The 137,500-nt window shown below is 39.5% G+C and overlaps 4 protein-coding genes across 7 annotated transcripts in view; 3 read left to right on the top strand and 1 right to left on the bottom strand.

Moving 5' to 3' along the window:
- Nucleotides 1-1,143, top strand: part of ppp1r16a (protein phosphatase 1, regulatory subunit 16A) — a 27,505-nt gene extending 26,362 nt beyond the window's left edge. For 2 of the 3 annotated variants that reach the window (XM_061922012.1, XM_061922013.1), the window contains exon 11: nucleotides 196-1,143. In XM_061922012.1, coding sequence (XP_061777996.1) covers nucleotides 196-711 — 516 coding nt within the window. In that variant the 3' untranslated portion in view covers nucleotides 712-1,143. The remainder of the gene's footprint in view (nucleotides 1-195) is intronic. The other variant, XM_061922014.1, reaches the window with a different exon arrangement.
- A 2,673-nt stretch (nucleotides 1,144-3,816) lies between these two features.
- On the top strand, nucleotides 3,817-39,921 carry bco1 (beta-carotene oxygenase 1). Its single transcript, XM_061922010.1, has 11 exons — nucleotides 3,817-3,958; nucleotides 4,049-4,177; nucleotides 5,555-5,684; nucleotides 11,831-11,978; nucleotides 12,057-12,207; nucleotides 16,696-16,916; nucleotides 16,985-17,242; nucleotides 17,316-17,421; nucleotides 24,059-24,153; nucleotides 30,338-30,449; nucleotides 39,102-39,921. Exons 1-11 carry the CDS (start codon nucleotides 3,901-3,903, stop codon nucleotides 39,254-39,256), a joined length of 1,563 nt encoding a protein of 520 aa, XP_061777994.1. The 5' UTR covers nucleotides 3,817-3,900; the 3' UTR covers nucleotides 39,257-39,921.
- A 14,664-nt stretch (nucleotides 39,922-54,585) lies between these two features.
- On the top strand, nucleotides 54,586-102,767 carry zc2hc1a (zinc finger, C2HC-type containing 1A). The gene is made up of 9 exons (XM_061922009.1): nucleotides 54,586-54,735; nucleotides 55,164-55,237; nucleotides 62,158-62,274; nucleotides 76,447-76,564; nucleotides 76,646-76,767; nucleotides 88,164-88,266; nucleotides 88,338-88,413; nucleotides 88,506-88,604; nucleotides 100,547-102,767. Exons 1-9 carry the CDS (start codon nucleotides 54,717-54,719, stop codon nucleotides 100,680-100,682), a joined length of 864 nt encoding a protein of 287 aa, XP_061777993.1. The 5' UTR covers nucleotides 54,586-54,716; the 3' UTR covers nucleotides 100,683-102,767.
- A 4,025-nt stretch (nucleotides 102,768-106,792) lies between these two features.
- Nucleotides 106,793-127,252, bottom strand: LOC133569572 (uncharacterized). Of its 2 annotated transcripts, XM_061922007.1 has the most exons (6): nucleotides 126,988-127,252; nucleotides 123,638-123,826; nucleotides 121,980-122,099; nucleotides 115,058-115,144; nucleotides 114,787-114,906; nucleotides 106,793-111,350 (listed from the first exon to the last, which is right to left on the bottom strand). In XM_061922007.1, the coding sequence occupies exons 1-6, from the start codon at nucleotides 126,988-126,990 to the stop codon at nucleotides 111,204-111,206; spliced, it is 666 nt and encodes a 221-aa protein (XP_061777991.1). In that variant the 5' UTR covers nucleotides 126,991-127,252; the 3' UTR covers nucleotides 106,793-111,203. The 2 variants fall into 2 exon arrangements, with proteins under 2 accessions (XP_061777991.1, XP_061777992.1); XM_061922008.1 differs by lacking the exon at nucleotides 123,638-123,826 and having other exon boundaries at nucleotides 126,988-127,249.
- Nucleotides 127,253-137,500: the final 10,248 nt, after the last annotated feature.

Here is a 137,500-nt window from a genome sequence, read left to right as displayed (position 1 = left end):
GCATTAAAAAAATACATAGGCACGAATAGTAAAATTTAACTGAATGTAGTTCCTATGGGGCAGAGCCAAATCAATTCAAATTCCAATATTTTTTATTAAATACATTGAAATTGTGAATATTACGTGCGTCTGGATTGCATGGATACAATTGTGATGACTAAATATTAAAAATGGATTAATTGATTGATTATACAGGTTGTTGCAGGTGGAGCCACGTCACATGCAGATGAGTCAACCGTGGTTCCAAGCACCAACAGTGTTCCCAGCCTAGGCAATGGAGGGACATCTGCTTCTCTATCATCTTCTGTGCCAGGGGAACAGTGGACCGGTGGAGGTCGCATGGAACGCAGCGCCTCCTACCAGCTCAGCCCAGCACCTGCTCCCGTAGAGGATGAAGGCTCGGATAATATGACGCGGGAAAAATCCCACCACACACTGGCTGACCTGAAACGACAACGAGCGGCAGCCAAGCTCAATAAGTACCCTGCACCCCCTCCACCTTTGTCCCCACCCTTGGAGGAGGAGACTCCTTCTGCGTTGGCCCAGGTGACAAGTCCTCATGGCCACACGGCGACACCCAGCGCTGAGTCGGCGGTGTCCCCCAGTCAGGTGTTCTTCACGCCAGCCAGTGGAGACCCTCCCCTTCTGAAACTGCGTGCCCCAGAGGAGGAGCAGTCTTCCAGCAAAGAACCTTGCTGTGGACTAATGTAGAAGTGGGATGCAAAGTGGCATTGCTTCAAAAAAGAGCTGGTTTCTCTGGAGCAATTCAGCGTGTCCATCACTTTATGCCAATCAGAAGTGTAACAAGCGTTATTTTTACACTTTCCTCATCATTTCACAAAGAGCTGCTTCACCTAAGCCTTAGAATAATGCCAACATTGCATATGTTGATTGAATTGTTGCTCATGATTTATTGTTATTATTAAGAACAAACAAATGAGCTTCCACTTTCTAGCACAAACTACAATGGTACATAAACATTTCTATTCATACTCAAGTTTTCAACTTTACATCACTGGCAATCTTTTTATGGGCTTCATGTTATTGTACAAAATCAATAAGCTGTAAACAAAGACGACCATCTTGCTTGTTTTTTTTTTGTTGGTGGAATTCTCTTACTAAAGTCAATATATAATATCAATATTTCGCAATTGTGCCTTTTTCCCTCAAAATGATTGCAAGTTAATTTACTTAGTATCAGATAACAGTGTAGTGTAAACATTTACAACACCTACGAAGATAGAGCGATGCAGGTAAGGTAATGTGTTTGTCTGTCAAAGGTCAACTGACATGTTTCTTCATATTGTAATATTGAAAATGTATTTTGTGACACAATAATAAATGATTTATTAATTATTTATTTATATTGTGACACAAAATATTAAATAGCTGTTGCATATATTTATAATCTGTGTATTTTGCAATGTTGGGTTGTTTTTTTAATTCTCAATTATGTTTGTGCTTTTTAACAGTTTATTTTTAATCAAGTTGTTTATTATAAATATACCAGCTTAAAGGTTATCAGTTTTTTTTAAGTTTGTTGAGAAAAGATGTGGTGGTGGAGGACACAGGTTGTATTAAGATGCTTTTATTGACATTGAAAGTTACTTTTGTTTCTAACGCCATAAATTGAGTAAGTAATGTAATAAGGATTTGGCCTTATTTGTTATCTGGTCCATCCGCTTTTTCCTCGAAATTCAACCTCCAAGAATTTTATTGGCTTTTGCATCATGTTGGCGACTATCATATCATTGGTGCACTAACTACTGTCATTAAGTTCTCAGAGCTACAGAAAAAACATGGACTATACTGCTATATTTTATTACAGCATATCTGTGTTGACCCTGCAATGAGGTGGCGACATGTCCTTGGTGAACCATGCTTTCTGCCAGAATGCAGAATGCAGCTGGGTTAGCCTCCCGCGCCCGTAACCCCGAAAGGGACAAGCGGTAGAAAATGGATGGATGGATGATTGGATATCATAGCAAAGCAAAACCATGCTTCTATAAAGGATGCCTTGCTATGATAAACACTGAATTTTATTGTGTAAGTATTCCAGTATACTGTTGCCTACAGTGCACCTGGAAAGTAATCACAGTGCCTCACTTTTTCCACATTTTGTTATGTTAAAGTCTATTTCCAAAATGGAATACGTTCTAATTTTGTCCTCAAACTTCTACACAAAATACCCAAAAATGACAATGTGAACAAGTTTTTATTTATTTATTATATTGCAAATTTAATAAAACTAAAACAGAAAATCAAATGTACATAAGTATTCACAGCCTTTGCTCAATACTTGCACAATTGGCAGCAATTACGGCCCTAAGTCTTTTTGAATATGATGCCACAAGCTTGACACACCTATCTTTGGGCAGTTTTGACCATTCCTCTTAGCAGCACCTCTCAAGCTCCATCAGGTTGGATGGGAAGGGTTGGTTTTCATTTAATATGTGTCTGTACATTGCTGCATTCCACTTTCCCTCTATCCTCACTCGTCTCCCAGTTCCGGCAGCTGAAAAATATACCCTCACCATGCTTCACTGTATGGACGGTATTGGCTTGGTGATGAGCTGTGCCCATGGTTTCCTCCCACTGGCACTGGCATTCACGTCAAATAGTTCAATCTTTGTCTCATCAAACCAGACAATGGTGTTTCTCTTAGAGTTTTGGCAAACTTTTTATGGCTTTTGTCTGGCAACTCTACCATACTGGTCTGAATAGTGGATTGCTGCAGAGAGAGTTGTCTTTCTGGAAGGTTTTCCTCTCCACAGAGGAATGCTGTAGCTCTGACAGTGGCCATCAGGATCTTGGTCACCTCCCTGACTAGACTAAAATGACGTCACCAATGTACAGAGACATCGTGGATGAATACCAACACTTCCCATTCATTCTGATGGCGCTTGAGAGGTGATGTACAGAGGAATAGGCAAAGAGGAATGGGTGACACTGCTCAAAGATAGGTGTGCCAAGCTTGTGGCATCGTATTCAAAAAGACTTGAGGCTGTAATTGGTGCCAAAGGTGCATCAACAATGAAATGAGCAAAGGCTGTGAATACATGTACATGTGATTTTTTTATTTTTAGATGTAGTAAATTTGCAAAATGATAAACCTTTTCACATTATCATTATGGAGTATTGTCAGTAAAATTTTAAGAACAACAATGTATTCCATTATAGAATCAGGTTGTAACAACACTGGAAAAGGTAAGGCGCTGTGAATACTTTCTGGATGCACGGTATATTTAATGTGCTATCTTCAGCCTTCAGTGCTTCAAAATACTGGTCATTCTCGTCAACAGACTCTTCCGTTGCCGAAGAATGCTATTATGTCTTTTGTGCATACAGGGGGAACAAAATTGGGTGGGGGGGGGGCTGAATCTCCTGCTAATGCCTCATCAGTATGGTTAACTTGGGTGACTGTTCCATGTATGTTTCAGTGTGGCCTGATGGATCCATCCATCCATTTTCTACCGCTTATTCCCTTTCGGGGTCGCGGGGGGCGCTGGCGCCTATCTCAGCTACAATCGGGCGGAAGGCAGGGTACACCCTGGACAAGTCGCCACCTCATCGCATATCCTGGTAAAAAACATTCCACCCTTGTTGGATAAGGAGGGTGTAAAGTCAATTTTGCCATAAAAGAACTTACTTTGAAATGTGAATAGTTTAACTAAAACTAGACATAGAGGTCAGTTTTGCATTAAAATATGACCATGTAGTGTGTGAACATGTAACTTGTTTGAACGCATTCTGAGATATGCATAGATTATGTATTTAATTTTTCAGATTAGATAACACACCTCTTTTCTTCTCTTGTCCCTCCCCCTGAGCAGAGTGCTTTAAAAGTAGCAGTTTGCTTGCCTGTGTAGTCAGGCAGCACAACAGGAGAACCACAACAACATGGATTTTTCCAAAAACGCAACAGAGCGACCAGAGCCTCTAAAGGCTGAAGTGAAAGGTATTTAATTTAAATTTTTTCACTACATTGTATTCTCGAAGACATTGCATTGATGTTTTTGTCTTGTTATATCTTTTATTCCTCTCCTAGGGAACATGCCCACCTGGTTGCAAGGCACACTACTGCGCAACGGCCCCGGGATCTTCTCAGTGGGGGACACCAGCTATGACCATTGGTTTGATGGCATGTCCATCATGCACAGCTTCTCTTTCAAGGAAGGTTTGTCACTTTGATTGAATTATTAACACATTAGTCTAACAAATAGAATGTTCAAATCCACTGTAAAATATTAATAAATTAACTAATCATGTTTAATAAATACAATTTGTCAGGTTACTTTAAACCACCTTAAAGTACCTGTCCTCGCTTGCTAGACTTTACCATTAAACATACTCATTTAAATTGTTCAGAAAAGTTTTTTTTTTTTTTTTTGGAATAAATACTGCTGTCAATTCTCGTCTTAACTCTTACGAATACACACTTTCGGCGTGTTACACTTGACCCATTCTGAAAAATGTGGAATAGTACACAAGTCAAATGGTCCACAGGAAGTTGACATTCAGATCTTCTGTAGGCCATATGGGAAAGTCAAAAGTATAAGTTCATTCATAATATTGTCTTTCATTTCCTTAATATTTTAATTATGATAAAATCTCAGCTGTGACCGAAATTGTTTATTTTGTAAAATACATTTCTTGTTGACTTGACTGTTAAGTGCATAGTGTCTACATGCAGTTAGCATACAGTGGGGCAAAAAATTATTTAGTCAGCCACCGAATGTGCAAGTTCTCCCAATTAAAATGATGACAGAGGTCTGTAATTTTCATCATAGGTACACTTCAACTGTGAGAGACAGAATGTGAAAAAAAAATCCAGGAATTCACATTGTAGGAATTTTAAAGAATTTATTCTTCCTCCAAACACGACAAGTTGAGTTTATACCAAAAAGTTCTATTTTGGTTTCATCTGACCACATGACATTCTCCCTATCCTCTGCTGTATCATCCATGTATCCATTTTGATATAAACTCAAGTCGTCGTGTTTGGAGGAAGAAGAATACTGAGTTGCATCCCAAGAACACCTTACCTACCGTGAAGCATGGGGGTGGAAACATCATGCTTTGGGGCTGTTTTTCTGCTAAGGGGACAGGACGACTGATCCGTGTTAAGGAAAGAATGAATGGGGCCATGTATCGTGAGATTTTGAGCCAAAACCTCCTTCCATCAGTGAGAGCTTTGAATGGTTGACCAAATACTTATTTTCCACCATAATTTACAAATAAGTTGTTTAAAATTCCTACAGTATGAATTCCTGGATTTTTCTTTTCACATTCTGTCTCTCACAGTTGAAGTGTACCTATGATGAAAATTACAGACCTCTGTAATCATTTTAAGTGGGAGAACTTGCACAATCGGTGGCTGACTAAATACTTTTTTGCCCCACTGTAAATGTTTTTGCCAATTCTGTGCTTAAAATCTCCATCCGGTTACTTTCGGTACTGTTACGCAAATGCGTAATCTTTAACGCAAGAGGCTTGTACAAAAATTAAATAAAGTTATACATTTTAAGCACTTCAATGTTGGTTGTTGTTGCAGGTGAAGTGACACACAGAAGCAGGTTCCTGAGGAGTGATACCTACAAATCCAACATGGAGTCTAAAAGAATTGTTGTGTCGGAAATGGGAACAATGGCCTATCCGGACCCAAGCAAAAACTTCATTGTCAAGTGAGTGTCAATGAAAGAAAATTTTATTTTATTCACGATGCACAGCTTGTTTTGGTGATTTTGAACTATAGAGCCCAATGTTGGGCCCTGATAGCTCCCTAGGTGGCCGCCAAAAAATATCTGTTTCTCAGCCGGAGTCGGTTTGGGCGGCAGAGGTACTCGGTGTAATACACTTTTCCACCACTTGTGGCAGTAATAACTATATTACACAAACAGAAGAAGTCTGGGGCTAAAGTCATAGATAAGATTTTTAAGTGCAAAAAATATGAGGGAAGAGTTAAAGCAGTGTTTTCATTTGCACTTAAACGTTGACAGTATAGTTGAGAAACAAATTAATTACAATTTTTTGATTTTTGATTTTAGCACAACATAATTGTACGTCCACTTATTTTTTTGTTGATATTTATGAATCCCTTCTTTTGCAGTACATTTGATTTGTTCTTATTTTTCTACTCCACCTCACCTAAGCCTAATGTTTATGCATTAAATAAATACAAATAAATAATTTGTGATTAACACGTGGTTTTAGGGCTGGACAATTATGGCAAAATAATGATCAAGATTAGTTTGATTGATATTGTAATCACAATTAATTACACAATTATTCATTAATTTGCAAACATGAGCTGTCACATATACTGTAATATTGTACATGGTAAAAGTTATGTTTTATATATGATATAGACATAATATATTATTATATACTGTATATGTATATATAATATACTGTACATATAGTAAATATTAAGTACATATGTTATATTTTACATTGCTATATTTAGTCTATTTATACCTGCATTGTCCTTCCCATCCTAACACTTTCCATCATTGTAACTGAGTTACTATGTGGAACAGTTTCCCTTGTGGATCTTTAAAGTTTGTGTAAGTCTAAATCTAATTGGCTGTATCAGCAAAACTTTAAATATAGTTAAAAGTAAAAAAAAAAAAAAAAACTGGATATAAATTAGTAACTTATAAACCACAGCAAGTAAAATAATAGCAATAACAATACATTTAAATAAAAATTGCAATATACATTTTTTTCTTTTTTCTGTTTTGTTTTTGTTTGATTCTGTTTTTTTAACCTTTTCGGCGTATTTTGCCACTATAGATTGTATGCGTTTTGTGTAAAATAAAATCCTCACATTCATTGGTGCAAAAGGTACGTTGCAATCACATGACCGAGAGGCACTTCTGGGTTTCAGGCGATGGTTTAAGCCCCATTTGAATACTGCTTATTTACCTGGACCCGTTCAGATTCCGGCTTATTTTGAAAGACATCATGAAAATATTTTAAATTTTTCATAGATTTGATGGAGTGGATTTTTACACTTAAGAAAAATATTTTGAAAAAAAAAGATTTAAACCATTATGTATCATCACCAAGAGGTTACTGCCACCTCTCTTCATTTGACACTCAAGGTATTTAGAGAAGTAAAGATTGGAGGTACATCTTCTCTTTACATCTGAGGGATCCGCAAATTAAACAGTAATCCGTGAAAGACAAAGTTGGACTAAATCGTGCATCGCTAAGTAAACTATTTGATTGACATAACGAGTGCCCTGCGGCTGTGATAGTGACGCTAATGAGAAAAAAAGATGAGTTTGTTTGCAGTTTATTTCCTGCTACAAATATTAGTCTCATCTCCAATTCATGTTTCAATTTGTTTTTAAGGTGTGAAGTTCATATTTTGTCTCATCAATTAGCTGTAGATGTCACTGTTGTTCAGCAATGTTTGCTGGCGATATCAAAATTCAGTATATGCTGTTGAGCCTATGGGAGATTTATTAATCTAGTTTATTAATACTATTAAGGATATGATGTTCTTGATGCTAACAAATATCACCAAAGACGCTATAATGTGGTCATATGTGTCGAATAAAGCAGTTGGCTTACCTGCACAACAACAACTTAAGCTTTTAATTTTTGTTATTAAAATTGAGAAATAAAATATGGTGGATTGGACCAAAAACTAATATCACTACGACTTAACATGATGTTAGTTTATTTGCACAAGCAGGTCTTCGTAGTTATATTCAGGCCAAGCAACCACAAAACAACACAAACAAATGCAATCTCTTGTCCTTTTCTTATGTTTGGTTCTGCTCTATAACACTACTGATATAGTAGAGAAAAAACTTGATTGCAACACAGAAAGTATTTTAAACAAATCAAATGTTCAAACAAACATTTTACAAAGTGATCGCTGCAGACACGAGAATCGTCTAATTATATTCCACGAGATGATGAAAGTGCTAGTTTTAAGAGCCATTTTCTTCCACACACTTTCGTTTTTCCCTGACTTTATTATCTTTATGAACCACTTCTTTGGGGACTCGAAGAAAGCTTTTTCCTATCTCTCTATTTGAATGATTGGAACACCCAAGAACAAAACAGCAATACGGCATTTTCTGCTCAAACTTTACACCCACTCTCACCTGTTTTAATCCAATGCTCAAGCTGCTTGACCATCGTGTGAATTCAACCGCGAAGACCAAAAACGGATTTGACGTCATATGCAACCCACCTACTCAGTGGCCTAGTGTTTAGAATGTCCGCCCTGAGATGGGTAGGTTGTGAGTTGCCCGGGCCGAGTCATACCAAAGACTATTAAAATGGGACCCATTACCTCCCTGCTTGGCACTCAGCATCAAGGGTTGGAATTGGGGGTTAAATCACCAAAAATGATTCCCGGGCGCTGCTGCCCACTGCTCCCCTCACCTCCCAGGGGGTGAACAAGGAGATGGATCAATTGCAGAGGACACATTTCACTGCACCTACTGTGTGTGTGACAATCATTGGTACTTTAACTTGAACTTTTATACATCTTTGGAGAAGACCAGTGTTTTACGTCAGAGCATAATAATTTTGTAAATATATCAATAAGTGCTTTAAGTACTTTATGCTTTTGCAAGTTACTATTTTTAAAACTTTATTTTGTTAGCGCAGTCAGACTGGATGTGGCACAGCATGCTTTTGTGAAGGGGGAAAGTGTGCTGTGCTATTGTTCTCAGTTGGACGAGTAAAGAGGCGACTCAATATAGGCTGTTAAAAAAATAAAAGAGAGCGCCTCACATGTTGCAACCACTGTTTGTACATTGTTACATCGATGATGTTGTTCACAACATCACAAGCTGATAAGATGTGTTGTAAGGGTATGGCTTGTTCTTGCAAGCTTTAGCTTCATTGTTTAGTCGCTGTTTCAAGTGACCGTCTCGACATTGTTTAGTTCAGGACGGGGCGGTTGAGTGTGTTGGGGATAAATGAGCGACACCGGTTCTTTTCCCAAACAAATGTTTCTTCGCTTTACAATGACAACATTTCACTCACATTTGTCAATTTCCCTGATATTAGTGGATTCCGTTTTCTTGACCAATCATATGTCTTACTTTTTTTGTTGAGTTTAGTGATTTTTGATTTGGCGTACTAGCATTGTCAAATAAAAAGTTGCAATCATGGTGACATCCCAAACTTTTAGAAGATAATCTCTTATTTCACTCTTTGGCTTCTTATCTGTTTCACTGCATGCACATTGCACGGCGCATTAATCTTTTTTTTTTATTATTATATTGTCATCATGTGATAAGCCATAATCGAAATTGAAATATGATTTATTGTCCAGCCCTACATGTTAATGATATTTATATCATTTTAAAGTAAGTTAAATATAATTATTGAATACGATTAAAATGAAAAGTAATATTACTCATTTAGTGTTAATATTTGAGTGGGCCCAGTGCCTCTCTGTAATGGAAAAGTTGGGCCCCAAGGTCAAAAGGGTTGAGAACCCCTGGCTTATGCTAATGTCCATCCATCCATCCATCATCTTCCGCTTATCCGAGGTCGGGTCGCGGGGGCAGCAGCCTAAGCAGGGAAGCCCAGACTTCCCTATCTCCAGCCACCTCGTCTAGCTCTTCCCGGGGGATCCCGAGGCGTTCCCAGGCCAGCCGGGAGACATAGTCTTTCCAACGTGTCCTGGGTCTTCCCCGTGGCCTCCTACCAGTTGGACGTGCCCTAAACACCTCCCTAGGGAGGCGTTCGGGTGGCATCCTGACCAGATGCCCGAACCACCTCATCTGGCTCCTCTCGATGTGGAGGAGCAGCGGCTTTACGTTGAGCTCCTCCCGGATGGCAGAGCTTCTCACCCTATCTCTAAGGGAGAGCCCCGCCACCCGGCGGAGGAAACTCATTTCGGCCGCTTGTACCCGTGATCTTATCCTTTCGGTCATGACCCAAAGCTCATGACCATAGGTGAGGATGGGAACGTAGATCGACCGGTAAATTGAGAGCTTTGCCTTCCGGCTCAGCTCCTTCTTCACCACAACGGATCGATACAACGTCCGCATTACTGAAGACGCCGCACCGATCCGCCTGTCGATCTCACGATCCACTCTTCCCCCACTCGTGAACAAGACTCCTAGGTACTTGAACTCCTCCACTTGGGGCAGGGTCTCCTCCCCAACCCGGAGATGGCACTCCACCCTTTTCCGGGCGAGAACCATGGACTCGGAATTGGAGGTGCTGATTCTCATTCCGGTCGCTTCACACTCGGCTGCGAACCGATCCAGTGAGAGCTGAAGATCCCGGTCAGATGAAGCCATCAAGACTACATCATCTGCAAAAAGCAGAGACCTAATCCCGTGGCCACCAAACCGGAACCCCTCAACGCCTTGACTGCGCCTAGAAATTCTGTCCATAAAAGTTATGAACAGAATGGGTGACAAAGGACAGCCTTGGCGGAGTCCAACCTTCACTGGAAACGTGTCCGACTTACTGCCAGCAATGCGGACCAAGCTCTGACACTGATCATACAGGGAGCGGACTGCCACAATAAGACATTCCGATACCCCATACTCTCTGAGCACTCCCCACAGGACTTCCCGAGGGACACGGTCGAATGCCTTCTCCAAGTCCACAAAGCACATGTAGACTGGTTGGGCAAACTCCCATGCACCCTCAAGAACCCTGCCGAGAGTATAGAGCTGGTCCACAGTTCCACGACCAGGACGAAAACCACACTGTTCCTCCTGAATCCGAGGTTCGACTATCCGGCGAAGCCTCCTCTCCAGTACACCTGAATAAACCTTACCGGGAAGGCTGAGGAGTGTGATCCCACGATAGTTGGAACACACCCTCCGGTCCCCCTTCTTAAAGAGAGGGACCACCACCCCGGTCTGCCAATCCAGAGGTACCGCCCCCGATGTCCACGCGATGCTGCAGAGTCTTGTCAACCAAGACAGCCCCACAGCATCCAGAGCCTTAAGGAACTCCGGGCGGATCTCATCCACCCCCGGGGCCTTGCCGCCGAGGAGCTTTTTAACTACCTCAGCGACCTCAGCCCCAGAAATAGGAGAGTCCACTACAGATTCCCCAGGCACCGCTTCCTCAAAGAAAGACGTGTTGGTGGGATTGAGGAGGTCTTCGAAGTATTCCCTCCACCGATCCACAACATCCGCAGTCGAAGTCAGCAGAACACCATCCGCACCATACACGGTGTTGATAGTGCACTGCTTCCCCTTCCTGAGGCGCCGTATGGTGGTCCAGAATCGCTTCGAAGCCGTCCGGAAGTCATTTTCCATGGCTTCACCGAACTCTTCCCATGTCCGAGTTTTTGCCTCCGCGACCGCTAAAGCTGCACACCGCTTGGCCCGTCGGTACCCGTCCACTGCCTCCGGAGTCCTATGAGCCAAAAGAACCCGATAGGACTCCTTCTTCAGCTTGACGGCATCCCTCACTGCTGGTGTCCACCAACGGGTTCTGGGATTACCGCCACGACAGGCACCAACAACCTTGCGGCCACAGCTCCAATCAGCCGCCTCGACAATAGAGGTTCGGTATTATGCTAATGTGCAAAATGCTATTTGAATTCACTGTGGTATTTTGAACATTATATTTCATGCAATTGATATCCTGCATTAATTATTTTATTAACATGTCGGATAGCACTAAATATTGTACTCTAGTTAGTGTTATCTAATGTGAGGTAAATAATAGTTTATTTGACATAAGTCCAAGTATCAAAGCAGTACTTTCCAATGTTGTATTTGATGCAGGGGTGTATTTTTTTCTGTCTTTGCTGCATTATGAATTTGACTCTCCAAGTTGTTCTGTATAATTGCTAAAAATGCATAATTAATCTTTCCAGAGCGATCACCTTCCTCAACCACACAGTGCCTGACTTCACAGACAACGGCGCTAGCAATTTCATCCAATACGGCCAGGATTATTTTGCCACATCGGAAACCAACTACATTCGGAAAATTGACCCTGTGACCCTGGAGACATTGGACAAGGTACAGTAGGGCTCATCTATTTAAAAAAACAAAACAAAACAAAACAAAAAAACCTATTTATCAGATTCTTTCATTCAGGTGGACTACTTAAAGTTCCTCCCTGCCAACTTGGCATCATCCCATCCACACTATGACAAGGAGGGCAACACCTACAACATGGGCACTTCTATAGCTGAGAAGGGCAAGACTAAATACATACTGTTCAAAGTCCCTGCCGCTTCCCAGAAAGGTAAACGAACCAAGCTACCTGCTCTACTTTGTCCCTATCTGCATTTAAATTGCCATCAACACGTGTCGAGCAGTCAAGACTGTCAAGTCATGGCTGAAGTGTTGTAAGGGTAAGTGAATATATATTTGTATAGCGCGTTTCTCTGGTGACTCAAAGTGCTTTTATATACTGAAACCCGTTAATGCATATCATTTGATTGTAACGGTTTGCCCATATCAGCAGCAAATAAGTATGTACTGTACTGGATTATAGTGTCTCCTTGCATCTAAAATCCCTGATACAAGCTGTCCTGCAGCGTGTGTGCAAACTGGACAATCAGATAACATCTTAATGACCATAAAATTGGTCTTTTATTTTTTTTTATAAAAGTCCTTTACAAAAGTTAAAAATGGTAGGTTATATAAAGACTTCTATGAGCTAGAAGCTACACAACAGCTCAGCACACAAGAGCATAAAAGTGTCCTTAATTGAACAAATAATTAAACAATTATAGTTGCATATTATTACAGATAAAGTCTCCAAGGCAAAAATGTATTAGAAAGTATCCAGTAAGATATGTGCCTGCATCATTGAACTTTTTGTGCCATGAGCTTAAAGGAGAACTGCACTTTTTTATAATGTTGCCTATCATTCACAATCCGTATGTAAAACAAGAACACATTTTTGTTTTTCTGTGAAAATAAATATTAGCAAAAGTCAGCTAACAATGGAGTCAACAGGAGCACCTCTATTATGTCCACAAACCCCTTTTAAATAATCATCTAAAAAACGCCAACAATAGTCCATTTGGTGAACTGAATAATAACCAAGTATTACCATGAATTGATTAACATGGACCCCGACTTAAACAAGTTGAAAAACTTATTCGGTGTTACCATTTAGTGGTTAATTGTAGATAAATAAATAATGATAAATGGGTTGTACTTGTATAGCGCTTTTCTACCTTCAAGGTACTCAAAGCGCTTTGACACTGAACGGAATATGTACTTAACTGTGCAATCTACTAATAAAAGTTTCAATCAATCAATCAATCAAGCAATATTATTAGAAACGCTAACATTAAGGCCCTACTTTTGCGCCGCATTGATCGCAGAGAGTCAACTAACTTATGCTGCTGTATCGACATCATGAGCTGGGGTGATGCTCTCTCGCCTCCGAGTTGGTGAAAGTTCATTCTAGGTTATAGATAATGCCTCTCACCTAAATAGTAGAAAGATGTGGCCATAAACCGAGAAGTCGGCAAATTTTTAACAGCCAATTCAGAAGGGAAATGGTGAGAAAGACAAAAAAGAAGTTTACACCCACTTTTTTTGTTAACCCTTCACAAGGATTATGAGTAATTCTCTATCCAAATGGGGGTATATAAACATCCCATCAGTTGTCATTCCAGTGAGGACAGATATTGTGCAGTAAGTGATTGTTTGATTATGTTTGTAGTCTCCCATCAAGTCTGCTTTAATTATTACTAATTGTTAAAGGAAAAGACAAATGTGATGGGTGGAGGAAATCAATGTGCCGCATATGCTTAAAATGAGCAAAATACATAAAAATTACATGTTATGAAAATGTGCCAGTTACTACATCACATATACTTATAGTGTGTTAATGAAACGTAAATTTACCATTTAGAATGCTTATACAAAAGAAAAACAAGGATTGTGGATGTTAGGCAAAATAAAAATAAAAAATGCAGTTCCCCTTTCACTTAAGTATTGTGGCCACTAGTTGTTGCCTAAAGAACAATTGCCACTCCATTAGGGTTGTTCTTCATCACTACCATTGTTCTCTGCCACTAGTTGTTGCCAAAAGAACAATTACCACTCCAGTTCAACTTTATGGAGGGTCAAATGGGACAAAATTAATAAATGCATACATTTTTAAATGATTACTTAAATGTTTCGTTAATTATTTATACTTAAAATGAAATGCTTAAATGTGTTCAATTGTTAAGTAATGAAAATAATATTCAAATAATAAATAATGACTAATTCAAATAATAATTAAATTATTAGATAACTGTAGTATTTACATTAGAATGACCGATTTAATAATACATTAATGTATTTAACTAATCAAGTTAAATTACCAATGATTGTCACACACACACTGGATGTGGTGAAATTTGTCCTCTGCATTTGACCCATCCTCTTGATCACCCCCTGGGAAGTGAGGGCAGCAGTGAGCTGCGCCCGGGAAACATTTATGGTGGTTTAACCCCCAATTCCAACCCTTGATGCTGAGTGCCAAGCAGGGAGGCAATGGGTCCCATTTTTATAGTCTTTGGTATGACTCGGCTGGGGTTTCAACTCACAACCTACCGATCTCAGGGCAGACACTCTAACCACTAGGCCACTGAGTAGGTCTGGTGTGCGGCTTCAGTGGTCGTAGAGGTTAAAACTCGGAGTTTGGGTAAGCAATAGAAAATGACTTCCGGAAGGCTTCTAAGCGGTTCTGGACCACCATCCGCCACTTCAGGAGGGCAAAGCATTGCACTGTCAACACATCGACTCAGGATGTTGTAGATTGGTAGAGGGACACTTCGAAGACCTCCTCAATCTCACTTACACGTCTACCTATGATTAAGCAGTGCCTGAGGAATCGGTGGTGGGCTCTCCCATTTCTGGGGCTGAGGTAGCAAAAAAGCTCCCCAGTGGAAAGGCCCTGGGGTGGGTGAGATCCGCCCGGAGTTCCTTAAGGCTCTGGATGCTGTGGGACTCCTAGTTAACAAGAGTCTGCTGCATTGCGTGGACATCAGGCTTGATGCCTCTTGATTGGCAGACCGGGGTGGTGGTTCTTCTGTTTAAGAAGGGGAACCGGAGGGTGTGTTCCATCTATCGTGGGATCACACTCCTCAGCCTTCCCGGTAAGGTCTATTCAGGAGTACTGGAGAGGAGGCTATGCCGGATAGTTGAACCTCGGATTCAGGAGGAACAGTGTGGTTTATGTCCTGGTTGTGGAACTCAGAGTGTGATGGGTATCGGACTTTCTGATTGTAGGCGGTCCGCTCCCTGTATGATCATTGGCTTGATCCGCATTGCCGGCAATAAGTTGAACCAGTTTTTAGTGAGGCTTGGACTCTGCCAGGGCTGCCCTTTGTCACCAATTTTGTTCAATATTTGTTTGTACATAATTTCTGGGCACAGTCAGGGCGTTGAGAGGATCCAGTTTGGTGGCTTCAGGATTAGGTCTCGGTTTTTTGTAGATGATGTGGTACTGATGGTTTAATCTCGCCAGGATGTTTGGCTTCGATTGGATCAGTCGGCAGCTGAGTGTGAAGTAACTGGGATGAGAATCAGCACCTCCAAGGTTGAGTCAATGGTTTTTGCCTGTAAAAGGGTGTAGTGCCATCTCTGGGTTGGGAAGGAGATCTTCCCCAAGTGGAGGAGTTCATGTAACTCAAAGTTTTGCTCACGAGTGAGAGAAGAGTGGATCGTGAGATCGACAGGCGGATTGGTGCGGCGCCTGCAGTAATGCGGACACTGTATCGATCTGTTGTGGTGAAGAAGCAGCTGAGCCGGAAAGCAAAGCTCTCAATTTACCAGTCAATCTACATTCCCATCCTCACATACAGTATGGTCATGAGCTTTGGGTTATGACCGAAAGGACGAGATCACGTGTAGAAGCGGCCAAAATGGATTTCCTCCGTCGGGCTCCGGTGCTCTCCTTTTGAGATAGGGTGAGAATGATGTCATTTTGGAGGAGCACAGAGTAATGCCACTGCTCCTCCACATCGAAAGAAGCCAGATGAGGTGGTTCGGGCATCTGGTCAGTATACCCCCCAGATGCCTTCCTGGGGAGAAGTTTAGGACACGTCCGACCAGTAGGAGGCCATGGGGAAGAACCAGGACACGTTCGGGACACTATGTCTCCCGGATGGCCTGGGAACGCATCGGGATCCCCCGGGAAGAGCTGAACGAAGTGGCTGGAGAAAGGGAAGTCTGGGCTTTTCTGCTTAGGCTTCTGTCCCCGTGACCCAACCTCTGATAAGCGGAGGAAGATGGTTGGATGGATAAATTTAATTCAAATTATAATTGACCCATTTGAGAAATCATTTTTAAAAAAAATTAATAAATTGTGTCCCATTTGACTAATAATTATAAAAATGTTAGTTCTTCATCCCTACCAATGTTCTCTGCTTGAGTATTTTCTCTTGATCAAGCAACACTACGAAATAATAAAAGAATGTGTGATTCGTGCTGATATCGTATCGGATAAATATCAGTATCAGCCAATACTTCAATATCGGTATCGTATCGGAAGTGACAAAGTTGTAGTTTTCAATTCAGGGTAATAACCTCTCTACAATTAGGAAACATAATTACTTTTGATTGCACCATAAAGCTTATTTTCTTGCGTAAATATGTAAATGAGCACAATTGAAGGTGAGAAATTTTAGTTTTTATCTTTTGTATGCGTATCTGCTTACCCAAAAATCTTTGACCGTCAATAAGAAAGTTTCACTCACCTTTCCTCCCTTGCCCCACCAAGACAAAGACAAGAAAGCTTTGGCACTGAAGAACGTGCAGGTGATCTGCTCCGTGCCCTGCCGCACCCTCCTGACTCCCAGCTACTACCACAGCTTCGGCATGACGGACAACTACTTCATTTTCATCGAGCAGCCGTTCAAGCTGGATATCGTCAGGATGGCCACCGCTTACATGAGGGGCGTCAACTGGGCCAGCTGTTTGAAATTCTGCCCAGAAGAAAATGTAAGTTAATTCGAGTGCCACAAAATCATCTTTCACATCTCTCAAATCTGCTTCATTCATTTCAACAGACTCTGATCCACTTAATAGACAGAAAGACGGGCAAAGCAGTGGAAACTAAATACTACACGGGCGCCATGGTCGTCTACCATCATGTGAACGCCTTCGAGATGGAGGGTCATGTGATTGTTGACGTCATAGCCTACAAAGACCACAGTCTTTATGAAATGTTTTACATGAGCAAGCTGAAAGAAAATCGTGGAAATCGCGACGAAAGCTACTCCAAACCAAGCTACAAGAGATTTGCAATTCCCGTGCAGTCAGACAAGGTGAGTCGGTGGCCATATCAACCAAATAAAATCCTAATTGGACTTTTGTCTTTAAACGGCTTGTCTTGTGCAGGGAGCCGCAATAGGACAGAATATGGTGAAGGTAAAATGCACCACAGCCAGCGCAGTGAAAGAGAAGGAAGGCAAATTGATGTGTGAGGCAGAGGTGCTTTGTGAAGGTATGACCATATAATAGTGCTGTCAAAAGAAGATTATTTTTACAATTTAAATTTATACAAACATTGGTTCCGGATATGACCGCGATAAATGCAATTCCACATATTAGAAATCGTTAATTATAACTTAAATATTTTCATGGATAAAGCATAAAAACCTGTTTATGACTATCTCAATGTGTTTTTCCGTAAATCTCATTATGAGCGTCCTCTAGACACGAAATAACACACTTCAGTAACCTTTACATTCTTTTAATCCAATAAAGCAGGGGTCTCAAACTCAATTTACCTGGGGGGCCACTGGATGCAGAAACTGGGTGAGGCTGGGCCGCAAGAAAAGTTTTCTTATAAAAATCTAACATGCAATTTTTAATGAATTTACCTTCTTTGAAAGGCTTTCCCGACCCTGCGACATACTTGTCGACTCTCGCGATTTTCCGGGATACACCCGAATATCAGTGCCCCTCCCGTCAATCTCCCAGGGCAATCATTCTCCCGGTTTTCACCCGGACAATAATAGTAAGGGTGTGTCGTGATGGCACTGTCTTTAGCGTTCCCTCCAAACTATCGTCTCGTCCGCTTTTCCACCATACAAACAGTGTGCAGGCCCAGTCACATACGGCATGAGGCTTCTGCAGACCCACGGATGGGACTGCAAGACATACTTATTCAACAGCCATACAGGTCACACTGAGGGTGGCTGTATGAACAACTTTATCACTGTTACAAATATGTGCCACACTGAACCCACACCAAACAAGATTGACAAACACATTTTGGGAGAACATCCAAAACACAACATAAACACAACAGAACAAATACCCAGAATCCAATGCAGCCCTAACTCTTCCAGGCTACAATAGGGGGCGGGGATGGGGGGGCCGGGGTGTATATTGTAGCCTGGAAAAGTTAGGGCTGCATTTAATTCTGGGTATTTGTTCTGTTGTGTTACGGTGTGGATGTTCTCACAAAATGTATTTGTCATTCTTGTTTTGTGTGGCTTCACAGTCTGGCACATATTTGGAACAGTGTTAAAGTTGTTTATACAGCCACCCTCAGTGTGACCTGTGTGGCTGATGATCAAATATGTCTTGCAGTTGTTTACTGCGTCTCTAAATACTGAGCACAACATGTCGCTGTGCTAGCACGCTGTTTTTACAGGTTGAAGAGAATGCTTAAGGTAGTGTCTCCACAGTGCGCTCTTGATATTGTTGTTAAGGTGAAATTCGAGAGAATGATTATCCCTGGAGGGACACTGACATTGGGAGCCTCCTGGAAAAATCGAGGATATAAAAGTATGACGCTGTAAAGCGACAATCATGTAAATCTTGCGGGCCGCACTAACATTACATTTTCACATTAAGGTGCGGGCCGCAAAATAACGTTTCGCGGGCCGCAATTGGCCCACAGGCCACGTGTTTGAGTCCCCTGCAATAAAGTAATGCTACCTGAGGCTGAGCCACTCTGTGACCTCAATACTGAACCATGCGCTCTGATTGGTTTGGTCTCATCTAGTGGCCAGTATTAATGTATTATTTATATTTGTAATTTAGCTTTTTTTATGCTTGAAAATGCTCAATTTAAGACCAAAGAATTGTGAAATATGCTTTATAGAAAATATTTCCCTAAGCATCCTCGATGTGGTGCAATGTTTGAAGCACCATGTGGCGATGGAGGAACGTACTGATTAAATATCATTCATTGTTAGTCTATCTTAATGGTATTTCATTTTGCATGATAAAGTGAGTCAAGTGAGAACAGAATATATATATATATATATATATATATATATATATATATATATATATATATATATATATATATATACATACATACATACATACATACATACATGCATTTTATACCGCTTGTCCCGGTCCTGGAGCTTATCTCAGCTGCATTTGGGCGACATGTCGCCACCTCATCACAACATATATGTATGTATGGATGGATGGATGAATGACGTAGTGGCTAGAGCGGCTGTGACAGAAACCTAAGGGTTGCAGGTTCCTTCCCCGCCTCTTGACATCCAAATCGCTGCCGTTGTGTCCTTGGGCAGGCAGGACACTTCACCCTTGCCCCTGCTGCCACTCACACTGGTGAATGGATGAATGATAGGTTGTGGTTGGAGGGGCCGTAGGCGTAAACTGGCAGCCTCACTTCCGTCAGTCTACCCCAGGGCAGCTGTGGCTACAAAAGTAGCTTACCACCACCAGGTGTGAATGAATGATAGGTTCCCACTTCTCTATGAGCGCTTTGAGTATCTAATAATTGAAAAGCGCAATATAAATTGTAATCCATTATTTTATATATGTATAAATATATATATATATATATATATATATATATATATATATAAAATATGTGTGTAAATATATATATATAAATATATAGTATATATATATACATAAAAATGTGTGTGTGTATATGTGTGTGTGTATATATGTATATATGTGTGTGCGTATATTTGTAAATATGTGTGTGTGTGTATGTATATTTATATATATATATATGTGTGTATATATGCACTTTGTTTTTTAAACACCTTTAATACGTTCATTTTAATTTATAAAGCCTAAACAAACACTAACCACAATAATATGGACCTGTTAATCCATTTTTAATGTGCTACATCAAGATGAAATTGCTTCGGTTAATGGTGTGCACAAAACTGTATGTTGGTCAGCAGTTCTGTCTTGTTTTTTTTTTTTTTGTAACATTTTCCATGAATAGCTATATTGACTTGTTTGCTTCTGCACATTTGCACAGACACGACAACAACATTATTTACACAAACTGCCTGACGTCCATACGAGTCATTTCATGGATTTTGAGTCACATGGGTTAATTTACTTAATATCCTTAATCAGATTAATAATGGTGATGGGTTAATCAGATTTAATTTTGACAGCTCTATTTAAATTAATGTACTGATCAACATTTTTAGCTTACGATTCTGATCCGATTTTTTGGCCTCAGATTTTTTAGCCTGAGCCGATACTTTAAATATGGATTTGTAGAAGTAAACATGTTTTATTGCAAGTAACTGAAGTAAAAACAAGAAAACAATTTTAAAAAGCGTATTTTATTAAATTTAGAATGTATCAGTATTGTTATAAATTAGACACTAATGCATTTGTGGTATTGAATGTTGCATACATTTTTTTAAACAAAATAAAGTGGCTAATGCAAAATAACTAAAGAAAAGCAAAACTACAATTTGCTTCCATTTAAATTATTTGGTCTTTGCCCTCAAATCCTTCCTGTATCCAGAGACTTACTCCCTGAGTTTGTAAACAATAAAAAACAACAACCAAAACATGATTTTGTGAGAATAAAACAAGAAAAAGATCACTCTAATCACCTTATTCTTATTATTCATATAGTAATGCTATAATAGGTTTCGGTAGTATCAACAACATCTGGATCGGTCACCCCTACTTTACAATTGTCTGCCAGTGATAATGCTAGGTTAGTATTTTAGAAGCGGCTTCGCGCTGTGGCGTGACGAGGAGTTTTTTTGCAGCTCGCTCTTAAATTTGAGCTGGTGTTGGGAAAAGACACACAACCTCCTTTAATTTATGCAACTCCTGCATGTGTGTAACAAGGAATATGGAAACGTAATCTTGTCTCCCTGAGCGTTAATTAGGGTGGTCCAAAAGGATTAAGATTCTGGATCAATGATACGACTATCTGTATTTTTTTTAGTCAGCTGGTCTTCGTAATTATGACATGCTGTCACATTCACTTCTACACATACAAACCCCGTTTCCATATGAGTTGGGAAATTGTGTTAGATGTAAATATAAACGGAATACAATAATTTACAAATCCTTTTCAACCCATATTCAATTGAATGCACTACAAAGACAAAATATTTGATGTTCAAACTCATAACTTTATTTTTTTTTGCAAATAATAATTAACTTAGAATTTCATGGCTGCAACACGTGCCAAAGTAGTTGGGAAAGGGCAAGTTCACCACTGTGTTACATCAACTTTTCTTTTAACAACACTCAATAAACGTTTGGGAACTGAGAAAACTAATTGTTGAAGCTTTGAAAGTGGAATTCTTTCCCATTCTTGTTTTATGTAGAGTTTCGGTCGTTTGACAGTCCGGGGTTTCCGCTGTCGTATTCTACGCTTCAGAATGCGCCACACATTTTCGATGCGAGACAGGTCTGGACTACAGGTGGGCCAGGAAAGTACCCACAGTCTTTTTTTATGAAGCCATGCTGTTGTAACACGTGCTGAATGTGGCTTGGCATTGTCTTGCTGAAATAAGCAAGGGCGTCCATGAAATAGACGGCGCATAGATTGCAGCATATGTTCTTCCAGAACCTGTATGTACCTTTCAGCATTAATGGTGCCTTCACAGATGTGTAAGTTACCCATGCCTTGGGCACTAATGCACCCCCGTACCATCACAGATGCTGGCTTTTGAACTTTGCGCCGATAACAGTCTGAATGGTTCGCTTCCCCTTTGGTCCGGATGACACGATGTCGAATATTTCCAAAAACAATTTGAAATGTGGACTTGTCAGACCACAGAACACTTTTCCACTTTGCATCAGTTCACTTAGATGATCTCGGGCCCAGAGAAGCCGGCGGCCTTTCTGGATGTTGTTGATAAATGGCTTTTGCTTTGCATAGTAGAGCTTTAACTTGCACTTACAGATGTAGCGACAAACTGTATTTAGTGACAGTGGTTTTCTGAAGTGTTCCTGAGCCCATGTGGTGATATCCTTTAGAGATTGATGTCGGTTTTTGATACAGTGCCGTCTGAGGGATCGAAGCTCACGTTCATTCAATGTTGGTTTGCCGCTTACCTGGAGTGATTTCTCCAGATTCTCTGAACCTTCTGATGATATTGTGGACCGTAGATGTTGAAATCCCTAAATCTCTTGCAATTTCACTTTGAGAAACTTTGTTCTTAAACTGTTTGACTATTTGCCCACGCAGTTGTGGACAAAGGAGTGTACCTCGCCCCATCCTTTCTTGTGAAGGACTGAGCATTTTTTGGGAAGCTATTTTTATACCCAATTATGGCACCCACCTGTTCCCAATTAGCCTGCATACCTGTGGGATGTTCAAAATAAGTGTTTGATGAGCATTCCTTAACTTTATCAGTATTTTTTGCCACCTTTCCCAACCTCTTTGTCATGTGTTGCTGGCATCAAATTCTAAAGTTAATGATTATTTGCAAAAAAATATGTTTATCAGTTTGAACATCAAATATGTTGTCTTTGTAGCATATTCAACTGAATATGGATTGAAAATGATTAGCAAATCATTGTATTCCGTTTATATTTACATCTAAAACAATTTCCCAACTCATATGAAAACATGGTGTGTACAAAAATAAGCTTGAAATAATCACAAATAAGGAAAACACAAAAGTTTGTAACAACAACATTTCATCGTCAAAAGTTCCTCCAAGTCACGCATGCTAGTAACAGTTAGTGTCAGTTTGAAGTCACACGCTTTACCATGCTTCAGCGATGCAGTAATCCCAAAGCCAATATTTGTCCATACATTTTTTTAAAAAATGAAGTCATTTATAATCCACAAAGTTGCGTTTGCGTGGCATCAAAACACACCTTGCTTAAATGTTTTTTCAGTTTGTTCTGTGTCTTGACTCTGCAAACTGGACGATTGAGCATTAGTCTTATTTATATAGTACACACTTCACAGTCACACACATCGGTAGCTGGCAACACTCAATATGGCCTTGTCCAATACTCAAATATGTCTGTGTGCAACATAAATACAAATAATTCCTTTTGTTACAAAATGCACACCCACCTAACTTGCTTGTTGATTGTATTGATTTATATGATATATTTGATATGATATATTATGTAAAAGGTCTGAATGCCATCGATCCATCCTTCCATTTTCTACCGCTTATTCCCTTTGGGGTTGCGGGGGGCGCTGGTGCCTATCTCAGCTACAATCGGGCTGAAGGCGGATTACACCCAGGACAAGTCGCTATCTAATTGCAGGGCCAGGTCTGAATGCCATACATAAATATTAGTTCCAGCTGAGTGTAGTTGCAATGAAAAGAAACACAGTGATGGATCTATGTGGTCTTTACAAAATGACGACATAACAATTGCATTGCACCTTGCACTGCACAAATGGTTGACTTGTTTAAGACTTAAAAATGAGGTGTAAAGACTTCCCTGCTGTGTAATGTGACGTGATGTTGGTAGTGTACAAATTAAAAATAGGAATATAAAATGCATTTTTTTCCACATCTGTATTTACACCATTACATGTAATACCGCTAGGATTACCGATGAATATTGTATCATTTAGAAATATCAATATTCCTTGTGATGTCACGTCTGTTGTGTCCTTGAGCAAGGATGGGTCGTGGTTAGGGCCTTGCATGGCAGCTCCTGCCATCAGTGTGTGAATATGTGTGAATGGGTGAATGTGGAAATAGTGTCAAAGTATCCCTACTGAAGGTGCATCCCTTTTTGAAGGGAATATTTCAAGTTTAGACAATTTATAAGGATTGTAAACACTGGGACAAAACTGTAAATATCGGCATGTGATCTGGATCAAGTGGTCTTTGTTTGATACCAGTCTTTTTCTTATCATTGTTCATCCAAGTCGCATTTTTCTCCATCAGGGCTTGAACTGCCTCGAATTAACTACGACCTAAATGGCAAGAGCCACCGCTTTGTTTACGGCAACTGTGTGGAGCAATCTGCGCTGGCTAAAGAGGTACGTTTGTGGTTTTGCCCTTACTTTGCAGCATGTTTGCCTTCCTTTGACTCTCCTGGGGCTTTTGAAAATGACACCTGTGAGGGCATGCATTCTTCACAGAAACATTGTGTTGCCATTTTGCATACGTTAGAATTCCACAAGGTGGAAGCTGTTAAAGCAGCGCAACTCTAGAAGTCGTTCCAAACCTTCCATTAGCCTTGGCTGCTATACCCACGGGTGTTCTTCATTTGGCAAAGCAGTACACTCTGCTAACACAAACAATGGGAAAAAGGAAGTCCATTAGGCTGCGGTAGTAAAGAAACTATACTTTAAAGAGCTTCCCCTCATTCTAACTGTATGCCCAGATCACAGCTTTGACGTCAGAGAAGAGGAAACACGCACAAGGACGCATCTTGGTTCTGTCAACAGGATATTTATTCTTCCCGCTCAAAAGCCCCAACATCCATTTTTTTAAGTTCCTAGTGTTTGTCTAAGCAGATCTGAATTAATAACTTTTACTGTTATAGTATCTCCCTAAAGGGAATACACTCCATTCTGTGAATACAGTACAATGAGTATCCTCTAGAGCAATTTTTCTTATAATTGTTTTTATTTTTCTTAAATCAACATAAAAAACACAAGATACACTTCCAATTAGATTAGATTAGATAGTACTTTATTCATTCCGTCAGGAGAGTTAGTGCACCAACTCAAAAAACCTTCCTTTTTCATGACAAAAAAAAAAAAAAAAAAAAGAATACTGTAATAGAGATCCATCTGGATTCATTAACTTATTTCTAAACATTTCTTCACAAAAAAAGAAATCTTTAACATCCATATTTATGGAACATGTCCACAAAAAATCTAGCTGTCAACACTGAATATTGCATTGTTGCATTTCTTTTCACAGTTTATGAACTTACCTTCATATTTTGTTGAAGTATTAATAAATATATTTATAATGGATGTTTGAATTGTTGCTATGTTTAGAATATTTAAAAAAAATCTCACGTACCCCTTGGCATACCTTCAGGTACCCCGAGGGTTACGCGTACCCCCATTTGAGAACCACTGCTCTAGAGCAGGGGTGGGAAAACTACGGCCCGAGGGCCATATCCGGACCGTTGGTCCCTCTAATCCGGCCCGCCAAATATTCGAACAGAATTGAGCAAAGTTCTGTTTTGAGAATTGCCACAACAAAACTGATGGTAGACTTTGACACACTGGCAAAAAAGGGTGATCAATAACACTGCACCCACTAAAAGAGAATGTAAGTGATAACCCTTTCATGCCATTTTTGTGTTTCTTTGCTGTTCTGATATGATATTGTTGAAAATAGATGTATTATGATTAAAATAGCCCATGTTTGAGAAGCGTACTCTTAGTTCCAACAGATATGATATGCTCTGAAATGCATTATGTACTCGCCCGGCCCATCAGTCAAATTTCAAAAGTCAATGTGGCCCCTGAATCAAAAAGTTTGCCCACCCCTGCTCTCGAGTAAGTTTGCACATTGGCAATACAGTGAAAAAAGATTGTCTTCTGGTAAAGCGTGAGTGCTGCCAATACCAAGGAGCTGTGGTTCACTGAGAGAATTCAAACATTGTATAGTGACATTCTGAAAACAGAGAATCTATCATGGATGTGTTGTCATTTTAAAAGTTAAAGTACCAATGATTGTCACACACACACTAGGTGTGGTGAAATTTGTCCTCTGCATTTGACTCATTCCCTTGATCACCCCCTGGGAAGTGAGGGGAGCAGTGGGCAGCAGCGGTGCTGCGCCCGGGAATCATTTATGGTGATTTAACCCCCAATTCCAACCCCCAATTTTACTTAGTTTCAATAGTATTGTCCACTTAAAATATAAAACCCGTTTCCATGTGAGTTGGGGAATTGTGTTAGATGTGAATATAAAAGGAATACAAAGATTTGCAAATCCTTTTCAACCCATATTCAGTTGAATATGCTACAAAGACAACATTTTTTGATGTTCAAGCTGATAAACATTTTTTTTTTGCAAATAAAAATTAACTTTAGAATTTCATGGCAGCAACACGTGACAAAGAAGTTGGGAAAGGTGGCAAAAAATACTGATAAAGTTGAGGAATGCTCATCAAACACTTATTTGAAACATCCCACAGGTGTGCAGGCTAATTGGGAACAGTTGGGTGCCATGATTGGGTATAAAAACAGCTTCCCAAAAAATGCTCAGTCTTTCACAAAAAAGGATGGGGCGAGGTACACCCCTTTGTCCACAACTGCGTGGGCAAATAGTCAAACAGTTTAAGAACAACGTTTCTCAAAGTGCAATTGCAAGAAATTTAGTGATTTCAACATCTACGGTCCATAATATCATCAAAAGGTTCAGAGAATCTTGAGAAATCACTGCACATAAGCGGCATAGCCGGAAACCAACATTGAATGACTGTGACCTTCGATCCCTCAGACGGCACTGTATCAAAAACCTACATCAATCTCTGAAGGATATCACCACATGGGCTCAGGAACACCTCAGAAAACCACTGTCACTAAATACAGTTGGTCGCTACATCTGTAAGTGCAAGTTAAAGCTCTACTTTGCAAAGCGAAAGTCATTTATCAACAACATCCAGAAACGCTGCCGGCTTCGTTGGGCCCGAGATCATCTAAGATGGACTGATGCAAAGTGGAAAAGTGTTCTGTGGTCTGATGAGTCCACATTTCAAATGGATTTTGGAAATATTCGACATCATGCCATCCAGACCAAAGGGGAAGCGAACCATCCAGATTGTTATAGAGGCAAAGTTCAAAAGCCAGCATCTTTGATGGTATAGGGGTGCATTAGTGCCCAAGGCATGGGTAATTTACACATCTGTTAAGGCACCATTAATGCTGAAAGGTACATACAGGTTCTGGAACAACACATGCTGCCATCTAAACGCCGTCTTTTTCATGGACGCCCCTGTTTATTTCAGCAAGACAATGCCAAGCCACATTCAGTTAGTTTTACAACAGCGTGGCTTTGTAAAAAAAAGAGTGCGGGTACTTTCCTGGCCCGCCTGCAGTCCAGACCTGTCTCCCATAGAAAATGTGTGGCGCATTATGAAACGTAAAGTACGACAGCGGAGACCCGGACTGTTAAACGACTGAAGCTCTACATAAAAAAAAGAATGGGAAAGAATTCCACTTTCTAAGCTTCAACAATTAGTTTCCTCAGTTCCCAAACGTTTATTGAGTTTTGTTAAAAGAAAAGGGGATGTAACACAGTGGTGAACATGCCCTTTCCCAACTACTTTGGCACGTGTTGCAGCCATGAAATTCAAAGTTAATTATTATTTGCAAAAAAAAAATCAAGTTTATATATTTATATATAATATTTATTATATATATATATATATAATTATATATATATAATAAAAATATATCAAATATTTTGTCTTTGTAGTGCATTCAATTGAATATGTGTTGAAAAAGTTTTGCAAATCATTGTATTCCGTTTATATTTACATCGAACACTATTTCCCAACTCGTATGGAAACGGTATTTGTATAAAATGGCTGCAATGTGGGAAGTGTACTCCTTGTTTGAAATACTGCACAGAATCATAATCCACTCTGCAATTACCATGGTTGCTTATGCACTCCCAGATTTAATTGCAATATTAACAATTTATGTGCACAAATCCGTGTGGCTATTTCTTTGTTTGATAGTACGCGTGAACAGTTTAATAAAGTACTGGCAGGTTATGGACTCATACTGTAAATCTAGCATAAATCATGTATTAATTCTTATTAATGTTACCTCATTCAAATGAAAAAGCTTACATTCACAATGCAGGTAAGATGCCCAATTCAAAATTTTGGGCAGGATTTTTTTTAATCCGATCTCTTTATGTTTATATTAGAAAAAAAAGATATTTTTATCTTTGTCTAATGCGTCCGTGTAGTGAGGTCAAAGCACACAAATCATGACATCGCACACAGAGCTTTGTATTTACAAAAGTAAATGCAATATCTGGGCTGTAACCATATGCTAGGTTGGATTTGACAAAAAATCTGAATTGTACTTTGACATTAAAAAAAATCATAAACCGAAAATTGTAACTTGCAGGTCTTAAAAAGGGTCATATTAAGATTTTTTTTCTACGATTAAAACACAAGGATGTGGTCCACATAACGTGAAATTGTGGTTCTTTGGTCAAAATGTTCCATAGAGTGTTTCACAAGCCGTTTTCTGACCATCTCTTCATGATGCGCCTTTTTGTTGGCGTCCTTATTTATGTGCCTCCTCTTTTACTGCTTCTTCTCCCTATCAGCCGTGTTGTGGTTTTTACTGACAGAATAAGTTTGAATTATACACTACTTTGTATTACAAATGGAAACAGTGGAGTACGCATGTGCAAATATGAGCTAGTCTGCCTACAACAAGAGGATAGAGATAAAGAAGGTGCTTATTGAGCGTGTACTACATTGTCAAACTCGTGCAAAGCACTTTGGGTAAATTTATACCATATATGGATAATCCGAAAAATGTCCCGGGACAGTACAAATTCTAAACTGCTTGTTTAGAGGAAGTACGAAGAAAGGCAAGATTTTTTTTTAATGAATATCTGCGCAATTCCTCCACGGTTTGATTTCAAATTTTCGGGACTTATGCAGATCCCAAATACACAACAGCATGTACCATCAGGTAAGAAAAGTTGGTTTTGCATAATAGGACCCCTTCAAGTGAAGTGCTACTTTTTGTTTTTTAGTCCTTGAGTCATTTTGGCTATCTTGAAACTGCCTACATTGGATCTTTTTGTTAAATTTGATCTTTTTATGTTGTCTTTCAGATTACAAAAAAATTAATCTCTAATGTGAAGGGAATGGTTAACTAAAGTATCCCGCATGTGTAACGGAGGCCAGCCAGTGTGGCTGGGCCATGTGAACATTCGTAAACAATATTGGATTAATACCTAACTTACGGAAGGCAAACTTGCACATACCGTTTATATTTAAGAATATAAATTGATTTATTTATATATCGATCAATCGTTACAGCCCTACTGTCCACACATTTCTCCCATTGTTAACATTATAAATGTTAGTATCTACAATATTTTTTTACAAAAAAATTAAGTCATTGTGTTGGACTGACGAATGGAAAATGACATCATTGGTCATTAGAGCTGGGCGATATATCAAGTTTGTAAGATATGTTGCTATATTTTTAAAGGACATATGAATTAAGAAAATATCGTAATATTGATATAATTTTTTTTCACGTTAAAATGACCAAACACTGCTTATTTGTTGTGTTCCTTGTTCTCCCTTGCTACCTACTTCCTCTCAACACTCCATGGGCTACTAAAACCACTTCCCTTCCTCCTTCCAAGACGTATTTGCACGTATAAGAACGTAATGATTGGTTGGTTGTTTACAAGGATGAGTCACGCTTGGTTGAGATTAAGGCAAAACATTAAGGACAGGCCAATATCAAGATACATATAGAATATCCAGTTTAAGTAAAAGTATATCGAGATATAATTTTAAGTACATATCGCCCAGCTCTATTGGTCATAGATCGATAATTTTGACAAAACCTCTTATGTTTGACTTTGAGTATTTCCAACACAAAACTAAATGTATTGAACAGCTCTTATCAGTATACAGTACATTTTAATTTTCCGGATGGAACTCTCCTGAAGGAATCAATAAAGATCTACCTATCTATCCATCTATCCATCTAACTATCTATCATCTATCCATCTATCTATCTATCTATCTATCTATCTATCTATCTATCTATCTATCTATCTATCTATCTATCTATCTATCTATCTATCTATCTATCTATCTATCTATCTGTCTATCTATCTGTCTATCCATCTGTCTATCTGTTTGTCAGTCACTAGGACATAGGTAACAACATAAGATGTTCTCTTTAAAGGGTATTTTGCCTATCATTCACAACCCCTATGTACAGTAAGACCAGAACACGTCTTCCTTTTTTTCATACATTATAAATTGTTAAATAAAGCAAGTATGAAGATTGTGAAAGATTGATGCAATTTCCAAAAAAGTGCCATTCCTCTTTAACTCATGGTCGTAGGTCAAAACTTTGGTATAGAAATATGAACTCTAGTTTTCTTCCAATATAGCTAACAAACCATTGGGGGAACAGCACACACTAGTCAAAGCATTCATTTTAAGTGTTTTAATGTCATCTTTTTCTGTAGATTGGCAAGTTTGACGTAGAAACCAAGCAAATGTTGACCTGGAGCGAAGACAACTGCTGGCCGTCTGAGCCGTTGTTTGTCCCAAGACCGAATGGCGAAACAGAGGATGACGGTAAGCATTCTACTGTGCAGAATTGAGAATGTCTCCCACTTTATAATTTCATTCCATCCATCCGTAGTAAATAAATGCGATCAAAAATCCACTTACAATGGAGCCAATGGGAGGCACTCCATTAATGTCAATGTATAGCCCTTAAAAAACATCCAAACAACTCCATTAAGGTTTTATATACATGATGTAAGTATATATGTAATGTATTAACAGGCACATGCATAATCTCTTTTGATCATTTCAAGCATACGCAGCATATTAATTTAGAAAACACATTCTCCTGTTTTTTCTGATTACTGATTTCTGCTCGCTGCAGACTTTGAGGGCCAACCAACACAATAAAGCATTACTGACTGTGCAATTTTTGCTGTCATTAGGATGCCCACTGCTAGGATGTTCATATATTCACGTTTAGATGAAGAACGACTCAAAATCCTCGCGAAGAAAAGGGGGGTCGAACCAGGCATCTTTTTGGGTCTTTTTTGCCTTTTCGGGGTCTAAATTGGCTGTCAAGTGTACCAACTTGTCTGAATACATCCTTGTCCTTCTACTATCCAGGTGAGAGGCATGGTTTATGATCTAGAATAAAGTTTGACGAGCATGGAAACGAGGAAGCAGCTCATCAGTCAACCATGTCAACGTTGACACACTTGCTCATGATCACGGCGCCGCTATACATAGTTTGTCTTAGCGCTTATAATAACAATGTCACTTATATTTAAATCATGAAATGTAAATGGAGTATTGTTGGTGTTTTTTGGAATGGTTATTTATTGGGTTTTATGGGCGGTATAGAGGACCTCCCATTAGAGTTAGATAGAATGCATTAAAAAAATACATACGTCATATCTTTGATTGTAAATGATTGCGAACGATAGGCAAGATGTTAAAAGAAAAGTGTAGTTCCCCTTGAAACGTGAATTGAGATTGCAAACAGGAAGCAGATTTGCAATTCTAATTCAAACTGAACGAAGTAGAATTGAATTACCAATTGATGATTTAGTTTGATTTAAGAATCATGGTTTAGAGTAATGTATATTAAATACATACCTATTACACCTATTTCAAATAAATTATGTTGCTATCTAGCTCTTGTACAAATTCTATTCATTTTAGCAAATATGTTCCAATTAAGAATAAAAGCATCTTCTATAAAACCGCTAACATTTGTAGGTATAAAACTGTTACTTATCAATGTTGGCCCTATCTTGTTAGCATGCTAATATTTTAGCCAATTCTGGTACAAATTCATGTCAACGATTGGAGCTGTTATTAGTAGATTGCACAGTTCAGTACATATTCCGTACAATTGACCACTAAATGGTAACACCCAAATAAGTTTTTCACCTTGTTTAAGTCGGGGTCTACGTTAATCAATTCATGCTTGGCACTAGCACGTTAACATGTTAAATGGTATTATCGTGCTAAGTTTTAACATGCTCTCCTTTCTGAGCTGCCACCTTATCGTGGTAGAGGAGTTTGCATGTCCCAATGATCCTAGGAGCTATGTCGTCAGGGGGCTTCTATGCCCCCTAGTAGGGTCTCCCAAGACAAACAGGTCCTAGGTGAGGGATCAGACAAAGAGCAGCTCAAAGGCCTTTATGAAAAGTACTTAGATTTCCCTCGCCCGGACTCGGGTCACTGGGGCTCCCCTCTGGAGCCGGGCCCAGAGGTGGGGCACGATGGCAAGCGCCTGGTGGCCGGGCTTGACCCCCTGGGGCCCGGCCAGGCTCAGCCAAAAGAGGCACCGTGGGTACGCCCTCCAGTGGGCTCACCACTCATGGGAGCGGTCATAGAGGTCGGGTGCAGTGTGAGCTGGGTGGCAGCTGAAGGCGGGGCACTTGGCGGTCCGATCCTTGGCTACATAAGCTAGCTCTCGGGATGTGTAACGTCACCTCGCTGGGAGGGAAGGAGCCTGAGCTTGTGCGCGATGTGGAAAAGTTCCGGCTAGATATAGTTGGACTCGCATTGACGCACAGCAATGGCTCTGGAACCTGTTCTCTCGAGAGGAGCTGGATTGTCTTCCACTCTGGCGTTGCTAGCAATGAGTGGCGATGGGCTGGGGTGGCAATTCTTGTTGCCACCCCGGCTCAAAACCTGCACGTTGGACTTTAACCCAGTAGATGAGAGGGTAGCTTCCCTCCCCCTTTGAGTTGGGGAACGGGTTATGACTGTTGTTTGTGCTTACGCACCAAACAGCAGCTCAGAGTACCCACCCTTTTTGGATTCCCTTGAGGGAGTCCTGGAGAGTGCTCCCTCGGGTGATTCACTTGTTCTGCTGGGGGTCTTCAGCGCTCATGTTGGCAACGATAGTAAAACCTGGAGAGGCGTGATTGGGAAGAATGGTCGCCCGGATCTGAACCCGAGGTTTGTTTTGTTATTGGACTTTTGTGCTCGTCACAGATTGTCCATAACAAACAACATGTTCAAACATAAGGGTGTCCATATGTGCACTTGGCACCAGGACACCCTAGGCCGCAGTTTCATGATTGACTTTGTATTTGTGTCATCGAATTTGTGGCTTCATGTTTTGGACACTCGGGTGAAGAGGTGTTGAGCTTTCTACCTGGTGGTGATAGTGGTGAGGATGCTGGACAGACCTGGCAGGCCCAAACGCATTGTGAGGGTCTGCTGGGAACGCCTAGCAGAGTCACCTGTCAGAGAGAGTTTCAAATCCCACTTCCGGAATAACTTAGAACATGTCACCAGGGAGGTGCTGGACATTAAGTCCGAGTGGACCATGTTCCATGCCTCTATTGTTGAGGAGGTTGAAAGGAGCTGCGGCCGCAAGGCAGTTGGTACCTGTCGTGGCGGTAATCTTAGAAGCCGCTGGTGGACACCAGTAGTGAGGGATGCCGTCAAGCTGAAAAAAGAGTCCTATCGGGTCCTTTTGGCTCATGGGACTCCAGAGGCAGCGGACAGGTACCGGCAGGTCAAGCGAAGTGCGGTTACAGTGACATGAAAGGAGTTTGGGGAAGCCATGGAAAACAACTTCTGGACAGCTTCGAAGCGATTCTGGACCACCATCCACCGCCTCACGGGTGGAAGCAGTACACTGTCAACACTGTGTATAGTGAGGATTGTGTGCTGCTGACCCCTACTGCGGCTGTTGTGGATCAGTGGAGGGAATACTTCGAAGACCTCCTCAATCCTACCAACACATCTTCCTATGAGGAAGCAGAGCCTTGGGAATCTGTGGTGGGCTCTCCCATTTCTGGGGATGAGGTTGCCGAGGTAGTTAAAATGCTCCTCGGTTGCAAGGCTCCGGGGGTGGATGAGATCCGCCCGGAGTTCCTTAAGGCTCTGGATGCTGTGGGGCTGTCTTGGTTGACAAGACTCTGCAACATCGCGTGGACCTCGGGGGCGGTACCTCTGGAATGGCAGATTGGGGTGGTGGTTCCTCTCTTCAAGAAGAGTAACCTGAGGGTGTGTTCCATCTATCGTGGGATCCCACTCCTCAGCCTTCCTGGTAAGGTCTATTCAGGTGTACTGGAGAGGAGGCTTCGCCAGATAGTCAAGCCTTGGATCCAGGAGGAACAGTGGGTTTTTCGTCCTTGTCGTGGAACAGTAGACCAGCTCTATACTCTCGGCAGGGTCCTTGAGGGTGCATGGGAGTTTGCCCAACCAGTCTCATGTGCTTATAGGACTTGGAGAAGGCATTTGACCGTGTCCCCCGGGAAGTCCTGTGGGGAGTATTTAGAGAGTATGGGATAATAGACTGTATGATTGTGGCGGTCCGCTCCCTGTATGATCAGTGTCAGAGCTTGGTCCGCATTGCCAGGAGTAAGTCGGACTAGTTTCTAGTGAGGGTTGGACTCCACCAAGGCTGCCATTCATCACCGATTCTGTTCATAGCTTTTATGGACAGAATTTCTAGGCGCAGTCACGGCGTTGAGGGTATCTGGTTTGGTGGATGCAGGATTAGGTTTTTGCTTTTTGCAGATAATGTGGTCCTAATGGCTTCATCTGGCCAAGATCTTCAGCTCTCGTTGCACCGGTTCGCAGCCGAGTGTGAAACGATTGGGATGAGAATCGGCACTTCAAAATCCGAGTCCATGGTTCTCGCCCAGGAAAGGGTGGAGTTCCATCTCCAGGTTGGGGAGGAAAGCTTGCCCCAAGCGGAGGAGTTCAAGTACCCAGGATTCTTGTTCATGAGATCGACAGGCGGATCAGTGCGGCGTATTCAGCAATGTGAACGCTGTATCGAACCGTTGTGGTGAAGTAGGAGCTGAGCCGGAAGGCAAAGCTCTCAATTTACCGGTCGATCTACATCCCCATCCTCACCAATGGTCATGAGCTTTGGGTTATGACTTAAAGGACAAGCTCACGGGTATAAGTGGCCAAAATGAGTTTCTTCTGCCGGGTGGCGGGGCTCTCCCTTAGAGATAGGGTGAGAAGCTCTGCCATCCGAGAGGAGCTCAAAGTAAAGCCGCTGCTCCTCCACATTGACAGGAGCCAAATGAGGTTGTTCGGGCATCTAGTCAGGATGCCACCCGAACGCCTCCCTATGGAGGTGTTTAGGGCACGTCCGACCGGCAGGAGGCCAAGGGGAAAACCCAGGACACGTTGGGAAGATTATGTCTCCCAGCTGGCCTGGGAATGCCTCGGTATCCCCGGGAGGAGCTCGACCAAGTGGCTGGGGAGAGGGAAGTCTGGGCTTCCCTGCTTAGGCTGCTGCCGCCGCAACCCGACCTCGAATAAGCGGAAGAAAATGGAAGGATGGTTTTAACATGCTAGCATTTTAGCCAATTTTGGGGTAAAACTAAGTCATGGATATTGTTATCCATCCATCCATCCATCCATCCATCTCCTACCGCTTACTCCTTTTAGGGTCACGGGGGGCGCTGGTGCCTATCTCAGCTACAATCGGGCGGAAGGCGGCGTACACCCTGGACGAGTCGCCACCTCATCGCAGGGATATTGTTATATAGTACTTTATTACTAGCATGTTACATATTATTAGCATGCTTATTATTGTTTTGTTTTAACATGCTAGCATTTGAGCTAATTTCCATATAAAACTAAGTCAAGGATATGTCTTTTATCTTGTTTGCATGCATATGTTTACTATTTCCTATGTTAGCCAATTTTGGCAAATAACTAAGATATTGATATAGATATTGTTACTTGGCACTATATTGTTAGCATACTAGGTGTTAGCACGCTAAGTTTTAACATGCTCACATTCTAGCCAGTTTTGTTATAAAACTAAGTCATGGATAGTGTCACCACCAGACTTACTGAGCTGCCCGATTCGTTTGGGCATGCAACTTCCATTCCCTACTTGATCTAAGTGTTTCCAAAATATTGACATTTTACTTTTTTTTTTTTTTTTTTTAAACAACCGTTACAAAGGTCCATTGATAAATTCAAATAATGCACAGCTTTGTGCTATATTGTCACCATGTTAAGTGGTAGCATGCTAGCATTTTAGCCAGTAGTGTAGTTACAAAAGCCAAGGTCATGGATATTGTATCTTCAAATCAAATCAAATCAACTTTATTTATAAAGCACATTTAAAATTTACTACAGGGGTAGCCAAAGTGCTGTACAATGGACAGGTTAAACGATAATACGAGGATCGAGCAAACAACACAACACAAACAAAACATGATAAAAAATAAATAAATAAAACATAAAAACAGGTTCACAGCAGGTGTATAATGGGGCGCCATTGCAGGATGGATATCACTCAGTCTTAAAAGCCAAGGGACAAAAGTATGTTTTTAAGAGAGATTTAGAAACAGGAAAAGAGGAGGCTTGTCTAACACTCAGAGGTAGGTTGTTCCAGAGCTTGGGAGCAGCAGCGGCGAAAGCTCTGTCACCTCTAAGCTTCAACCATGTGTCAGGGACCGTCAGTAGCAGCTGATCGGCTGATCTTAGGGATCGAGTGGGGCAGTAAGGCAGAAGGAGGTCGGAGAAATATGTTGGCGCGAGGTTTTTTAGACATTTAAAAACAAATAGAAGGAGTTTAAAATTGATTCGGTAACGCACAGGGAGCCAGTGAAGGGACGCTAATACAGGGGTGATGTGCTCACGTCTGCGGGTCTGTGTTAGCAGACGAGCAGCAGAGTTCTGCACGAGCTGCAGGCGGGCGAGGGAGGCCTGGCTAATGCCTACATACAGGGCATTGCAGTAGTCTAAACGATTCAAGATAAAGGCGTGGTTTAATTTCTCAAGGTCATGTCCTGACAGAAGCGGTTTCACTTTCGCTATTTGGCGTAATTGATGAAAGCTTTTTTGAACTGATTTGTTTTTCAAATTTAAAATCTGAGTCGAACTTTAGCCCCAGGTTTGTGACACAGTTGCTGAGATACGGGGTCAGAGCGCCGAGGTCAACGTTGGGGGAGGGAGAGCGACTTGGACCGAACAACATAACTTCTGTTTTGTCTTCATTTAGACTCAGGAAGTTAGCTGAAAGCCAGGCTTTGATGTTGTGCAGGCAGTCAATGAGACGTTGAACCGTGTTATTTTGTGCCATGGGAAAATAGATCTGGCAATCATCGGCATAAAAATGAAATGCGATACCATACTTCCTAAAAATAGAACCAAGGGGGAGAAGGTAAAGCGCAAATAGGATTGGCGCTATCTTGCTAGCAGTTGGAAGCATTTAAACAGGGTAGCCAATTTTAGAGGTATAAAACTAAGCCATGGATATTGTTTATTGGTGGTATTTTGTTTGCATGGTAAATGTTAGCATGTTAACACTTAACCCAATTTTGTAAGTATAAAATTAAAAGTCATGAATATTGTAACTTTGCTTTATCTTGCTAACAAGCTAAGTGTTATCAGTTTACCCATCTCGGAGGTGTAAAACTAAGTTATGGATATTGTTACTTTTTAATTAGGAAAAATGTTGGAAACATACTTTAAACCCGAGGGAATTTGTTGATTAATTTTACTGTTTTTAAATATGTTTTAGTATTGAAGCTAAAAACTATGTTAAACGTGACAAATTCTCTCTTTTGCTTAGTTTTAAGGAATTTCTGTGACTTGTAATGCATTTAATTCCATTTCCTGTAATTACAATTAGTTCAATTTCTAAAATTAATTAGAAATTTAAAATCCAAATTCAGAACTTTGCACAATCCGGACACATACACATTAGTTCATGTTGACATAATACATATACTTGACGAGAGTGCGCAAGCATGATCATATCACACCCATCCTTAAATCACTCCACTGGCTCCCCATTGCATCCCGGACCCAATTTAAGATGAACCTGCTAACTCACCAATGTATCTACGGCAACGCCCCCTCCTACCTGAAGGAACTCATTTCCCCTCAACCTCCTACCCGCAACCTCCGCCCCTCAAACAGTAAACTCCTCGAACCCATCAGGACAAAGTTACAATCCATGGGCTGCCAGGCTTTCTGCTCGACCGCTCCTGAACCATCCTAGAGCACCTCAGTCGGTCCGCCGTTTTTAGAAGGGACTTGAAACGCACCTTTTTAGCACAACTTTTATCTGATTTCTCTGCCTTCTTGTTTTTAAAGACACTGCTTGCTTATCTGTGTTATCCAGTGCTTTCATGCTTCTTTTTTCCATTTGTATCTATGTTTCTGTTTTGTCTAGTGTTTATCTAGTGTTTTTCATGATTTCATTTCTATTTAAATTTTTTGTTATACATTCTAACTTTCTATTTTTATTTTATTTTTAATTATTTTTATACTTTGTAACACTTTGAGATTTTAACAAATGTAAAGTGCGTTACAAATGTAATTCATTATTATTATTATATTATTACTTTAGGTCAGGGGTCTTAAACTCAATGGGTGAGGCTGGGCCGCAAGAAAAGATTTCCTAAAAAAATCTAACATGCATTTTTTTAAGAATTCACCTTCTTTGAATGGCTTTCCCACCCTAGCAACATACTTGTCAACTCTCGCATTCTTTCCAGGAAACACCCAAATATTTGTGCCCCTCCTGACAATCTCCCGGGGCAATCATTCTCCCGGTTTCCACCCGGACAACAATATATTGTACAATATACACCCCGCCGCCCCAACAACGCCCCCTATTGTAGCCCGGAAGAGTTAGGGCTGCATTGGATTCTGAGTACTTGTTCTGTTGTGTTTATGTTGTGTTACGGTGCAGATGTTCTCCCAAAATGTGTTTGTCATTCTTGTTTGGTGGGTTCACAGTGTGGCAAATATTTGTAACAGTGATAAAGTTGTTGATATGCCCACCCTCAGTGTGACCTGTATGGCTGTTGATCAACTATGTCTTGCAGTCACTTACTGTGTCTTCAGAAGCCAAATACAACATGTGGCTGGGCTGGCACGCAGTTTGTACAGATTGTAGTGGATGTTAAAGGCATTGCCTCCACGGTGCCCCCTTATTATTGTTGTTAGGGGGGAATTCAGGAGAATGATTACCCCTGGAGGGGCACTGACAACTGGGAGTCCCCCGGAAAAAGCGAGGGTGTACAAGTTTGACGCTGTAAAGCGTTATTCATACAAAACTTGAGGGCCGCACCAACATTCAATTTTCATGTTAAGGTGCAGACCGCAAAATAACATTGCGGCCCGCGTGTTTGAGACCCCTGCTTTAGGTGCTACAAACCACAATTAAATGAATACCAGTTCACACGCTTTAAGGTTATGACAGGATTTCTGACATTTTTATATATCTTGTCATGTTTGCAGGCGTGGTGTTATCATCTGTGATCAACAACAATCCCGACCAGTTGAACTTCATCTTGGTTCTGGACGGCAAAACATTAAAGGAGGTTGCCCGCGGGTACTTGAAGACTGAGCTCCACAAAGACGTACATGGGTTCTTTATTCCTGATGGAAATTAATCTTTTATTGTGCACATGAAATATATTTAGGAATGACGAAAAACACACTGACATTGGAAAAGTGTGCCAAAAAAGAAACGTAACACAACATACACTCCAGTATAACTGAGGCTTGTAGCTTATTTGCATGTCATAAACTGTATTATAATACCCACCCTTTTTGTGCTATTTTGTTTCTGTGTATCTGTGTTGGCCCTGCGATGAGGAAGCCACTTGTCCAGGGTGTACCCCGCCTTCCGCCCGATTGTAGCTGAGAAAGGCACCAGTGCCCCCCGCGACCCCAAATGGGAATAAGCGGTAGTAGTTGGATGGATGGATGTTTTGATTGGCAACACTAAATTGGCCCTAGTGTGTGAATGTGAGTGTGAATGTTGTCTATCTGTGTTGGCCCTGCGATGAGGTAGTGACTTGTCCAGGGTGTACACCGCCATCCGCCTGATTGCAGCTGAGATAGGCGCCAGCGACCCCAAAGGGAATAAGCGGTAGTAAATGGATGGATGGATGTATGTTTGGAACAAAACTATCTTTAGTTTCAACCAAAAGTATGAATGACTCCATTATTTGGCAAACAGTCATCCATGTGAAATATTTTATCATGTTGGTCTTTAACCTTTTGTCTTTGTATCACACTGTACAAGTTTAGCTTCAATAAACAAGGGGCTATATATTGCTTCACAGTCGCCTGCTATACAGTTTAAAAGGTGTTCGCCTGCGATAAAAGGAAAATCTTTACACTCATATCTGTAAATGATATCAGCTTGTATATTCAATAAAATGTGACTGTACTTCAAAACAGAACGCCATCATGTGAGCGTTAGTTTGAGAAATAAAGACAACTGAATAAAAAGTGTTCTAAAATAGTAAATACAAAAAAGCAATACATTTTTATTTTTGAATGAACACCCAAAGCCAGTCAAATGCATTTAGTCATCCTGTCCAATTTATTTTCTCATCCAAACTACAAAAAACATATATAAAAGGTTTGTAAATTGTACATCAATGCTGGAATTACTTCTTGGCTCTTGTAAACATAAATTCATCTGTGATTATACTCATGCTTTTGTATGGAATGCACATTTGTTTTATTTTTCTAAATGGCAGTTTGTTAATAGATGTAGTGCATTCATCATATAAAATCAGGCGCATTATTCACAAAAATGCAGAATTGATAGGAATAAATTAAAACTATACAGCTGATGATGCACATTAGCAACAATAATTATTTATAGCTGGATTGAGTGCACATTGTTCCCATACAGTGAACACAATATTAGACGAACGGTGGTGCCTTCTTCAGGCCATCTGTATGAAACGCAGGTTCTGGAAAGGACATCGTGTTACAGTTCTGGGGGATTATACGTGGCGGCGTCCAATCAAGATTCTGGAATCCTGGAGGGGTGTTGGGGTCTGCGCTAATGACCCCTCCCTTTCTCTGAACTGACCCTGTGTCAGCTCCCAGTATAAAAATTAGCTCAGGGAGGAGCTGGAAATGCAAATATGGTTGCCATAGCAACAATGACTTCCTCATGGCAATATAGCGTTTATTTTTTACTGGCTGTCTTCGTCTTTAGATGAAGACGACTTGCTTTTCTCAGAGTCTTCGCCACCTTTGTCACCTGGAGGGGAGAGATGGACAAGTTAGTCAGCTGGGTGTTTTATTTTGGAGGTCAAGCCCTGTACTTCCTGTTTTCCTTTTTTTTAATCTTCTATTGGAAATACATATTTAAATAATTAATTAGTTTGTATTGGATGTGACTCGTCCTCCGAATGTTCTGAACTCCTGTTTCTATTCAACTGTGGTATGGACCACAATGTGTAATGCTCCCCCAAAGAACAAACTAGGTCTGTGGTTCCCAAAACTTTTTTTTTTTTTACCACCTCAGAAAAATCATGGCCTTCCGAGTTAAACCACAATGACCAACATTAAAATACAGTAGCATAGTAGGCCTAAATATTCATGAAAGACAAGGCAGATGTTTGATTTAACAAGCATATTTAACAATTGTGTCCACTGTAACATTACACACAGGTTGAACTATAAAACTGTATTTAAATATACAAAAGAACCCACTCTTGGCGTACCATTAGATGGAGCCCGCGTACCGCTAGTGGCAGATCCACTAGTGGTATAAGTCGGTGGTTCTCAACCTTTTTTCAGTGATGTACCCCCTGTGAACATTTTTTTGATTCAAGTACCCCCTAATCAGAGCAAAGCATTTTTGGTTGAAAAAAGAGATAAAGAAGTAAAATACAGCACTATGTCATGTGTTTCTGATTTATTAAATTGTATAACAGTGCAAAATATTGCTCATTTGTAGTGGTCTTTCTTGAACTATTTGGAAAAAAAGATATAAATAACTAAAAAAATGTTGAAAAATAAACAAGTGATTCAATTATAAATCAAGATTTCTACACATAGAAGTAATCAACTTAAAGTGCCCTCTTTGGGGATTGTAATAGAGATCCACCTGGATTCATCAACTTCATTCTAAACATTTCTTCACATAAAAAGTAGTCTTTAACATCAATATTTATGGAACATGTCCACAAAAAATCTCGCTGTCAACACTGAATATTGTATTGTTACATTTCTTTTCACAGTTTATGAACTTACATTCATATTTTGTTGAAGTATTATTCAATAAATATATTTATAAAGGATTTTTGAATTGCTGCTATTTTTAGAGTATTTAAAAAAAAAAAATCTCACGTACCCCTTGGCATACCTTCGCGTACCCCCATTTGAGAACCACTGGTAAAAGTGACGTAGCACAGTTTGAGAATCACTCAACTAGTCAGTTGTGTATAAAGAGAGTATGGTCACCTTGGTTTCAAGCCATCTCCTCAATGATTGGTCAAAAGGCACACACGTGACTACAGGGCGCCATGACTGCTAGTAACTTTGAGCTGATGCTACGTGTTTGCTGAGCTTCCTTCTTACTTTTTCGATGTGTAAAAATGCTCTGTTATGCTGCAAAGGGCTGCTCCACCTGCGAAAACTGTGGAAAGCTTTTACATTGCTTTCTCAACAACCCGGGAAAAAGACAAGTATGGGAAGTGAAGGCTTGCTAACCACAATGGAGACCCACAGATTGCAGTGTTTTGTGCCAGGTAAACATTTTGCCTTTTGTTGAGGAGAGAACACAGAAAGGTATACACATAATAGCAGACAAAATGAACAAATTAAATAGATGGTTTGACAAAAACAGACTATCGTTAAATCTCAAAACTAAACTAATGCTATTTGGTAACAGTTGAAGAGAAACTCAAACACAAATATAAATAGACAGAGAAAGAGAAAAATAAACCACATTTTTGGTGTTATTCCCGAGCGCAGCCACCGCTGCTGCTCACTGCTCCCCTCCCCTCCTGGGTGTGAACAAGGGGATGGGTCGAATGCAGAGGATAGTTTCACTACACCTAGTGTGTGTGTCAACTTTTAACTTTAATTTATGACAAAGTGAACTGAAAATGTCATAAATATACAACATAAAGTGGCAAGAAATACGTCAATAACGAATAAAGCAAAATATGATCTGGACCAAAACTCCATATTCTCTATTGATCACAAGTGTTACCATATCTGAGTTATTGTGCAGAAATTTGTGGAAATGTAATAAAACAGATCAGTTATAATAATACATAATGAGTGATACATACAGTAATTACAAATACATTGGAGGCAGCCACCACACTTCACACAGAAGTCATCATTTTCTCATGATTGTTGGTCCAAAGCTAATGAAGATTTTGTTGGTGGTTCTGTGTATTTTTTTTATGTTTATTGCGCCGTCAGGTGCGTGTTAGAGTGCCTGCTGGTCACCAAACACTGCAGGAATGTAGCAGCAGAGTGCGTCAAGTACAATCGCAGTTATACTTTCACAAAATAAAAGCATGTTTTATTGTAAATGTATGAGCTGGAGTATATATGAGCTGAAATATATATAGATGTACGTTTGTGTTATATTGGTTCATTTTGTCAGAAAAACTAATGTCCAAACGCCAGCAATTGCATGCATCCTTGGTAGCAGTCATGGCGCCCGTTGTTCACTTGGCCCTACTCTCTTTATACATGACTGGAGCTGGTGAATCAACATCGCCTCTGCTGGTTGCAGCCAACTAGCACACCCACTTCCTGTCTGTCAAGAAGCGTTTGGACTTTGAATGATGACAACATGGCGGCTTTTATGACATGTTTTTGCACGCTCGTCATCATATGGACTTTGGTCTGGTTCATATCACAATGTTTGCACTTTTTTTAGAGACACTCAAGGAGACAGGAGCTATGGCCAGATTTCAAAAATCAATCAATTATTGGAAAATGAGAACTGCTCATTGAGAAGCTAAAACAGGAGCGTTCATTTTTGGCAGCAGATTGTTATTGTTGTATTATAAAAATACATTGAACTCTTTACAATTGATGGACAATTATTACAACTGTGTATACACAATACAATTAACTGTAAAAAAATAGCACAGTCCTTTTACAAATAGTTTTTAATGTGATCTATTTTTAACAAAACATATTTGTTGTTAAATCCCTATAATGTGCTTGTTTCAACATGAACACCATGTGGTTATATTGTATGTGTTTGCTATTATGTCATCGTCGCCATAGCCACTTGTTTGTTACAGTGGGGCAAAAAAGTATTTAGTCAGCCACCGATTGTGCAAGTTCTCTCACTTAAAATGATGAGAGAGGTCTGTAATTTTCATCATAGGTACACTTCAACTGTGAGAGACAGAATTTGAAAAGAAAAATCCAGGAATTCATACTGTAGGAATTTTAAAAAATTTATTTGTAAATTATGGTGTAAAATAAGTATTTGGTCAACCATTCAAAGCTCTCACTGATAGGAGGTTTTGGCTCAAAATATCACGATACATGGCCCCATTCATTCTTTCCTTAACACGGATCAATCGTCCTGTCCCCTTAGCAGAAAAACAGCCCCAAAGCATGATGTTTCCAGCCCCATGCTTCACAGTAGGTATGGTGTTCTTAGGATGCTACTCAGTATTCTTCTTCCTCCAAACAGGACGAGTTGAGTTTATACCAAAATGGATACATGGATGATACAGCAGAGGATTGGGAGAATGTCATGTGGTCAGATGAAACCAAAATATAACTTTTTGGTATAAACTGAACTCGTCGTGTTTGGAGGAAGAAGAATACTGAGTTGCATCCCAAGAACACCACACCTACTGTGAAGCATGGGGGTGGAAACATCATGCTTTGGGGCTGTTTTTCTGCTAAGGGGACAGGAAGATTGATCCGTGTTAAGGAAAGAATGAATGGGGCCATGTATCGTGAGATTTTGAGCCAAAACCTCCTTCCATCAGTGAGAACTTTGAATGATTGACCAAATACTTATTTCACACCACAATTTACAAATAAAATCTATAAAATTCCAACAATGTGAATTACTGGATTTTTTTTCACATTCTGTCTGTCACAGTTGAAGTGTACCTATGATGAAAATTACAGACCTCTGTCATCATTTTAAGTGGGAGAACTTGCACAATTGGTGGCCGACTAAATACTTTTTTGCCCCACTGTATGTGATGAGAAGAAATTTGAAATGCAAACATCACCACAACATGATCTCCCTGTCTCACCTGGTTTGTTGATGTTGAGCTGCGTCAGGTTTGCTGAAAGGTCCACAGGTCCCGGCTCACCGGGGGCCGCCGGGATGTCGTGGATGGCGTTCCTTCGGCCGGTTCGTCGAGAGGCGATGAAGTCCTCATAAGTCGCCTCCACATCCATCATGTCTGCCACGCCTCACCATGGCACAGTCTGCGCTTCCCAAATGTGTCAATATGGAAAAGACTGTAGAAATGCGAAAATGATTATTGGCTCTTTAATACAAAGAAGGAGGATAAGGCCTCATTAAATGTGGATGTTTTTAGCCTTCCTATGCAATATTCATTGGTCACTTTTCATAATTTAGACTTGCTGGCACTCATGACGTAGCCTGTTTTGCTGTGTGTCTCAGGGAGAAAACGCCTGGCCGTAATTTAAAAGCCAAACCAACATGTTGGCTGTACAAATGGAGGAAAATGGTCTCTAAGTGATGTCATGATGTTTATCTCCATTTTTCTTTATTCTTTGTGAAACCATACTTGGTAACCTGCAAGGAGCCAATCACTCCAAAATATTTTTAAAAATGCAAATGCAAAATATAACCTCATCGTAGTGACATTATTGTAACTAAATAGGAAAAAAGCTCTTAAGGTAAAGTGTTCTAATAAGTCTGATTAAAAATGAATAAATAAATGTAAGGTGTTCATCTTATCGATCGATTAATTTCCAGTTATAAAATATATTGTTATTTGTTAAAGGTTATTGATATTTGCACCTAATCTTTATTCACTACTTACAATAAACCTAATCAACTAAAAATAATGAAAAAAAGTATATATGAATATTGTGAAATGATTGTTATAATAACATACCACAATATTAATAGAGTCAAAAGCAAAGTCTTGAAATATATACCAATTGATGTTTTTATTTATTTTTTATATTTGATACTATGTATTAAGTCTACACTCCCTGATTGATTGATTCCAAGATATGGAATTAATTTTTTGTCTTTATTCGGGACCTCTTTTTTTTTTTTTTTTAAACCAATCTTTGTTCAGGGAATTGTTATTTTCTGCAAGCAATCTCACTACTTACGCTTATTTAATCAGCAAAAAAAGTATATTTGAATATTTTTGTAGAATATTAAATATTGTTAAATATGGTGAAATTATTGTCATAACATGCAACAATAAAAAGTCAAAAGGAAAGTCGTGAAATGTATTCAATAGATGACATTTAAAAAATATATTTTATATTATAAAGTCTATACTTCCGATTGATTAACTTCACAATATGGATATTTTGTTTTATTAATGAGATCATAATGTTATTGATATTCTTACCCAGAAAATAAACGTTTTACTTGTTAGTAATGATTTCACTAAAGTACTTACACAATTAGCTAAAAACTAAAATATTCAAAAAATACACGATATTGCCAAAAGTATTTGGCCACCCATTTAAATGAGAATCAGTTGTCCTAATCACCTGGCCCGGCCACAGGTGTATAAAATCAAGCATTTAGGCATGGAGACTGTTTTTACATTTGTGGAAGACTGGGGCGCTCTCAGTGATTTCCAGCGTGGAACTGTCATAGGATGCCAACTGTGCAACAAATCCAGTCGTGAAATTTCCTCGCTCCTAAATATTTCAAAGTCAACTTTATTATAAGAAAAGTGAAAAGTTTGGGAACAGCAACCCAGCCACCAAGTGGTAGGCCAGGTAAACTGACAGAGAGGGGTCAGCGGATGCTGAAGCTCATGGTGCAAAGGCTTTCTGCACAGTCAGTTGCTACGGAGCTCCAAGGTTCATGTGACCTTCCAATTAGCCCACGAACAGTACGCAGAGAGCTTCATGGAATGGGTTTCCATGGCCGAGCAGCTGAATCTAAGCCATACAACACCAAGTCCAAAGCAAGCGTAGGATCCAGTGGTGTAAAGCACGTCACCACTGGACTCTACAGCAGTGGAGATGCCTTCTCCAAGGCCTCCGTTTAATTTTCCTGAAGGAATCAATAAAGTAATATCTATCTATCTTCTCTGGACTTATTAATCACACTTTTCCATCTGGCAATCTGATGGACCAGTCTGTGTTTGGAGGTTGTCAGGAGAACGGTACATTTTGGACTGAATTGTGCAGAGTGTGAAACTTGGTGGAGGAGGAATTATGGTGTGGGGTTGTTTTTCAGGAATTGGGCTTGGCCCTTTAGTTCTTAAAGGCCTACTGAAATGAGATTTTCTTATTTAAACGGGGATAGCAGGTCCATTCTATGTGTCATACTTGATCATTTCGCAATATTGCCATTTTTTTGCTGAAAGGATTTAGTAGAGAACATCGACGATAAAGTTTGCAACTTTTGGTCGCTGATAAAAAAGCCTTGCCTCTACCGGAAGTAGCAGACGATGACGTCACCGGTGTGAGAGCTCCTCACATCTTCATTGTTTATAATGTGAGCCTCCAGCAGCAAGAGCTACTTGGACCGAGAAAACGACAATTTCCCCATTAATTTGAGCAAGGATGAAAGATTTGTGGATGAACATATTGATAGCGAAGGACTAGAAAAAAAAAAGCTGATTGCATTGGGAACGATTCAGATGTTTTTAGACACATTTACTAGGATAATTCTGGGAAATCCCAGGGTTTACCACACATTCATTTATTTGTTGCGGCCTGCCACGAAAGAATTACGGCCGCCACAAATAAAAATTTGTTTTTTTTTTAAATGTAAAAAAAAATAAAAAATATATATATATATATATTTTTTTTTCAGCTTTTGACTCGCTCGACCGCTCATAAAAGCAATGGGACTCTGTCTGTGAATGGAGCTTGTAGTTACATATCATATAAATATGTAAATATTATATATATACGTATATAAATATGTACATAAAGTGTTGTAATTATATTACAACTCCGCGTTCTTCTTGGTCATCGCCGACGCTGCCTCTCCCCCCCGCCTCGCCACGACCACATCACCAAAAATAGATGCCTGACCTGTGGGAAACACTGAATCCCTTATCTTTCTATTGTGTTGCTAGTGTTTTAGTGAGTTAAATAGTACCTGATAGTCGGAGGGGTGTGTCCATGGGTGTGTTGATACCAGTCTCTGAGGGAAGTCACGGCAGCTGCATGGGGGGCGCAAGCTCTGCTGATCTCCGGTAAGAGGCGACTTTTTACCACAATTTTCTCACCGAAACCTGCCGGTTGACAAGTGGTCGGGATCCATGTTCGCTTGACCGCTCTGATCCATAGTAAAGCTTCACCTCCGGGAATTTTAAACAAGGAAACACCATGTGTTTGTGTGGCTAAAGGATAAAGCTTCCCACCTCCATATTTCTACTTTGACTTCTCCATTATTAATTGAACAAATTAAAAAAGATTCAGCAACACAGATGTCCAGAATACTGTGTAATTGCGTGATGAAGAGACGACTTTTAGCCGCAAGTGGTGCTGGCTAATATGTCCCCTCCAACCAATAACATAACAAACACGCGTCATCATAAGCATCATCATTCTGCAACGTTTTCAACAGGAAACTCCACGGGAAATTTAAAATTGTAATTTAGTAAACTAAACCGGCCGTATTGGCATGTGTTGCAATGTTAGTATTTCATCATTTATATATAAACTATCAGACTGCATGGTGAGTAGTAGTGGGTTTCAGTAGGCCTTTAGTTCCATTAAAAGGAACTTTGAATGCGCCAAGATACCAAAACATTTTGGACAATTCCATGGGGCGGCACTTGAAGTTCATATGTCAGTCAAAGCAGGTGTCCAAATAATTTTGGCAATATAGTGTACTGTATGTCTAAATAATTTAAAAGACCTACAGTAAAAAATTGTGATATTATTGTTATACCAATAAAATACAATAGCAACATAGTCAAAAGCAAAGTCTCCATTTTTTATTTTTAGAGATTTGATATATTATACATGAGGTAAGTTTAAAACATTAATATTTTTTAAAATTAATATCTAAATTTGGTCTTTGACATGAGTGGTTTCATATAATATGACAATTGTGGCCGATTAATAACATTAATTGAGTTTCACTATTTTTCCATCACGTAGAGAGGGGCGAAATATCATTGATAAACATAAAATAGGAAGGTTTACAAGCAACGTGCACAAATGGATTGCCATAATAAAAGCGACATGTTCCAAACAGGCCCTCCCGCTGCCAGCAAACGCGTTGCCTACATTGCATTCCTTTGCATCACAAAAAAACATCCTGGAATTATCTCTTACCTGTTAAGGTCTAAAAAAACTCATACATAATCACCAAAAAGGGGTAAACTACTTCAGGTGGCATTCTCTTGTCGCGATCTCAAAATAGGTTTAATCACGTTAAGGCAACAAATGAATGATCACGTATTTCCGGTTGGCGTTTCAAAATAAAGTTAAACAACATGGTTTGATCGTTGACAACCGGTTGGCGCACAGTGCAGTTAGAGTGAGGGAGAAAGAGAAGAGGGATCCCTTTGTTAGCTTTTGTCAGCCTTTCCCTCACATAATCTACTTGTCTGTTTCTCCATTGAGAAGACACATATGTGCTCAACACGGCGCACAGCAAGACAGAGGGTGCCGTTTGTGCATACTTATATATTAGGTAAGCAATGGGTGCTTTTTCACAGTAGGATTTCCACAAAAAAAAATCATGCATGCATATAGAATTGCCCCAAAAGAAATCAACATTATTGTGATATTCCAGTTTACAAATAGCGGTTTCCTCCCAGGCTCCACCTGCTGGTCAGTGTGCAGATGACATGAGCAGCAGCAACCAATAGAATGCTGGGACGGTGTTGAGCTCTCACACAAGCCAGTTGCCATTGGAAGCCAAAGATCACTTCCACCTAGATAGTTCCCCCCTGCCGCCGTCAAACTGGATATTTGTTATTACCCTGTAAAGCAGGGGTGTCAAACTCATTTTAGATCAGGGGCCACATGGAGAAAAATCTACTCCCAAGTGGGCCAGACTGGTAAAATCCCTGCATATAACTTAAAACAAGGGTCACCAACGCGGTGCCCGCGGGCACCAGGTAGCCCGTAAGGACCAGTTGAGTAGCCCGCTGGCCTGTTCTAAAAATAGCTCAAATAGCTGCACTTACCAGTGAGCTGCCTCTATTTTTTACATTTTATTTATTTACTAGCAAGCTGGTCTCGCTTCGCTCGACATTTTTAATTCTAAGAGAGACAAAACTCAAATAGAATTTGAAAATCCAAGAAAATATTTTAAAGACTTGGTCTTCACTTCATTTATTTTTTTGACTTTGCTTCTTATAACTTTCAGAAAGACAATTTTAGAGGAAAAATACAACCTTAAAAATGATTTTAGGATTTTTAAACACATATACCTTTTTTCCCTTTTAAGTTCCTTCCTCTTCTTTCCTGACAATTTAAATCAATGTTCGAGTATTATTTTTTTTTTGTAAAGAATAATAAATACATTTTAATTTAATTCTTCATTTTACCTTCTTTTTTTCGAAAAACAATATTTGTGAAATATTTCTTCAAACTTATTATGATTAAAATTTCCAAAAAATATTCTGGAAAATCTAGAAAATCTGTAGAATCAAAATGAAATCTTATTTCAAAGTCTTTTGAATTTCTTTTAAAATGTTTGTTCTGGAAAATCTAGAACAAATAATAATTCATCTTTGTTAGAAATATAGCTTGGTCCAATTTGTTATATATTCTAACAAAGTGCAGATTGGATTTTAACCTATTCAAAACATGTCATCAAAATTCTAAAATTCATCTTAATCAGGAAAAATTACTAATGATGTTCCATAAATTCTTTTTTTAATTTCTTCAAAAAGATTCGAATTAGTTTTTTTTTCCCTTCATTTTTTTCGGTTGAATTTTGTCATTTTAAAGAGTTGAAATTGAAGATAAACCATGTTTCAAAATGTAATATTTTTTTTTGTGATTTTTCCTTTTTTAAACCGTTCAATTAAGTGTTTTTTTCATCATTCATTCTCTACAATAAACCTTCCGTAAAGGAAAAAAAATGTACGACGGAATGACAGACAGAATCACCCATTTTTTTTATATATATATATTTATTTATTAAAGGTAAATTGAGCAAATTGGCTATTTCTGACAATTTATTTAGCGCTGCTTTCGATACCGTCGATCATAATATTTTATTAGAGCGTATCAAAATACGAATTGGTATGTCAGACTCAGCCCTGTCATGGTTTAACTCTTATCTTACTGATAGGATGCAGTGCGTCTCCTATAACAGTGTGACCTCGGACTATGTTAAGGTAACGTGTGGAGTTCCCCAGGGTTCGGTCCTTGGCCCTGTACTCTTCAGCATCTACATGCTGCCGCTAGGTGACGTCATACGCAAATACGGTATTAGCTTTCACTGTTATGCTGATGACACCCAACTTTACATGCCCCTAAAGCTAACCAACATGCCGGACTGTAGTCAGTTGGAAGCGTGTCTTAATGAAATTAAACAATGGATGTCCGCTAACTTTTTGCAACTTAATGCCAAAAAAACGGAAATGCTGATTATCGGTCCTGCTAGACACCGACCTCTATTTAATAATACAACTTTAACATTTGACAACCAAATAATAAAACAAGGTGACTCTGTAAAAAATCTGGGTATTATCTTCGACCCAACTCTCTCCTTTGAGTCACACATTAAAAGCGTTACTAAAACGGCCTTCTTTCATCTCCGTAATATCGCTAAAATTCGCTCCATTTTGTCCACTAAAGACGCCGAGATCATTATCCATGCGTTTGTTACGTCTCGTCTCGATTACTGTAACGTATTATTTTCGGGTCTCCCCATGTCTAGCATTAAAAGATTACAGTTGGTACAAAATGCGGCTGCTAGACTTTTGACAAGAACAAGAAAGTTTGATCATATTACGCCTGTACTGGCTCACCTGCACTGGCTTCCTGTGCACTTAAGATGTGACTTTAAGGTTTTATTACTTACGTATAAAATACTACACGGTCTAGCTCCAGCCTATCTTGCCGATTGTATTGTACCGTATGTCCCGGCAAGAAATCTGCGTTCAAAAGACTCCGGCTTATTAGTGATTCCTAGAGCTCAAAAAAAAGTCTGCGGGCTATAGAGCGTTTTCCGTTCGGGCTCCAGTACTCTGGAATGCCCTCCCGGTAACAGTTCGAGATGCTACCTCAGTAGAAGCATTTAAGTCTCATCTTAAAACTCATTTGTATACTCTAGCCTTTAAATAGACCTCCTTTTTAGACCAGTTGATCTGCCGCTTCTTTTCTTTCTCCTATGTCCCCCCCTCCCTTGTGGAGGGGGTCCGGTCCGATGACCATGGATGAAGTACTGACTGTCCAGAGTCGAGACCCAGGATGGACCGCTCGTCGGGACCCAGGATGGACCGCTCGCCTGTATCGGTTGGGGACATCTCTACGCTGCTGATCCGCTTCAGATGGTTTCCTGTGGATGGGACTCTTGCTGCTGTCTTGGAGCCACTATGGATTGAACTTTCACAGTATCATGTTGGACCCGCTCGACATCCATTGCTTTCGGTCCCCTAGAGGGGGGGGGTTGCCCACATCTGAGGTCCTCTCCAAGGTTTCTCATAGTCAGCATTGTCGCTGGCGTCCCACTGAATGTGAATTCTCCCTGCCCACTGGGTGTGAGTTTTCCTTGCCCTTTTGTGGGTTCTTCCGAGGATGTTGTAGTCGTAATGATTTGTGCAGTCCTTTGAGACATTTGTGATTTGGGGCTATATAAATAAACATTGATTGATTGATTGATGATTGATTTAAGTGTGTATCAAACTCGTAGCCCTTCACATTAATCAGTACCCAAGAAGCAGCTCTTGGTTTCAAAAAGGTTGGTGACCCTTGACTTAAAAATAAAGACACCTTCAGATTGTTTTCTGTGTTTAAAAATAGAAGAAGCACATTCTGAAAATGCACAAATCACAATGTTGTTGTTTTTTTACACTTACATGTTGCGGTTAATAGTATTCTGTCTTTATTTGTTGTTATTTATATTTTCTGAATGAATGATGTGATAATGTTCATCAGTCAACTCAATGGTGTTCATTTTCAATCTATCGAGATAAAAACATATCAAAATCAAATTATAGTATGCCATGTATGTAGTTTGATCATTTTCCTCGATTGATGTACTAATATCACGTGGTTTATTTTGTACATATCATCATCCAGGGATACAAAGAATTGCTATTGCAACATCCAGTAGACACATGTAGAAGAGCTGTTTCTTTCATTCAAAAATTTCAGGTTAATTTGTATACTTAGCAAACTCATCCCGCGGGTCAGATAAAACCTGTTCGCGGGCCTGATTCAGCCCGCGGGCCGTACGTTTGACACCCCTGCTGTAAAGACTGTGATGGTTACGTACAAGAAGGACATTGATGTTACCTGCACCTTTTGTAACATGCATCAATGAGACTGTTTACTGTCTGTTTTGGATTTGATCACTATGGCAGGGCATCTGTCGCTTCATCCTGGACAATATTCATGACAAATTTGTGCTTTGTTTCAAAGATGTGATATTTGGTTTTACACTATGTGAACAAATATTTAAAAATGAATTTGACCTTTGCAACCTTATTATTATATTGGCTAGGTTTTATATTCATAAATGTAAGTTTCTCAATACCCGACCTGTCTTTTGTGCCTTTAAAAAAGATTTAGAACTCTACATTAAAACGCTCTAACAACAAAAAAGCTGTGAAAACGATGATGCAGTGTTCCAAATTTAAGTTATTTTCTGAAATTGAGTGAGCCTATGGCTTTGCACTTGATTTATTTTATATATATATATATATATATATATATATATATGTATATATATATTGTGGGTATAGGTTGATTGGCAACACTAAATGGTCCCTAGTGTGTGAATGTGAGTGTGAATGTTGTCTGTCTATCTGTGTTGGCCCTGCGATGAGGTGGCGACTTGTCCAGGGTGTACGCCGCCTTCCGCCCGATTGTAGCTGAGATAGGCGCCAGCGCCCCCCGCCCCCCAACCCCAAAAGGGAATAAGCGGTAGTAAATGGATGGATGGATGGATATTTTTTTTTTGTATTCTATTTTAGTTACTTTGAATTGACAACCCCTTGTTGATGTTTTGTACTCTTTTTGTATTTTTTAAATCATTATTTCTTGTCCGTTTTTAAATGTTGAAATTTATAAATATCCATCCATCCATCCATCCATCCATATTCTACCGCTTATTCCCTTTGAGGTCGCGGGGGGCGCTGGTGCCTATCTCAGCTACAATCGGGCCGAAGGCGGTGTACACCCTGGACAAGTCGCTACCTCAATTTATAAATAAAGGCTTAAAAAAAAAACCGAGCAGCAACAATTTTTTGGGCCAATTTGACGTGTTTGTGCTAACGTCGTATGTATTTTTTATTTTATTTTATTCTTTTTCTCGTTTGTCAGGAAGAAAACTGAAAAGTAATTTTTTTATACTTTGAAAAAACAAACAAAGTCAAACTTGATATTTAATGTATACATCAAGATACAGTGACCTACAAAACAATTAAATTCATACAATACGCATGTACACATTACCTGTTTGTTCTTCCGACGGAACATGATATGTATAAAACTATTATATTTACCCACTAGTTTCACTTGTATACGACGTCCACTTCATATTTGCCTCGAGAATGTTGATATATGACAGCATCTTCGTGTTTTTAACGTCATTGACTGCGCCTCTAATTATGTAAATGATGACGAAAAAATAACATTTTGACGAAGCAATCCGTTTCCGGTGAATTTGAGCAAAACCGGAAGTGCTTGATGGTTACCTGTCTTTCTTCATCCGGCGATTATCCGTTTCTTTTTTTGTTGTCAGGACAGCTACGTCTGACTGCAACCTAACATTCAATGATGGACGAATTCGAAGGCAAGTGTGCTTGCGGTGTTCTGTTGTGCCGTTTTCTCGTTAAATGATCACATACACTTATTTTGGTTGTGTGATATTGTTGGAGTCATCCATTGTTAGTTTTAGACTGCGACCTCTTATTGTTTGGAATATGCCTTGTCATGCTACGTAACGTTTGGTGTTTAACGCTAGTTGGCATCGTCGTCTTTGTTATAAGGAAGACAATTTAAATACAATTGGTAACTAATACTGTTAAAGAGCTATATAAATAGTCCCAGAGCATATTACGTACCCAAACTATAATTGATGATGTTTGTAATGACGTCATGTCTGTCACATGTACTGAGTGCACACAAGTAACGTGCTGTGTTCAGTGTTATGGGGATGGTGTTGGCCTGCAGGCTATTTTATTCATTATACCTTCTTTTTACAATTGTATTCCTTTACAGATGGAGATGCACCTCCTGCTGGAGATCTAGCGCAGTGCAACACTTGTAAAAGAATGTTCTTCCCTAAAGTCCTGGTAAAGTCCTTGTAGACACAGCAATGATAGTAAAATATGTTTTTATAAATGAACAGAGGCTTTGTTGATGTTCTTGTGCTGTGCAAAAATAATTTACATCCCGGCCGGAAGGTACTACATTGACCCAGATGCAAGCCACAGTTGTCTTCTATTTAAGGTTAAGAATGGAGGCAAACACACAGCAATGTCCAAACACTCCCAACACAGAAATTATCCAAAACTATAAACACAATGAAACCCGTGTCACGGGAAAATGCTGCAATGCCATAAGTCAGGGGTCTTCAATGTTTTTCAGGCCAAATAGAATGGAATAAAATGCCTTTTGTTGTCACTACATACATTTACAGTGAGATTAAAAGCAACTACACTATCAGTGCAAGTCTGCAAACATGCAAAATATAGGAAGAAAAGAAAAAGAAAAATATTGCAAAAGGAGGTAAGGTGCACAGTTCAGTCCTGAGAACGATTTATGTTCAGTTTGTTGTTTACAGGAATAAATATGCTACATACAGTGGGGCAAAAAAGTATTTAGTCAGCCACCGATTGTGCAAATTCTCCCACTTAAAATTATGAAAGAGATCTGTAATTTTCGTCATAGGTACACTTCAACTGTGAGAGACAGAATGTGAAAAAAAAAATCCAGGAATTTACATTGTAGGAATTTTAAAGAATTTATTTGTAAATTATGGTGGGAAATAAGTATTTGGTCCACCATTCAAAACTCTCACTGATGAAAGGAGGTTTTGGCTCTAAATTTCACGATACATGGCCCCATTCATTCTTTCCTTAACATGGATCAATCGTCCTGTCCCCTTAGCAGAAAAATAGCCCCAAAGCATGATGTTTCCACCCCCATGCTTCACAGTAGGTGTGGTGTTCTTGGGATGCAACTCAGTATTCTTCTTCCTCCAAACACGACGAGTTGAGTTTATACCAAAATGGATACACGGATGATTCAGCAGAGGATTGGGAGAATGTCATGTGGTCAGATGAAACCAAAATAGAACTTTTTGGTATAAACTCAACTCGTTGTGTTTGGAGGAAGAAGAATACTGAGTTGCATCCCAAGAACACCACACCTACTGTGAAGCATGGGGGTGGAAACATCATGCTTTGGGGCGGTTTTTCTGCTAAAGGGACAGGACGATTGATCCGTGTTAAGGAAAGAATGAATGGGGCTATGTATCGTGAGATTTTGAGCCAAAACCTCCTTCCATCAGTGAGAGCTTTGAATGGTCGACCAAATACTTATTTTCCACCATAATTTACAAATAAATTCTTTAAAATTCCTGCAATGTGAATTCCTGGATTTTTTTTTCACATTCTGTCTCACAGTTGAAGTGTACTTATGATGAAAATTACAGACCTCTGTCATCATTTTAAGTGGGAGAACTTGCACAATCGGTGGCTGACTAAATAGTTTTTGCCCCACTGTATATTCAAATAATACAGTATAATAGTTAGCTGGCAATTAGTGCACTAAATTGATAGCTGGCAACAAGTATAAACAATTTAGGTGGCAATTGTGTGTGAATGCTGAAAAGAAGAAGCCAAACTGAAATGCTAACAAGTATCACGCTAGCCAGATAGTGTCCGGTAGAAAACATTACGACCCTTAGGTGTACCTGCAAAATGAGCTACAAAAGATAGCATGCCAACAGTAACAAAATACATGACTCCGAGATGTAAGGTATACCTGCACAATTAGCCAAAAAAGCTAACATGTTAATGTTAGCATGGTCACATGTACTAACATACCAAAAGTTGCATGCATCAAATACCAAAATGACTCTGAGGTGTTAACCTAGGGACGAATGATATGGACGAAAAAGTATATATTGATATATTTTTACTTAAACTTGATATTCGATATTTATCTTGATACATATGAAAGTGTACATATAAAGATCTTCAATTTTGAGCGGGATTCAGTGAAATTGAAGTGAATGACAACTGTCCTGTTAACAGTCAGTTGCACTTTTATGAACCCAGTTAGTCAAGTTGGGTATTAACAGCACATAAAATAAACTGTTTAAGTAGCACATAATTACTTACCATAAATAAAATAGAAAAGTATTCTTTCTATGTAAAGTAAATAACAAAGCGGTGCAACTAATACAAAATGTATCAAACTCAGATAAAAAATACATTTGCAGGCAGGCACTTTTTAGTTTGCAGTGGACGATGTAATTGACTGTCACACATGTATGGTTCTGGTCAGTGCCAAGTAAGTGACTTGACTTAATTGTGCGGATACGATCTGTCTCACTTCCGCATACATTTTTGGCAGAATTTCTCGTGCGAAATATGCCAGGCTCGGCAACTGGAGAACAGTTTTGATTTGGGCTTACTTGGTAAACAACTCAACTGAATGTTTTATCCAGACGCATACATTTTTCCAAACGTGACCAAGTAGACGCGTTGTGGGTATCTTGGATGTCGTTTACATTGCTAAAAGAAAAGTCTAAGGAAGAGAATCCCTCTGCCATCTTCCACTAGTTTTTTTAATATATAAATCGCTCGCTTGAAAAATTATCTCTTCTCTTCTACGACTCTCTCGTCATTTAGGATGTCTGTTGTAATTTCCATTCCAGGTTCCATGACCCACCCTATCTTGCCTCTGATTGGCCTGCCACTAATGTTTTGCCCTAATATTGTCAACAAATAGTACTCATCATAGTAAACAAGCAACCAATCATGGATGTTCTTATACGTGCAAGCACGTCTTGAAGGAGGAAGGGGAGGGGTTTAATACCCCATGGATGTTGAGAGGGAAAGGGAAGCCGGGGAGAACAAGAAAAACAACAAATAAGCAGTGTTTGTTCATTTTAACATGAAATGAAATACCGGTATGTCGATATTACGATATTTTCTTAATTCATATCTTGTTTATGAATATATCGATATATCTTACAAACTGGATTTATTGCCCAGCCCTGGGTGTACCGGGAAAAAGACCTACAAAAGCTAACATGCCAACAGTTAACATGTATCAAGTAACAAAATAGATGACTTCTAAATGTACAGTATACCTACAAAATTAGGCAAAAAAGCCAACATGTTAATGTTAGCATGGTTACATGTTACAAATACTAACATACCAACAGTTGCATGCGTCAAATACCGAAATGATTCTGAGGTGTTAACCTGTAAAATTATCTAAAAAAAAAAAGCTAGTATAGTGAATTGTATTTACAGTGGGGCAAAAAAGTATTTAGTCAGCCACAGATTGTGCAAGTTCTCCCACTTAAAATGATGACAGAGGTCTGTAATTTTCATCATAGGTACACTTCAACTGTGAGAGACAGAATGTGAAAAAATCCAGGAATTCACATTATAAGAATTTTAAATAATCTATTCGTAAATTATGGTGGAAAATAAGTATTTGGTCAACCATTCAAAGCTCTCACTGATGGAAGGAGGTTTTGGCTCAAAATCTCACGATACATGGCTCCATTCATTCTTTCCTTAACACGGATCAATCGTCCTGTCCCCTTAGCAGAAAAACAGCCCCAAAGCATGATGTTTCCACCCCCATGCTTCACAGTAGGTGTGGTGTTCTTGGGATGCGACTCAGTATTCTCCTTCCTCCAAACACGACGAGTTGAGTTTATACCAAAATGGATACATGGATGATACAACAGAGGATTGGGAGAATGTCATGTGGTCAGATGAAACCAAAGTAGAACTACCGTATTTTTTCGGAGTATAAGTCGCTTCGGAGTATAAGTCACATTTTTTGGGGAAATGTATTTGATAAAACCCAACACCAAGAATAGACATTTGAAAGCCAATTTAAAATAAATAAAGAATAGTGAACAACAGGCTGAATAAGTGTACATTATATGACGCATAAATAACCAACTGAGAAGGTGCCTGGTATGTTAACGTAACATATTATGGTAAGAGTGATTCAAATAACTATAACATATAGAACATGATATACGTTTACCAAACAATCTGTCACTCCTAATTGCTAAATCAGATTAAATCTTATACGTCTAGTCTCTTACGTGAATGAGCTAAATATTATTATTTGATATTTTACGGTAATGTGTTAATAATTTCACACACAAGTCGCTCCTGAGTATAAGTCGCACCTCCGCCAAACTACAAAAAAAACTGACTTATAGTCCGAAAAATACGGTATTCGGTTTACACTCAACTCGTGTTTGGAGGAAGAAGAATACTGAGTTGCATCCCAAGAACACCATACCTACTGTGAAGCATGGGGGTGGAAACATCATGCTTTGGGGCTGTTCTTCTGCTAAGGGTACAGGAAGATTGATCCGTGTTAAGGAAAGAATGAATGGGGCCATGTATCGTGAGATTTTGAGCCAAAACCTACTTCTATCAGTGAGAGCTTTGAATGGTTGACCAAATACTTATTTTCCACCATAATTTATTAATAAATTATTTAAAATTCCTACAATGTGAATTACTGGATTTTTTTTTCACATTCTGTCTCTCACAGTTGAAGTGTACCTATGATGAAAATTACAGACCTCTGTCATCATTTTAAGTGGGAGAACTTGCACAATCGGTGGCTGACTAAATACTTTTTTGCCCCACTGTATATAGTGCTTTTTCTCTTCAAACTCAAAGCGCTTTACAATGTAAAACTGATTATCTACATTTTTAAGATACGTTCAAACCAGTGTAGTGTTTTACATTGGGAGCAATGTGGGTGAAGTTTCTTGCTCAAGGACACAACGACATCGAAGGGACGACAGAAATCTGGTTTTGAACCCGGAACCCTTAGGTTTTTGGCCGACTGCTCTACCAACTGAGCCACGACACCCAAGGCAGGCTAATTTTAGCACACTTACATGTCAAAGTTAGTATGCTAACGTTAACATTCTTACATGCTAATGTTTGCATTCCAAAAGTCAGCATAGAATTGTGCCAAAAAACATGAAATAAAACCTTCCAAAAAATTATTAAAAAGATATCATGCTAGCATTTTCTCTTTGGGATGGTTAGGAAATGTGGACTTTTGAGGAATTGGTCCATTTTATTAGAATGGGGGAAAATGTCCTGGTAAATTTGGAAGGCCTGGAAATGTTGGGGAAAAAAATAAATGGTAGCAAGCGTGTCATGAATGAGCCAAACATTTTCCTAGTGAAATGCTTTAAATCCAATGAAAAATGTGAGAGGAGAATGTGGACAAAGAATAGGGCGGAATAATGATTAGAATATAGCGCAATTATTTAATCATGTTTTATTTTAAACTTGCAAGGTAGGGTGGCCATGCGGCTTCCTTCTCTAAACCACAATTTAGTGTGTTGGATCAGTCAATCAATCAAATTTGATTTATATAGTCCCTTATCACAAGTGTCTCAAAGGGCTTCACAAAGCCAGATAGGGAAAAAGAAGAAATCTTGAGAAGGGATTGCAAACGCAGGGATTCCCCTTGCAGAGTGATCGGCTGCAATGGATGTCGAGTGGGTATACACTTTGCGTTGTTAAATTAAAATGACCCGAACTAACCCCCAATACAACTACATCAGATGAATTCTACATGTCCATGGAACAAAGGTTGCTCTATAATATTGTAAACAATATCAAATGTTGTATCAAAAACAAAGAACAATTGAACTTTTCATTCTGTCTCTTCAAAAGTCAGCCAACTTTCTTTTGGGCATTCCCACTACGACTGTGTTTCTTAACCGTAGGGCTGGGGTCCATTATTGAGCGCCCCAAGAGGTCCGCCAAAATATGTTTCTCAGCTGTGGTTCGTATGGACTGCAGTAGAACTCAGTTGTAATACACTACTCTACCACTTGTGGAAGTAATGACAATTTCAAACAAACTGAAGACATCTGGAACTAAAATCATAGAAAAGTTTCTTAAGGGAAAACATTATGACTAAAGTGCTAAAGCTGTGTTTTCATTTGCACTTAAATTTTATTGACTATTTAGTTAACAAACATATACATTATTATTATTATTGACATATGTACATTTATTTGTCATCAGTTATTATGAGTCCCTTCTTTTGCAGTATATTTGATTATTTACTTTTATAACCAGCCGGACCTAAGCCTTAACAATAATCTATGTGATTAACATTGTTTCATCTCATTTCACAGAATGTACCCCGTTTAACTGTAAGTAGGTTAGATACTATTATTGAATGTGATTAATTCCATAATCGTAATTAGTAATTTACTAATTACTAATATTAGTAATTAGTAAATTACTAATTCTGTGCTAGTCTTTCAGTGGGCCCTGGGCCCCTCTGTTGTGGAAATGTTGAGGACCGAGGTCAAAAAGGTCAAGAACACCTGCGCTAGGATATTTCACTTGTAGTATTTCTGTCATGCAGTTGTTTGTGTGTGTGTGTGTGTGTGTGTGTGCGTGTATGTGTGTGTTTTTTGTATTTGCAGTATTTCTGTGTTTGGAGAATTTGGATGCTAGAGACATACGAACCAGCAGGATGTACTAAAAAGCTTTTATTCCAGTCACTTGCACACTAAGCACACAGGGCTGCAATGTTAGTGACGGGTAAATGGTGCCTGAGTGATTCTATGGCGTTCTCACTAGCTATATTGACACTGCACTGATATTGTTGGTGTTTCAATATTGTTGGTGTTTCATAATGCCCTCTACTAGATCAAAAACATCACTACATCTGACTTGCAAATAGTATTAATCATTATCAAATATATATGTTTTAATACTATATCACTCCTTGTGTCTCATAATGCATCGATGCTTCAATATCGTTTGACCTGTCACGTGATAATGTTGACCGATGAAGCAGAGTCATCAAATGAATGTAGCGTAGCTATGAAATAAGATATCCTGATATAATTGGAGATAATAAGAATATGTATTTTGTCTTCCAAAATATTAAGGGGTCATCTATATTTTGGTCAATACTGTATGTTCTCTCTTTGTTCCTCTCTCTTTGTCAGGAGAAGCATTCTAAAATCTGCCAAAAGTCGGCGGCTAAAAGGAGGAAGATTTTTGACTCCAGCAGGCAAAGAGCGCAAGGAACCGACATCCCCACCCTCAAACCCCTCAAACCAAAGGTGAGCTCGCACAAGGTTAGGGCGGGTTACTTGGGTCCATTCAGGATTCAAAGGTTCAGGATTAGTTGGGTCAACTTTAAAATACTCCGTGAGTCTATATCCTTCCACTGCATGCCATGAAAAACTTTCTCTCCTAGTTATGTCTAGTCCTAGGCTTGGGATGCAATGGTTACCTGTTTTTTATTAACCGTTGTCAAAACATCATAATTTTTTAATCAAAAAGGCTCCATTACACCATGTGTTTCAGTCTTCCTCACTCGCTATAAACGGACGTTATGCTGGTATGTTGTTTTTGGCACAACCTGGAATGAAAACAAAGTTATACCAGTGGTGCTGGCTTATTCGCACCCATCGAGAGACACACTAGTATGCTACATTTGCATACAAATGGCAGCAGGACAAATAATTATAATCCTTTTATTGCTATTGTTCGTGAGGGTTAATAAACTAAGAATTTTTTTTCCGTGCAATAGTGCTGCATGAAACACTAACTAGCAAAACTAAGATAACTAAGCTATAAATAGAATGAAAAATAAATCAAGCTGAATATGAATACATTAAAATAAGATATCTGGTCTCTCTATACATGTATGAATGAGTGAAGTGGACAGTGAGCATTAGGTGAATGTGAATTATTTTGACTTTCAGAGCACCTCATCGATTCCACTTTACAAAGGGAACATTAAATACCTTGGTATCAATATTTCTTCCACCTTGTCAGATCTGAATCGCTTGAATTACTCCACAATCTTAAAATCGATTGAGGATGGTCTGGCGCGTTGGAAGACACTGCCCATCTCACTTATGGGAAGGGTTTGTCCCGGGAAAAAGATGTTCTTAATTAGGGTTACGTAATTATCTCTTTTTAATGATTCCCACCAAACCTTCTCAAATTTGGTTTAAATCTCTACACTCACACACCAATTAGTTCATTTGAAAAAGTAAACCAGCACGAATCAGCCTTAAAACAATTAAAAAAACAAGGAATATGGGGGTCTAGAGCTCCCAAATTGTTCCCATTACTTCCTTGCAAATAAACTACAATACATATTAAAATGGGTGAATCCCAATTTATTAGATTAACTATTGTTGGATTAGGGCGGGGTGATATATCGATATACTCGATTTATCGCGGGTTTGTCTCTGTGCGACATCGAAAATGACTATATGGTGATATGGGAGTATATGTTCTCACACATTTGCTTTTAGCTGCGGGCATTACACTACAGGCTCTTCTCACTCTTTCTTGTCTCCTTCTAACAAACAGCAAGCGCACCTTCTCACATACTGTCACGTCATACGTATACGTATACGCCCTCGCGGAGCAGAGATGTCGCAGCATGGGTAACGTTAGCTGTGTTGCTAGTGGTAGTATGAGAGAAATAAGGTGCCAATCTGGTAACAAATGAAGGAATAATTAATTCCCAATAAAAACAGTAGGGGGTCCATCATCTAGTGGTGGTTTGGCTTCAAGTAGGAATACGTCAAACAGACAACTGTAATTTCTCAAGTGCGGGTCAAAAGCGTTGCTACAACAAGTAGCATTACTGCTAATATGTAGCATCATTTGAAAAGTCACCCGCTAGAGAATGAAGAGTGCTTACTCCGCATGTCAACATCTCCATTCAGTACCACACACCCACACCAACAAAATGCCGAGGTAAACATTTCCAGATCAACACCGTATGGGAAAAAAAATGGTGATTTTTTTAGTTGTAATTTCCCTCTCTGCATGAAAGTTTAAAATGAGCATATATTAATGCAGTATGAACAATAATGTTTTAATGTAGACACATAGAATCATCATACTGCTGTGATTACCTGCAGCAAGTGTTAATTGAAGGCTAAGGCAAAATATCAAGATATGTATTGCAATATGGCCTAAAAATATCGCGATATTAAAAAAAGGTCATATCGCCTAGCCGTAGGTTAGATATTGAAAAATCACTCAGCCAGGAGATCCCAATTTTTAACTTGCCCTTTATTAGCCAATTTCTTTGAAAAAACAGCTGCTTTAAAAGTATTAATATACGCACTACCTTAACAGCTTGGTGGGAATTTTTGAAAATAACTGGATCCCCTTGGAGATATCATCAATGGGAACAGGTTTATCTCTTTTTAAGATTTAATAACACAACATGCCATAAATCCTCACAAATTCCTAGAATTTATACAAATCAACTCTGTAATCAGCGCAAGATTCAACAAAACAACATGAGAAAGTAATACCACTAACATTAAATTCTTCAAAAGATCTGCCCCCAAAGCTTTATCTAAATGATATGCTTTATCATCCAAAAAAATACAACCCAATAGGTATCCTAACTTCCATATGACACTCAGATGTATCCTCAAACTCCTCTGGAAACAAATATGCCACCATACTTCTCGTTTGATTAGGAATCTTAATTTACCGCTGATTCAGTTCAAAACACTTTACAGTATACATTACACCAGACAAATAATGTTTAAATGGGTTTTGTTGACTCTAACATATGTGTACACTGCTCAGATAATAAGATAGATAACTACTTACACTCAATGTGGTCCTGTGCGCCCGTTATTAACTTCTGGCATGGAGTGTGCAAGAACCTGTCATAAGGCTTAGAGATTCCCATTCTCACCTACCCCCAAATCTGCCTGTCGGGTATGCTCTCCTCAACTGGTTTGGATAAAAAACAAAACATACCTCCTTATCGAGGCATTAGGCATCGCCAAGAAAACTATTCTCACGAATTGGAAGTCAAAAAATTATTTATGTATAAACCTTTACAAAAACATTTTATTACATCATAGACTTTTTGAAAGAATGTCTGCTGAATGAAAACAACTGACTGAATTCAGATCTCTTTGGGCACCTTTATTTATTTTCCTGACCTGACTCCCATGGGGGCTTGGGCTGTGGCTCTGCCCTTAGAGGCCTAGCTCTGGATGAGGGGTCTTAGGTGCCGGGTGGGGACTGTGTGCTGCGAGGTCGGGTGGGCCTGGGTGTGTTCCCTGGTTCTGGCCTGATGGGCAGATCCATTTTTGGTCTTACGGGTGGGGATCCGTGGGGTGGCCTGGGCAGGGGTTGGGGTGCGGGTGGGGCTGGGGTGCGGTCGCCTCAGAGTCGCGGTGGACTGTCCCATTCGTGGGTGTTTGGGCTAGGGGCCTTGCCATTGTCGGGCGGGGGACAACCCATGCCCCTCTGGCTTTGGGTCTCGTTGGGCTTCCTCCTTCTTTTAGGGGTTGGGCGGGGTCTGGCTTGGGTCGCCCTGCGCTGTGGCTGTGTGGGCCCCCCTGGTGTTGGGTTGGGGAGACCGCTTTACCCCCCCTTAGGGGCACTGGCGGTATAGATACATCTATATATTTATAGATATAGATCTATATCTATATAGACTTATTTGTAGTTATATATCTATATATATATATCTATATTGATATATATCTATATAGATGTATGTATATAAATGTGTTTTTGCATATATAAATATATATATATATATATATGTGTATATATATATTAGGGGTGGGCAAATTAGTGCATTAATTATGAGTTAACTCATCAATCTATTAACGCCGACAATTATTTTATCTCACATTTGCGTATGTTGTTTACATGCTTTTATTTTGTTAACGCCTTTTCTAAACAAGATGGCGTCGCCCGGCGTCGAGGGGCTCTTGGTAAAGATGGAACATTTGGCAAAAATACCGGACAATTCTGCAAATTTCATGGCTGGCTTACAGCGTGGTCACTCCGGGATCACTTACGACCGCCAGACAATTCTGAATGTGGATAGATCGGGTCGTTTTGGACTGAATGACGCGTGCTTGCTAGACCGGCTAGCTAGCATGGGAATACTTTGCCGGCTACATCCAGCGGCCTGTGAAGCAGCGGAGTATATGTGTTGTCTGTCTATTTATGAATAATGCAGACGAAGTGTATTGGCTGAGTTCTTAACGTTTGCTTTCGGAGCGTGCATATCACAACATACAAAATGCCGTCATGGCGACACAACCTATACCGGGCTACCGCGCATGCTCGTCACTCCTGTTGCATACTGGGTAGGGTAGTTCTTTTATTCCCTGGCTCATAACGTCACAATATAGTACCATGTATATGGTGCGTTCAGTTTATCAAAGCACCAAGCAAACAATCGGAAAATTCCCATCATATCAATTCCTAGATATGGTCATAATTATTTTAAGTGCACTACGCAGAATAAACACAACATTATTAATATTGTTACTACGGATAATTTGATAAAAAAATTCCCTAAAACAGCCCACTACCTATAATATAGGTTTTTTAAACATAAGATCCCTGATAAAAAAAATGTTTCTGCTGTTACCTCAGAAATTGCCTGTTCAGATGTTATGATTGTGGCTCAGAGATTTGTATGTAGATTATATTTATTTTCTATAACAAACAGGATAACTTAAATACCCTGGCAGTGGTAGTAATAAGCTTAAATGTTTGTATTTACATTTTTTAAGTTGATTTTCATAAAATATGCTATTTAACTGCTACTGTTCAACAAGTACTGATTTAAATTGTGTTTGCACAACAAATGTTTTGGCGCTTTTGTTCATGTGGGGGAATATTCCAATAAAGGTGCACTACACACTACTTTTGAATTCATTATTGGGCTTTGCGTATACAATGCAGTTAATCGCGATTAATCAGAAAAATAGTGCGATTAACTTCGATTAAAATTTTTAATCGTTGCCCAGCCCTAATATATATATATATATATATATATGTATGTATGTATGTATGTATGTATGTATGTATGTATATATATATATATATATATATATATATATATATATATATATATATATATATATATATAAGTGGGGCAAAAAAGTATTTAGTCAGCCACCGATTGTGCAAGTTCTCCCACTTCAAATGATGACAGAGGTCTATAATTTTTATCATAGGTACACTTTAACTGTGAGAGACAGAATGTGAAAAAGAATCCAGGAATTCACATTGTAGGAATTTAAAAAAAAATATTTGTAAATGATGTTGGAAAAAGAGTATTTGGTCAACCATTCAAAGCTCTCACTGATGGAAGGAGGCTTTGGCTCAAAATCTCACGGTACATGGCCTCATTCATTCTTTCCTTAACACGGATCAATCGTCCTGTCCCCTTAGCAGAAAAACAGCCTCAAAGCATGATGTTTCCACCCCCATGCTTCACAGTAGGTGTGGTGTTCTTGGGATGCAACTCAGTATTCTTCTTCTTCCAAACACGACAAGTTGAATGTATTCCTAAAATGGATACATGGATGATACAGCAGAGGATTGGGAGAATGTCATGTGGTCAGATGAAACCAAAATAGAACTTTTTGGTATAAACTCAACTCGTCAGGGGGACAGGACGATTGATCCGTGTTAAGGGAAGAATAAATGGGGCCATGTATCGTGAGATTTTGAGCCAAAACCTCCTTCCATCAGTGAGAGCTTTGAATGGTTGACCAAATACTTATTTTCCACCATAATTTACGAATAAATTGTTTGAAATTCCTACAATGTGAATTCCTGGATTTTTTTTTTCACATTCTGTCCCTCACAGTTGAAGTGTACCTATGATGCAAATTACAGACCTCTGTCATCATTTTAAGTGGGAGAACTTGCACCATCGGTGGCTGACTAAATACTTTTTTGCCCCACTGTATGTGTGTTTAGGTAGAATTTTATTAATACCAACGTTTATTTTAATTTAATTTATGCATAACTTTATTAAAACTGTTATCTATTTTATGGAACAATGTTATTAAAAAAGTAATGATGTATATATATAGATAACAGCTTTAATAAAGTTATGCATACAGTAACTTAAAATAAACGTTATTAATAACGTTTATGTTATCTATTTTATGGAACAATGTTATTAAAAAAGTAATGATATACATATATCTATATATATATATATATATATAGATAACAGCTTTAATAAAGTTATGCATACAGTAACTTAAAATAAACATTGTTATTAATAAAATTCTACCCAAACATTTAGTAAAGTCAAATACAAATAAGGCAACAGGAGAAGTATACGACACTTCTGCTTTTGAAAGTAAATCTGTATAGCTGAAATGGACATCTACAGCAACAATATGATTTGTCTGTGTAGCTGTACAGGACAGATTAAATAAATTTAAAAAAAAAGAAAAAAAAAAGTATATCTATATTTTTTTTAATCGATTTTTGTAATCAATCAATTAAGAATCGTTACAAGTAAGAATCGGGATTCATTCGAAAATATTTAATTTTCTTTTACATTCCTAACATTTAAAGTCCTTATTAAAATTGCTATGGTTTTAAGCGAGGTTGAGGGCTCATTGTAAACAAAGGACGAACATGGCAAAAATTAACTGGAAGTCTGTTGTTACGAAAATTGATGCAAGAGTTGAAAATCCCTGGCGCTGGTCCTGGCTGGAAAAAACTGTTCATCAAACACAACTAAGTATTGTGTGTTGATAAGACTGATAAACATGGCGTTGCAAAATGTAAGATTTTTCGCCAGGAAATAAATTATGAGGAAGGTGGCCGTGTCGCACTGGAAGATATTTTGCTGAATCGAAACATAGGAGCTGGTTAACATTCAGAAGACTAAGTATGTATTAACAGGTCGAGTGATAAATATTTCATTAAATCTCCTTAGCATGTTAATTTATTATAATCAATTGAAACTTGAACTGCAAAATTAAGAGACAGTAATAATTATGTCTTTTGGTGTATTTTCTTTTTGATATTTTTGATATATTGGCTTTAAATAAATATTAACTAAAAAAGATACAAGTAATTAAATAATCACTGTGAAAATTGAGACTTTAATAAAGGTATAATTTAAAATGCATCTTTGACAAACATTTTGTCTACCTTTCAGTGATGCATGTCTATTACTTAATCTGATTGTGTAATTTTCCTTAACTTCATATATTAATTGATGATGTAAATTGGTGTACATTTGTTGATGGTGGTGGATTTTGTCATCCATCCATCCATCCATTTTCTACCGCTTGTCCCGTTCGGGGTCGCGGTGGATCCCTGGAGCCTATCTCAGTTGCATTTGGGCGGAAGGCGGTGTACACCCTGGACAAGTCACTTCCTCATCGCAGGGCCAACACAGATAGACAGACAACATTCACACTCTAGGGCCAATTATTTTGTTTTTAAAACAAAAAATAAATAAATACAATTCTGTGTAAATTACATGGGACATAGAAGTGTAAAAAAGACAGCCAAAAAAGGTTCGTAGATGGGAATAAATCTAACGGCTTTGGCAGCCGAAGGACAAACAGCTTTTGGAGAGAACAGAGAGATCTGTGGGAGAGCTCAAGGTCAAGCTCAACCATAACAACCTCCACTGCACGGAGAGTACAGCCGATGACTGAAAATCCGTTCAGAAATCAAGAGGATTGAAAATGCCAGACCGCAGAAAAGACAAGTCCAATCCACCCGACATGTCACCTATCTCAGATCATTATGGAACAGTCTTGAACACCCTTATCAAGGGCCAACTGGAAAGCCTTGATGGCATCAAGGTCCAGATGGACAACTTAATGAAGGATATCGGTTACCTCAAGGACCAAAACATCAAAAAGGACCAAGAAATAAAATCCCTGACCAACAGAGTTGAGGAGCTCGAACAAGTTGGGAAACTTAACAATGTCATAGTGACTGGGCTGAAAATAAGGCCCAGAGCTATGCCGGTGCAACAGCAGGGCTCAGTGTGAACCCAAATGAGGAGGACATCAAGTCTGTGGTAGCTCAGGTGACAGGGTTTCTACACAAACAAGTCATCGAGATGGATCCTGGAAATGTGGATGCCTGCTATCTGCTTCCCAAAAAAGCAGGCAGTGGAGACGGTGACAACAACACCCATGCTCTGGTGCTGTCCTTTACAAACAAGAAATACAAAATTGCTCTGCTGAGGCAAATAACCAAACTGAAAGGCTCCAGAGTGTATGTAAATGAAAATCTCACCAAGAAGAATGCAACAATCGCCTGGAAGGCTCACCAGCTGAAGAAAAATAAGAGGATTCAAAACACCTGGACGGCTAACTGCAAAGTATACATCAAACCAAATGGATCAGATACCACCAGACTTGTGCTGATCAGAGCACTGGAGGAGCTGGAAAAGTATGACTAGAAATAGGTAGAAAGATAGGAGGAGACAGCTCAATGAACTCAGTTCAACCTGACTGTTCACAAATAAATAAGAATGAATTGGATAACCTGATTTCTGTCTTTGGAAAATTAAGTATATAATCTGATCTGCATCAAGGATATGAAGACCCAAATGCAGAAATTGACCCGGATTATCATTTCTATTATAACGCGGTGAACGACCGTGGATATTACACGGAGGGTAAATTCAACGACAACATTCATCTCAAAGGAAATCTTTCAATAATTAATTTTAATGCCAGGAGCCCATATGCTATCTTTGATCGAATACAGGACTACCTTTCATCATTTCACAAGCCCTTCAACATAATTGTATTATCGAAAACCTGGATTAATGAGCAGAAAGGTATGGACTTCCATCTTGAAGGTCCCAAATTTGTATGAAAAAATAGAATCAACAAATCTGGGGATGGAGTTGCATTGTTTGATGTAAACATTGATTTCAAGATCCTGGAAAAAATGTCTAGAGTGGTTGATGATGTGATGGAGTGTGTAAAATTTCAAATCTCAGGGCTGAAAGGAAAAGAAAAAAACATCCGTATGCTGTGTTTACAGGGCTCCAAATTCAAACATTGAAATATTTGGAAATTGCCTGGGGGAAATAATCGCAGAAATGAAAAATGAAATGTATTTCTATGCGGTGACTCGATTGATTGAAACTTTTATTAGTAGATTACACAGTACAGTACATAATCCATACAATTGACCACTCAATGGTAGAATCTGAATAAGTCTTTCAACTTGTTTAAATCGGGGTCCACGTTAATCAATTCAGGGTTAAACTTCAATATTGATCTGTTCAACCCCAATGACAACAACCACAATGAGGATTTTGTCAACTCTATGTATGCCTACGGCTTGCGACCTCTTATCACATGCCCTAGTATGGTGGGTGGCAACCCGCGGCTCTGGAGCCGCAATTGCTCTTTAGCGTCGCCCTAGTGACTCTTTGGAGCCTTTTCAAAAATGTATGAAAAATGGAAAAAGATGAAAGGAAAAAAATATAAAAATATATTTTTTGTTTTAATTTAGTTTCTGTAGGACAAACGTGGCACAAACCTCCCTAATTGTTATAAAGCACACTGTTTGTATTAAACATGCTTCACTGATTCGAGTATTTGGCGAGCCCCGTTTTGTCCTAGTAATTTTGGCGGTCCTTGAACTCACCGTAGTTTGTTTACATGTATAACTTTCTCAGACTTTCTAAGACGTGTTTTATGCCACTTCTTTTTCCGTCTCATTTTGTCCACCAAACTTTTAACCTTGTGCATGAATGCACAAAGGTGAGTTTTGCTGACGTTATTGACTTGTGTGGAGTGATAATCAGACATATTTGGTCACTGCATGACTGCAAGCTAATCAATCATAATATTTAGGATAGCTATATGTACATATTGCATTATTATGCCTCATTTGTAGCTATATTCGGGTTCATTTGGTTTCCTTTAAGTCCTCTTAATTCAATTTATATCTCATGACACACTATCAGTATGTAATATGGCTTTTATTTTTTTGAGGCTCCAGATATATTTGTTTTTGTATTTTTGGTCCAATATGGCTCTTTCAACATTTTAGGTTGCCGACCCCTGCCCTAGTACAACCACGAAGCAGAGCGCCACACTAATTGACAATATTTTTAACAACATACCAGACACTGAAATAACTAGCGGTCTTATGGTAACAGGTATAACCGATCACCTTCCGATATTCACAGTCTGTAGTTTGGATTATTGCGCACCAACCAGAAACAAAAACCATAAGAAGGCTTTGTAATGAAAGGAGAACCATGGCCTTTGAACGTGACATGTTAAACAAAGAATGAAATAGTGTATTTCAGTGAATCGGATCCCAACTCCGCATATGGGATATTACATTCATCCATTTTCTACCACTTGTCCCTTTTGGGGTCGCATTCGGGTGGAAGGCGGGGTGCACCCTGGACAAGTAGCCACCTCATCGCAGGGCCAACACAGACAACATTCACACTTACATCCTCACACTACGGCAAATTTAGTGTTGCCAAACAACCTATCCCCAGGTGCATGTCTTTGGAGGTGGGAGGAAGCCGGAGTACCCGGAGGGAACCCACGCATTCACGGGGAGAACATGCAAACTCCACACAGAAAGATGCCGAGCCTGGGATTGAACTCAGATCTACCCAGGACCTTCGTATTGTGAGGCTCATGCACTAACACCTGTTCCACCATGCTGCCCTTAACACAATAATTAGGGACGGCGTGGCGCAGTGGGAGAGTGGCCGTGTGCAACCCGAGGGTCCCGGGTTCAAATCCCACCTAGTACCAACCTCATCACGTCCGTTGTGTCCTGAGCAAGACACTTCACCCTTGCTCCTGATGGGTGCTGGTTGGCGCCTTGCATGGCAGCTCCCTCCATCAGTGTGTGAATGTGTGTGTGAATGGGTAAATGTGGAAGTAGTGTCAAAGCGCTTTGAGTACCTTGAAGGTAGAAAAGCGCTATACAAGTACAACCCATTTATTTATTTATTTAATCATACGACATGCACTGTCCGGTAATCATTACTTCATGCAGAAGTAAAAAACATAAAGATAAAAAGCACTGGATGTCAAAAGTATTGCGTAATGCATGTAAGAAAAATAATAAATTATATAAAAACTTCTGAAAGGCCAGAAATGAGCAAACATTACAAATACTTCAGAAATAAAGTTACTTATTTAATCAGAAAACAGAAAGGATTTTTATGATAAACTATTGACGGATAACCGTAATTATACTAAGAGCCTGTGGAAAATTTTAAACAAAGTTGCTGGGAGAGCCACGACAATGTCATTTCCAATTTACTTCGAGATGGACTGGGTGAAGGAAGAAAATTCTAGATACTGGAGAAATTTAATGAGTATTTTGTGCAGGTGGGCCCGTCACCGGCCAGAAACATTCCTCTCTCGCATGTGCACTGGAATTATTTTGACTCAAGCAGTGATAACAGCAACATGACAGAGCACATGCTCCTGACACCAGTGTCACATGAAGTGGCTTCTCTATTCAGAGAGTTCTCACCAAAAGCCTCCACTGATGGAGATGGTTTATCAATTAGATTGTTAAAAAACATCTCCACGGCTCTAGTGCCAGCACTGATATATGTCTGTAATTTATTAAAGTTAAAAAGTTAAAGTACCAATGATTGTCACACACAATGTGGCGAAATTATTCTCTGCATTCGACCCATCACCCTTGATCACCCTCTGGGAGGTGAGGGGAGCAGTGGGCAGCAGCGGTGCCGCGCCCGGGAATCATTTTTGGTGATTTAACACCCAATTCCAACCCTTGATGCTGAGTGCCAAGCAGGGAGGTAATGGGTCCCGATCTCAGGGCGGACACTCTAACCACTAGGCCACTGAGTAGGTTATCATTTCAAATTGTGTTTTTCCTGATAAAATGAAGAAGGCGAAAGTGCTACTACTCTGTACAAAAGCGGTGATAGACATTTTTTTTTTTTTAATTACCGATTTCATGACTACCCCAATTCTCTAAAATCTTAGAGAGGCTTTTCCAGACCAGATTACAAAAAATCATCGATGAACATAGACTGCGGTGTGATAGCCAATACGGTTTTAGGAAAAACCATTCCACAGGAATGCCTTTAACTGTCACCGTAGAATTTATCAAAGATGCACTAGACAACAAACTCTATATTTTGGCATTTTTATTGACCTAAAAAGCTTTTGACACATTAGACCACAGTATTGTAATTGACAAACTGCAGACATATGGAATTAGACAGACCTCTTTTAAAATGGATAAAAATGTATTTCTTGAACAGAAAGCAATTTGTACAGATGGGAAAAAACATCAACAGACGGAGTTATCACTTGTGAGGTACCACAGGGGTCAATCTTGGGACCAAAACTTTTCACATTATATATCATTGATATAGTCAAAGTATCTGACGTCCTAAAATGAGTGTTGTTCGCGGATGACACCAACATCCTCTTTTCTGGAAAATATTTAATTCAATTAGTAAACACAGTGAATAGTGAATTGTCAAAAAATCATTTGTGTTTTTTAATAAATAAACTATCACTAAATCTCTCAAAAACAAACTATAACCTCTTCGGGAGAAGGGGACTGGAACAACGCCATACACATAGAAGTTAGCGGGACGTATATAAATGGAGTAAATTAACACAAGGTATTGGGGGTTAAGATAGACACTCTCCTGACTTGGAAACCACATGTGAAAGCAGTACAGTCTAAATTGGGTAAGGGTGTCTCCATTTTGTGAAAAATGCAAAAATTACTAAATCAAAATTCACTTCTAACGATTTACTTAGCTCTTTTATTGCCGCATTTAGAGTATTGCGCTGAAATTTGGGACCACACCTACAGGGACACTATTGAACCGCTATTTAAGCTCCAGAAAAAAGGCAGTTAGTATTATACATTGTGCCCCATTCAGAGCTCATACCAATGATCTGTTCATAATGAATAATTTTCTTAAACTACAAGATATAATCCAATACAGTAGCCTTCAAGTTATATTCATGACCTCCCAAAGGGCTCTACCTGCAAATATACAGTGTCTGTTTTCATTCAGAGATGGTCCACATGAACTCATGGGTGTCCTGAAATTCAAACATAACATAGTTTGGACTATCTCAACTGTGGGACACAGGTGCAAAATAACTCACTGTGAAATAAGGAACATAACACACCAGACAAGGATTTAGAAGACAAAAGATATCCAGGCAAGATGGAGCTAATCTCATGGTCACTCAATGCTATTGTATCCATATTGGTGTATGTATACTGACTTGTCATTATCATCCATTATCATATGTTATACTTGTTCTGAAATTGTCATGTATCCATCAAATCTGCTGTTGAAACTTGGACTATATAACCAACATATAAGTTGATTGTAAATAAGGGGTGGGACATGGGTAAGCATTCTAGCTTTTTCCTGTATCCCTTTTCGGTGGGTGCTGTTGCATGTCTGTCAAACTACAAAGAGTGATGAAGTGTTATATATGTCTGTCTGCCGAAATAAATACATGAATTCATTCAAGGTGCAATGTATTGTAGAAATGCCCCCAATTGCAGGAGATGTAGTCTTGATTTTCAGAATTTTCTTTCGGGGTTTGCGTGGTAGCACTTTGTGCTGATATGTGTTTCTCTTATTTTCCTCAAAGGGTGCTCACATCCCTATTACATATGTCTAGCTTGTGTGCTATTATGTGCTTAGCTGTTTTGTATCTGCTAGCTCTTAGTAGCTAATCGCTCACCATGTTTACCTTTTTTAAATGACCTGCCTAAAATACAAGCAACGATCAAACGTGTGTGCGTATTAGAGGACATTTAGATGTTAACTAACTGTCCAACTTTGCAAAAATAAACTCACTGCAGGACTGCTTGGGTTAGGGTTAGCTTATATCTGAGATTTTAGATGCAAGATGAGATCATCAGAAACTTGCTGAATTGGCTCGGGACACCCCTAACTAAACCTGTACAGCTCTGAGTATGCAATATTACTGCTATCTGGAGTCTACATTTAAGTCTGTGTTGCATAAAATTAATAAAACATAAATTATTAGTTTTTCCATTTTTGTTGCCATCATGTTTTTTCAGGTAATGCTGTAGCAAATTGATGACATCACAAGTTAATTCAATGTTATCGAGAAAAAAAATCAATATCAAAATCTTTTGCTGCAACTTTCTGAAAAAAACTGGCACAAATGTCGGGTCTTCCTATCATTGTGGAGCAGAATTTCCCAAGCGTTGGATTTTTCACCCACTAATTGGGAACGTGTGCTGGGTTTAGACAGTCATGAAACAGGTTAGTTTTACCCTACTGATGATGTGTTTTTGCAATTGTCACAAAGGAGATAATCAAAAAAATATCTGCTTTTGTTGCCATCAAATCATACTCGTATTTTGGTTGAAACCAGAAATGGTTGAGGTGCCATTTGGTGATGTTTCCAAACGTGTTGGTCAAAATATTACCTTCCCTGCAGCCAGAACCCCCTAAGAAGCCATCCAACTGGCGCAAGAAGCATGAAGACTTCATCGCAACAATTCGGAAAAGCAGAGGCAAAAAAGATGCCAATGCAGACGATTCAACTTCTCTTTTGGGTACCGTCTGTATTAAACACACTGGATGTGATTGTCTTTATTTCTTCATCTCATTGTACAATGTACAATCTATTTTTCCAGATCTTGAACAGTGTCCTCATTGCCAGCGGACGTTCATCAAAAGTTCAGCTGAAAGACACATAGCGTTCTGCAAGGAGCAGGCTGCCCGATTGGCCATCAAGAAACCACCTGCACGTACACAGGTATTTTTGAATGGAGCAGTTTCTTGGCTTGAAAAAGGGTTCATACCCCATGAACTTTTCTATAATTTGTCACGTTACAACCACAAACATAAATATGTTTTATAGGGATTTCATGTGAAAGACCAGTGTAACGGGACTCAGCGATAACTTAGTCACCACAGGGTAACAATAAAAATGTTTAAATTTTTTTCTTGCTTTGTATCAGTAAGTTTTTGTACCAGTCCATCAGAAGCTAAATTTGGTTAGTAGAAGATGTCCATATGGAGTAGCAAAAGCAAAGAGCTCTCAGGTACTGAAGGGTATATACAACAGTGTATTGAACGTTTGAATTTAACACTGTATGGCACACTGTGCAAAATGGAATGTAGAATAAATGAAAATGTTGTACATATGGACATTAAGTACAAGCAAAACTATATTCATTAACAGTATATGGGTCACAGCTTGTCCCTGTTTTTCATAACAAGCAATTTTGTTTACAAACTATTTCAGAATAATCAAAGAATCAGTTCTTCTTGATGTCCAGGTGGCTGCAATAGAAAGAAAATGTTAAGTCAGGTCAAAGAACTGCATGAATGTGCTCTCTGATTGGCTCCTACAAGAACGTGCCTTTTGACTGGCTCCTACAGGTCAGTACACTGCACTCTGGTTCACCGATCAGAAGTAAAATGTATTCATCACAAACACACATTCAGCCGTTTTAATTTGCAATGTCACTTTTTAAAAAAATTTCTGCGCATCAGCTAGTCAGTTGTGCTTAAATAATATAGAATCTATATACATTCATACTATATATTACTTTAATTCGTTTTTACGTTTAAAAATGAAAATGTTTCAGGTGAGGCGTCTTCAATTTAGCTGTGGCACCACGCCACGATCAGATACATACAGGGAAAACCCTGAATTACATTCTACGCATGTGATCATTGCTGTTTTGTGACAGCCTCTGGGGGAAGGTAGCAAATATCATCATGAATTCCAGAATTTGCATTTTGCCAGTCACCATGTTGAGGACACAGCAAACATGTGGGAGAAGTTGCTCTGGTCAGATGAGACCTAAACATTATGTTTGGAGAAAACAAAAATTTCACATCACTGTGAACAAACCATCCCGAAATTCAGACATGGTGTTTGATGGAGCCAAATACGGGCAATCTCGGATGAAAAGTTATTGGAATCTGTAAAAGGCTTGAGACCGGTGTGGTGGTTCACCTGCTAGCACACAATGACCCCAAACATAAAGCCAAAGCTACAATGGAATGGGTTTGAAAGAAAACCTTCATGTGTTACAGAAGAAACAAACACTTCACATGACTGTGAACACACCATCCCCACATTCCAACATAGTGGTGGATGGAGCCAAATACAGGGCAATTTTGGATGAAAAGCTATTGGAATCTGCAAAAGACTTGAGACCGGTGTGGCGGTTCACCTTGTTCTCCCAATGACCACAAAGAAAGCCAGAGCTACAATGCATTGGTTTAAAAGAAAACATTCATGTGTTAGAACAGCTTAGTCACAGTGCATATCTAAGTCCAATTGAGAATTTGTGGCTTTTTCTAATAAATGCTGTTCACAAACGCTTGCCATTTAATCTGACTGATCTTGAGCTGTTTTTCAAAGAAGACTTGCAACTGAAATCGCACAAAATATTTTTTTTGTCAAATTGACAATAAAATCATGTCTCATTTTCTATGTACTTCTCAAATGTGTGGCGCTTTGTGTTGGTCTTTCACATAAAATCTCAATAACATACAGGTATATGTGTTTTTTTTAGTAAGGTATTATAAATATTTTAAAGCCGCTGTATACTGTAATAAGTAGTACAGCACTTGTTAAGTGCAGACCTCTGCGAGTCCTACCTCCCAAGAGTAAAAAAGACCTCAACTTACAAACTGTAGTCACTTGTTCCCTAATTAGATTTCTATTATTTCCTGAAAGTCTAATCAAAGTGTGCGCATAAGCTTTTGACCTATTTGTAGCGGAATATAAGAAACCGAGTAAAGCCTCTTGACAGTCATCCACTCTCTTTGTCCCTCAGGAGGCGGGGCCGCTAGCATACACACACAGAAGTTGAAGCTAGTAACTTAATTGGAAGATAACGTAGTAAAAATAATCTACATCCTCCTCGATGTGCAATGACTTTGCCCCTTTTGGACATTTCCTGAAAGTTAGATGGAAATAATTGATCAGAACATTGCAGAATTTATCGAGAATGGACTGCTAGTGTGCGGTGCTGTGGATGTTAACATAGAGTTTAGCTTATAACAAAGCTGAGGTATTTGTGTAAGATGAGTAAGTGCAAGTTCAATGACTTGTGGCTGTCAAACAAGTTAGTGCATGATTTAACCCGGTGGATCAAGGGTTTTCAACGACATCACAACTCTGGTCTTGACCCGGATGTGGAGCCATTGTGGAGGGTAGCGTTTGTAAACATCAGAGTGAAAGGGAATAGAACAAGAATGAAGAAATCAAAAATCCAAGACAAGACAAAATCACCAGCACCTACACAGGGATCGGCTTAAAAATTAGCCATTGCAATTTTTGCCAATATTTATTTCAGCGTTCTCATCAGGTTTTAGTTTAAAATAGCAATGTATTTCTGGTGTTTTAGTTTGGTTAAGCATTTTGTTTTCCAATTGATATGTTAAAAGTATATAAATTAATGAATATACTTAGAATTAATATTGGGCCTCCGATTTCCCTTCATGTCTTTATATTATTTTGGCAGTATGAATCGAAATGGCTCCTCCTTGAGGTGCTACCTTTATCATCGTAGAGGAGTTTGCATGTGCCAATGATCCTATGAGCTATGTTGGCCGAGGCTTCTATGCCCCTTGTAGGGTCTCCCAAGACAAACAGGTGAGGGACCAGACAAAGAGCAGCTCAAAAACTTCTATGAATAGACATCATCAAGGGCCGAGGTTTCCCTTCGCCCGGAGGCGGGTCACTAGAGCTACCCTCTGAAGCCAGGCCTGGAGGTGGGGTTTGATAGCGAGCGCCTGTAGGCCAAGAACTAAAGAGGTAACGTGGGTCCCCCCTCCAATGGGCTCACTACCCAGAGGAGGGCCCAAAGAAGTCTGGTGCTCTGTGAACTGGGCGGCAGTCCAAGGCAAAAGTATTGGCGGTCCGATCCTTAACTACAGAAGCTAGCTCTTGGGACTTGGAACGCCACCTCACTGAGGGGAAAGGAGCTTGAGCTGGTGCGCAAAGTTGAGAAGTTCTGGCTGGATCCACAAACCCCGTTTCCATATGAGTTGGGAAATTGTGTTACATGTAAATATAAACGGAATACAATGATTTGCAAATCTTTTTCAACCCATATTCAATTGAATGCAGTACAAACACAAGATATTAGATGTTCAAACTCATAAACTTTTATTTATTTTTTTTGCAAATGATAATTAACTTAGAATTTCATGGCTGCAACACGTGCCAAAGTAGTTGGGAAAAGGCATGTTCACCACTGTGTTACATCACCTTTTCTTTTAACAATATTCAATAAACGTTTGAGAACTGAGGAAACTAATTGTTGAAGCTTTGAAAGTGGAATTCTTTCCCATTCTTGTTTTATGTAGAGCTCCGATGTCGTATTTTACGCTTCATAATGCGGCACACATTTTCGATGGGAGACAGGTCTGGACTGCAGGCGGCCCAGGAAAGTACCTGCACTCTTTTTTTACGAAGCCACGCGGCTGTAACACTTGTCTTGCTGAAATAAGCAGGGTCATCCATGATAACGTTGCTTGGATGACAACATATGTTGCTCCAAAACCTGTATGTACCTTTCAGCATTAATGGTGTCTTCACAGATGTGTAAGTTACCCATGCCTTGAGCACTAATGCACCCCTATACCATCACAGATGCTGGCTTTTGAACTTCGTGCCTTCTAGAGGACACCACGTCCTCTATTTCCAAATATAATTTGAAATGTGGACTCGTCAGACCACAGAACACCTTTCCACTTTGCATCAGTCCATTTTAGATGAGCTTGGGCCCAAAGAAGCCGGCGGCGTTTCAGGATATTGTTGATAAATAGGTTTGGCTTTGCATAGTAGAGTTTTAACTTGCACTTACCGATGTAGCGACCAACTGTATTTACTGAGCTCATGTGGTAATATCCTTTACACACTGATGTCGGTTTTTGATGCAGTACCGCCTGAGGGATCAAAAGTCCATAATATCATCGCTTACGTGCAGTGATTTCACCAGATATTCCGATTTTTTTGATGATTTTACGGACCGTAGATTGGCAAATAATAATTAACTTAGAATTTCATGGCTGCAACACATGCCAAAGTAGTTAGGAAAGGGCATGTTCACCACTGTGTTACACCACCTTTTTTTTTAACTACACTCAATTAACATTTGGTAACAGAGGAAACTAATTGTTGACTACTGGTCTGGGTAAGGAGTCAGTTAAATTAGAACAAGTTTTTTCTGCTTTGAGTGTTTCAGAGTTGGACATGTGTTTTACTGAGGTGGCTAAGTATGATGCGTGCAGTTTATCAAAGCAACAAACAAACAACCGGAAAATTCCCGTTACTGAGGTGGCTAACTATGATCCGTGCAGTTTATCAAAGCAACAAACAAACAATCGGAAAATTCCCGTTACTGAGGTGGCTAGCCATGATGCGTGCAGTTTATCAAAGCAACAATCAAACAATCGGAAAATTCCTGTCGTATCAATTCCTAGATATGGTCGTAACTATACTAAATGCACTGGGCATAATAAACACAACATTATTAATATTGCTACTACGGATAATTTGATCAAAAACTCCCTAAAACAGCCCACTACCTATAATATAGGTTTTTTAAACATAAGATCATTGTCTCCTAAAACGTTGTTAGTTAATGATATTATCAGAGACAACAATCTTAACGTCATCGGTCTCAGCGAAACCTGGCTTAAACCAAACGACTTTTTTGCGCTAAATGAGGCATGTCCTCCTAACTTTACACATGCGCATATTGCCCGTCCGCTTAAAAGGGGTGGGGGGGTCGCACTAATATATAACGAAAACTTTAACCTTAGTCCTAACATAAATAATAAATATAAATCGTTTGAGGTGCTTACTATGAGGTCTGTCACACCACTGCCTCTACACCTGGCTGTTATCTACCGCCCCCCAGGGCCCTATTCGGACTTTATCAATGAATTCTCAGAGTTCGTTGCTGATCTAGTGACACACGCCGATAATATAATCATAATGGGGGACTTTAATATCCATATGAATACCCCATCGGACCCACCGTGCGTAGCGCTCCAGACTGTAATTGATAGCTGTGGTCTCACACAAATAATAAATGAACCCACGCATCGCAACGGTAATACGATAGACCTAGTGCTTGTCAGGGGTATCACCTTTTCCAAAGTTACGATACTCCCGTATACTAAAGTATTGTCCGATCATTACCTTATAAAATTCGAGGTTCAGACGCATGTTCGTCAAACTAATAATAATAATAACTGCTATAGCAGCCGCAACATTAATACAGCCACAACGACAACTCTTGCTGACCTACTGCCCTCGGTAATGGCACCATTCCCAAAGTATGTGGGCTCTATTGATAACCTCACTAACAACTTTAACGACGCCCTGCGCGAAACCATTGATAACATAGCACCGCTAAAGTTAAAAAAGGCTCCAAAAAAGCGCACCCCGTGGTTTACAGAAGAAACTAGAGCTCAGAAGTTACTATGTAGAAAGCTGGAACGCAAATGGCGCACGACTAAACTTGAGGTGCACCATCAAGCATGGATTGATGGTTTAATAACTTATAAACGCATGCTTACCTTAGCTAAAGCTAAATATTACTCAAATCTCATCCACCGTAATAAAAACGATCTTAAATTTTTGTTTAGTACGGTAGCATCGCTAACCCAACAAGGGACCCCTTCCAGTAGCTCAACCCACTCAGCTGATGACTTTATGCAATTCTTTAGTAAGAAAATTGAAGTCATTAGAAAGGAGATTAAAGACAATGCGTCCCAGCTACAACGGGGTTCTATTAACACTGACACGATTGTATATACGGCGGATACTGCCCTCCAAAATAGTTTCTCTCGTTTTGAGGAAATAACATTAGAGGAATTGTTACAACGTGTAAATGGAATAAAACAGACAACATGTTTACTTGACCCTCTTCCTGGGGAACTGATCAAGGAGCTCTTTGTATTATTAGGTCCATCAGTGCTAAATATTATAAACTTATCACTCTCCTCGGGCACTGTTCCCCTGGCATTCAAAAAAGCGGTTATTCATCCTCTTCTTAAAAGACCTAACCTCGATCCTGACCTCATGGTAAACTACCAACCGGTGTCTCACCTTCCCTTTATTTCAAAAATCCTTGAAAAAATTGTTGCGGAGCAGTTAAATGAACACTTACAATCTATGTGAAACCTTTCAATCCGGTTTCAGGGCAAATCACTCCACGGAGACAGCCCTCGCAAAAATGACTAATGATCTATTGCTAACGATGGATTCTGATGCGTCATCTATGTTGCTGCTCCTCGATCTTTGCGCTGCTTTCGATACCGTCGATCATAATATTTTATTAGAACGTATCAAAACACGAATTGGTATGTCAGACTTAGCCCTGTCTTGGTTTAACTCTTATCTTACTGATAGGATGCAGTGTGTCTCCCATAACAATGTGACCTCGGACTACGTTTAGGTAACGTGTGGAGTTCCCCAGGGTTCGGTCCTTGGCCCTGCACTCTTCAGCATCTACATGCTGCCGCTAGGTGACATCATACGCAAATACGGTATTAGCTTTCACTGTTATGCTGATGACACCCAACTCTACATGCCCCTAAAGCTGACCAACACGCCGGATTGTAGTCAGCTGGAGGCGTGTCTTAATGAAATTAAACAATGGATGTCCGCTAACTTTTTGCAACTCAACGCCAAAAAAACGGAAATGCTGATTATCGGTCCTGCTAGACACCGAACTCTATTTAATAATACAACTCTAACATTTGACAACCAAACAATTAAACAAGGCGACACGGTAAAGAATCTGGGTATTATCTTCGACCCAACTCTCTCCTTTGAGGCACACATTAAAAGCGTTACTAAAACGGCCTTCTTTCATCTCCGTAATATCTCCATTTTGTCCACTAAAGACGCCGAGATCATTATCCATGCGTTTGTTACGTTTTGTCTCGATTACTGTAACGTATTATTTTCGGGTCTCCCCATGTCTAGCATTAAAAGATTACAGTTGGTACAAAATGCGGCTGCTAGACTTTTGACAAGAACAAGAAAGTTTGATCACATTACGCCTGTACTGGCTCACCTGCACTGGCTTCCTGTGCACTTAAGATGTGACTTTAAGGTTTTACTACTTACGTATAAAATACTACACGGTCTAGCTCCATCCTATCTTGCCGATTGTATTGTACCATATGTCCCGGCAAGAAATCTGCGTTCAAAGGACTCCGGCTTATTAGTGATTCCCAAAGCCCAAAAAAAGTCTGCGGACTATAGAGCGTTTTCCGTTCGGGCTCCAGTACTCTGGAATACCCTCCCGGTAACAGTTCGCGAAGCCACCTCAGTAGAAGCATTTAAGTCTCACCTTAAAACTCATTTGTATACTCTAGCCTTTAAATAGACTCCCTTTTTAGACCAGTTGATCTGCCGTTTCTTTTCTTTTTCTTCTATGTCCCACTCTCCCTTGTGGAGGGGGTCCGGTCCGATCCGGTGGCCATGTACTGCTCGCCTGTGTATCGGCTGGGGACATCTCCGCGCTGCTGATCCGCCTCCGCTTGGGATGGTTTCCTGCTGGCTCCGCTGTGAACGGGACTCTCGCTGCTGTGTTGGATCCGCTTTGGACTGGACTCTCGCGGCTGTGTTGGATCCATTGTGGATTGAACTTTCACAGTATCATGTTAGACCCGCTCGACATCCATTGCTTTCCTCCTCTCTAAGGTTCTCATAGTCATCATTGTCACCGACGTCCCACTGGGTCATTATTGTCACTGATGTCCCACTGGGTGTGAGTTTTCCTTGCCCTTATGTGGGCCTACCGAGGATGTCGTGGTGGTCTGTGCAGCCCTTTGAGACACTAGTGATTTAGGGCTATATAAGTAAACATTGATTGATTGATTGAAGCTTTAAAAGTGGAATTCTTTCCCATTCTTGTTTTATGTAGAGCTTCAGTCGTTCAACAATCCGGGGTCTCCGCTGTTGTATTTTACGCTTCATAATGCGCCACACATTTTCGATGGGAGACAGGTCTGGACTGCAGGCGGGCCAGGAAAGTACCCGCACTCCTTTTTTACAAAGCCACGCTGTTGTAACACGTGCAGAATGTGGCATGGCATTATCTTGCTGAAATAAGCAGGGGCGTCCATGAAAAAGACAGCGCTTAGATGGCAGCATATGTGGTTCCAAAACCTGTATGTACCTTTCAGCATAAAATGGTGCCTTCACAGGTGTGTAAGTTACCCTTGCCTTGGGCAGTACAGCACCTCCATAGCATCACAGATGCTAGCTTTTGAACTTTGCGTCGATAACAGTCTGGATGGTTCGCTTCCCCTTTGGTCCGGATGACATGATGTCAAAAATTTCTAAAAACAATTTGAAATGTGGACTTGTCAGACCACAGAACAGTTTTCCACTTTGCAGCAGTCCATCTTAGATGATCTCGGGCCCAGAGAAGCCGGCGGCGTTTCTGGATGTTGTTGATAAATGGCTTTCGCTTTGCATAGTAGAGCTTTAACTTGCACTTACAAATGTAGCGACGAACTGTATTTATTGACAGTGGTTTTCTGAAGTGTTCCTGAGCCCATGTGGTGAAATCCTTTAGAGATTGATGTCTGTTTTTATATAGTGCTGTCTGAAGGATCGATGGTCACGGTCATTCAATGTTGGTTTCCGGCCATGCTGCTTATGTGGAGTGATTTCTCCAGATTCTCTGAACCGTTTGATGATATTATGGACCGTAGATGTTGAAATCCCTAAATTTCCTGCAATTGCACTTTGAGAAACGTTGTTCTTTAACTGTTTGACTTTTTGCTCACGCAGTTTTGGACAAAGAGGTGTACCTTGCCCCATCCTTTCTTGTGAAAGACTGAGCATTTTTTGGGAAGCTGTTTTTATACCCAATCATGGCGTCCACCTGTTTCCAATTAGCCTGCAGTGCGTGCACCTGTGGGATGTTCCAAATAAGTGTTTGATGAGCATTCCTCAACTTAATCTGTATTTATTCCCACCTTTCCCAAGTTCTTTGTCACGTGTTGCTAGCATCAAATTCTAAAGTTAATGATTTGCAAAAAAAAAACAATTTTCATTAGTTTGAACATCAAATATGTTGTTTTTGTAGCATATTCAATCAATCAATCAATGTTTATTTATATAGCCCCAAATCACAAATGTCTCAAAGGACTGCACAAATCATTACGACTACTACATCTGACAGTTTTCCTTCCTCCCACGCCACTTTGGTCTCCTCAGCATAACAAGTGTTCAGGATTCTTGACTCTTTCAACCCATATTCAACTGAATATGGGTTGAAAATGATTTGCAAATCATTGTATTCTGTTTATATTTACATCTAACACAATATCCCAACTCATGGAAATTGGGTTTGTAGTCTGATTCACTTCGACGCACAGCAAATGGATCTGGAACGAGTCTTCTTGAGAGGGACAGGACTCTCTTCTATTCTAGCGTTACAAGCAGGGAGAGGCGATGAGCGGGGGCTGGCAACACTTGTTGCCCTGTAGCTCAGAGCCTGTAGGCTGGAGTGAACTCAGTAGACGAGAGAGTAGCTTTCCTCCGCCTTTGGGTGGGGGGACGGATCCTGACTGTTGTTTGTGCATATGCACCAAACAGCTGGGCTTCTTTGCTAAGGCTGCTGCCACCAAGGACCCCGACTTTGTATAAGCGGAAAAAGATGGATGGAAGGATCTAAATGTGTCTTAAAGGCCTACTAAAATGAGATTTTCTCATTTAAACAGGGATAGCAGGTCCATTCTACGTGTCATACTTGATCATTTCGCGACATAGCCATATTTTTGCTGAAAGGATTTAGTAAAGAACATCGACGATAAAGTTCGCAACTTTTGGTCGCTAATAAAAAGCCGTGCCTTTACTGGAAGTAGCAGATGATGTGCGCGTGACGTCACGGGTTGTAGGGCTCCTCACATCATCATATTGTTTATAATCATAGCCAGCAGTAGCTAGAGCTATTCGGACCGAGAAAGCGACAATTTCCCCATTAATTTGAGCGAGGATGAAAGATTGGTGGATAAGGAAAGTTAGAGAGAAGCACAAAAAAAAGAAAAGAAAAAGCGACGGCTCCAGGCGGCGGCAGTGGGACCGTTTCAGATGTAATTAGACACATTTACTAGGATAATTCTGGAAGATCCCTTATCTGCTTATTGTTTTAATAGTGTTTTAGTGAGATTGTAAAGACATACCTGAAAGTCGGATGGCTGTGTCGAACGCCAGTGTCTCTCAGAGAAGCTGATGGAGGAGCCAAGATCACAGCTGCCTCTTTGAGCTGCAGTAGGAAGTCCCATAATCCACGGAAGTCTTCGGTAAGAGCCGACTTAATATCACAATTTCCCATCCAAAAACTTGCTGGTTGACGTAGAAAACATGTTCGCTTGACCGGTCTGTGTTAAAGCTTCACAACAAACAAAGAAGCACAGGCTGTGTCTCGGTTGCTAAAGGCAGCTGCAATCCACCGCTTTCCACCAACAGCATTGTTCTTTATAGTCTCCATTATTAATTGGACAAATTGCAAAAGATACTGCAACACAGATGTCCAAATTACTGTGTAATTATGCGATAAAAAGAGACGACTTTTTGCCGTGTGTGGTGCTGGGCTAATATGTCCCCTCCAACCCGAGACGTTACGTGCACGCGTCATCATACGGGTCATCATTCCGCGACGTTTTCAACAAGAAGCTCCGCGGGAAATTTTAAATTGTAATTTTGTAAACTAAACTGGCCTTATTGGAATGTGTTGCAATGTTAATATTTCATCATTGATGTATAAATTATCAGACTGCGTGGTCGGTAGTAGTGGTTTTCGGTAGGCCTTTCAATTTTATTTCTTTATGGTGTCATAAACCTCTTTAAAAGTCTTACATTTGAAATGTTTTAACCTGCGGAGACACTTTCTATAGTGGAATGAAAGAAACCGAGGGAACACTCTTGTCAGCCATCCATTGTCTTTGTCTCTGGGGTTCGAGCGTACACAAAGAAACATAAACGGAAGATAATCGAATAGAAATGATCGGGATCAGGCCCAAAATCTAATCAGTTGTTCCTTATCCGATTTTGGACATTTTCATTAAATCCACCTACTATAATGTGCTGTGTCACTTATATTGAATATTACATTGATTGACCATTGCCCCTGCCTCTGTTCCCAGTATAAGTCTCCGGTTGTCAAGAAGGCCAACTCGACAGCGTCAGCCATTCCAATGGCCTCCACACGCCCACCACCTCAGAGATCAGGCCTTGGCCAGACAACTGGTAACACTGACTTCATACAATGTATTTTCAACACATTCAAATGACTTTGACAACACCTCTGCCTATCTCAGGAGTGTCTCTAAGTCATGCTTCAACTGCAGCTTCAAAGAGGACAAACACTACTGGGCTCACAAGTCCTGGTTCTGGGTGAGCAACTGTAAAGATCTGCTAATTGATAACACATACCGCTTGGTATTTTAATCCCTCTTTCCCCTTTCTTTGTAATGCAAATATGTCAGTGTGGGAATGAAAAACCGAGCAGTGGGTTCTTTGAGGAACCCAGCGGCTGTAAGAGGACCACTCAACAAGAACAAACAAGAAAATTCTTGCATAACGAGGTAAGCCAACTCCCCAAAAGACAAGAAAGAAAATCACCCCCCACAGTTGTGTATAGAGAAAGTATGGCCAACTCGGTTTCAGGCGATCTCCACAACTGGTCAAAAGACACTCACGGGACTACAGGGCACCATGTTTGCTACCAATTTCGAGCTGATGCTGTGTATTTGCAGGGCTTCCTTGTTAGTTTTTCGGCATGTAAAAATGCCCTGTTGTGCAGCATGGGGCTTCTCCACCCGTGAGAATTGTGGAAAGATTTTACATCACTTTACTAATAACCCCAAAAGAAGACAAGTATGGGAAATGACGGTTCACTCTCAATCATCCATCCATCCATCCATTTTTCTACCGCTTATTCCCTTTCGGGGTCGCGGGGGGCGCTGGCGCCTATCTCAGCTACAATCGGGCGGAAGGCAGCGTACACCCTGGACAAGTCGCCACCTCATCGCCGGGCCAACACAGATAGACAGACAACGTTCACTCTCAATCAATCAATCAATAAAAGTTTACTTATATAGCCCTTAATCACAAATGTCTCAGAGCTGCGAAAGCCATGACATCTTCAGCTCAGATCCAACATCAGGGCAAGAAAAAAACAACCCAATAAGAACAACGAGAAACCTTGGAAGGAACCGTAGATATGGGGACTCTCCATTTGGTGCAATGGATGCCGAGTGGATACAGTCAATAACGTGGAAATCCAGTTCATAGTGAGGCCAGCAGTGGATCCTCTTATATGTAGACAAGTCAGCAGCGCAGAGACGTCAGCAAGTGATTATGCATAGGGCAATGGTCCATTTTGGGTGCAGACTTGGAACAGCCAACGCCCTCTCCATGGAAACTGATCTGTGGCCACCTCATAATCACTCCACACACGAGAATTGGGCAGAACAGAAAAGACAGACGGCAGATTATTTGGTAAAAAATGGGGCCTATTTAAAGGTTTGTGTGTATAAATGAGTTTTAAGATGGGACTCAAATGCTTCTACTGAGGTAGCATCTCTAACTGTTACCGGGAGGGCATTCCAGATTACTGGAGCCCGGATACAAAACACTCTGTAGCCCGAAGACTCTTTTTGGGCTCTGGGAATCACTAATAAGTTTAATAAAATAAGCAAGCTAAGATGGAGCTAGACCAATTAGTATTTTATACATAAGTAGCAAAACCTTAAAGTCGCATCTTAAAGGCCTACTGAAACCCACTACCACCAACCACACAGTCTGATGGTTTGTATATCAATGATGAAATTTTAACATTGCAACACATGCCAATACGGCCGGTTTAGTTGACTAAACTACAATTTTAAATTTCCCGAGGAGTTTCTTGTTGAAAACATCGCGGAATGATGTGTGCGCGTGACGTCTTCTGTTGTAGCGGACATATTAGCCCAGCACAACACACGGCTAAAAGTCGTCTCTTTTCATCGCATAATTACACAGTAATTTGGACATCTTTGTTGCTGAATCTTTTGTAATTTGTTCAATTAATGGAGATGTCAAAGAATAATGCTGTTGGTTTAAAGCGGTGGATTGCAGCTGCCTTTAGCACCAAAACACAGCCGGTGTTTCTTTGTTGTGAAGCTTTAACACAGAGCGGTCAAGCAAACATGTTTCTCTACGTCAACCAGCAAGTTTTTGGATGGGAAAATTGTGATATTAAGTCAGCTCTTACCGGAGACTTCAGTGGATTACGCGACTTCCTCCTGCAGCTGTCAAAAAGGCAGCTGTGATCTTGGCTCCTCCATTGGCTTCTCTGAGAGACACTGGCGTTCACCGCAGCCATCCGACTTTCAGGTATGACTTTACAATCTCACTAAAACACAATTAAAACAATAAGCAAATAAGGGATCTTCCAGAATTATCCTAGTAAATGTGTCTAATTACATCTGAAACGCCGCCCGGCGCCGTCGCCTTTTCTTTTTTTTCTAGTACTTCACTCTAAACGTCCTCATCCACAAATCTTTCATCCTTGCTCAAATTAATGGGGAAATTGTCGCTTTCTCGGTCCGAATAGCTCTAGATACTGCTGGCTATGATTATAAACAGTGTGAGGATGCGAGGAGCCCTACAACCCGTGACGTCATGCGCACATCGTCTGCTACTTCCGGTAAAGGCAAGGCTTTTTTATTAGCGACCAAAAGTTGCAAACTTTATCGTCGATGTTCTCTACTAAATTCTTTCAGCAAAATTATGGTAATATTGCGAAATGATCAAGTATGACACATAGAATGGACCTGCTATCTCCGTTTAAATAAGAAAATCTCATTTCAGTAAGCCTTTAAGTGCACAGGAAGCCTGTATAGGCGTAATATGATCAAACTTTCTTGTTTTTGTCAAAAGTCTAGCAGCCACATTTTGTACCAACTGTAATCTTTTAATGCTTGACAAAGGGAGAGCCGAAAATAATATGTTAAAGTATTCGAGACGAGACGTAACAAACACATGAATAATGATCTCAGCGTCTGTGGTGGACAAAATGGGACAACTTTTAGCAATATTACGCAGATGAAAGAAGGCTATTTAAGTAACACTCTTGATGTGTGACTCAAATAAAAAAGTTGGGCCAAAGATCATACCGATCAATTCCTTACTGAGTTGCTTTGTACAATTCTTTTGTTGTCAAATGTTAAGGTGGCCCTTTAAATCAGTGCCGGTGTCTCGCAGGACCGATAATCAACATTTACGTTTTCTTAGCAAAAAGTTACTGGACATCCATTGTATGATTTCATTAAGACACGCCTCCAGGTGACTACAATCTGCAATGTTGGTCAGCTTTACGGGCATGTAGAGTTGGGTGTCATCAGCATAACAGTGAATGCTAACACTGTATTTGCATATAATGTCACCTCGCGGCAGCATTTAGATGCTAAAGAATGCAGGGCCAAGAACCAAACCCTGTGGCACTCCGCACGTTACGTTAACATACTCCGATGTCACATTGTTATGGGAGACGCACTGCATCCTGTCAGTAAGATAGGAGTTAAACCAAGAAAAGGCTAAGTCTGACCTACCAATACGTGTTTTGATACATTCTAATAAAATGTTATGATCGACAGTATCGAAAGCAGCGCTAAGATCAAGTAGCAGCAACATGGATGACGCATCAGCATTCATCGTTCGCAATAGATCATTAGTCATTTTTACGAGGGCTGTTTAGGAGTGATTTGCCCTGAAACCAGACTGAAAGGGTTCACTGAGATTGTTAGACGCTAAGTGTTCATTTAGCTGCTGTGCAACAATTTTTTCGAGGATTTTTGAGATAAAGGGAAGGTGGGTCACCGCCCGGTAGTTTAGTATGAGGTCAGGATCGAGGTTAGGTCTTTTGAGCAGTGGATGAATAACCGCTGTTTTGAATGGAACAGTACAAGAGGAAAGTGATATGTTTATAATATTTAGCAGTTATGGTCCTAATATTACAAACAGCTCCTTGATAAGCGGGTCAAGATAACATGTTTTTTGTTTTGGCCCGTTTACAAGACGCATGAGGTTCCTGTGTTATTTCTTCAAAAAGAAAGGTTATTTTGGAGCACAATATCCGTCGTACATACATTCGTATTTGTGTTAATAGAACCCAATTGGAGCTGGCATGCGCTATCTCTAATCTCCTTTCTAATTACTTCAATTATTGTAAGAAAGAATTGCATAAAGTCATCAGCCGAGTGGGCGGAGCTACTAGGAGAATTTCCTTGTTGGGGTAGCGACGCTACTGTATTAAACAAATATTTAGGATCGTTTTTATTGAGCCGAATAAGATTTTAGTAGAAATTAGTTTTAGCTGTGGTAAGAGTGCATTTATCAGTTATTAAACGTTCACGTCATGCTTGATGGAAAACCTCAAGTTTAGTTGCACGCTATTTGCGTTCCAGCTTATACATGATAGTTTAAAAGCTCTGGTTTCCTCTGTGAACCAGGAGGTATGCCTTTTAGGGGCCTTTTTCAGCTTTAGCAGTGCGGTGCGAAACTATCGATGGCATTGTGCAGGGCATCGTTAAAGTTGTTAGTGAGGTTATCGATACAGCCCACATAATTTGGGAATGGTGCCAATACCGAGTTCAATGAGTTGTAGTTGTGCCAGCATTAATGTGGCGGCTGCTAAAGCATTGGTTATTAGTAGTTTGTTGACAAGTCAGAATTTCAAATTTTATAAGGTAGTGATCGGACATTACCTTAATGTACGAGAGTACCATAACTTTCGAGTTGGTGACACCACGGACAAAGTCTATATCTGACGGGGTATTCATATGGATATTAAAATCCCACATTATAACTATATTGTCTGCGTGTGTAATCGCTTTGAGAATGGAGATTTTTTAGTTTTACAGACACAAGGACACAACTTTGTTCTGTACACGTCTGTAATGACTGCCACAAATCAAACATCAAACATGTATACATGTACACAGTATTTGAAGATGTCTCAAGTAAATACAAAGGTTCACCCCAGACAGTAAGCTCACATTGTTTGAGTAACAAAAGTCAGTAATCATTCCTTAAAGGCCTACTGAAATATTTTCTTTTTTAAACGGGGATAGCAGGTCCATTCTGTGTCATACTTGATCATTTCGCGATATTGCCATATTTTTGCTGAAAGGATTCAGTAGAGAACATCGACGATAAAGTTCGCAACTTTTGGTCGCTAACAGAAAAGCCCTGTCTTTACCGGAAGTCGCAGACGATGACGTCACCCGTTGATGACTGCTCACATCCTCACATTGTTTTTAATGGGAGCCTCCAACAAAAAGAGCTATTCGGACCGAGAAAACGAAAATTTCCCCATTAATTTGAGCGAGGATGAAAGATTCGTGTTTGAGGATATTGATAGCGACGGACTAGAAAAAACAAAAAAAAAAGTAAAAAAAAAAAAACGTGATTGCATTGTGACGGATTCAGATGTTTTTAGACACATTTACTAGGATAATTCTGGAAATCCCTTATCTTTCTATTGTGTTGCGAGTGTTTTAGTGAGTTTAATAGTACCTGATAGTCGGAAGGGTGTATCCACGGGTGTCTTGAGGCCAGTGTCTGATGGAAGTCAATGGCAGCTGTACGGACGGCACAAGCTCAGCTGATCTCCGGTAAGAGGCGGCTTTTTACGACAATTTTCTCACCGAAAACTGCTGGTTGACATTTGGTCGTGATCCATGTTCGCTTGACTGCTCTGATCCATAGTAAAGTTTCACCTCGGACAATTTTAAACAAGGAATCACCGTGTGTTTGTGTGGCTAAAGCTTCCCAACTCCATCTTTCTAGTTTGACTTCTCCATTATTAATTGGACAAATTGCAAAAGATTCAGTAACACAAATGTCCAAAATACTGTGTAATTATGCGGTTAAAGCAGACTACTTTTAGCTGTGTGTGTGCGCAGCGCTAATATTTATTAACAGTCCGTGACGTCACGCGTACACGTCAGCATTCCGCGATGTTTTCAACAGGACACTTTGTGGGTGATTTAAAATTACAATTTAGTAAACTAAAAAGGCCGTATTGGCATGTGTTGCAATGTTAATATTTCATCATTGATATATAAACTGCGTCGTCGGTAGTAGTGGGTTTCAGTAGGCCTTTAATATTAACAAATTACACTGAATTAGTCCCAGAAACTCTATAAAACACACATTTAAGCAGAAATACACACAGATTAATAATGATTTACACACAGTACCTTTGTATATATCCAACACTGATGATGCAGCTAGCATCCGCCTCGACATCGGCAGTTAGCAGTAGCATTAGCTTGGTCATATATAAAGCATTGTCGACTGAGAAGACACAGATTATAAAAATATATTCTATCAAACATGTTTAAACAGTACAAAGATAAATTCGGGGGTAAAACTATTTACATAAAAACACTTGTACCTGAGAAGGGAGATGTTTTAGTTTTACAGACACAAGGACACAACTTCGTTCTGTACAAATCTATAATGACTGCGAGGAAGTCACGTGTACTCTAGTATAGTTTCCAGTACAACGTGCCCCCTGCTGGAGTCGCCCAGTATTACAATGGCTCTTACAAATGCTGGAATTACAAAAAAATTAACTCCCTATATTACAAATAACGGTGCTTTACCGTTGCCATTAACAATACACATATTTAAGTTGCGAATATAAAATGACATAGGAATATATCTCAAGCGCCTAACCCGCTATATACAATCACTGAATTATACTACTAACTAAATTTACATCCCATCACACGTGCGTCACTAGATCAGCAACATACTCTGAACATTTGCTTATAAAGTCCAAATAGGGCCTGGGGGGGCGATAGATAACCAGATGCAGAGGTAGCAGTGTGACAGAACTCATAGTAAGCACCTCAAATGATTTATTTTTATTACTTAGGTTAGGGCTAAGGTGAAGGTTTTCATTGAATATTAGTGTGACCCCTCCACCCATTTTAAAGGGATGGGCAATAAATATGTGCACCTGTATAGTTAGAGGAGATGCCTAGTTAAACGGGAAACATTTATCTGGTTTTAGCCAAGTTTCACTGAAACCATTAATGTTGAGATTGTTGTATCGATTGAGCTCATTGACTAATAGCGCTTTGATAATGATCTAATTATTAAAAAGCCCATATTATAGTTAATGGCCTGTTTTGAGGCATTTTTGTTAATGTTATCCGCAGTACTGATATTAATAAAGATATGTCTATTATGCGTGCGTGGTGCGGCTTAAATCATTTCAATTACATCTAGGAATTGATATGGTGGGGATCTTGAGATTATTTTTTTGGTTCTGCGATAGATTCAATGCTTCATAATTTGCCACTTTAGTAGAGTGCATGTCTACCTCTGGCACAGTCACTACAGAAAAAAACATCAGATAGAGTTCTGTCAACACTGGAGATCTACCAACTACAGTGTCTTGTGCGAGGTAAATACACAACACTGCGTTTTTTTCAGGGGAGAACACATAGAAGTTAATACAAATAATACCAGAATACATTTTCAGAAATAAGAGAGAGGTTGTTTTTGTCGAACAGTCTTTCAATCTCATAAAACTAAAATAATGTAATTCGGTAGCACTAGAAGAAAAAGTCCAACAAAAATACCAGTCTGAATAGAGTACACTGTTGAAAGAGTTAAAATAAAAACACATTTTGGTTGTAATAATAGATGATAAAATTAACTGGAAATCTAATATGAAAAATATGCAACATAAAGTGGCAAAATATACATCAGTAATGAATAAAGCAAAATATGTTCTTTACTGAAAATCACTCCATATTCTCTATTGCTCACCAGTGTTTTCATATCTGAGGTATTGCGCAGAATAATGCTGAGAGACATCTCGGTTTTATAGTTAATACCAGTATATTTTAGAAAGCAACACGTGACAAAGAAGTTGGGAAAAGTGGCAATAAATACTGATAAAGTTGAGGAATGATCATCAAACACTTATTTGGAACATCCTGCAGGTGTGCAGGCTAATTGGGAACAGGTGGGTGCCATGATTGGGTATAAAAACAACTTCCCAAAAAATGCTCAGTCTTTAACAAGAAATGATTGGGCGAGGTACACACACTTTTGTCCACAACTGCGTGAGCAAATAGTCAAACAGTTTAAGAACAACGTTTCTCAAAGTGCAATTGCAAGAAATTTAGGAATTTCAACATCTACGGTCCATAATATCATCAAAAGGTTCAGAGAAACTGGAGAAATCACTCCACGTAAGCGGCATGGCCAGAAACCAACATTGAATGACGTGACCTTTGATCCCTCAGACAGCACCGTATCAAAACCCGACATCAATCTCTAAAGGATATCACCACATGGGCTCAGGAACATTTCAGAAAACCCTTTTCACCAAATACAGTTCGTTGCTACATCTGTAAGTGCAAGTTAAAGCTCTCCTATGTAAAGCAAAAGCCATTTATCAACAACATCCAGAAACGCCGCCGGCATTTCTGGGCCTGAGATCATCTAAGATGGACTGATGCTAAGTGGAAAAGTGTTCTGTGGTCTGACAAGTCCACATTTCAAATTGTTTTTGGAAATATTCGACATCGTGTCATCCGGACCAAAGGGGAAGCAAACCATACAGACTGTTATCGACGCAAAGTTCAAAAGCCAGCATCTGTGATGGTATGGTGGTGCATTAGTGCCCAAGTCATGGTTAACTTACACATCTGTGAAGGCACCATTATGTTGAAAGGTACATACAGATTTTGGAACAACATATGCTGCCATCTATGCGCCGTCTTTTTCATGGACGCCCCTGCTTATTTCAGCAAGACAATGCCAAGCCACATTCAGCACGTGTTACAACAGCGTGGCTTCGTAAAAAAAGAGTGCGGGTACTTTCCTGGCCCGCCTGCAGTCCAGACCTGTCTCCCATCGAAAATGTGTGGCGCATTATGAAGCGTAAAATACAACAGCGGAGACCCCGGACTGTTGAACGACTGAAGCTCTACATAAAACAAGAATGGGAAAGAATTCCACTTCAAAGCTTCAAAAATTTGTTTCCTCAGTTCCCAAATGTTTATTGAGTATTGTTAAAAGAAAAGGTGATGTAACACAGTGGTGAATATGCCCTTTCCCTACTTTGGCACGTGTTGCAGCCATGAAATTCTAAGTTAATTATTATTTGCAAATAAAAAATGAAGTTTATGAGTTTGAACATCAAATATCTTGTCTTTGGAGTGCATTCAATTTAATATGGGTTGAAAAGGATTTGCAAACCATTGTATTCTGTTTATATTTACATCAAACACAATTTCCCAACTCATATGGAAACGGGGTTTGTATAACTAGAAGTCGGTTTATAAGTGCCTAAAACCATCCCTTGTGCAGAATAAGCGAAGGTAGAGTCGTAGTTTTAAACTTAACAGCCAGTGGCTTTCACCGCAGTGAGCGAGTAGAAGCACCATTCATCCTATGCACAAATGCGCACATTCATAAACAAAATGAACGAAAACTGCTTTGACTTAGTAACAGCTAATTTAATATTTTTTAAAGAATAAACAGCACATTACTTTACTACTTAAAACAAACATGTTTATCTAGCCATGAAACACTGAAGCAATGTTAAGCACTTTGAAAGTTTTCTTTTAATGTACCGGTATATATCGGATACCGGTATTCAAACTAAAAATACCTCACTATTAGTTTTGGTACATATCGCCCAGCTCTAGTGCAGAAATATGTGGAAATAACTACAAAAGTACACTTATTCACCTACCATGTTACAAAAATGAAAGATCACTTAGACCTTTTGACTCGGGGGCCGCATTGGGTTAAAACAATTTGCCTGGGGGCCGGGCTGTGTATGTGTATACATATATATATATATATATATATATATATATATATATATATATATATATATATATATATATATACACACACACACACACACAGCCCGGAGTATATGCACACGCATACAAGTCTCCAAAACATTAACCACCATGTCGCTACAATAACAAACAAATAAAAGAAAATATAAAAAGTGGTACTGTTTTTATAGTATATATATATATATATGTATATTTCTTGCGCACTAATTGACTGAAAGATCGCGCACTTGCCACTAATGATGTCACATTATCGATGAGAAAATGCATTTTTTGACAATATGATTTGCCTGAGTGGCTAGGAGACACCGAGAGTAACAAGAATAAAATGGATTAAACGGACGGATTAAAAAAATAAAAAAATAAAAATGATTTAGTGCATTTCCAAGCAGTTAAAATTATGTACAAAGCAAAATCAGTACAATAAGCTTTTTTTTGGTCGTTCTGTGTATTTTTTACGTGTACTGCATTTATCGGTTGCGTGTTAGCGACCCTGCAATACGGCTGCAAAATTATACTAAAAAAAAGCATGTTTTATTGTACAAACCTTGTTTACTTATGAGTTGGGAAATTGTGTTAGATGTAAATATAAAGAGAATATAATGATTTGCAAATCCTTTTCAACCCATATTCATTTGAATGCACTACAAAGACAAGATATTTGATGTTCAAACTCATTTAACTTTATTTTTTTTTTGCAAATAATAATTAACTTAGAATTTCATGGATGCAACACGTGCCAAAGTAGTTGGGAAAGGGCATTATTCACCACTGTGTTACATCACCTTTTCTTTTAACAACACTCAATAAACGTTTGGGAGTGGAGGAAACTAATCGTTGAAGCTTTGAAAGTGGAATTCTTTCCCATTCTTGTTTTATGTTGAGCTTCAGTCGTTCAACAGTCCAGGGTCTCCGCTGTCGTATTTTACGCTTCATAATGCGCCACACATTTTCGATGGGAGACAGATCTGGACTGCAAGCGGGCCAGGAGAGTACCCACACTCTTTTTTTACAAAGCCACGCTGTTGTAACACAACTTGGCATTGTCTTGCTGATATAAGCAGGGGCGTTCATGATAAAGTTGGCGCTTAGATGGCAGCATATGTTGTTCCAAAACCTGTATGTACCTTTCAGCATTATTGGTGCCTTCACAGATGTGTAAGTTACCCATGCCTTGGGCACTAATGCACCCCCATACCATCACAGATCCTGGCTTTTGAACTTTGCGTCGTTAACAGTCTGGATGGTTCGCTTCCCCTTTGGTCCAGATGACACGATGTCGAATATTTCCAAAAACAATTTGAAATGTAGACTCGTCAGACCACAGAACACTTTACCACTTTGCATCAGTCCATCTTAGATGATCCCAGGCCCAGAGAAGCTGGCGGCGTTTCTGGATGTTGTTGATAAATGGCTTTCGCTTTGCATAGAAGAGCTTTAACTTGCACTTACAGATGTAGCGACAAACTGTATTTAGTGACAGTGGTTTTCTGAAGTTTTCCTGAGTCCATGTGGTGATATCCTTTAGAGATTGATGTCGGTTTTTGATACGGTGCTGTCTGAGTACGGTGCTGTCTGAGGGTTTGAAGGTCACGGTCATTTTCGGCCATGCCGCTTACGTGGAGTGATTTCTCCAGATTCTCTGAACCTTTTGATAATATTATGGACCGTAGATGTTGAAATCCCTAAATTTCTTGCAATTGCACTTTGAGAAACGTTGTTCTTAAACTGTTTGACTATTTGCTCACGCAGTTGTGGACAAAGGGGTGTGCCTCGCCCCATCCTTTCTTGTGAAAGACTGAGCATTTTTTGGGAAGCTGTTTTTATACCCAATCATGGCACCCACTCGTTCCCAATTAGCCTGCACACCTGTGGGATGTTCCAAATAAGTGTTTGATGAGCATTCCTCAACTTTATCAGTATTTATTGCCACCTTTCCCAACTTCTTTGTCACGTGTTGCTGGCATCAAATTCTAAAGTTAATGATTATTTGTACAAAAATAAATGTTTATCAGTTCGATCATCAAATATGTTGTCTTAGTAGCATATTCAACTGAATATGAGTTGAAAAGGATTTGCAAATCTTTGTATTCCGTTTATATTTACATCTAACACAATTTACCAACTCATATGGAAATGGGGTTTGTAAGTTTATGAGCTAGAATATGTTTAGAACAATATATAGAAATATTTAGTTGGTTTATTTTGTCAATAAAACTAACGCAAAAATAAGAAAATTGCATGCTTCTGGCCACATGTCCTTGGTAGCAAACGTGGCACCTGTGATTTAGTTGGCCATACTCTTTACACGGCTTTGTCACAACCTACATTATTCTGATCTCTTGTTGTTGAGTTGTGTATTGCATATAGCTTTCGCTAAACGTATTATTTACATTAAGGAAGTCTTGCTTATTAAACATATGATTGAACTACATTGCAATTTAAAAAATTGTATGTTAGATACACGTAAGACATAATGTGTATTTTTAGGTGCATACTTAAATACAGTATTTCCTTTCATTTGTGTACATAGCACTGTTCACATTAAGTAAAAAAAAGATGGGCATGTGTTTTAGCAGGATGATTTAAAGTCACATTGGCATGCAAATGTCTTTTCTAATCTGAATGTGTGTTACATTTCCCAGGGATGGCGTCGATGGTGGGGACAATGTTGGCAATGGCAAACTAGACAGCAAGTTTTGTCACTCCTGTGGGACCAAGTACCCTATAGAATCTGCAAAATTCTGCTGCGAGTGCGGCATTAGGAGGATGTGTATCTGACCAAGAAAGACTTCATTTGACGTCAACGCTGTTTGTTTTCACCTGTCCATTTGAAACCCACAAGTTTGTGTTGGCAATTAACAAAATTGTATTTGTAGCTTTTAATGGAGCCTCATTATATATCAAGAGCAACTCCATGGTACACAAATACTGAGCAAACCGCCCATGAGAGAACTGTTCCCCTACTATGATACTTTAGACCTCATATAGCCTTATAAAACTAGTTGTATTAGTGGATTGCAGTTGTATTGCAGTCCCTCTCCAGTATTATTTAGTTAATAATTTGTGGGTAGTGGGAGACAAAACATTGAAGGTCTCTGTTTAAGGTACAAAATAACCATCATTAAAGGCCTATTGAAACCCACTACCACCGACCACGCAGTCTGATAGTTCATATATCAATGATGAAATATTAACATTGCAACACATGCCAATACGGCCGGTTTAGTTTACTAAATTGCAATTTTAAATTTCCCGCAGAATTTATTGTTGAAAACGTCGAGGAATGATGACGCGTACACGTGACTTCACGGACTGTTAGGAAATATTAGCCCTACACCACCAGCAGCTAAAAGTCGTCTGCTTTAACCGCAGTATTTCGGACTTCTGTGTTGCTGAATCTTTTGCAATTTGTTCATTTAATAATGGAGACTATAAAGAACAATGCTGTTGGTGGAAAGCGGTGTATTGCAGCTGTCTTTAGCACCGAGAAACAGCTGGTGTTTCTTTGTTTGTTGTGAAGCAGAGCGGTCAAGCGAACATGTTTTCTCTACGTCAACCAACATGTTTTTGAATGGGGAAATTGATATATATCTTACCGGAGACATCAGAGGATTATTGGTCATCCTACAGCTCTCAAAAAAGGCAGCTGTGAGCTTGGCTTCTCGGCTTCTCTATGAGACACTGCGTGTTCACCGCAGCCATCCGACCTCGAGGTATGTCTTTACAATCTTTAAAATCCCACTAAAACACTATTAAAAACAATAAGCAGATAAGGGATCTTCCAGAATGATCCTAGTAAATGCGTCTAATTACATCTGAAACGCTCACACTACCGCCGGCCTGAGCCGTCGCTTTTTTTTTTTTTCTAGTCCTTCACTATCAATATCCTAATTCATGAATCTTTCATCCTCGCTCAAATTAATGGGAAAATTGTAGCTTTCTCGGTCCGACTTTCTCTTACTGCTGGTGGCTCCCATTAAAAACAATGTGAATATGTGTAGAACCTTGCAACTCGTGACGTCACGCGCACATAGTTCCGGTAAAGGCAGGGCTTTTCTATTAGCGACCAAAAGTTGCGAACTCTATAGTCGATGTTCTCTACTAAATCCTTTCAGCAAAAATATGGCAATATCGCGAAATGATCAAGTATGACACATAGTATGGACCTGCTATTCCCGTTGAAATAAAATCTAATTTCAGTAGGCCTTTAAAGGTGTAAAGGAGTAGTGAAGAAAATACATAATACTACCCATTTTGTGCAATGTAAAAATCTACCATAAAATATTCAACTCATGTTTGATGAGTGGTATTATGGGTATGTAACACCCCCCTTGAACATCCACAACCACACTATGCAAAAATCACTGTCTGGTTTTCGTCAAAAAAAAAAAAAGACAGGAAAAGAGGTTCCGCTCTTTTTAGAAGAGAGCAAAGTTGCGTAAGGAATGAACTCTGAGTTTGTTTAGATATGCGAAAATTTTAAGTTGGAAGTGGGGCATAAATAAGTCGAGACGTGGGCGTTCTTTCTCATTCCCTGTGGCTCAATCCTCAGTCAAGCGTAAAGGAAACAGCTTCTCAATTTTCTCATAACAGAATTAATTTATGTCCAAGTGCAATATGATTGACTACTGAAGTAGATGTTTTCTCATGTTTAGTTGTGTTAGGATTTTTTTTTTTTTTTACAGGTCTCATTGTATATACCGTATATAGACAGGGATCCAAACCCCCTCAAACATGTATTGCTGACCACTGTAGTATTCTCATGCATTCCTTTTCATATCCTGTATTACCTACCCAGTTATTTATTCCATCCTAATTATGCCTGTTTTATTTGATGAACATTGACTGAATTGTGTCTTTTCATTCTGAATGTCGCCCTTGCATTCTTTCTTGTCTTTTTTTGTTGATATTTAGAGAATTATGGTAATTTGGGTCATATCCTACAGTAAATCTGAGAATTTAGTAGGAAATCTTACAAAAACTTCAGCCATATATGTTTCGACATAAGTATCACTGCATGTGTGTAAGAAAGTGCACACTCAAACTACAGTTATCCCATGAAAACACTACTTAAAGAAACCAAAGATTAAATGGAGTTTCTAAAACTGCATTGACCAAATATAAGACTCCCCCAGATGTACAGACCCTTTTTAATCAAGGCTTTTTTTCTACCAACCAATCAGTTGGTAGATTTAAATAAGGGCTGCCGAAATGTGCTCCGTGGCAAATATTGCTCCAAAATACACCCTGAAAGGACTTAAGATAAAACTGTAAAACTTAAAAATATGTAATATGTATAACATTGTGACAATAACTTGGCATTTGGGGTCTAATGACAGTTTCTCAAGTGCGTAATTTACTACATTTAAGCAAAAGTCATGATCCCAAAACTAGAAAAGGCAATTTCAGTAAAAATTGCGTATGAATGCTAAAAAGCCGAACCAAATGCTTACAGTTAGCACTTGAGCCAGGTCCTCTCAAATAACAAAATATCATGTTTAGTTGTTTACCAGTCAAATGAGCAAAGAAAACTCAGCTCGCCCTTTTGTCAAGATAGTGTCAAGTAACAAAATATTTGACGCTTCGGTGTATACCTGCAAAACGAGCCGAAAGAGTTGGTGTGCTAACATTAGTATGTATACATAAAATAACTAAATATGTGACTGCAAAATGATATAAAAAGCTTGCATGCTAAAATTAACACATAAACGTTAGCATGTTAGCATGTGACTAGCTTTAGCAAGGAGCATTGTGACTTAGGAATAGTTTGAGTCAGTTGGGAAATAGAAAACAATGAGGGAATTTTTGGAAAATGAAATAAGGTTGTGTCTTTATTGAGCCAAACATTTTAAAAGTACAATGGTCTGAATCAGATTAAAAAAGTGGACAAAAATGTGTCGCAAAAGGAAAAAAAATGAATACTGTATGTTTGACCCAATTGGCATCATCATGTTTGCTAACTTGCTAACTCCGAGTGGACCATGTTCCGCACCTCTATTGTCGAGGCAGCTGATTGGAGCTGTGGCTGCAAGGTGGTTGGTGCCTGTCGTGGCGGTAATCCTAGAACCTGTTGGTGGACACCGGTGGTGAGGGATTCTGTCAAGCTGAAGAAAGTCCTATCGGGTTTTTTTTGCTCATAGGACTCCGGAGGCAATGGACAGGTACCGACAGGCCAAGCGATGTGGGGCTTCAGCGGTCGTGGAGGCAAAAACTCAGACATGGGAGGAGTTCGGGGAAGCCATGGAAAACGACTTCCGGACGGCTTCGGAGCGATTCTGGACCATCATCCGCCGCCTCAGGAAGGGGAAGCAGTGCACTGTCAACACCGTGTATGGTGCGGATGTTGTGGATCGGTGGAGGGAATACTTCGAAGACCTCCTCAATCCTACCAACACGTCTTCTTATGAAGAAGCAGTACCTGGGGAATCTGTGGTGGGCTCTCCTATTTCTGGGGCTGAGCTGCCGAGGTAGTTAAAAAGCTCCTCGGTAGCAAGGCCCCGGGGGTGGATGAGAGCCGCCCGGAGTTCCTTAAGGCTCTGGATGCTGTGGGGCTGTCTTGGTTGACAAGACTCTGCAACATGGCGTGCGGTACCTCTGGAGCTTTGGGTCATAACCCAAAGCTATGGTCATGGGCTTTGGGTTATGACCGAAAGAATAAGATCACGGGTACAAGCGGCCAAAATTTGTTTCCTCCGCCAGGTGGCGGGGCTCTCCCTTAGAGATAGGGTGAGAAGTTCTGCCATTCGATAGGGGCTCAAAGTAAAGCCGCTGCTCCTCCACATGGAGAGGAGCCAGATAAGTTGGTTTGGGAATCTGGTCAGGATGCCACCCGAACGCTACCCCAGGGAGGTGATTAGGGCACGTGCAACCGGTAGGAGGCCACGGGGAGGACCCAGGACATGTTGGGAAGACTATGTCTCCTGGATGGCCTGGGATCCCCCGGGAAGAGCTGGACGAAGTGGCTGGGGAGAGGAAAGTCTGGGCTTCCCTGCTTAGGCTGCTGCCACCGCGATGGATGGACGTTTGCTGACTTGTTAAAATACTGTTTTTAAGCAACCTGCCAACTTTCATGCACTAATCTCAAAATATTGACTATAGATTAGAATACCAGTCTTTTTGAGACTTTTTCTGCCCCCAGAGAAAGTCTTATGTTGGGTTCAATGAGGTATATTCAGCGCATTACTTTTTGTGTGATATCTTTCTAAATTCTCATGACAGGCTCCAAAAGCCACTGCACAAAAACATTTATATTTTGGTTGTCAAATGTTTGGATGACTTTTAAAAGCATATCCCAGCAGGCACATTCTGTATTTACCTTCAGGTTTTGCTGCTTTTATTGCTAGCCACATTGGACACGATTACATATATCATTTAGTCATATAACACTACTTCCAGTCGGGGTGAGAACTATACCGTCTTACATAACAGGAAACGTGTGTGTGGTTGCTCTCCAACACAATGTATGACCTCCATGAATACATTTTTATTCAGACTGCAATTGTGTTAGTATATAAAAAAAAATCAATACCTTTTTAATAGTTGTTTCGATTCAAATATGTTTGGAATACACACATCCCATGCACAGTACTGTACAACAAAACTTTCAACGTGTACACACCTTTATTGTGACAGTGTAGCATTTTCACCTCCAAAAGTTACAGTACTTCAGCAACTATGGTTGGTGTCGTTGGTCAAACACGAGCTTCCCGCTAGTGACCCTGAACAGAGTGCAGAACTCAGCCATCTGTGGCAAATTGAGCTTTTTTTCAATCACAGCGATGTCTGGCGTCATCCTAAACTCCTGACCAACAAAAGGCAAAACTAGCGGAACATTAACCAAGGTAATAATGAGGAGAGATACATGTCAATGTACAGTAGAGCTTAATAAAGCTCAACGTTTACCTCCTCAAAGCACAATCGTCGACTGTAGGGATAGGTACCTTTCACATTTGAACCATCCATCCATCCATTTCTACCGCTTATTCCCTTTGGGGTCGCGGGGGGCGCTGGTGGCTATCTCAGCTACAATCGGGTGGAAGGCGGCATACACCCTGGACAAGTAACTATCTCATCACAGACATTTGAAACAATACGGTACCAATTCCAGGTACTTGGGAATCCATACGCAACGGTTCTTTTGTGTGTTCATGATTGTTAGTTTGTTTACTAATGAAATGTATGTATTTTTTTTAATTTAACAGTCAGCTGATACAGATAACTGCTGTCCAGGTATGGCTTGGATTTGTACTTTTCTTAGTCTCATTTGCAAGAATTATACAGTGGGGCGAAAAAGTATTTAGTCAGCCACAGATTGTGCAAGTTCTCCCACTTAAAATGATGACAGAGGTCTGTAATTTTCATCATAGGTACACTTCAACTGTGAGAGACAGAATGTGAAAAAAAAAATCCAGGAATTCACATTGTAGGAATTCTAAAGAATTTATTTGTAAATTATGGTGGAAAATAAGTATTTGGTCAACAATTCAAAGCTCTCACTGATGGAAGGAGGTTTTGGCTCAAAATTTCACGATACATGGCCCCATTCATTATTTCCTTAACACGGATCAATCGTCTTGTCCCCTTAGCAGAAAAACAGCCCTAAAACATGATGTTTCCACCCCCATGCTTCACAGTAGCTATGGTGTTCTTGGGATGCAACTCAGTATTCTTCTTCCTCCAAACATGACAAGTTGAATTTATACCAAAAAGTTCTATTTTGGTTTCATCTGACCACATGACATTCTGCCAATCCTCTGCTGTATCATCCATGTATCCATTTTGGTATAAACTCAACTCGTCGTGTTTGGAGGAAAAATAATACTGAGTTGCATCCCAAGAACACCAGACCTACTGGGAAGCATGGGCGTGGAAACATCATGCTTTGGGGCTGTTTTTCTGCTAAGGGGACAGGACGATTGATCCGTGTTAAGGAAAAAATGAATGGGGCCATGTATCGTGAGATTTTGAGCCAAAACCTCCTTCCATCAGTGAGAGCTTTGAATGGTTGACCAAATACTTATTTTCCACCATAATTTACAAATAAATTCTTTAAAATTCCTACACTGTGAATTCCTGGATTTTTTTTCACATTCTGTCTCTCACAGTTGAAGTGTACCTATGATGAAAATTACAGACCTCTGTCATCATTTTAAGTGGGAGAACTTGCACAATCGGTGGCGGACTAAATACTTTTTTGCCCCACTGTATAATAGACTTTGCATGCAATTCAAATTCCAAGACATTGGATTGCGATAGTGGCTACTTTGTGTTGTCTAGTCAGGAAGTAGTCTGCCATGAAGCTGAACGTGCTGTGTCCTAAAAAGTGTTTATTCTGCAAATTTTTGCTTACTTACTTTGTGTTTCGATGACGAGTAAGTACTGTACTTATTGCACACTCACTGTTTGATCGTAACATGTATCTTAACTGTAGTTTTCATTACCAAATTTGGAGGGTTGAAATCGCTAACGCTACATGGCTAGCACTTTTTAAAAAGTGGTCCCGTACTTTACTATCGGGCGTTTTTAGGCATGTCTGCGGGATCCTGCAATTTTAAACAATAATTTTTGCGACAAAATATCTCTTTCAAGATTTTTTATTTATTTGAAATATCAATAACAATACGATCCACACAAAATGTGTTGAATGCTTGCCTGAACCGCAGGTACTCGATGTTCCTCTCGCCTACACGCACAGAGTTGCAGGACGGGGAAATGATGAGAGGCACCGAAACAAGTTCACTAGTTAACTTAACCATCTTGCTAGCTTACTTGCTGTTGCCGCCGTTCTCTCTCAGAGCCACAACGTTGACGGCAGTCTCCTTTGCTGCTAATCATATTTTGGATGGATGGACAATCCGTACACTGTTAGTTCTGAACCAGTTGTAGTTTGAGAGCAGGGGTGTCAAACTCATTTTAGCTCAGGGGCCGCACGGAGGAAAATCTTTTCCCAAGTGGGCGGAAATGGTAAAATCATGGCATGATAACTTTAAAATAAAAACAACTCCAGGCTGTTTTCTTTGCTTGACTTTGGCCAAAAATAGCAAAAGCACATTATGAAAGCGTACCAATCACAAATAATCCTCTGGACAAAACACTTCAAGTTTGTTTGAAATTCTGAGGAAATTGGTGCATTTTCATAAACACAATGAGCTCGGACTTTGTCTCAGTGTATCTACAAAACCAGGATTACACTTTAAGTCACAGTCTTTCTGGATTGATTCCGGCAAACTGATGAAATTGGAGTTAAAAACTATTCAAAAGGGTTAAGTTCACTTTTCTCGTGCTTGACAGAGACATTTTGAGGGGTGAGAGTGGGGGGGGTAAGGGTGCCAAATGACCATGTGTTCAAAGCAGAAGACATAAAACGTCAGGTTTTAAGTTTCATGTGTGTCGAGAAGGAGGAGCCACAGTCCCCCTTTACTGTGCTCGGTATAAACCGTTCGCTTGCCTAACAGAATTCCTATTGTGACATCTAGTGGACACATTTGGAACAGCAGTTTCTTACGTTAAAAAAAAAACAAAAAAAAACGGTCCTTTCTATACTTGGCAAACATCACGCGGGCCGGAAAAAACCTGTTCTTGGGCCGTACGTTTGACACCCTTGTTCTAGAGTATTTATTAGTAACCAGCAAGAAGATCTATTTTTGACGTGACAGATGTAAACAGAGGTCACACCACTGGAAGTATATTATCTGAGGGGGCGTGGCTACAGGATGGAGTTGTCAAATGAGCAACATTTTCTGAGTTTTTTGCATTCACGTTATACAATTTTACATTACATTTTCAATTATAATAGTGTTATTAGCCCTGCGACAAGGTGGCGACTTGTCCAGGGTGTACGCCGCCTTTTGCCCGATTGTAGATGAGATAGGCACCAGCGCCAACCCCCTCCAGCCCCCCGCGACCACAAAGGGAATAAGCGGTAGAAAATGGATCGATGGATAATGTTATTAAATTATCTACTAAGTTATTTGCATGCACGTTATATAATGTTACATTATTTTTTAAATGATAATGATGTTATTACATTATCTACAAAAAAAATAAAAATGATGTGGTACACTACATGGACATGTGTCAAAAAGAGGTTGGTAAATGATAATAAATATTAAGGTAAAATATAGTGTAGAAATGCACCTAATTGCTGGGAAAGTAGTCTTGCCTTTCATAATTGTATTTCAGAGTTTGCATGGCAGCACTTTGTAGTGATAAAAATGTTCCTTCCTTTTTTTTGTTGTTGTACATTTTCTCTTTTTTTCAGAGGGTGCTCATATCCCTGCGTTTTGTATCACGCATGCTTGCTTTGTTGACATGAACCATGGTAACATTACCTTGAGGCAGTCCAACCAAGTCCATTAAAAGTGCACTTGAGTGCTTGTTTCCCCGCCAAGTGTCTGCAACAAGTGTATTGAAATAGGGTACCGTTTGATTTTTACCTAAATTTACACCCGTTTATTACTGACGTACAAACCCTCTTTCCATATGATTTGGAAAATTGTGTTAGATGTAAATATAAACGGAATACAATGATTTGCAAATCCTGTTCAACCCATATTCAATTGAATGCGACACAAAGACAACATATTTGATGTTCAAATAATAATTAAGAATTTTCAGGCTGCAACACGTACCAAAGTAGTTGGGAAAGGGCATGTTCACCACTGTGTTACATCACCTTTTCTTTTAACAACACTCAATAAACGTTTGGGAACTGAGGAAACTAATTGTTGAAGCTTTGAAAGTGGAATTCTTTCCCAATCTTGTCTTATATAGAGCTTCAGTCGTGCAACAGTCCAGGGTCTCTGCTGTCATATTTTACGCTTCATAATGCGCCACACATTTTCGATGGGAGACAGGTCTGGACTGCAGGCGAGCCAGGAAAGTTCCCACACTCTTTTTTTACGAAGTAACACTATTGTAACACTTGTCTTGCTGAAATAAGCAGGGGCGTCCATGATAAAGTTGCTTGGATGACAACATATGTTGCTCCAAAACCTGTATGTACCTTTCAGCATTAATGGTGCATTCACAGATGTGTAAGTTACCCATGCCTTGGGCACTAATACACCCCCATACCATCACAGATGCTGGCTTTTGAACTTTACGCCTATAACAATCTGAATGGTTATTTTCCTTCTTGTTCTGGAGGACACCACGTCCTCTGTTTCCAAATATAAGTTGAAATGTGGACTCGCCTTTCCAATTTGCATCAGTCCATCTTAGGTGAGCTCGGGCCCAACCAAGCCGGCGGCGTTTCAGGATATTGTTGAGAAATGGATTTGGCTTTGCATAGTAGAGCTTTAACTTGCACTTACAGATGTAGCGACCAACTGTAGTTACTGACAGTGGTTTTATGAAGTGTTCCTGAGCCCATGAGATGATATCCTTTACACACTGATGTCGCTTTTTGATGCAGTACCGCCTGTGGAGTCAAAAGTCCGTAATAACATCGCTTATGTGCAGTGATTTCTCCAGATTCTCTGAACTTTTTGATGATTTTACGGACCGTAGATGGTATAATCCCTAAATTCCTTGCAATGGCTCGTTGAGAAATGTTGTTCTAAAACTGTTCGACAATTTGCTTACAAATTGGTGACCCTCACCCCATCCTTGTTTGTGAATTACTTAGCATTTCATGGAAGCTGCTTTTATACCCAATCATGGCACCCACCTGTTCCCAATTAGCCTGCATACCTCTGGGATGTTTAATATAAGTGTTTGATGAGCATTCCTCAACTTTATCAGTATTTATTGCCACGTTTCCCAACTTCTTTGTCATGTGTTGCTGGCATCAAATTCAAAAGTTAATGATTATTTGCACAAAAAAAAAGTTTATCAGTTTGAACATCAAATATGTTGTCTTTGTAGACAACATATTTGATGTTTCAACTGAATATGGGTTGGAAATGATTTGCAAATCATTGTATTCCGTTTATATTTACATCTAACTCAATTTCCCAACTCATATGGAAATGGGGTTTGTAATTCGGTCAGTACCTATAAGAGTACCGGATTTGATACCCATCCCCATTGTCGAGCGCTGTAAAGTAGATTTTTACTCTCAATACTGAACACATTTAACACTTGACACTGTTAGAAGTCATCTCACCTCCTTGACTGTGTGGAGTGTAAGCTTATCTGAAGTATCAATTGCCAAAAAGAGCTTCAAGAAAGACAAAATGGCATTTGACAGACTAACTTAAATGAAGTAACGTACTGTAGGAGCTTCCTTGTTGGTAATCCAATGACGGAGTACGCGAGTATTTAGTGCATGAGTCAAAGTGAGCCAAGGGCACGCGATCAGGTGTCATTCAACATCTCGTAGCATCTGGTCATGCTCGACAGGATTGCAGTCACCTTGCAAAGTTTTTTGCTGAGGTGTCTTCCCTGCCTCTTCTTTGTTGGAGTGATTGCTGTCCTCTTTGTCTTCACTTTGGCTCCTTTGGTCTGGAGAGCAGACAAAGCGCAACATGTTGGGTTTCTCTATATGTGGAGTATGCGTTGCATGACTTGATCAATGTACCTTCTACAAATGCACAGTCCGGTTGAAAAAAGCCACAGTGATGGAAAAAAAAAAGTATTTTGGAAGAAGTAATTGTTAACAGTACAAATGTTTTTTTTACTCCTGAAACATTTCAATTTGGTTGCTGAAACAAAACTTTGCTGCAATTTATTTCCATTCCAGCGCAACTCCATCCTTCTAATAAATGATACATTACTTTTCTTTCACTTTTTTACGTAATACTGACTTCAATTTTTTTTATTATATTTTTGTTTTGCAAAATGTGGATTTTGTTGTTGCAACCTAACATTATTTATTCTCTGACTTTTATAACGACTACAAACATTGTGAGCTTGTTCACATAACGTTACAATTGTTTTCATTGTAATTCTTGTAACATTTATACTTTATGCAGTAGTTGTCATTTGTAACATAACTTTATTCTTTATTCTGTTACTCTTAACAATTACAACTTTTTTATTCCATAACATTACCAGTTGATTTCCTTAACATCGCAACTTTGTTCTCGTAAGAAAATTAAATTTCCTTGTAACATTTTAACAAGTTGTGCCTCTGCTGCAAGTGCTTTTTGTTTGTACCTTTTATTAGTTCAAATTAAATCATGTTTTTACCTGAACGCCATGTTTTGAGTAGTCTGTCTGCCTTTCTGGGAGAACGACCCCGCAGCAAGCTGCAACCCCCCCATCCTGACGAGATACGGCAACATTATTCTCTGCATTTGACCCATTACCCTTGATCACCTCCTGGGAGGTGAGGTGAGCAGTGGGAAGCAGCGGTGCAGTGCCTGGGAATCATTTATGGTGATTTAACTCCCAATTCCAACCCTTAATGCTGAGTGCCAAGCAGGGAGGTAAAGAGTCCCATTTTTATAGTCTTTGGTATGACTCGGCCGGGGTTTCAACTCACGACCTACCGATCTCAAGGCGGACTCTCTAACCACTAGGCCACTGAGTAGGTGGTTTGAACTGTATTCTGGAAACATCACAACTTTCTTGTAAATAGTATGCATTTTTTTGTCACATTATGAGCTCAATTTCGTGACATTAAACTTGAGCTTTGCCACTTTTTTCAATAGCATTAATATTTAACGCAATAATAATTATTTTCTGCAACACGTTTTTCTTTATTCTTCCCTCTTAATATGAAATGATCGCTTTTTTCCTGTGATGTTTACTTAATACTCATAACTTTGTTCTTAAACGCTTACTTTAATCTAGTGTCAACTTTTTTTTGTAACATCGCGACTTTTACGTTTTTTATCTTTTCTGGTAACATTCGTATAATATTTGTATTTGTATGTATTTCTCGCGCCACATTTTGAGTTCATTCTCATGACATTAAAGTTAAGCTTTGCAACTTTTTCTTGTAACACTTAGACTTAATTACATTATGATTTTTTTTTCTGTAGCATTTTGAATTTGGGTTGGTAACATTACAATGTTATTCTTGTAACAGATTGTACTTTCGCTTCCTTTTTAGTGTTCAATTCAGTTCATTTGGAACATGCATACGATACAATGTAATGCATCACATATTTCCAGTTGTTTCATTACAGCACGTCCGCAAAGGAGTAGGAAGAAGCAGAGCTTATTTATTCTTACCCCTTTTCATACCATAGCAATCTTTTTTAATTTCCTTGTTCTCTGTAACAGAACAGTGAATAACTAATATACCATAGTAAGTAAACAACCATTAAATACATAAATAATCTTTATCTAAAATACAACAAACAACAAAATGAATAAATAAAAAAAGGGTTCAAGATGTTCATAATAATTATTTTTCTGTGTACTTTGTCAACACTTGTAGTTTGAACAGTCTCTTAAACTGAATCATATTTGGGCTTTGTTTGATTTTTTTGCTTAATCCATTCCATCATTTAATTTCACATAAGGATAGGTTTTAAGTGTTGTATGAGCATACAAATGTTTTAAATTACATTTTCTTTTAATCGAAGGAGTTACTAGCACTCCTTCATATATTTTCCGGTAACATTTACATTTTATTTTCATAACAACATTTTTCTCATAACATTTCAACTTTAGTCTTGTACCATTACAACTTTATTCCTGCAACAGGCCATAAAGTATTTTCCTGTGACATCGCAAACGTTCCAGAGTAATTCTTACAATTGTGTCAGCGTTACCTAACTTTTAAATCACTGATTCGTATCTGACTACTGTATATTTCCTTAAAGGCCTACTGAAACCCACTACTACAGACCACGCAGTCTGATAGTTTATATATCAATGATGAAATATTAACATTGCAACACATGCCAATACGGCCTTTTTAGTTCACTAAATTACAATTTTAAATTTCCCTCAAAGTGTCGTGTTGAAAACGTTGCAGTATGATGACTCGTTTGATGACACTTGCGTTTGACGTCTCAGGTTGTAGCGGACATTATTTTCCCGCCCGATCCAAGCTATAAGTAGTTTGCTTTAATCGCATAATTACACAGTATACTGGACATCTGTGTTGCTGAATCTTTTGCAATTTGTTCAATTAATAATGGTGAAGTCAAAGTAGAAAGATGGAGGTGGGAAGCTTTTAGCCTTTAGCCACACAAACACAGCCGGTGTTTCCTTGTTTAAAATTCCCGAAGGTGAAGCTTTACTATGGACCAGAGCGGTCAAGTGAACATGGATCCCGACCACGTGAAAATTGTGGTAATAAGTTGGCTCTTACCGTAGTTATGAGAGGAGCCTGCGTCGGATGCGTCCTCCTCCCACGGAGACACTGGCGGTCAACACTCCCGTGGCCACACCCCTCCGACTTTCAGGTACTATATAATCTCACTAAAAACTAGTAAAACAATAGGCAGAAAAGGGATTTTCCTGAATTATCCTAGTAAATGTGTCTAATAACATCTAAATCGCTCCCACTGCAATCGCCTCTTTATTTTTTATATTTAAAAAAACAAAACAAAAATTTCTAGTCCTTCACTCTCAATATCCTCATCCACAAATCTTTCATCCTCGCTCGAATTAATGGGGAAATTGTTGCTTTCTCGGTCCGAATCCCTGTAGCTGCTGGTGACTATGATTATAAACAATGTGAGGATGTGAGGAGCCCTACAACCCGTGACGTCACGCGCACATCGTCTGCTACTTCCAGTAAAGGCAAGGCTTTTTTATTAGCGACCAAAAGTTGCAAACTTTATCGTCGATGTTCTCTACTAATCCTTTCAGCAAAAATATGGCAATATCGCAAAATAATCAAGTATGACACATAGAATGGACCTGCTATCCCTGTTTAAATAAGAAAATCTCATTTCAGTAGGCCTTTAAAATCCTAATGTGATCACTAAACATCCATGGCGTATTTTCGTTATAATTACAGTACATTTGGACTTACCAGTTTGGAGGGACAAGTGCATTCCAGTGAGGTTAGGACCGATCTGACCAGTTGCTCTGTGAGTGAAAACCTCACACCTGCCATTTGGCAGGTTAAGTTGTGAATGGTGCCGACCATTTCCTGCAGAAGAGACAAAAATGAATGCTCGGAAGCATGAATACAAAGCAAGCTGAGGACGGAAGCTACGACCTGATGCGCTCTGCAAGGAATGTGGCTAATTTGACAATTTATGTGTGCCATGCATGACTGCTCTACAACAGCGGTAACTCACCGTGCTGTTTCTTGGCATGCAGCTTTGCGGCCTTTGTCTCAACTTGGGGCAGGAACTGTTCTGCTGCAGGGTCGAGATTCTTTCTTTCTTATGACAACATGGAAATCAGCCATTTATTTGTGCGTCGACATTTGACAAAACAGTGTTTGAATATGTTTGGGGTTTTTTTAGAAATGAAATGTGTGCATGCACTCTTCCAATGGTAATATGAAAAACATTTTAAAAATACTGTTTTATTATTTTATTCAAGTGATGAGGTATTACCTAATGAAGTATTCCATGAGTTTGTTTTACAAATAATGACAAAAAATACACATTATCTATCCATCCATACATTTTCAACCGCTTATTCCACTTTGGGGTGGCGGGGGGCGCTGGTGCCTATCTCAGCTACACATTATTTCAGTTAATTTTTTGTTTCACTAGTTTCACATGATACAAGTGTAATGCCTTGCAAAAATATTCGACCCTTTGGTTTAGTCTCCTGTTGCTTTTAGAAAAGAAATCATGGTCAATTGAATTAGTCTTTTTTGTCACGTTAAAAAAGGCTTGTTTCATGTTAAAGAGAAAACAGATTTTTAAAAACTGGTGTCAATTCATTAAAAAAACATATGTTAAAGTAAATGACTGCAGAAATATTCATCCCGTCCAGGTCGGTATTTAGTAGATGCACATTTGACTGTAATCCGAAGCAGAAGTCTTCTTATTTGCCCGATCACTCTGTTTGTGAAGACAGGCACCTTAGTAGTGTCTCTTTTGTCGAAGTCAGTGGTTCTTAACCTGGGTTCACTCAAACCCCAGGGGTTCGGCAGAGCCTCTGCCCCAGAGTTCAAGACACCAGACTCGTGAATTGATTAACATGGACCCCGACTTATTTAAAAAAGTTTAAAAACTTATTGGGGTGTTACCATTTACAAACCCCGTTTCCATATGAGTTGGGAAATTGTGTTAGATGTAAATATAAACGGAATATAATGATTTGCAAATCATTTTCAACCCATGTTCAGTTTAATTTGTTACAAAGGCAACATATTTGATGTTCAAACTGATAAACATTTTTTTATTTGCAAATAATCATTAACTTTAGAATTTAATGCCAGCAACACGTGACAAAGAAGTTAGGAAAGGTGGAAATAAATACTGATAAAGTTGAGGAATGCTCATCAAACACTTATTTGGAACATCCCACAGGTGAGTGCCATGATTGGGTGTAAAAGCAGCTTCCATGAAATGCTCAATAATTCACAAAAAACGATGGGGTGAGGGTTTTAGAACAGTTTTAGAACATTTCTCTACGAACTCGTGCAAGGAATTTAGAGATTTTACCATCTACGGTCTGTAAAATCATCAAAAGTTCAGAGAATCTGGAGAAATCACTCCACGTAAGCGATGATATTACGGACCTTTGATCCCCCAGGCTGTACTGCATCAAAAACCGCCATCAGTGTGTAAAGGATATCACCACATGGGCTCGGGAACATTTCATAAAACCATTGTCAGTAACTACAGTTGGTTGCTTCATCTGTTAGTGCAAGTTAAAACTCTACTATGCAAAGTGAAAGTCATTTATCAACAGCACCCAGAAACACTGTCCGCTTCGCTGGGCCTGAGCTCATCTAAGATGGACTGATGCAAAGTGGAAAAGTGTCCTGAAGTCTGACAAGTCTACATTTCCAATTATATTTGGAAACTGTAGATGTGGTGTCTTCTGGAACAAAGAGGAAAATAACCATTCGGATTGTTATAGGCGCAACGTTGAAAAGCCAGCATCTGTGATGGTATGGGGGTGTATTAGTGCCCAAGGCACGGGTAACTTACACATCTGTGAAGGCACCATTAATGCTGAAAGGTCCATACAGGTTTTGGAGCAACATATGTTGTCATCCAAGCAACGTTATCATGGACGCCCCTGCTTATTTCAGCAAGACAATGCCAAGCCACATGTTACAACAGCGTGGCTTCGTGGTAAAGGAGTGCGGGTACTTTCCTGGCCCGCTTGCAGTCCAGACCTGTCTCCCATCGAAAATGTGTGGCGCATTATGAAGCGTAAAATACGACAGCGGAGACCCCGGACTGTTGAACGACCGAAGCTCTACATAAAACAAGAATGGGAAAGAATTCCACTTTCAAAGCTTCAACAATTAGTTTCCTCAGTTCCCAAACATTTATTGAGTGTTGTTAAAAGAAAAAGTGATGTAACACAGTGGTGAACATGTCCTTTCCCAACTACTTTGGCACGTGTTGCAGCCATGAAATTCTAAGTTAATTATTATTTGCAAAAAAAACCAAAACAAAGTTTATGAGTTTGAACATCAAATATGTTGTCTTTGTAGTGCATTCAATTGAATATGGGTTGAAAATGATTTGCAAATCATTGTATTCCGTTTATATTTACATCTAACACAATTTCCCAACTCATATGGAAACAGGGTTTGTAGTTGTCAATTGTACAGAATATGTACTGTACTGAGCAATCTATTAATAAAAGTTTCATTCAATCAATCAATCAATCGTGTAAATAAAAACTTCTCCCTATCGGCATATCTGTACTGTAAAGTTAACATTTTAATGACAATAAAAAGGAAGTCTAAGTATTATGGATACCCCCAAACAATGTTATAAATGATAAATGGGTTGTACTTGTATGTATGTATATATGTATATATATATATATATATATATATATATAAAACATTGTATTTTTCACTAAAGAAGCATATGATACTAGTGGGGTTCAGTACCTCCAACAAGGTTAAGAACAACTGGTCTAAGTTGCTTGGGGTCTTCTTTTTGTCTTTGTGTCGCAGTTGTAACGAAAACACTAATAAACCAGAGACTGCGCCTCACAGAATTTGTTTTTCTTACAGTAGTACCTTAACTTTTGGGCTAATTGGTTTTCTGACCGAGCTCTTAACTCAAAACGCTTGTATCTCAATTCAACGTCTTGCATTGAAATTAATTGAAATCAATTTAATTGGTGCTCATTTATTTTTCCTTTACTTATGTCTTCTCTGTATTTAATTTATTTTTCCATGTTTCATGACACAATATCTATATGTAATATCGGCTACATTTCTGATAGTTGTTTTTGTGCCATGTTGTTCCAGACCACAGCAAACCTTACCCAGCTTGTAAAGATTGTAATAAATCCATTAGAAGAAGACAACCTGCCATTTCCTTTAACTTGGACACAAATGTCTATACCTTTGGCCATTCTAAGACAGTCATTTCCAGGACTTATCTCACCCTCTGAGAAGTTTTACTGATGTTTTCCAATGTTGTAAATATTATATTTCAACATTTCTGTCAACAAAGATTTGCGTCAGCCTGCGACACAAAGTCATGTTGATAGTAGGCTAATATAGCTAATAGACACATAATGTGTTGTCTTCATTATAACACTTATATAAGACTTTTATAGTCATGTTGATAGTAGGCTAATATAGACACATAATGTGTTGTCTTCATTATAACACTTATATAAGACTTTTAATTTTTTGCGGCTCCAGACTGATTACTTTTCTGTATTTGTGGTCCAATATGGCTCTTTCAACTTTTTGGGTTGCCGACCCCTGCACTAAAATGAATAGAATAGAATACATGGGTAATTATTTTGACTCGGGGGCCACATTTAGAGAAAAAAATGTGTCTGTGGGCCAGTATATCTGATTTTTATGAACACTAATACAAAACCTCACAATAATGTCTGATTGAATGCTAAAAACGTTATGACAGACCGCCTTAAAAAACATAATGGAATTTTACATTTTTCTATGAAGGATAAAACATTGAATATTGACAACACATGAATGTCACACCCCCTTTCGATCGACATATTTTACAATGAAGTGAAACGCAACAAAAATGCAACAAATAGTGAAACATGAACGCCAAGGGTACAAAATAAACCCACTTAAAATCTGATACATCTGATATTTGCTGAATTTCCCCCTAAAGTACTTTATATTGTATTATTTTATATTGTATATATCACTAAGCTTTAGAACTTTGTTGTGGAAATTTCCTTCCGCGTCTGTGGAAACGCTTCTCGCCCAAACTGCTTGGTGCCTCGTCTGAGCTGCTGTGATGTAGATCACCATAGTAACTAATTAGATGACCATAGTAACTAATTAGATGACTATAGTAACTAATACGATGACCATAGTAACTAATTAGATGACCATAGTGACTAGAATATCATCCATAAGCGCAAACACATTGAAATATTTAGTATAGTTGAAGACTTACGGTCGTTAGAAAACATGACTGCACATCATAATGGCAGCTACACTTTCCATCCTAAAGGCCTACTGAAATTAGACGTTCTTATTCAAACGGGGATAGCAGGTCCATTCTATGTGTCATACTTGATCATTTCGCGATATTGCCATATTTTTGCTGAAAGAATTTAGTAAAGAACATCCACGATAAAGTTCGCAACTTTTGGTCGCTAACAGAAAAGCCTTGCCTTTACCGGAAGCCGCAGACAATGACGTCACATGTTGATGGCTCCTCACATCCTCACATTGTTTTTAATGGGAGCCTCCAACAAAAAGAGCTATTCAGACCGAGAAAACGACAATTTCCCCATTAATTTCAGCAAGGATGAAAGATTTGTGTTTGAGGATATTGATAGCGAAGGACTAGAAAAAAAAAAACGGATTCAGATTTATTTAGACACATTTACTAGGATAATTCTGGGAAATCCCTTATCTATCTATTGTGTTGCTAATGTCTTAGTGAGTTTAATAGTACCTGATAGTCAGAGGGGTTTGTCCACAGGTGTCTTGAGGCCAGTGTCTGATGGAAGTCGACGGCAGCTGTATGGACGGCACAAGCTCAGCTGATCTCCGGTAAGTGGCGACTTTTTACCAAAATTTTCTCACCGAAAACTGCTGGTTGATATTTGGTCGGGATCCATGTTCGCTTGACCGCTCTGATCCATAGTAAAGTTTCACCTCTGGGAATTTTAAACAAGGAATCCCGCTGTATTTGAGTGGCTAAAGGCTAAAGCTTCCCAACTCCATCTTTCTACTTTGACTTCTCCATTATTAATTGAACAATTTGCAAAAGATTCAGCAACACAGATGTCAAAGATACCGTGTAATTATGCGGTTAAAGTAGACAACTTTTAGCTGTGTGTGTGCGCAGCGCTAATATTTCTTAACAGTCCATGACGTCACGTGTACACGTCATCATTCCGTGACGTTTTCAAGAAGAAACTCCCGGGAAATTTAAAATTGCAATTTAGTAAACTAAAAAGGCCGTATTGGCATGTGTTGCAATGTTAATATTTCATCATTGATATATAAACTATCAGACTGCGTGGTCGGTAGTAGTGGGTTTCAGTAGGCCTTTAAAGATCTAAAAAAATGATTTGGGAATGTCTGGCGGGTCAGATTGAAAAGCTCAACGTGGGGTGGAACTGGGTGGCCAGGGCAAGTCACCTGGGGTACCTCAGATGCTAAGTTATATGAAGGTGAGCCCGCGGGGGCAGGTTCACAAGGAAACTCGTGTGTAGGGCGGTCACGCGAGGGAACTTGTATTATGTGGGCCCCGGGCCTTAATTTGCCCAGGTCTGGAATAGAACGTACCTCTAACAAATACAATACTTTTATAAAGTCATGTAACAATAAATGTACAGCATTTACCTTCACACTCACTTTCTCCCCCCATTCACATGCTTGTAAAAACTAAGTTAAATTGATCTCTAGCTACAAGCTAGATGTTTTGGGGGGATCTGACGGGGTTCACCGTGGCATTTGTCACGACAACTCGCCTGCGGGGATGTTTTTCACTTACATATTTGCTCGCAACTTCTAGCATAACAATTAATAAGTATTAAATGAACCAAAATATGACTTATTATATCTGTGTGTAAAATATTGGACACAGTGTGTTATCCAGCTTATGTGGGCTTCACGGTGGAAGAGGGGTTAGTGCGTCTGCCTCACAATACGAAGGTCCTGCAGTCCTGGGTTCAAATCCAGGCTTGGAATCTTTCTGTGTGGAGTTTGCATATTCTCCCCGTGAATGCGTGGGTTCCCTCCGGGTACTCCGGCTTCCTCCCACCTCCAAAGACATGCACCTGGTGATAGGTTGATTGGCAACACTAAATTGGCCCTAGTGTGTGAATGTGAGTGTGAATGTTGTCTGTCTATCTGTGTTGGCCCTGCGATCAGGTAGTGACTTGTCCAGGGTGTACCCCGCCTTCCGCCGATTGTAGCTGATAGGCGCCAGCGCCCCCCGCGACCCCAAAAGGGAATAAGCGGTAGAAAATGGGTGGATGGATGCGATGCATTGTTTATTTGTTTTAATTATTTTTTTGTATTAACTTTTTTAATGATATTATCAATGAGGGATTTTAAATCCCTGCTATTTTGAAATTGTTACTAATATTGATAATATTAATTTTTGTTTTACTACTTTTAGATTGTACCGTGTCATGTTTGTGTGTCCTCAATTGCTCTGTTTATTGCTATTCTGGTTTTGGAATTTGACTGCATCATTATGTATTGTTTTGTTGGATGGATTAATAGATGTATTAAAAAAAAACAAAAAAACAATTAGCGCTTATCTGAAAACACTTTTAAGTCGAGGTACCAACTGTAGAACTATTTCTTGATACGTTAACTGCACTGAGGTCAAATCCATTGCATAACTGTTACACAGCAGTCTGGATTTCTGCTGATTTGGATCAATCACTTTCACTACGTGACTTTCGTTCATTGAAACCTCCATGTAAAAACCTATTTTCACTTTGACATGAATTTTTCCCCCCCAAAAAATTAAATCAACCATGATGACATTTATAACTGCAATAAAAAGCTGCCCCACACTGTGTAAACATTAACACTGCCCTATTAATTTGTCTCGTTGTGCTTCTAACATGCATTGTGCGTCTGCAGAGTGTCTGACTCACTGCGTTGTCCAGATCTGTTTGCACCACAGCGGCGTAATCCCCTCTTAATTCTTCAAGCGCCTTTTGGCTGCCGCAGCCCAGGGCCAGGGGTAGAAGCAGCAGACTTATGCAGAGAAGAGGCTGCAAGGACAACGGTAACACAATTGTCAAGGACACCACAACTTCCACATACACTGTAGATAACTGTCTTGTTTGCTAATCTCGGGCTGTTTTAATAGCTAAAAAGTAGTTTGATTAAACTAAAGCAGCGGTCGGCAACCTTCAGCATACAAGGAGCCATTTGAGCCCATATACCCCCAAATAAAACCCACCTTGAGCTGCAAACTCTGTTCGATTCCTGAACCTGTTCAGTGGCCTTGTGGTTAGAGTGTCCGCCCCGAGATCGTACCAAAGACTATAAAAATGGTACCTATTACCTCCCTGCTTGGCACTCAGCATCAAGGGTTGGAATTGGGGGTTAAATCACCAAAATGATACCTGGGCGTGGCCACCACTGCTCCTCACTGCTCCCCTCATCTCCCAGGGGGTAAACAAGGTGATGGGTCAAATGTAGAGGGTAATTTCACCACACCTAGTGTAGGTGTGTGTGTTACAATCATGGGTACTTTAACTTTTAACTTTAACTTAAAAATGACGATAACATGTTTTATAGTTTTGTTACGCTTGCGCTATAGAATTAATGAAATCAAACACTTCACACAAAAACGGCTGACTTTTTATTTCTGGCTATAACAAAGCAAATCACCAAATTATTTTGAACATTAGACAAAAATGCACTAATTCCCTTATGAATGGAAAAAAAACAACTCTCTCCAATATTCTGCGGCTAATTTGACTAAAAAGGGAAAACAACAACCTCGTCATTAATGAAAGAAAGTTAATAAATGTGAAATATAAATAACATCTTTCTCTTTTTTTGATCCATCCATTGCTAGATTGACCGCTAAAAACGATACAATTGCTTGGCAGCAAATATGATGAATCGGGGCTGTGACATACACTTCGTTAAACAATATATAAAAATACGTTTTATTTTCATATGACAAGATCCAAGAACTCTCCAAAATAACTGTTGAATTAAAATATAATAGCATGTAATAAAATAGGGAGCCATTATTTGTTGACATTGTGTTTCACAGCCAAAAGGAGCCACGGTGGAGGCATGAAAGGACCGCATGCGGCTGCAGACACCTGATATTCTATACCAGTGGTTCTCTAGCCTCTTTCAGGGATGTACCCCCTGTGAACATTTTAATTCAAGTACCCCCTGATCAGAGCAAAGCATTTTTAGTTGCAAAAAAGAGATGAAGTAAAATAAAGCACAATGTCATCAGTTTCTGATTCATAAACTTGTAGTGGTCTTTCTTGAACTATTTGGAAAAAAAGATATAAAAAATAACTAAAAACTAGTTGAAATATAAACAAGTGATTGAATTATAAATACTGATTTCTACACATAGAAGTAATCATCAACTTAAAGTGCCCTCTTTGGGGATTGTAATAGAGATCCATCTGGATTCATGAACTTAATTCTAAACATTTCTTCACAAAAAAAAAAATCTTTAGCATCAATATTTATGGAACATGTCCACAGAAAATCTAGCTGTCAACACTGAATATTTCATTGTTGCATTTATTTTTACAGTTTATGAACTTACATTCATTGCTTTCGGTCCCCTAGAGGGGTAGGGTTGCCCACATTTGAGGTCCTCTCCAAGGTTCTCATAGTCAGCATTGTCACTGGCGTTCCACTGGGTGTGAATTCTCCCTGCCCACTGGGTGTGAGTTTTCCTTGCCCTTATGTGTGTTCTTCCGAGGATGTCGTAGTCGTAATGGTTTGTACAGTCCTTTGAGAAATTTTTGATTAATAAATAAACATTGATTGATTGACATTCATATTTTCTTGAAGTATTATTCAATAAATATATTTATAAAGGATTTTTGAATTGTTGCTATTTTTAGAATATTTAAAAAAAATCTCACGTACCCCTTGGCATACTTTCAAGTACCCCCAGGGGTACGCATACCCCCATTTGAGAACCACTGTTCTATACTAAGGATAGTGCTCGACTTCAAAGTTTTAGCGTGATTGCTGGTCATGCACCCTATGGGCGGTTAATAGTTGAATATATTGTTGTCCAATGGGACACAATTAAACAAATATTTACATGGGTAAATTAGTTATAATTGGAATTAAATACATAAACGTGTAATTAAATGGGTCATTAATTACAGTAAATTAGTAATTTAATCATTTAAAAAAAAATCATGATTTATGTCTTTTAGGATTTAGATATTGTTTTTATTATTTAACAACTTAATATTTTTGTAATTATGTAATTATTTGAGGGTGTATGTATTAGTTCAATGTTTCTTCTATTTGCCTCTGTTCTTTTTTTTTTATGAGGATTTAACTTTTTTTTTAGACAAACTTTTTTTGGAGCTGAGTCGTTGATTTAGTGTCATGTCTGGGATCAGGTTTTGTTTAAGTTATGGTCTGTTTGGTTTTTGGACTCTTTTAGGTTCCTGCTTTTTCACTCCCTTGTCTTGTTTCCATGGTTAAATAAATGATAAATGGGTTGTACTTGTATAGAGCTTTTCAACCTTCAGGGTACTCAAAGCGCTTTAACACTACTATCCACTACTATGGGAGAATGTCATGTGGTCAGATGAAACCAAAATATAATTTTTTGGTATAAACTCAACTCGTCGTGTTTGGAGGAAGAAGAATACTGAGTTGCATCCCAAGAACACCATACCTACTGTGAAGCATGGGGGTGGAAACATCATGCTTTGGGGCTGTTTTCCTGCTAAGGGGACAGGATGATTGATCCGTGTTAAGGAAAGAATGAATGGGGCCATGTATCGTGAGATTTTGAGCCAAAACCTCCTTCCATCAGTGAGAGCTTTGAATGGTTGACTAAATACTTATTTTCCACCATAATTTACAAATACATTCTTTAAAACTCCTACAATGTGAATTCCTGGATTTTTTTTTTTACATTCTGTCTCTCACAGTTGAAGTGTACCTATGATGAAAATTACAGACCTCTGTCATCATTTTAAGTGGGAGAACTTGCATAATCGGTGGCTGACTAAATACTTTTTTGCTCCACTGTAACTTTTCTGGGTAACTCACTCCAATAGTGTCTTCTCATTTGAAGTCTGTGTGAGTGAGATGACAATTAAACTGCATTTTTACAAATGCTTGCTTTATTTTGATGAAAAATTAGTTTTTGTTTTTTTGCAAATCTAGGAATCATGAAAAAATACATTTGGGGTGTAAATCCTTTTGCGAGGTGTACGGTTTTTTACATTTGCTTACACACAATGTTAGTACCTGTGTGTAAGCAAATGGAAAAAACTGTATACTTGGCAAACTCATCCCGGATAAAACCTGTTCGCCGGTTCGTTTGAAACCCCTGGATTAAATCAACTTCAAATGTTTATGAAGTCACAGTAAATATTATTCTTATGACTTTCATAGTGCCATCTATAGCAGTGGTCCCCAACCACTGGGCTTGATTGGTACCGGGCCGCAGAATAATTTTGTATTATTATTATTATTATTATTTTTATTTCTATTTTTTATTAAATCAACATAAAAAAATAACAGAATCGCTTCGAAGCCGAGTCCATGGTTCTCGCGCGGAAAAGGGTGGAGTGCCATCTCCGGGTTGGGGAGGAGACCCTGCCCCAAGTGGAGGAGTTCAAGTACCGAGGAGTCTTGTTCACGAGTGAGGGAAGAGTGGATCGTGAGATCGACAGGCGGATCGGTGCGGCGTCTTCAGTAATGCGGACGTTGTATCTGTTGTGGTGAAGAAGGAGCTGAGCCGGAAGGCAAAGCTCTCAATTTACCGGTCGATCCAGGTTCCCATCTTCATCTTCACCTATGGTCATGACCTTTGGGTCATGACCGAAAGGATAAGATCACGGGTACAAGCGGCCGAAATGAGTTTCTTCCGCCGGGTGGCGAGGCTCTACCTTAGAGATAGGGTGAGAAGCTCTGCCATCCGGGAGGAACTCAAAGTAAAGCCGCTGCTCCTCCACATCGCGAGGAGCCAGATGAGGTGGCTCGGGCATCTGGTCAGGATGCCACCCGAACGCCTCCTTAGGGAGGTGTTTAGGGCACGTCCAACCGGTAGGAGGCCACGGGGAAGACCCAGGACACGTTGGGAAGACTATGTCTCCCGGCTGGCCTGGGAACGCCTCCGGATCCCCCGGGAAGAGCTAGACGAAGTGGCTGGGGAGAGGGAAGTTTGGGCTTCCCTACTTAGGCTGCTGCCCCCGCGACCTGACCTCGGATAAGCGGAAGATGATGGATGAACATAAAAAAGATGATGGATGGATGATGGATGAGGGATGAACATAAAAACACAAGAGACAATTACAATTAGTGTACCAACCCGCAGGACAAATGATCAAGCGTTGACCGGTCCGCAGCTACAAAACGGTTGGGGACCATAGCACCTTTCTATGTAATACCAGTTAATTGCTGCGGAATAGAAGGATATTGTCCTTTTTACAGTGTGTTATTGTCATTACAGCATGCTACTTTCAAACATGGTGTGAAATCCTTTACAAGGATTTCAGACAAAACAGATCATATTTGTGTAATCCACTCAGTATACTAAATATTGTGGAATGCACACAGATATTGCACGTCACATTTAACGAAATATGACACTTGTAAATATTGCAATCCAGCATGGAAGTGAGGCCTTATCATTTCCAACATGGTGCAAAATATCCTCTGGTGACTCGACAGTCGACAACTGGATGACTCCAAACCAGATTCAAAACTCTGCAGTTTAAATCCTTAGTAAATTTCACTTTCCTTCTGACTTGCAGACGGGAAGTTCCTACTGATCGCAGCTCAGAGGACCAAGTCGGTCGCACATGGAGGACGCAAGCAATTCAGGAATGGCCTCGGAATGTTCGAGTTCGATTCCCGGCTTGAAAATCGACGTTGTCCCACGGTGAGCTTCGGCCGTCCTCGCTTACTTACCATTTGTCATTCTTCATTCATTCTTCATCCATGTGGTCGTTTGGTTGCGTGGGAGATGCGGTCCACACAAGTCGGGGATCTTCCTCGGGTTTGTGCTGTCTGCACCGAGCGTGCACTCTTAGCACTTTTTTTAATTTCTCCGCTGCGACACATCCAACATGTTTTCTTTTTTTTTTTTTACTTCCGCGTTTTCAGCGCTTTCACTTTGCTCTCAGCGTGGATTAACAAAGCTCACATTTCATTCGGCTCTTTGCTCATATTTACTTTAAGGGCCACGCACCTGACGGAAGTTTCATACAAAAAAATTAAAAAAACAAAAAACAAAAAAACAAAAAACAAATGTTATATAGCGCACACATTTTAAAATAAACTTTTGAACAAATTTATTGTTTAATAACACGATTAAACATTATTACAAATTTATTTAGCGATTGTTGTTTCTTGTTTACATGACTTACAGTATTTACCGGTCATCTGTTGCTAGTTGTTGTTTCTTGTTTACATGACATACAGTATTTACCGGTCATCTGTTGCTAGGCAGACAATGCAGCCTAGCGCGAGCAGAGAGGAACAGGAAGTCAAACAGGCTCACGCTCATTAAAAAGGTATATTTTAGGGGAAGCCTCCTTCAAATTTTTTTCAGCCCTCCCTAAATAATTTGGTGTAACTTTTTTGATAACAATTGGATAAGTATTTTGGGGGCCACATTTGTGAATGTGAATGTGAATGTTGTCTGTCTATCTGTGTTGGCCCTGCGATGAGATGGCGACTTGTCTAGAGTGTAACCCGCCTTCCGCCCGATTGTAGCTGAGATAGGCACCAGCGCCCCTCGCGACCCCAAAAGGGAATAAGCGGTAGAAAATGGATGGATGGATGGATTTCCAGAGAGCTACTGTGAGGACCAGGGGGCCGGTGTTCTGAAAAAAAAATGTGCTGCTCCAAAAAAAACCTGCAACATAAGTAATGGACTCATTTTGATTACATTTTCAAAAAATGTCCGAATGAGGTCCTGAAACAAGTACTTCTGCTTCTAGTATGTATTATTACTTATATAAGAGCTGGTCAAAATACTTATTGTTGTCATTGCTGATAAACTAGTAGTTAAGGGGCGCTATGGCGTAGTGGGTAGAGCGGCCGTGCCAGAAACCTGAGGGTTGCAGGTTCACTCTCCGCCCTTGACATCCAAATCGCTATCGTTGTGTCCTTGGGCAGGACACTTCACCCTTGCCCCCGGTGACGCTCACACTGGTGAATGAATGAATTATAGGTGGTGGTCAGAGGGGCCGTAGGCGCAAACTGGCAGCCTTACTTCTGTCAGTCTACCCCAGGGCAGCTGTGGCTACAGATGTAGCTAACCATCCCCATATGTGAATGAATGATGGGTTCCCACTTCTCTGTAAGCGCTTTGAGTATCTAATAATAGAAAAGAGCGATTAAAAATCCAATCCATTATTATTAATATTATTAAACAACCAGCCATGTATTTGAGGTTAATCAAGGTTTATGTCCTTGAGCCAGACACTTCACCCTGGCTCCTGATGGTTGGTGGCTTGGGTCTTGCATGGCAGCTCCCGCCATCAGTGTGTGAATGTGTGTGTGAATGAATGGGTGTGGAAATAGTGTTAAAAGCGCTCTGAGTACCTTGAAGGTAGAAAAGCGCTATACAAGTATAACCCATAACCCATTTATACCGTTTTTGTTTTGGTTTGTTTCCTGGTGTGTAAAAAGGAACCACAATACATCAAAGTTTTTTTTTTTTTACCGTAATCGCAATTGCTATTTTGTGCGAGGAACCCTCAGCAATGATGCACATGACTGCACATGCTCAGTAGCGATGTGCAGCAAATCTTTATGGGTCGCAACTTTGTTTAAAATACCATACTACTTATCCTTTTGCCAGCCAAATTTTGTATTGTATTTTTAAGAATCTGCTGAAAAAAAGGGAATTTAATTTTTCGATCCATTCATTTCCTACCGCTTGTCCCTTTTGGGGTCGTGGGGGTAGTTTTATTCTTTTTTTAACTACATTCAGTTGAATAGGCCAAATGAAAACAAAGTAAGGACCTAAAGTGCAACCTTGAGGAACACGACATATATGACTAAAGAAGTTGAAATGACTACTGACTGCATCTGCACTAAACCTGTCACGTTTGGAGCACATTGTGATCCGCGAAGGTGTCACCCCCAGATGCAGCAGGACCAGACAGGCAGGATAGCAGGTAAGAGCTGATTTTGATAAACAAAAAGGTAAACGAACACTTGTACAAAACAGAAATAAAACTGTGTGCCTACGCAGGGGAAGCTAATGCTAAAATTAGCAGAGAGTCCAAACAGTCCAAAAAGAGTGTGCCGAGCGCCCGGAAGGTGAGACGAGACTTAGCGAACAAACAAGGACTTAGATAAACCAAAACGTGAATGTTGAAATTATGAGCCAAGACCGAACAAAGGGAGGGGGCAGGTTTAAATACAGAAACAAACAATTAGCACAGGTGTGCGTAAAAGGCATGGCAGGTGGAAGTGCTCAAACAAAGGGATCGGAAGAGTCCAAAAATAAACAAAACACACAAAAGGACTGAAGAACTAAAAGTATGTCAGATACAGGAGGCGGATTGTGACAAAACCAGCTATAGCAACACCATAGATAAATAAATCCCTTTATGAAAAATAACTGCCAAAAAGGCAAAGGAGTGCCTTGAGGAAGGCGTCAGATATGTAAATAACATGTTTGTACTCCAGTGTTCTATGTTTGCTCGCAAGGTCAAAGTGTCAATGCAAGGATCTGCCAATGTGTTGACAGTGGTCCGATTTTCTCCATCCAACAGGAGTTTTTGATTAATTGATTGAGACTTTTATTAGTAGATTGCACAGTACATATTCCGTACAATTGACCACTAAATGGTAACACCCAAATAAGTTTTTTCAACTTGTTTAAGTCGGGGGTCCACGTTAATCAATTCATGGTAAAATTCATGGAGCACTCGAGTGTTTTTAGGAATTTGCCGATACAAGCTGAATGACAATGGTCTCAGACTAGGATGAACTACCCAGCTTCCCCTATGTCTCTCCACTTGATGAAGGTACTGAATTATCACCATATATAAAAAGAAAGGTGATATATCGTCTTCTGACAACAGCAGAGGTGTCTCACTCCTTTCAGTTGAAGGCAAAATCCTGAAAAGGATCACGTTCTCCCTTCTGGCTGTGCACATTTCAGAGAACATCTTGCCAGAAACACAGTGTGGATTCCATCAGGACCGTAGCACAACAGACATGGTTTTTGCTGCCAGGCAAATACAGGAGTAAACCAGAGAAAACAAACAAGACCTGTATATGTTTTCTATCGATCTGTCGAAGGCTTTCGACACGGTAGACCGAAAGCTTTCCTGGAGCATAGTCAGCCGGTTTGGAGTCCCATCCATATTTCTAATGATTCTTCAACAGTTTTATGTTGGCATGCAAGCCAGGTTACGTATCGGTGGACAACTGTCCGACCCATTCGATGTCAAGATTGGAGTGAAACAAAGATGCGTTTTAGCCCCGGTTATTTTCAACATATTCCTTACGGCAGTCACCATAACTTCCTATTAGCATCTGAAGAACACAGATTGAGTCCTCATTAGTTTCCGCTTGGATGGCAACCTATTTAACATCCAGCACCTCCAGGCAACCACCGAGACTACTGCCCTTCAGGTCTGTGAACTGCTGTATGTCGATGACTGCACGCTGATTGCTCTCACCCCCAACTCCCTTCAGAATGCCCTTAATGTGGTAGATGCCCAGCTCTGCACATACTCCAACACCGGTCTTCTACAATGACAATACCCCTCTGGAAACGGTACCACATTTCCAATACCTCAACAGTATCCTCTCTGACTGCTGGAATGTTGACGCAGACATCCAAGCCTGCAAAAAAGCAAGCAAGCAAACATTGTTGAGGTTTACGGGGTCGATCGCTCTTTTGTTTTGGTTTCGTCGGCCGCGGGTGTTTGTACTGCCGATGGCCGGTGTTGGTGTTGGTTACTTTGGTTCTACCGACGGTTGGCGTTGCTGTGTTGGGTTGGAGTGGTCGGGGGACCGTGATTGATGGCTGTGCACTGATGGAGTTGTGGGGACTGGCCGGCGTTAGCGTTCTGCCTGGCTTGGGTGCTGACAGGCGGGGGGGAAGCGTTGGCTTCTTCCCCTGTTGAGGGGCTCTGCTCCCTTGCCGGGACTCGTAGGAGTACATTGTTGTGCGGCTGGCCGGGTTGCGGTGTTCGGGTTGGGCATGGCAGCTGTGCAGTTTTTTTGCGTGGGGTTGCAGGTGTGGACTGTGCACGGTTGGGTTGGGGCGGGCGGATGCTGGCTTTGTTTGGCAGGGGGTGGACTTGCATGGCGTCATGTTCGACTGGAGTGGGCGGTTCTTGGTTGCCTGGTTCCCTCCTGCGTCGACTGGGGGGATGATGCGGGGGTGTGTAGTCCCCAGAGTGACTACACAGTAGACACTCTGGGGGCCTTATACACTCCCACATCACATGCACGGGTGGGTTGGGGTTCAGGAGTGCGCCGGGCCCTCATTGTCTCCTCGGCCTGTCATTCCCGGGCGATATATATATATATATATATATATATATATATATATATATATATAAAATATAAATTAGGGCTGCGAATCTTTGGGTGTCCCACGATTCGATTCAATATCGATTCTTGGGGTCGTGATTCGATAATATATTTTTTTGATTCAACGCAATTCTCGATTCAAAAACGATATTTTTTCGATTCCAAACGATTCTGTATTCATTTAATACGTAGGATTTCAGCAGGATCTACCCCAGTCTGCTGACATGCAAGCAGAGTAGTAGATTAAAAAAAAAAAAAAGCTTTTATAATTATAAAGGACAATGTTTTATCAACTGATTGCAATAATGTAAATTTGTTTTAACTATTAAACGAACCAAAAATACGACTTATTTTATCTTTGTGAAAACATTGGACACAGTGTGTTGCCAAGCTTATGAGATGTGATGCAAGTGTAAGCCACTGTGACACTATTGTTCTTTTTTTATTATTTTTATAAATGTCTAATGATAATGTCAATGAGGGATTTTTAATCACTGCTATGCTGAAGTTATAATATTATTGATACTGTTGTTGATCATCATTTTTGTTTCACTACTTTTGGTTTGTTCTGTGTCGTGTTTTTTTCCCCTCTCAATTGCTCTGTTTATTGCAGTTCTGAGTGTTGCTGGGTCAGGTTTGGTTCTGGAATTGGATTGCATTGTTATGGTATTGCTGTGTAGTGGTTTGTTGGACTGATCAAAAAAAAAAAAAGAATCCATTTTAAAAAAAATTGAGAATCGATTCTGAATCGCACAACGTATTCGAATCGATTTTTTCCCACACCCCTAATATATATATAGTATATTTATAATGTATATTTGCTACTATATTTTAATATATTAAAAGTGCAATTTTAGTGTTAATGATGTTCATTTATTAGGAAAAAAAGAATGAAGGTTATGGGATAGACTCCAGCACCTCCGCGACCCAGAGAAGAACAAGCAGCAGAAAATGGATAGATTAGTGTTTTGCAAGTAGAAAAGTCAGTGTTTATTTAAACTTTTCCATGCATGTACAAAATACTACTACTCCTACTACTACTACTACAAACTACTCCAACGGTTACAACAGCCACTAAAAATACAACCACTAAACTACTAGTACTACTAAAACCTATTACGCTACTACTTCTACCACTAAAAACTACCGATATGAACTACAATCACTACTGCTCCTAAAAACTACTACTACTTCAAACTACTAATACTTCAAAAAACTACTTGTACTACTAAAAGCTATCATATTACTACTTCTACTACTAAAAACTACTGCAATAAACTACAAATAATGCTAAAACTACTACGACTACTCCTACTCCTCCTACTACTAAAAACGACTATTACTAAAAGCACTTACTACTGTCTACTACTACTAATAATAATAAGTACAACTATTACTACTACAACTCTTATCACTGAAACCAATACTACTATTACAACTACTATGACTAAAAACTACTAAGACACATCTACAACTACTACTGCCACTACTCATAAAAGACTACTACTACTAATTTGATTCAAACAATCTTATTAATTAAATTTGACAGAAAAATTTATTTCTTCTACACTTTTATGACGTCATATTTTGTAACTGACGGATTGAAATAAAAGAAAACATTAATTTATACCACGGGTCTGCCATTGCTCACATCCTGGCAGTTAAGCCCCCCCTGTCCTATTTTTATGTGGCTCTTAAGATGTGTTGACTTTCATGAACTTCTACTTGCACTTCAATTTTTAGGTGGCAGAATGTCCATGATGTATCCACCTGTTGCCATTCAGACAATAAGTCATGGCAACGGCATGATGTGAGATTTTTCTCAACGCGTGCCTTGCCTCCATGAGGTCGGCAAAAACTGACCCAGCGCAAAATTCAACCTGAAGTAGGAAAAAGGGCAGTACCAGCGTGAGTGGTGTCAGCTGGAGACAACAACAAGTCAGGTGCAATAACACAATAATACACAGATGTCTTAATTTCAGTCAGTGCTGCATGAAGGAATAATTCTGACCCCCAAAAGGGAAGATATTTTATCCAAAATCAAAAAGGTCTCCAAACTGGACTTGAGGATAGCCGCATGTCCATCCATCCATTTTCTACCGCTTATTCCCTTTTGGGGTCGCGGGGGGCGCTGGCGCCTATCTCAGCTACAATCGGGCGGAAGGCGGGGTACACCCTTGACAAGTCGCCACCTCATCGCAGGGCCAACACAGATAGACAGACAACATTCACACTCACATTCACACACTAGGGACCATTTAGTGTTGCCAATCAACCTATCCCCAGGTGCATGTCTTTGGAAGTGGGAGGAAGCCGGAGTACCCGGAGGGAACCCACGCAATCACGGGGAGAACATGCAAACTCCACACAGAAAGATTCCGAGCCTGGATTTGAACCCAGGACTGCAGGAACTTTGTATTGTGAGGCAGACGCACTAACCCCTCTACCACCGTGATAGCCGCATGTACTTTTTTTAATTGTATTTTTTATAAAAATTTTTTTTTTTTTTTTTACAAATTAAGGTAAGAATACCTGTTTTCAGTTAAATAGGACTAAGTATTTGAAAACCAAATATTTACTTATTTTTCTTATCCTTTTAATTAACATTGATAAAAGCACAAATAAATAACTTCTATATAAGTCATTTGATTCTTGTTGTTTTGAAGTTTGTGTCACAACTCCGAAGTCCACCATCAAAACATGGGCGTAACCATGGTGACAGCCCAACACAAACACAGACCTCTGATGACTCACCACCAGATTGTTTTGGCTGGAGTCATCGACAAACAATGCATGTTCTGATTGGTCAGGGCAGGAATGTGCATCAGTCCTAAATGTTTTGAATTAGCATGTCATTGAAAATGACACCGCACTTTTTAAGTCCTTTAAATAACGCTCATTTGTTTACATCAATAAAACTGCCAACCTTCCCTACATGTATGAATACTTCTGGAATAATAAGTCTATGATGAGTTGGCGACTTGTCCAGGGTGTACAGCTGCAGCTTAGATAGGCTCCAGCACCCCCCGCCATCCCAAAAGGGACAAGCGGTAGAAAATGGATGGATGGATTGATGGATGGATGGATGGATGGAATAATAAATGTATTTTAGTTTTTAACCCTTTAAAGGCCAGAATGTTTACATTACTCCAGTTTATATATATTCTTTACCTAAATTATTTTCATAAAATACTTTTTTTAAAGAGTATTTGCATATTATCATTATCATTTATTTTACAATTATTATAATTATTATTTATTATTATCCTCATTGCTACCTTTATCATCTGATTAAAAACAGCACGGATTTTCCTGCGATGCAATCGTTTTAGTTTACAATGTCAAGACAAAAAAATCACACACTGTGAGCTTCTCAAAAATGTCAGCCTCCCAAATATTTAGTAATACATTTAAAATAATAGGTATACTTTTTTTTTCGAGCTCTTTAAAGGCTATTATGTTTACATAACTCCAATTCCATCCATCACTTTTCTACCGCTTATTCCCTTTTGGGGTCGCGGGGGGCGCTGGCGCCTATCTCAGCTACAATCGGGCGGAAGGCGGGGTACACCCTGGACAAGTCGCCACCTCATCGCAGGGCCAACACAGATAGACAGACAACATTCACACTAACATTCACACACTAGGGACCATTTAGTGTTGCCAATCAACCTATCCCCCAGGTGCATGTCTTTGGAGGTGGGAGGAAGCTGGAGTACACGATTCCTTTTTATTAAAAAAAAAAAAAAAAAGTTTTTTTCAGAAAATACAAATTAAGGAGTCGTTGCTTATTATTACTATTATTGTTATGATTTTTATTAATAACATTGTTAATGTTGTTATTATTATTATTATTATTATTATACATTTAATATTCTTTGTCATATTATTATAATACAATCAGGTTTCCAAAAACTGCTATTAAAATAGATTAAAAAAATAAATACATTATATATATATATATATATATATAAATATATTTTTTTGTTGTTGTTTTTTTTACTTTACAATGTTGTAACAACAAGCTGCATTTACAGACAGTACCATTATAATGTGATTATTATAAGCAAGGGCATAGCAAGAAGCACCCTATCGAATTTTAGTGGTCCAAATGTATTTTTAGAGGGCCGCCACAAATAAATGAATGAAAAAAAAACATTTGGGGCGGCTTGGTGCAGTTTGGCGAGTGGCGGTGTCAGCAACCTGAGGGTTCCTTGGTCGATCCCCACCTACGACCAACCTTGTCACGTCTGTTGTGTCCTTGAGCACGACACTTCACCCTTGCTCCTGATGGGTGGTGGTTAGTGCCTTGCATGGCAGCTCCCGCCATCAGTGTGTGAATGTGTGTGTGAATGGGTGAATGTGGAAGTAGTGTCAAAGCGCTTTGAGTACCTTGAAGGTAGAAAAGTGCTATAAAAGTGTAACCCATTTACCACAGTTTTTTTTTTAACAAAACCCCAGTACAAAAATGTCAACACACACTCCCCTCCCCCTTTCTTTGTTTACATACATAACACATCCATAGCAAAAGACATTACGATAACAAAGGTGTAAATTTGGCCACATGTGTAGCCAAAGCTACACGTGTCCAAATTAAAATCTCAACATACAGAATTGCGGTGCTTTATTATGTCAACTTATATGTGGGATCATTTTTAATAGTTTTCAATAGGGCGCTTGTTGCCGTTATTGCACAAACGTACACGTAAGGGTGGGACTCTCCCAACGCATCCCGGAATAGATTATTGCCCAACATGCGTAAGTGAAAGCTCCATTACTGACTTTGCTTCCTGTAAACGGAGCGGTGTTGCAACACACTTTACGAATGGGAGTACGACACGCATCAGCACGTTGTTCATCACCATGCTAAAAGAGCATATAATATGTAATGTAAAGTCGGTTGGCAGGAAGGTTTGTTGTTTCCCCGTAACATTAAACGCACACTCATCAAGTTTTGAACCATGGCTTGTAGTCTCATGTTAAGGTCAAAGGTTATAGGCCTGGGGTCACCAACATTTTTGAAACCAAGAGCTACTTCTTGGGTACTGATTAATGCGAAGGGCTACCAGTTTGATACACACTTAAATAAATTGGCAGAAATAGCCAATTTTCTCAATTTACCTTTAATAAATTAATCTATTTATATAAAAAAATGGGGTCATTCCATCGTACATTTTTTTTCCTTTTACGGAAGGTTTTTTGTAGAGAATAAATGATGAAAAAAACACTTAATTGAACGGTTTAAAAGAGGAGAAAACACAAAAAAATGAAAATACAATTTTGAAACATAGTTTATCTTCAATTTCGACTCTTTAAAATTCAAAATTCAACCGAAAAAAATTAATAGAAAAACTAGCTAATTCGAATCTTTTTGAAAAATAAAAAAATAAAAAAAAAAAAATGTATGGAACATCATGAGTATTTGTTCGTGATTAAGATTAATTTTAGAATTTTGATGACATGTTTTAAATAGGATACAATCCAATCTGCACTTTGTTAGAATATAAAACATATTGGACCAAGCTATATTTCTAACAAAGACAAATCATTATTTCTTCTCGATTTTCCAGAACAAAATTTTTAAAAGAAATTCAAAACACTTTGAAATAACATTTAAATTTGATTCTACAGATTTTCTAAATTTGCCAGAATAATTTTTTTGAATTTTAATCATAATAACTTTGAAGAAATATTTCACAAAAATTCTACGTTGAAAAAACGGAAGCTAAAATGAAGAATTAAATTAAAATGTATTTACTATTCTTTACAATAATAAAAAAAAAAATACTTGAACATTTATTTAAATTGTCAGGAAAGAAGAGGAAGGAATTTAAAAGGTAAAATGGTATATGTGTTTAAAAATCCTAAAATCATTTCTAAAGGTTGTATTTTTTTCTCTAAAATTGTCTTTCTG

The sequence above is a fragment of the Nerophis ophidion genome, linkage group LG15 (genome assembly GCF_033978795.1).
Source record: "Nerophis ophidion isolate RoL-2023_Sa linkage group LG15, RoL_Noph_v1.0, whole genome shotgun sequence".
NCBI lineage: Eukaryota > Metazoa > Chordata > Actinopteri > Syngnathiformes > Syngnathidae > Nerophis > Nerophis ophidion.
This window is presented reverse-complemented; position numbering and strand designations above follow the sequence as displayed.

What these genes read in the sequence shown, in the direction of transcription:
- bco1 (XM_061922010.1), top strand. Translation starts at nt 3,901, where the DNA reads ATGGATTTTTCCAAAAACGCAACAGAGCGACCAGAGCCTCTAAAGGCT. An exon ending in CCCTGCCGCTTCCCAGAAAG is followed by an intron (nt 12,208 to 16,695) that starts GTAAACGAACCA and finishes TGCCCCACCAAG; the next exon opens with ACAAAGACAAGAAAGCTTTG. An exon ending in TTCCCGTGCAGTCAGACAAG is followed by an intron (nt 17,243 to 17,315) that starts GTGAGTCGGTGG and finishes TGTCTTGTGCAG; the next exon opens with GGAGCCGCAATAGGACAGAA.
- zc2hc1a (XM_061922009.1), top strand. An exon ending in TCAAACCCCTCAAACCAAAG is followed by an intron (nt 62,275 to 76,446) that starts GTGAGCTCGCAC and finishes CCTTCCCTGCAG; the next exon opens with CCAGAACCCCCTAAGAAGCC. An exon ending in AGGCCTTGGCCAGACAACTG is followed by an intron (nt 88,267 to 88,337) that starts GTAACACTGACT and finishes TGCCTATCTCAG; the next exon opens with GAGTGTCTCTAAGTCATGCT.
- LOC133569572 (XM_061922007.1), bottom strand. An exon ending in GGGGACCGAAAGCAATGAAT is followed by an intron (nt 122,100 to 123,637) that starts GTAAGTTCATAA and finishes TTGTCCTTGCAG; the next exon opens with CCTCTTCTCTGCATAAGTCT. An exon ending in AAACAGATCTGGACAACGCA is followed by an intron (nt 115,145 to 121,979) that starts GTGAGTCAGACA and finishes TGTTGTCATAAG; the next exon opens with AAAGAAAGAATCTCGACCCT.